Raw genomic sequence first — 144,179 nt, 5'->3', positions numbered from 1 at the left:
CTTCTTTCCTCAGAAGCTGTTTCTTATTGTTAGCCTTATTTTACACCTGTGACAGCTGAGTGTATTGAAAAATATCAAATGCTACCTTTAGCTTAATACTCTTCCCTCATTTTATCCATTTTGTCTTGTATTTTATTAAAAGCAGGCAAGAAGAAATTAGGCTGTATTTTTAACACAGTATAGACATTTTCTTCATTACGTTTGTTATTTTCCACATTCTGCATAAAACAGTGTTACTAAAGATTCTGACACTGCATAACGAAGTTGGTACTTCAATTTCCACTTCCCTTTAAGCCCTAAGTGACAGTTTTTTCCGACTCCATGGCATTTCTGTTAATGGTTTCATCAGGCACTTGGCACTTTTAACTCCTGCTTCCCAAGTCTTCTGAGTTCAAAGACTGTCCTGCTTAGGTTTTTTTCCTTAGGATGTTGTCCCACTTCCAGTTACCAAAACCTTTAGTAAATATGAATGGATGCCTAAAAAATATCCCCAGAACTTTATGGTTTCAAGAAAATATTTATTATCTCATTATTTCTCTAGATCAGAAAACCAGGAGCAGCTTGTCTGAGTGATTCTGCCTCAAGATTTCCCACGAGATTGAAGTCAGGCTACTGGCTACCTCCTCATCCAAAGCTTCTAGTGGCCAGGAGGAGTGTGCATGTGAGCTCATGAGCATAACTGCATGACTGGCCCCCGGACTGGCCATGAGGATCTGTGGGCTTCTCCTGAAGACCGAGCATCGGGCTTCAGTCAGGCTGGCCGGTGCCAGAACAAGGGAGTGCCTGACTCGGCTCCCGTGTTTGGTTAGTGCTTTGTGTCGGATGTGCCGTCCCATCGCTTATGCTGTGTTTCATCTGTTACAAGTAACTCAGTAAGTTCAGGGCCCGCCTCTCAGAGGAGCGACTGACCCAGGGCGTCAATACCAGCAACTGATGCTTATTGTGGGCCCCGTGTTATCAGAGCCACCTACCTGATTAACCAGGAAACCCCTGTCAAAATGCATTTAAACAATTTCAAGACACTGGACACTGTACAACAAAAGACAAAAAACCTCGAGAGATTTCAGGCGAGTGAGTAAAGCCCACAGTTGCCCAAGCAGATGGCCGTGAGAAGCCTGGGCCTCTGGGAGAATCTTGGGGGAAGTGGGATCTTGGTGGAATCCATTGAAGCCATGACTCGGTGAGATGGAGCTGTATTCTGGGCAGATCAAGCTGGATACCATTCAGAATTCCAGGTAGTAGTGGTCTACAGGGAATAAGGCTGGAAATCTGCACATGCACTGGGAGCGCTGCCAAAGGCCAGTGGATGGGCTACCGACCAGATGGGAGCAGAGTGTCGGGTACTCACAAGGGCCGGGGACTGTGCCTGCGCCTGACAGCTGGCATGGGAAACCTCGTCATTCTGAGGACACTCAGTAGACTGTTCAGGAGACATTTGCATCAGGATAACCCTCTTCCAGTCTTCCTCATAAACCTCAAGGGATGACAGGAAGGCAATAAAAGGATTCTGAATGATTAAATTGTTCACTTGGACAATGCAAGGTATCTTTAGTGGAATACAAAATAATACTAATATTGTTAAATTCCTAATATCTCGCACCCAGTCAACAATTACCAGGCACTCAAACACGGAGAAAAATCCAAAACGTGGTGAGTAAAAAAATCAATAAAAACAGACATAAGCCAGAAGCAGATGTTTCAATTAGAAAACAAGTGAGTCACTTAAAGTTAACTAGTGACACGAAGAGTATAAACAACCCAAATGGCACTGGAGGAAATAAAAATAGCAATTGTCTAATATAAAAATAACATGACATTGTGTGTTCCTTGAGGAACTCCTTTTGGTTTCCCAGACCTGATTCCAGTGTGTGTGCATGCATATGTGTGTGTGTGTGTGTGAGATGGGGGGAAACTTCCCCAGAACACTACCAAGCAATTTTGAACACTGGCATGGTGTCTGAGAACTCAATTCTATTCTGATGCTTTTGGCCCAGAGACAGCTCCCGATTCCCCAGGGTAGAGGCCCCATCCTGCAGGACTGCCCTCTACTCCCCACTCCACATGCTGGTCACAAGCCCCAGGCAGTTACCTGTGCTTCCGACCTGACCTACCAGCTACATTTTGGAGGTTCCCACATCCTCCCCCTTAGGCTCAATTGACTTTCTAGAGCTGCTCACACAACTCAGGGAAACACATGTACCAGTCTAATAAGGATTCCTTAAAGGATGCAGGTTAACAGCCAGATGGAGAGATGTAGGGAAGGTACCAAATAAAGGAGCTTCTATCCTCGTGGAGCTCAGGGCCTGTTTCGGTGGCCTGCGGCAGTGCTCTGCTCTCCCAGGCATGGGAGCTCTCCGATGGACAGGCAGGTCACAAGAGAGAGAGGGATCTGCTCTTCTCACAGGCTTTGTGAGCACCTCATTGCATAGGATATTGGTCCATAGTTTCTGTTATTGAAATGGCTTTATCTTTTTCACTATAAGGGCAATGATGACCTTATAAAATGGTTTGGAAAATATTCCTTCATTTTTAATTAGGTTTGTATAGGATTTGATAGTATGTATTTCTTAATGTTTGGTGGACTTTTCTAGTGAGATTGATGAGGTCAGGACACTTCTTGTGTGAATATGTTTTTTATATACAATTTAATTTGAAAATTATAAGAACTTGCTGTATATCTATTGCTAAGTGAGTTTTGGTAGTTTGAGTCTTTCAAGGATGAATCCATCACAGTGAAGGTCTCAGTGTCACACTGAAGTTTTCAATGTGGGCATAAACTTCTTCATAATATTCTGTATTATCCTTTAAAACATTATAGACTATGATATCACTTTTCTCATTTCAGATATAATAATTGTGTCTTTCTGTTTTTCCCTTGGATATTCACTTCAAAGATTGTCAATGTTATTGATGTTTCAAAGTAACAATTTTGGTTACATTAATTTTCTCTATTTTATTTTTGTTTCCTATATAATTGATTCTTACATTTATATTTATTATTTCCTTCCTTATGCTTGCCTGATTCAAAACCTGATTACCATTTGTGTTCACACATGCGTGGGTATTTGTGTTTGTGTGTGTGTGTTGTGTGTGTGTGTGAGATGGTGGGGGTGCCTTCACTGGAACAATATCAAGCAATTTGAACACTGGGTTTAAATTTCACTTTTTATCTAGTGTCTTAACATATATTTTGAGATTATTTATGGGAGACTTTTGTTTATAATTTTCATATTTAAAAATACATATGTATTTCATTGCTTTCACTGTACAGTTTAGGCATTTTCACATAAATGCAGATTTTTCACTACAAATATTCAGAAGAAAGCATATAACAATTCCCAAACTTCATATCCCTGCAGCTAAGTTCTCAATCTCCCTTTGCCTATACCCTTTAAAAACAGTGTTCTATTTATTACAAGAATGTCAGAGGAATGGAATAATATACTCTGTGGCCTTTTGATATTGGCTCTTTTTTCTGCTCAGCTAATTAATATGTTTGGGATTCAGCCAATGTGCCGCTCTCCAGTTCTTTCAAATCTTGCTTTTCATTCCATCCTGTGGCTGTACTGCAATTTGTTTACCTGCTGAGGACATTTGAATTGCTTCTTCTTAATGGATGTGAATAAAGCTGCTATGAACTTTCCTGTTTTTATGAGATCATACATTACTGCTTCTCTAAGGATAAAAGTCCAGGAATCAAAATTTCTAGCCACATGGGGTTATATGTGTACATTTATTAAAAACAAGCAAAATTGCATGTAACCCACAATACCATTGTGCATGCTGTCAGCAAAACAAGTGAATTATATTTATTCCAAAATTCTCATCCTCATTTGATATTGCCATAATTTTTATGAGCCACTACATGTGCAGAGGCACATTATTATGATATTTATTTGGATAATTTACCACTAATGCTGTTGAACATGTATTTCATGTGATTATAAGTAATATTCATTCTATTTGATTAAACATTTTATCAAGTTTTTGTCCGTTTTTGATATGGTAGTTTGAATTTTTAATTTTGTCATTTAAGAAATTTTTTGATAATTTGGTAAAGTCCTCTTTAAAAATATATGCATGTATCTTATATATATGAAATTCTAGTTATTTATGTATTTATTCATTTATTTTTATTGAAGTATAGTTGTTATACAATGTTATATTGGCTTCAAGTATACAGCAAAGTTATCCAAAAGTTTTATAAAATATTAAACCCAAACCCCAACTACTGTAGCTACTATCCGCAGGGAAAGATATTACAGAACTCTTGACTATATTCTCCATGGTGCACTTCCATCTGCATGACCAAAGTTTATTTATTTCAACTTTTATTTTCACTGAGATTTTCTGCCTCTTTATCTTCCCTCTAAATTCCACACACCCACCCCAGCCCCTCCGCCATGGAACCACCTATCATTACTCAGTGTTTGAGTCTACTGCTTGTTTTGTTTTATTTCTACATTTTCATTGTGCCCCACAGAAGTTGCATTTAACAAAACAATTCTTCTCTTCCTATAATGTCTGCTAAAGAACAAAGACAAATGGGGAGAGAAACTACACATATAAGAATATGCTTACTGAGTTAATATAACCTAATTTCCTACTCAGTGTAAAATAATAAATGTAGACCATACATGCTGTCAAAACCACCCCCCTGGTAATTGCCAAACTTTGTCTCTTCAATAAGTCTCTGTAACAATGGTACCTAAAACTTTCCTCCTGTATATAATTAAACATTCTTTATCCTCTAGGAGACAACTGAGAATTATCCTTCTAATTTCCTCTTTTGTGATGCAAAACACCATCAAGGATGAACAGATTGCTATAAAGTTAAATTATTCAAAATAACTTGATAAAAATGTGAATTTCCCTTGGTGTAGAAAGTCTTCAGTTACTTCAGATATTTAATTACACCACAATTAATTAAAACAAGGACATAACCAAAAGATAGAATTAAGCCATGTGTCCATTGAGAGAACAATAGGTGAGAAAAATGGGTATGTACCTACAACAGAATATTATTCGGCCTCAAAAAATAAATTCTAACGCATCCTACAACATGGATGGACCTTGAGAATATTATGGTTAAGTGAAATAAGCCAGCCATAAAAAGGAAAATCCTAAAGGTGATTCTGTTTATATGAGGTATCCAGAGTAGTCAAATTCATACAGACAAAAATTAGAATGCTTGTTGCTAGGGACAGAGCACAGGTGGAAATGGAAAGAAGTGGTTTAATGGGTATATAGAATTCCAGTTTTGCAACATTCTCAAGTTCTGGGTATCGGTTGCATAGTAATGTGAATCTAAGTAACAGTACCAGTATATACACTTAATAATGTTTGACTGTGAATTTAATGTTATAGATATCTGACAATTAAAAAAAACAAACAATCTGTTTCTTTGTAAAACTCACAAACACTGCTTGCTCCAAAGTGACTGGACAATAAAAATGCTATAAGTTATTTCCTGAACTAATTTGGTGACACTTACATATTAAACTTTGTGTCATGTAGGATAAGTGGAAAGTGTAACATAGAACACAAAATGAGAATTTTATACATTAATTACTCAGGTACCAAGATAGATATTTTGGAGTAAGCAGTCTAATACACAAAACCTTGACAAGAAGATATTTTATAGATGTTTGGATCTCATTGACATCGGGATGAACCTGAAATAGATCTGTACTAACTTGCTGAATAATATTGCCTTAATATTACTTTCGTTACTGCTCCCTTTACCTGTGTGTTTCAAAGACTATAGATAATGGGATTAAAGAATGGAGGAACTATTGTATAACATAGAGTAAGAATCACTCCCTGGAGAATGTCAGAGGCTCCTGAAGGCCTTAGATACACAGAGCTGGTGGAACTGAGGAAAACAGACACCACAAGGATGTGAGGGACACAGGTGGAGAAGGCCTTTAATCTCTCCTTGACTGGAAGCTTCAGCACAGTGGAAAATATGTAAATATATGACACAGTGATAAAAGTAAAAGATCCACAACCAATCAATATGTCAGAAACAACAAGTAATATAAAGTTGTTGAAGGTGTCAGAGAAGGAGAGGCACAGCAGACAAGTGATGTCAGAAAAGAACTGATGGACCATGTTGGACTGAAAGAAGGACAGCTGGAATGTGTTCCCTGTGTGCACACCTGCATAGATGAGGCCTCTGAGCAGGGACACCAGTGTTGTCCAGACACAGAATTGGTGGGTTATGATGACGGGGTAGTGGAGGGGCTGGCAGATGGCCACATAGCTGTCACAGGCCATGATGGTGAGGAACAGGAGCTCCACATACATACAGTAAATAACCAGGAAGATCTGAGCTGCACAGCCAGCCACTGAAATGGCCCTGTTGTCCATGAGGGAGTTGACACAGGCACTGGGGACAGTGACAGAAACATAGCACATGTCTAAGATGGACACGTTACTGAGGAAGAAGTACATGGGTGTGTGAAGGATCTGGTCAAGTGTGGTGGCACTGATGATAAGAATGTTCCCTGTGAGGGTGGCCAGGTACATCTGAAGGAATAGCAGGGAGAACAGGAGCCTTATCTCCCACTTCTCAGCAAAGCCTGTGAGGAGAAACTCGTTCACTGTAGAATTAGCTATTTCTTGAAATGCTGGCTGACCTGGAAAACAAAAGGAGTAAACCATGAAATACGTGATTCCCCAAACCATTTAGGATATCACCTTGAATATTTTCCCTGAAAGATTTTTTTTTCTAATTCATAAAATTGTCCCCCTGAGTGTAGGAAAGGTCCGTCATTAGTCCTGGTCTTCTCGGCTTATCACCACTACTGAGTAGTTAACTTGGAACGTGGTAGGGACAGGACGGCTGCGTCCCCCTGTCTGGTTATGATGTTAACCTGCAAGGCTGCTGCCATTCACTTCCACTATCACTCAAATGAATCCCTTCCTTACACTCGTCTTACGGTGCTAAGCAATATCCAGCTCACAAGGTTTATTATTTTACTGAAGTTTTATTTAGTTCATATGTATGTAAAGCCTTCAAGCAGATAAAATTTTCAATGAGCTTTTGTTGAACTCTACCTGATATAAAATATTTTATTGGTTTCATTTATACAACATAATGATTTTACCATTATCTACATTATTAAATGCTCACCCCAATAAGTGTAGTTATATGCTTTATTAAGAGTTGGACATTATATTCATCCTGGATATGGACACACAGTTGAGATTTAACTCATTGCTTTTTAAAATATGACCTGTGGTTCAAAAGCCCATAATTGCTTCAAAATGACCTGCAAAACTGAGCACAAAATTACCCTAAAGTCTTTCCCTGCTGTTAAACTCTACTTTAATGATGCTTTTGATGTAAGGCAGGGATGTGGGACAAGAATCATGGTTAACTTTTCCTGCCTATTGTGAGATATGAACAGTATAGTAAGAGCAGGAAATATTTCATCTTAAAGCTAATATTTCATTTTAAAAGTGAGGAAGTTAGGAAGTAAGATTCCTAACATATTCTTTAGCAAACAGACAATAACTCAATCCACTTTGGGGGTAGGATGGGTGGTCTCGATTGATATATTCCTAGAGAGAAGTTGGTATCCTGAAGAGGAGCTGAGCAATATCTTGTGTTAATTTTGTAGAATTACCTGGAGTGCTGATAATAGAAAATACTTAACGTCTCTCACCAGAGATGAGTATTTTGAGACCACTTTACAAGTCTTTACCCCTTAGACCTTTGAAAAATATTTAGAAGACAGAAACCACAGTCTTTTAGCTCACCTCCTGTCTGAGGACACCACACCTTTTCTCTAAGTACATAAATTTAAATAAAGCTTTCTTACTGCTCAACTTCATTGTGTTTTGTCTCTGCTTTTCCAGTGGTAAGCGTCTTTGTTTCTTTCTACTTCATTCTATTTCTAAGTCTTCACTTAATCTCTGCTTAACCGCTGGTAAGCACTGAGGGGCTGCAGAAAGCTAAGACTTGGACCTGCGCGTTCCCACCTCCTGGGTGAACCGGAGGGAGCTGCAGCTGCGGGAGCCGCCTGGAGAGCCCCTTCCTTTGTGAAGCTCTCAGAGCATCATCTCACTCCGTCCCGCGCTCTGTGCCTCGCCACACTGGGGGCTGGTCCCCAGGCAGTGCAGATTCAGGTTGACGGAACGCCAAGTGCGAAGGCTTTGGGAGATGGCAAACGAAAGTGCCCTATACCAAGATAATGTTCGGCAAACTTTATCTCAGTCCCTGTAGAGTTTCTTGTTCTCAGCCGCCTGCGAGGCTGCTGCCATTCACTTCTACTCTCACTCAAATGAATCCCTTCCTTACACTCGTCCTACCTGCTCAAGAATTCCTTCTTGTTCAGAGTCAAGAACCCTCCCCATCCTGGCTGAGGTTTCAACTCGTGCTCAGGGAGAGACCACCCTAGATGCAGCTGCCCAGCAACTCTGACGTCCTATGTAGGATCAGTGCATCTGTCTCTCATATCTCAGTTTGAAGTATTATTTTTCTGGAAATTCATTTATTGTAAAAGAATCACGCAGACAAAACTTGCAAAAAATAAAATGTTCTTCACTACAGTTTTTTCAAGAAGCACTTTTTGATCTGAATTTAACTTCAGTAGAGAGGAATTCTATATGTCATATGAGGTTATAAACTCAAATTTTACTATGATACAATTTGTAAATGGTTTGTCTACATTCCCATACCTAAAGTTAGTGTTTTAAATCTCATATGGCGGTAACACAATTAGTTATTTTTCCATGTATATCTTCTGGATGTAATTTTCAGTTCATTTCATATACATGAAATGTATATGAATTTAATTTCATATACAATTACATTGCTATCTAAATTTACAATTAATTTTAACACTGATCACACAAGGAAAGCAACATATCCAATAACACTAAAACGGAAGTTTAATATTTTAAATATAACTCCTTGTGCTTACCTTTTCTTCTCTTTAACAAATTATAATGTTAAATTCATTCTTCCAGTCCCCTGTGGTTTAATTTCCTATCGTCTCTGAAAGCCACAGTTGCTACTATTTTAATATCACCATTTTGAGTATGAGAACCCGAACAATGGTTCAGTGCAGATGCTCTAGAGGATGACTTCTCAGTACAGGAACATCTAATGTCTCCATATGAAATGTATGAAACAGATTTGGTCTCAGTGCCTTCTGACACCTTATATTTCTTTGTCTATAAACTGATTTGGTCTTTTGCTATTGATTCTACTAATTTTTCTTTTTCCCATTTATATAGCGATTATTGAAATGTATTAACTATACTTACTACACATTTTGGAACTACAAATTGCCATTTCTGGGACAGCTCTTAACAAATTACAAGCCTAAGGGTAATCTACTGTGTTATTTCTTCTGCCCTGCCAAAATTTTTCCCTTTTCAGCATCTTTGAACATTAACCACATTAATTGTTTTTCTCATTAACTTTTCTGTAGTATCTCTGGAAATGCATGTGTTCTCCAAGTTTGTGATATGTGCTGCCCATACATTATATGTAACAACCAGAGTCTGAAATTCAAGTAACTGTGTTTACATGATCTTATATACTGACCATTTCCCTTCTGCCCATATATGATACAAAAGCTCTCACCTTATTGAACTTCTCAATTCAACATACACCCAGAAATTAGTTTATGTTTAGTTCCAAGTACATACATCATAGTTAAAAATATTTAAATGTAATTCATTGGCTATAAACATTATTCTCAGTGGTCAATTCTCAATTATTTACAGGTAATTAGATCTAAAGGAGATTAGCTATTTCTCAATCACTTTCAATTAATACATTCCTTATAGATCTAAAATAATAAAACTCTTGTAAACATGTGCTAAGCACAAGCTAAGGTCTTTATCCACATTTGTTTTTTCACTGATCACCCACAGCCATTTAAAAACACTTCCCGATACTGGGGTTTTAGTGAGAAAAGGAAAATGTTATCTTTTTAGGAGCTTGATCTCAGTTAGGTAAAAATATAATACTTAAAACAACAAGTAAATATTTAAAAATTCAGATATGTTTTGTCTCTCTGAACAATAGAACCCAAGAAAAAAAGAAAATTTCTAAGCATTTTCCCTTATTCAAACTATTAGGTCAAATGTAAAAAATCCATTTAAAACCTGCAAGACAGCACAGATGCAGAGAAATTATCTTTTTTTAAAGTAATCCAGTGACTATTTGTTTCTCTCACACAGTAGTCAGTAAATTGTTCACTAGTTTTAATTGATTGAAATTATTTGATGCACTATTTCACTTACATGAGAAAATTATGATATGAAAATATTTTTCATTTGACTCTATCTTTCATGCATAACTCTCACAGGGAGACTTTAGATTATGGAGCCTGAAGCAGAAGCGCTGTGTTAGAATGAACTATGAAAAGAAGAAATACGTAAACAATATTACTACAGACATCAATCTTTTCAACAAATAAATTTGCAAAACTGTTTTTTTCAGAAAAAGACATTTTCTTACTTTTGAAGAAATTAACTGTAAATATCTTAGACTGTCTCTGTATTAAAACTATCTGATTTATAAGGTATACACATCACTAAAGTGGAATTTGCATGTGAAAAAGGTGAATTTGTAACTTAAAATTATTAAAGGGAAGTGAATGATAAATAATTAAAAAGATAGATAGGAATATCTCTACATTTCAAAAATATTGAGACTAAAGTGCTGAGGACTTATGTTTTCTATGGTGTGTTGTTTATTGTTAAATAATGAAATGCACAATACTTATCTCCAAAACTTAAGCACATTATGCAGTTGAGAAATTACAGTTAATTTTTGAATTTAGTAGACAATGTTTATTAAAACATTGAGAAACATTGAGGTAAACAACTATGTTGAAATTTTAGATGGGCTGTTGAATATTGCTCCTTGATATTTGCATACATTTCAAATTATATATATTTGTGCATATATGGGTGACACTCACACACACAAATAAGGTAATGTGAGTGGATAATTTTCTTTCAATGAATTTCCTCAGTTTCAGTATCACAAGAATTGGTAATTTCTGCTACAGATAAAACCACCTGCAATAAGTAAGATTCACATTGAAACTAGTCATGTCATTTTCTCAATCGACTCAGGGAGACAATGCATCCTCCACTGTGAGTAAATACACTTAAATTTCCTGTGAATCATGTGTTAAGCACATGTATGTAAATAAATAAAGGTAAAGATTATTTTGTAAAGCTCTGGATAAATTGGATGAGTGGTTATAGTGAATTTTTTAAGTAGGTGACAACATGATGTTGGAGGGTAGTAGTAACATTTAATGTTCCTAGATTCTCTGATGAATTTGCCTTAAGTAACAGACAGTAATTGTTCACTATGTTTATTTTATGGGTATCCAAATATATATAATTAAAAATTTTTTAATAGTCCTATATGCCCAACCTAGTCAGATGGTCAAGCTACAAGTGGCACAAATATCCATCACTCAGTGTTTCAATTTGACCAGAATGCTTGGGACATTGTGTACATGTGCTCTCCTCACTGGTGACCTAATATAGATGAGATTATCTGGACAACTTCAACTGAAGTTAGTCACACAGGCACTATGAACGATGTTGATTAAATAATGAAAGTTCAATTTAAGGAACTTGGGTTTTCCAGTGTTGCACCTATAGTTAAGAAAATTCAAAGAGGGAAATTTGAGAACATAATATCTGTATTCTGTTTTATAGTTGATTACTTAGTTTGTTCAATCTATGTCATATATTTGAATATCACTTACCTTTCCACTGACTGAATACTGCATGAGCTTATTGATTTCTTAAGAATTCATTTTAAATATAACAGAAATGCCAAAAAGAGAAGATCCTGTACAAAATCTTAAAAATATTCCTTGTTTACTGAAAATGTCCTTGCTTTTTATTAAGGTTGATTAAAGTGAAGCTAATCCTATAGAACAATTTCTGAAGTATTGAAGTTTTTAATAAAACATTTTTTCATTTGGTTGTAGAGCTGTAAATATATTCCAACTCTTTTATATTTTTTAACAGCTTAATATTGATGTTTTTCTTTGTCTCCTTTGGAAAATTTTTTCTCATATTTATAGGGGTTTTCCAAATATATGATAAATAAATTTTGAATTTTGAATGAAGAGTGATAGCATAATAAATAATTATCAACTCCTGCTTATTTTTATATTTTTCACATGAGTCCAACACACTTCCTGATATGACCACTGTAGTTATAAAAAGCACAGAAGGTATAAAAAGCTGATGCAAATTCCTTGTTCTTGCTATTTTATTGAAAGAATTAACTCTTCATTACTGGGTTGGCCTATTCCTTCAATGAGATTAATTGTTATGCAGAATAAAGTTTCTTGGTCCACTGCTTTCATACACTGCTTTCAAGTCCATCTCCATCTCTAAAACCAAAATGAAATTCCGAAGTGAAGAAAAACATTGCAGGAAAACCAGATTATGAAGGTGGGAAGATATTTCAATAGCAACCACAACCTACTTACTACTGAGTAGTGTAGTCCTCTAATCCTGGAAAAAACAAAAATTTATCTTCATTCTAAATTAAGGTCTTAAAAATGACCTTAACCAAATTTTCCTTTGCAGGCAGAATTTGAGAACTTTTTAGATGAAAAGAACATGATTTCTAGGTTGGAATAGGCTGGTCATGATTTGCTTTATCTAAAAATGTGGACAAACCTATGCCATCAACTTTAAAGCCCCCAGAGGCTGTAATCCCCTGGAGAACATAGACCCTATGATTCAGAGACAGTTTCCCAAGGGTGATTCCCAACAGGTAATGATCCCTGCAGTGCAATTACAGCAGGCCGTGTGCAAGAAAATCAGACTTAATATTATGTATTCCAAGGAGCCCAGATAACTTGTCTGCTTTGATCTGGATGAATGACATGACCTCAATTACTGTCTCTGTAAGTACAGTAAAATTATTTTAGTCCCATTCAGCTTTTAGAGAGATTGAGAGGACTTGGCGAGGGTTCAACTGAATTGGAGAGAGAGCTGAGCAGCAGGTGTAAAGAAGTCCTTTAAAGCGAACGCCAACAAGGAAAGTGTCAGGCAAGCCTTTGTCACTCTCTGTGACTGGACATTTCCCAGCCTGGTGTGGCCCCCTGGTCAGGGTGCAATGGATCAGCACAGATGTGCAGTGCATACTAGGACGGGGAGCTGGAAAGAAAAATTTCTTGCCGCATAATGGACCTTCGGCCAGTGGGTGAAAGAGAAGGAAGGGCTGGGATGAGGCAATCCTGAGCCCTGAGTCACAGTGGAATGAGTTTACTTGAAGATTTTGTCCCATATTCCTCATAAGGAACCTTGGCAAAGGTCCCTGAGGAAGCTTCCTCTGAAAACTCCACGTAAAGAGATCTCTGCATCTTCCCCCAACAAGTGCAGCTGCTGTCTATCAACATAGGAAGATGCTACAGAATCATGACTGCATTCTCCATACTGCACTACTACCTCCATGACCAGCCTACATTATTATGGAGAATTTTTGTGACCCTTTATCACCCTCAACCTCCCAGCAACCACTCCAGTGCCTCCCCCATGGTACCACCAGTTCCTTCACAGTGTCTGTGACTCTACTGTTATTTTGTTCTTTCTGTTTTGCTTTGTGTTTAGATTCCACAAATAAGTGAAATCATATGGTATTTGTCTTTCTACACCTGGCTTATTTCATTAGGCACAAAACTCTCTAGATCCATCCATGCTGTTACAAATGACATGATTTCTTTTTTATGGCTGAATAATATTCCATATTGTATACATACCACCTCTTTTTACTGTAATGCAAAAACAAAAAAATAAAAAGGAAAAAGAAAACTTTGCATGAAGTCATGATGCCAAAATGTGGAAATTCATGGAAAACTTATCTGGCCTAAAAGGCCTGAATCCCTATTGCAAAACCCTTCTGAGAAGGTAATGTCACTGTGTGTCATGTTGGTGTGAGGACATCAGCTCTTCCCAGGGAGGCCTGCCAGGTAGAGCCATGCAATTTCCTGTAACTGGATTGAAAGACCACATATAGGTTTTTGACTGGAGCCTGACTCTGAAAAATTGCTGACAACCATCCATTTTAAACACAAAAATATCAATTATAATATAAGTTGGTCATAGGGATGGAAGTGCAACATGGAGAATATAGTCCATGGTTCTGTAACATCTTCCTATGTTGAATGATAGTAACTGCACTAATTGCTGCAAGGATTTAATAATGTGCATAACTGTTGACTCATTGTGATGTATACCTGAAACCAACATAATACTGTGTATCAACTATAGTTTAATTAAAAGACACTTAAAAATAAAATGAAGATGATAAAATACCTTCACAAACAAAGTAGATTAGTTACGATAGGCCAGTGTAATGTAGAGAGAATGATGTAACTCCTTGGGGACGTTTCACCAAGGATCAATTCCCAAATCTCTCATCTAGCAACTAAATGGACTTGAGCAAGGTTTTTACCCCTAATTCTCAGACATCAATTTTGTTCACCTATTAATTGTTAAATGGGGTTGTTATGGGGAATAAAAGAGTTAAAATCCATAAACTATCATTAACTATCATATCAAACAAGCAATTATATTGAAGTATTATCATGATGTCTTAGTTTAATACTCATACAATTTTAAGAGGTGGCTATTATTTTTTCTACTTTTTAATGAAATTTAGGAAACAAGGCTTTGAATTCACACTCTGTGTATTCCAGCACTCACTTTATTATAGCTTCTGATTGATATAGTTCCTCTATTTTAATTCATGTTTTCATAAAAATATATAACTTTATTCAATCTACAACTGCCGGTATTATAGAGATAATTATACATACTATTTAAATTAGCTCAGTATTTTAATATATTATGAATTTATTAGATCAAGTTGACAAAAGTAAAAAATTGTTGAAAAAGTGTTAACAAAGTTACCAATTTTTATGTCCTTACATATAAAAAATGAGAGAGAGATTGAGAGAATAGTCAACAAATAGAAAATATTCAATATCTCTTGCAAATTATCTTGATCTTGATATGAAGAAGTAGGAAATATGAAAGTTCCCTGTGATAATTATATTATGGTCAGATTTCCCCTTCATGTCTGTTAGTATATGCTGTAAATATTGAGGCGTTTCTGTGTGGGGTACCTAGATTTTACAGTGGCCCTCTTAGTGGACTGATCCCTTCATCATTATGTAATATCCTTCTTTGTCTCTTGTTGCATTCCCTATTTTGAAGTCTGTTTTGTGTAGGTTTTGTTGCTCTAGCTTTTTTCACTACAAATGCATTAATAGCTTTGCTCATTACTAAGGAAATGGATATGATTGAACATACCTGAGCAGATATTTTTTTCATTTAGGCTACCAACATGCAAGTGTTCATGTTTGAAGAAATGCCCCTAATACTCATCCTAGTATCTTACTCTAAGGCCCGTGCTTCATCAAATACTCGTGTCTTAAGTTACAGATCTTCATGATATAGGTCTTGCCAAGGAGCTATAAGAACTCACCATTATATTTCATCACAAATTCTAAGAAGCTGAAACAGACAAAAATCCATGGACTTTGGCCTCAAGAATTCAGACTCTTATGTGACCTAACTGGAAAATCCACAAACAGGACTTGTTTTAACCAATGATGAAATCGGCACTCATTTCATTGAAACTCGCTGGTCTGGTGATCTGTGTCATGACAACAAATAAGGGCTCATTTTCAGCACTCAGTCATTCCTGAATTTCCCCAAAAGCTAACCACTCAGTATATTTTTCATTAACAAGTATTCTCTTGGCTAAATTAAAAATAAATTAATTGGTGTCATATATTCAGGTTGTATTTTCTATTTTATAAGTAATAAATTAATTTTTGTCTAACATATTTTTAAGATAAATTAATTGAAGAAAAAGTTTATTTTCTGAAAATCTTATGTATTTCTCCATTATTGCTATATATCAACCCTTTTTACATTTTACATCAACATTTATGAAATAAGTTTATCAGGAGCCTATCTCATAACACAGTTATCTCATAACACAGTTATTATGAATTAATGATGGCAAAAGGTTTTGCAGTTTGAAAAATAAATAAAATATAATTAGGGTGATTAATCTGATCTAAGAGAATATTTACACAAAATATAATGATACTAATGTAGATAGATGTTATATCATAGCGTGATGTACACTGAAAGAAATAATCAAATCTGCATGGGTTAATAATACCTAGGCCAGACAATGAGGGCTCATCTTTTCATAATTATCAGACATGATCCTTTAGTCAGAAATATATATAAGAAGTGACATACATGAGAATAAGCAGTAAAATAACTGACTTCTAGCTTTGATCATAGTTTTATTTCCTGAAAATAGATGATTCTTCATGGATTCACTAAACTGATGACAATTATCTGCCTCAATGAGAAATTACAGTATCAAACAGAAAAGAAGGCTAAAAGTACAATTTTTCTATTTCTAATTTTGTAAATATGTTTTTCTTTTATTATCATACTAATTTTGATTATAGATGTTTAGCAAATTCCAGTTACGTTATTTTTTATGTAATTAGATACCATATTAACTTAATTAGCTTTAATTAGATACCATATTAACTTAATTTGGTATAATATATATAATCTTTCCACTTTATTAGCTAAAGTCAGGTGCTGTGGTGTGTTGAAAACCCTGGAGCCGGTGTGTTAGGAGCATGCAGGTTAGGACCTGCTGAATGAGGGGCACTGGCCACCCACATGTGGTTGGAAGGAGGTCCTTTGGCATCTGAGTTCACACTTTGAGAAAGTGAAATATCTGTGGCCATTTTGACTGAAGGAACAATTTTAGTACACTCACAAGAATGAAGTAAAGGTATAAGCTTTATTAGTGACAGGTCCCCGATGGCCCCCAGTGTGCTGGGGGCAGGCAGTCCTTCACCCCAGGTCTGGAGCAAGCAAAAGATAGAGAGCAGGACAGCTGGCACTGAAGAGTCATAAAATCACTGGGGAATCAGTCACTAATTTTCCAAAGGCTCAAATCTGATTATTTTAAAAGGTTTCCCAAGAAAAATAAATTGGGAACTTGTGAGAGGAATCCTAGGTCTGGGTCTTTCAAAGTGTGCGGACTCTGGGTGTGCGCACAGTCGTCATGTTGTAAAACACCTTGGCAGCCAGTCAGAATGGCTGTTTCTCAGCACACAGGTCACGTAGATCATCTCCATATTAATTTTTAATGTGTCTATTGAAGCATTTTTATATTACTTTCTATTTTTTAAATCATAAGAGCATATAATCTTTAGTGATTCATATTTTGTATATTTAGAATAATGCTTTTTAAACATTATTTTCCTAAAAGCTTCCTTTATCTGTTTCTATGACTGTGCATGATAGGATTCAAGAATGTCAGAATTACGGTATAAAACAGCGAAAGAACCATGTCCTGAGATGTTTCAGAGGTTACAGAAGGCCTTATGTACACATAGATGCCAGAACTGAGGAGGACAAACACCACCAGGATGTGAGGGACACAGGTGGAAAAGGCTTTACCTCATTCTCCAGCTGGCAATTTGAGCACAGTAGAAAATATACGAATACAGGACATTTTAATGAAGGCTAAGCAGCCAATGCCATACACCACTATAGGAAAAGAATTAAGAGAAAATTGCTAAATGTGTCAGAACAGGAGAGTCTCAGCATGGAGGGGACATCAGAGAAGAACTGATGGCCATATTGAACTGACCGAATGGCAGCCAGAATGTGTTACCTGTGTGCACAGCTGCATAGACAAGACCAAAGATCAGAGGCAAATGTCATGTGAACACAGAATCTTTGGTTCATGATGACGGGGTAGTGGAGGGGCTGGCAGATGGCCACATAGTGGTCACGGTCCATGATAGTGAGTAACAGAAGCTCTGTAACAGAAGCCAAACCACAAGGAAGATCTGAGCTGCACAGCCAACTGCTGAAATGGCCCTGTTGTCAGTGAGGGAGTTGACACAGGCACTGGGGACAGTGACGGAAATGTAGCACATGTCTAAGATGGACAGATTCCTGAGGAAGAAGTCCATGGGCGTGTGAAGGCTCTGGTCTAGGGTGGTGGCAGAGACGATGAGGACATGCCCTAATAGAGTAGCAAGTCCATCACTGGGAATAACGCGGGAGCAGGAGATTCAGACTGCACTCATGAGCAAAGCCCGTGAGGAGTTTGTCACCATGGTGGAATTGGCCGTTTCCTGGAAATGCAGGAACCTGTAAAAAAGGGATGGAGACATAAAATATATGAAGTGTAAATTAATAAAGTTCCCTGTATATTTTCCCAGAACATGTTTCTTATATTTTATACAGTCAGTTTCTTTATGTAGGAAAGGCCTGCCGTACATAGGTCCTTGAATCAGGTTCGCTCACTGCTACTTCTGCAGACATTCTGTGGTAGAATGTTAAGAATACTTCTCTTATCTCATTTTCTACACGTGGTTGTCTTACTGACAATCCATGGTAACATTCAGCTCATGAGGTATTATTGTAATATTAAGTTATTAATAAATTTAATGAAACCTTAGGAATAATTTTCCTATGTACAATTCCCTCAACTAAGTTCTCAGTAACACTTATTAAATGTTATTAAAAGTTGCACATGAAATTTGGCCCAGATATTGATATACTATGGAGGATTTTTTGTCTTCTTTTAAATATGGTCTATATTCAAAATACATAAAAAGGATCATCATCACGATCAAGTGCAATTTATTCCAGAGATTCAAGGACAGTGCAATATTTATAAATGAATCAATGTGATAGAGCACATTAGTGAAAGGGTAAAAACCATATGGTCACCTGCATAGATGCTGTAAAAGCATTTGACAAAAACTCAACATCCACTCACACTAAAACCTTTCAACACAGTGAGAATAGAGAAAACATATATCAACATACTGATATCTTTATCTCAAAGCTTAAATCTTTTCCTCTGAGATGACGAACAAGACAAGGATGCCCATTCTTACCACTTTTATTCCACATAGTACTGGAGGTCTTACTCATGGCATTCAGCCAACAAAAGGTAATAAAAGGCCTGCAAGTTGGTAAGGAAGAAGTAGAATTGTCACTCTTTGCAGATGACATGATATCCAGATTAAAATCATAAGGTCGGTCTGTTCAGTCATCTTCATCCTTATCCTGCTCATCAGTTGGTGCTGCTTGTCTCCCAACCCTGCTGTTCTTGACTGTAATGTTCCACTCAGCACTTTACCCACTAAATAAAGGCTTAGGTCACTATGCCTAGGAAATCTGTCTCAGTCCTGCTGATAATTTTCAGCTCAGTTTACTTTTCTCTCTTCTGCAATGGTTATTTCAGAGAGATGTCTAAGTCCTAATTACACTTTTTGGCATTACAATTCATAACAGTTCTGAAGATGCTCTGACCAGCCAAATATTGTGAGTGGCCTAAATGGTTATTTTGCCTCCCCAAGTGTTTTTTTTTCCATTTCTAGAATCTTCTCACATGAGAAACATTTTCCTCAGAAAACTGCTTTTAAACTGGCTCTTTAGAACCTCTGAAAACACATGTGCTTTCCAAGTTCCTATCTGTGAGCGGTCAGGCCTGGTCGTGCGACCCTCATGGGGGCTTCTGGGGAGAGCTTATGGCCCGGGGTGACTCTGCCATCAGCTCCGGAGTGAAGGCGAAGGAGACCCACCCGAAACAAAAAGGTGACGCAGGTGAGAACAGAAACTTCAGGTCCCTTTATGTTTGTTCTATAACCAATAATATCTTATCAATATTAATTTACAGTTTCTGTTGAACACTAAATAGAGTTGAAACATAATTCAAATCATCATTTTTAAGAAAAAAGACTAGTGTTCTATTTGGTAGCTGATTGATTATTTAGCCTTCTTTAACCTGCCTGGTAATTGTGAATGTCACTTAAATCTTGGTTGAAATGGTTATTACTTTAAGGTTCTTTTTTTTAAAGAAAATATTCCAGATAGACCAGAAATTCCAAAAAGGTCAGATAATAAGCAAATCGCTGAAGTTTCCATTAGGGAAATGTCTTTGCACATGCTTGAAGGAAGGGAAGCTAGCCCCACAGAATATTCTAAACTAGTCAATTTTGTATATTTGTAAAGAACATGAAGATGTTTTGGGATATATTGCAATTTATCTTATGTTATTGTTGGCTATAATGATAATATTCTCCTTAGTCTCATCTGTGTGCATACTGCTTTGCATTTTCTAAACACGAAGTACATAAAAGTTACTTTAAAATGAGAATTTTTGAATCAGTATAAACAGAACAAAGGACAGTTATCACCCTGCTTCATTTTCTACACTGGAAGTCAGTCTCCCATGCAGCCTGATATTACTATTGTGGCAATTGATAACATTGATTAAAGCATGCATTTGTATTGTGCAGACAACTATAGGGGAGGGCTCCTGGGTGATCACTGCCTGCATCTCAGCCCATTGCCTGCTCTTCCCCGCTCTATCCTCCATCCATATTGTCTCAGTCTTAGGATGGAAAGCCACAGCCCTCCTTTTCAGGGGCTGCCCATGACTGGAGCCATCTGTGTACCAAAAATATTCAGGTCTAGGGGCTTCCCCCTCCTGATAAGGAGTCTCGGCTACCAATGGCTCAAAAGCAAGTTCTTCCTGCTTTCCACTGGTATAGGTCACTGGCCCCAGTAAGCTTTGGAGTTCTCCACTTAAGGGGGTAGTAGGGAGGGCACTATTTTGCTATAAATATGCACCCCATTTGGCCATTGTAGGCATCTATGCTATGCCACTTCATGGCCTTTGGGTCCATTTTCGCACCCACTCCACGATGGGACAGGTGGTTATTACCTTGGTTGGAGCTGTTCCAGTGATGGGCTCAGTAGCCAGCAAGGCGTGGGACACAGCAACCAGTTGCTTCTCTATCAAGGTGCACCGGCCCTTTGCTCCTTTCCATAGTTGTGACCAGAATCCAATAGGTTGGCAGGTCCACTCAAGCCTCTGCCAAAGACCCCATCCATAGCCATCTTTGGTTACATGAACATCTAGCTCACAGGGCTTGATGAGTCCAGTAAAAGTAGCTGCACATGTCTTATCCCAGTCCCACCTGATGCCCTTTCATACCAACTGGTATAAGGGCTTCAGAATTTGTGCCAAGTGTGGGATAAACACTCTCCAATAGCCTTAAAGTCCCAAAAACTCTTGTAATACTGCCACAGTGGTACGAGCAGGGAAAGCCTGGACCTTGTCTATGACTGCTTCAGGAATAACTTAAGCTTTGTCTGATCAGACAAACCCCAAGAATTTTATAGACAAACCAGGTACTGTTCACAGCCCATCCTTTTTCCTGTAGATGTTACAGCCATCTAGGAACTGCCCTTTGTAAATCTATAAGAAATTCAGACATGAGCATGGTATCATCAACGTAGTGACATAGCCACACCATTTGTGGTTTCTTCCATGTGTACAAGTCCTGGACTATAATTCCATGACAGATGGTGGAACTGTGGAGGTATCCCTGTGGAAGGACAGTGAATGTCCCCTGCCAGCCTTCCCATGTGAAGACAAACTGTTCCTGACTTTCCTGTGCTATGTCAATAGAGAAAAAAGCATTGGCAAGATCCACAACATAATGCCCAGCTCATGACTATGTCCAGAATGGCTGCTATGGAGGGGACAGCAGCATGAAAAGGGGTGTGACTTTATTCAATTGCCTGTAGTCCACAGTCATACACCAGGAACCATCTGCTTTTTCACTGACCACACTGGGGAATTAAAAGGACTGGAAGTGGGCTTTATGATGCCCACCTTCTCCTACTTCTGTAGAGTTTCTCCATTTCCTTGTGCTCCCTGGGCAATTTATAAAGCTTAATACTTGCCACCTGCCAAGGGACAGGCAGAGCTGCAGGTGGGTGCTTAGCAGGTCCCCTCAGAACTGCCTTCACCACACATACCCTCAGTCTGAACTCACCTGCAGTGGTCTGTAACCACAGGCCCTGCAAGATATCTACCCCCAAAATATACTCAGGAATGGGAGAAATGTACATTGTATACTCCTTTGGGGGTAACACCCTATTATCAATGAGATTTGGGCTTTCTTCACTCTACTTGCTTTATCCTCATCACCATCTATCACACTGGGGGTCCCAGGAAAACACTCAGGGTTGCCATAAATCAGAGAACATTCTGCTCCTGTGTCCACCAGAACAAGGACACATTGTACATTCACAGGGGACCAATGAATTGCTATTTCTACATGTGGCCTCTGGTCCCCACTATGTCGCCCAAGGTGGGGACCTTGACCTCCTGCTCAGTCGAACCACAATGCCCAACCATCCTATTGTGGGGGTGAGGGCTGAGGCAGAGCCTGAGTACTGTCCCCCAGAAAGTTTTGCAGGGACACAGGCTGGACATGAGGCCTTGACTCTGGTTTCTGTGTCCTGGACCTCAGAGGTTGGAACTGCTGCTGTGGCTTTAATTGGTGCCACAGTTCTAACAATATTCTATTGGGCTGTACATGGAGTTTTTCTTTCACTACCCCGGCCTTTATCAAATCAACCCACATCTGGGTCCCCTAGACCTTCACGGTGCCTTTTGCACTTATCTTTTCAGTTGTGGCCCTTACTTCCCTCTGTGTCCTTATTGTTTCAACCTCCCCCAGATCTGCTAAAGTTTGAATAGACTCACTTATGGTTTTCCCTATGTGGGGGCAAGAGTAGTCACTAGGGACCTAAGGAGAGACAGAAAGCTGTATGGAGCCCCAGATTTCTCATTCTTACAGTGAACAACTCCTCATTGGGGCCCTGGGGGTCCATACTTGCATATGTTTTCCAGCTAGTGGGTAAATATGGTAAATCACTGTTATTAGGTAAAACTGCCCTGATGGCAGCTGTCAGCCATTCCATAAGCAACTGATTCCCTGAAGCATGACGGGCACTTCATAACCGCTTCTGGAGGGAAGGGTGAGTCTTCAGGAAAGCCAGTTTACTCATTTCAGGACCTGACATAACAATGTTTTCCACCACCATATCCCAGAGATATAAAAAGCAACATAGGCAGAAGTTCTGATGACTTCTACCAAAACTGGATGCTCATGTCCACCAGCTCCTCCTGGGTATAGGGGTTGGGTATGGAGGTCTCCACAATCTGGGGAGGGGGTGGCTCCTCCCCCTGAGGAGCCAGCCTATGCTTGTTTTATTTTATTTTTTTAATTACAGCCGTGTGGGCCTTTAGTACCAAAGAGGCTGGAGCCTAGGGCAGTGGCCTCAGCAGCAGATTGGCCCTTGGCCCCACCTCCCTGTCTCCTCATCTTCTTCCCTGCTCTGCCTTCCACCATCTCTGGGGATGAAGGCACTGCTCTTTCCTCCCCCTCCCCACAGCCTCCTGCTATGTGGCTTCTCCTGCTGCCTCCCACCTAGTTGCTGCTAAAGAATCTTCCAGGAGTGCAATCCATTTTCTCAGTAACTGTCTCTCTTCCTTAAAGGATATCCCCTAGGTAATTGCCCAGCTCCTTCAAGTGATGCCAAAGTGTGTCTCTTTCCTTGATAACCCTCTCTTTCTCTTTGATAACCTTTTCCACTATCTTGAGGGAAAAAGACCCTATAAAACCTGCTGCTACATGGCTACTCAGGGCCTCTAAGCAGTCATCCATCTCATGGAGGGCTAATTCTGCAGCTTCCGGTGTCTCCACCCTTCCCCAGTTCTGCGGAAGGCCTCACCCTCTAGAAGGTGCTTTACCCTAGACCAGTTCCTGACTAGGGACTTCCAAACTGGAGGCCCCACAGATAAGGGGCTCCTGGGGGAAGCTTCACCCTCTGCTGCTGCAGCCACTGGGGCCTTGACACCTTCCACAGGGGGCTACCAGGCATCTCCCCACCTTCTCTAGGGGCAGCCTGCCCAAAGGTTCAGAAGTCCTGCTGACTACCATCAGATGTAACTCCCAGAGGGAAAATCCCTGGGCAAATAAATACCTTTGAACCCAAAATCAGTCAAAGGGAGAAATAGAGTTTAAAGTCCATTTACTGCTTACAAGGAGTCATCCTTTCTCTCTCACTCTACTGCTGCAGCAGAAGCAAGTGAATACTCCCTGCAACCCCTCTGGTCCAGATAAGCCCTCTCTCCCATATAATTACCCACTGACATAGAGATGGACTAGTTCTCTCCAGCCCTTGGAAACACCTGTTGATATGGAGATGTACTAAAGCTAGGTGAAAGTATCTGTAAATATTGCAGTTTTACCCACACCCACCTTGGTGGGCAGAGAGAATTGTGGAAAAGAGCATATGCAGTAATAATTAGCTTACATCATTGCTAGACTGTCAATCAACACTTATTTGCATAACACTACCTCTCCTAAAAACCCCTTGAAAACCCAATAAAAAGGAACTCTCCCTGAATATTCTGAGCCTGTCTGACATTAGGTCAGGCCTGCTCCGTTAGAGTGTAAGAAACTTGCTTGATTTCTTAACTTTCTTGACTTTGGTTTCACTTCCACTTTACCTGACTTCCCTGTGGCTTTGAACCCAGTATCTTCTTAATAGTTTTAGTTTTTCTTAGGCATGGGCAAAAAGGGAGTTTGGGATTATCCAATTGTTGTGTCCTTGAAGTGTTAGAAACTATGTTTTGATCAAGTATTGATAGGTCATGTTAAGAAGAGGGATCAACAGGAGACTGGAAAGCTTTGGTCAAGAAGACTGTATTTGGTAGACCCACTCTTGCTTAGTGAAAGAAGAGACATTCTTATTTTTTCTGACTAATATAAATCCATCTTATTTGATTAACTTTTGAATACTAATGACCAGCTAAACTATTCTGAGATTTGGTACTGGAGGGAATTACAGGTTGGTGTGAATGATCAGGCATTTAATGGCTGGCATCACTCTGGAAAAAAAAAAACTAAATGCAATGATTACTGTTCACAGTAGACTGTAGACCAAATTTACTAGTTCAGAGGACAGACTTCTTGACATAAAGTTCTATGTCTTTACGTAATAGAGTAAGGATGGTAATGTCAATCTGATATTTCCTGTTTAAAAGTTGAATGTTTGTGCAAATGGTGGAAATATTTGTGTTACAATTTTCATTATTTTCTACAGATCACTGATTGAAATTATGAAATATCTAAAAGACTTTCTGAGTGGTCCATCTAGGAGCAGTTCCAGTAACAAGTCCACATATAAATGATTAGTAATTGTAATGAATTATTTGGAGTTTATACCAATTTGAGTAATGCTCAGGTTTAATGTGTAGGGTTAAATTTTAAATTCATTTTATTATCATTAATAAAATTACATGAAGAACATTATGGTTACTAGGCTCCCTTCTTCACCAAGTCCCCCCACCACAAACCCCATTACAGTCACTGTCCATCAGTGTAGTAAGATGCTGTAGAATCACTATTTGTCTTCTCTGTGTTTCACATACCTCCCTACATCCCCCCCACATTATACATACTAATCGTAAGGCCCCCTTTCTTTTTCCCTGCCCTTATCCCTCCCTTCCCACACCTCCTGTCCAGTCTCTTTCCCTTTGGTAACAGTTGGTCCATTCTTGGGTTCTGTGATTCTGATGCTGTTTTGTTCCTTCAGTTTTTCTTTGTTCTTATATTCCACATATGAGTGAAATCATTTGGTACTTGTCTTTCTCCACCTGGCTTATTTCACTCAGCATATACCCTCTAGCTCCATCCATGTTGTTGCAAATGGTAGGAATTGTTTTCCTCTTATGGATGACTAATATTCCATTGTGTATATGTACCACATCTTGTTCATCCATTCATCTATTGATGGACACTTAGGTTGATTCCATTTCTTGGCTATTGTAAATAGTGCTGCGATAAACATAGGGGTGGATCTGTCTTTTTCAAACTGGGCTGCTGCTTTCTTAGGGTAAATTCCTAGAAGTGGAATTCCTGGGTCAAATGGTATTTCTATTTTGACCTTTATGAGGAACCTCCATACTGCTTTCACAGTGGTTGAACTAATTTGCATTCCCATCAGCAGTGTAGGAGGATTCCCCTTTCTCTGCAACCTCGCCAACATTTGTTGTTTTTAATCTTTTGGATGGTGGTGATCCTTACTGGTGTGAGGTGACATGTCATTGTGGTTTTGATTTGCATTTCTCTGATAACAAGTGATGTGGAGCATCTTTTCATGTGTCTGTTGGTCATCTGAATTTCTTCATTGGAGAACTGTCTGTTCAGCTCCTCTGCCCATTTTTTAATTGGATTATTTCCTTTTGTTCATTGAGGTACCTGAGCTCTTTATATATTTTGGATGTCAACAATTTATCGGATCTGTCATTTATGAATATATTCTCCTATACTGTAGGGTACCTTTTTGTTCTACTGATGGTGTCCTTTGCTGTACAGAAGCTTTTCAGCTTGATATAGTCCCACTTGTTCATTTTTGCTTTTGTTTCAATTGCCCGGGGAGATATGTTCATGAAGAAGTTGCTCATGTTTATTTCCAAGAGATTTTTGCCTATGTTTTTTCTAAGAGTTTTGTGGTTTCACGACTACATTCAGGTCTTTGATCCATTTAAGATTTACATTTGTGTATCGGGTTAGAGAGTGATCCAGTTTCATTCTCTTATATGTAGCTGTCCAGTTTTGCCAGCACCATCTGTTGAAGAGACTGTCATTTCCCCATTGTATGTGCATGGCCCCTTTATCGAATACTACTTGACCATATATGTTTGGGTTAATGTTTGGAGTCTCTATTCTGTTCCATTGGTCTGTGGCTCTGTTCTTGTGCCAGTACCAATTTGTCTTGATTACTGTGGCTTTGTAGTAGAGCTTGAAGTTGGGGAGCGATGTCCCCCTCACTTTATTCTTCCTTCTCAGGATTGCTTTGGCTATTCGGGATCTTTGGTGTTTCCATATGAATTTTTGAGCTATTTGTTCTAGTTCGTTGAAGAATGCTGTTGGTAGTTTCACAGGGATTGCATCGAATCTGTATATTGCTTTGGGCAGGATGGCCATTTTGACTATATTAATTCTTCTTAGCTAAGAGCATGGGATGAGTTTCCATTTGTTAGTGTCCTCTTTAATTTCTCTTAAGAGTGTCATATAGTTTTCAGGGTATAGGTCTTTCACTTCCTTGGTAAGGTTTATTCCTAGGTATTTTATTCTTTTTGATGCAATTGTGAATGGAATTGTTTTCCTGATTTCTCTTTCCATTAGTTCATTGTTAGTGTACAGGAAAGCCACAGATTTCTGTGTTGATTTTGTATCCTGCAACTTTGCTGTATTGCAATATTAGTTCTAGTAGTTTTGGAGTGGAGTCTTTAGGGTTTTTTATGTACAATATCATGTCATCTGCAAATAGTGACAGTTTAATGTCTTTACCAATTTGGATTCTTTGTACTTCTTTGTTTTGTCTAATTGCCATGGCTAGGACCTCCAGTATTATGTTTAATAACAGTGGGGAGAGTGGGTATTCCTGTCTCATGCCCAATCTCAGAGGAAAAGCTTTCAGCTTTTCACAGTTCAGTATGATCTTGGCTGTGGGTTTTTCATATATGGCTTTTATTATGTTGAGGTATCTGCCATCTATACCCATTTTTTTGAGAGTTTTTATCAGGAATGAATGTTGAATTTTGTCAAATGCTTTTTCAGCATCTATGGAGATGATCATGTGGTTTTTGTCCTTCTTTTTGTTGATGTGGTGGATGATGTTGATGGATTTTTGGATGTTGTACATTCCTTGCATCTGTGGGAAGAATCCCACTTGGTCATGGTGTATGATCCTTTTGATGTATTTTTGAAATCGGTTTGCTAATATTTTGTTGAGTATTTTTGCATCTACGTTCATCCGGGATATTGGTCTGTAGTTTTCTTTTTTGGTGGGGTCTTTGTCTGGTTTTGGTATTAGGGTGATGTTGGCTTCATAGAATGAGTTTGGGAGTATTCCCTCCTCTTCTATTTTTGGAAAACTTTAAGGAGAATGGGTATTACATCTTCTCTGTATGTCTGATAAAATTCCGAGGTAAGTCCTTCTGTCCTGGGGGTTTTCTTCTTGGGTAGTTTTTTGATTACCGCTTCAATTTCTTTGCTGGTAATTGGTTTGTTTACATTTTGTGTTTCTTCCTTCCAAGAAAAATACAACCTTCCAAGATTGTATTTTTCTAGGAAGTTGTCCATTTCTTCTAGGTTTTCTAGCTTCTTAGCATATAGGTGTTCATAGTAGTCTCTAATAATTCTTTGTATTTCTTTTCAATCTGTCATAATGTTTCCTTTCTTGTTTCTGATTCTGTTGATGGGTTGATTCTCGCTTTTCTCTTAATAAGTCTGGCAAGTTGCTAATCTACTTTGTTTGTTTTCTCAAGGATCAGCTCTTGGTTTCATTGATTTTTTTTCTATGGTTTTATTCTTCTCAATTTTATTTATTTCTTCTGTGATCTTTATTATGTCCCTACTTCTGCCTACTTTAGGCCTCATTTGTTCTTCTTTTTCCAATTTTGTTAATTGTGATGTTAGACTGTTCTTTTGGGTTTTTTCATCCTTCTTTAAATATGCTTGATTGCTATATACTTTCCTCTTAAGATTGCTTTCGCTGCCTCTCACAGAAGTTTGTGCTTTATGTTGTTATTGTCATTTATTTCCACATATTGCTGGATCTCAGTTTTAATTTGGTTGTTGATCCATCGACTATTTAAGAGCATGTTGTTAATCCTCTATGTGTTTGAGAGCCCTTTTGCTTTCTTTGTACAATTTATTTCTAGTTTTATTTCTTTGTGGTCTGAAACGTTGGTTGGTAGAATTTCAATGTTTTGGAATTTACTGAGGTTGTTTTTGTGGCCTAGTATGTGGTCTATTCAGGAGAATGTTCCATGTGCACTTGAGAAGAATGTGTATCCTGTTGCTTTTGGATGTAGAGTTACATAGATATCTATAAGGTCCATCTGTTCTAGTGTGTTGTTCAGTGCCTCTGTGTCCTTACTTATTTTCTGTCTGGTGGATCTGTCCTTTGGAGTGAATGGTGTGTTGCAGTCTCCTAAAATGAACACATTGCATTCTATTTCCTCCTTTAGTTCTGTTAGTATTTGTTTCACATATTCTGGTGCTCCTTTGTTGGGTGCATATATGTTTATAATGGTTATATCTTCTTGTTGGACTTAGCCCTTTATCATTATGTAGTGTCCTTTTCTTTCTCTTGTTACTTTCTTTGTTTTGAAGTCTATTGTCTGATACTAGTACTGCAACAACTGCTTTTTTCTTCCTATTGTTTGCATGAAATATATTTTTCCATCCCTTGACTTTTAGTCTGTGCATGTCTTTGGGTTTGAGGTGAATCTCCTGTAAGCAACATGTAGATGGGTCTTGTTTTTTTATCCATTCAGTGACTCTATGTCTTTTGATTGGTGCATTCATTCCATTTACATTTAGGGTGATTATCGATAGGTATGTAATTATTGCCATTTCATGCTTTAGATTCGTGATCACCAAGGTTCCAGGTTACTTTCCTTACTATCTGGGAGCCTAACTTAACTCACTTAGTATGCTGTTACAAACACAATCTGAACGTTCTTTTCTATTTCTCCTCCTTTTTCTTCCTCTTTCATTCTTTATATATTAGGTTTCAAATTCTGTACTTTTTGTCTATCCCTTGATTGTCTTTGGGGATATTTAATTCAATTTTGCATTTGCATCATAATTAGCTGTTATAATTTCTTTACTGTGATTTTCTTACCTCTGGTGTCCGCTATTGAACCTTAGAAACAGTTCCATCTATTGCAGTCCCTCCAAAATAGACTGTACAGATGGTTTGTGGGAGGTAAATTCTCTCTGCTTTTGCTTATCTGTAAATTGTTTTATCCCTCTTTCAAATTTAAATGATAATCTTGCCGGATAAAATAATCTTGGTTTCAGGCCCTTCTGATTCATGGCATTAAATACATCAAGTCACTCCTTTCTGGACTGTAAGGTTTCTTTTGAGAAGACTGATGTTAGCCTGATGGGCTTTCCTTTGTATTTATTCTTATTTCTGTCTCTGGTGGCTTTTAACAGTCTGTCCTTATCCTTGATCTTTCCCATTTAAATTACTATGTGTCTTGGTGTTGTCTTCCTTGGGTCCCTTGTGTTGGGGGATCTGTGGATCTCTATGACCTGAGAGATTATGTCCTTCCCGAGATTGGGGAAGTTTTCAGCAACTACCTCCTCAAAGACACTTTCTATCCCTTTCTCTCTCTCTTCTTCTTATGGTATCCCTATAATGCGAATATTGTTCCGCTTGGATTGGTCACACAGTTCTCTCAATATTCTTTCATCCTTAGAGATCCTTTTTTCTCTCTGTACCTCAGCTTCTTCATATTCCTCTTCTCTAGTTTCTATTTCATTTAGTCTCTCCTCCACCATATCCAACCTGTTTTTAATACCCTCCATCGTGTTCTTTAACGAATGGATCTCTGACCTGAATTCATTCCTGAGTTCTTGGATGTCTTTCTGTACCTCCATTAGAATTTTGATGATTTTTATTTTGAACTCCCTTTCAGGAACAGTCACAAGGTCCACATCATTTAAATCTTTCTCAGTAGTTGTATTAATAATTTTACTCTGGACAAGGTTCCTTTGGCATTTCCTTTTTGTATATGGCTCCCTCTAGCGTCCAGAAGCTCTATTCTGTAGCTGCTCTTCCCCTAAAGGAATGTTGGGGGTCGCAAGGGAGGGATACTTGTGCCTGGTGGGAGAAAAGAGCTGTTCCCCACCTCCCAGCTGCTGTGCCTGTCTCCACTTCTTGAGCCAGTTGGCTGGGCATTCAGGTATAAGTTTTTGTCCAAGAGCAGCCGAATATGGATCCCTGCTTTCCACAAGCGGCCGGAATCCCAATCTCCCCAGGAACTCTGCCTGTATTAACTTTCCAACCCGGTAATCATGTGAGTCTCATGAGAGCACCATGAAATGTAGGTTTGTGCTCCCAGTGCAGATCTCTGGAGCTAGGTATTCAGCAGTCCCAAGCCTTATACTCCCTCCCTGCTCAGTTTCTCTTCCTTCCACCAGTGAGCTGGGGTGGGAAAAGGACTCGGGTCCCACGGAGCTACAGCTCTGGTACGTTACCCAGTTCAATGAGGTCTGCTCTTTTCTCCAGGTGTTTGCAGTCTGGTGCTGTCCTCTTTCCTGGTGTTCTCTCAGGATTAGATGCGACACTGTATTTTCTTTCTTTTTTTTTTTTGTAGATAATTATTTTTTTATTCAAGGGTACTAGACACAGAGTATTACATTATATTAGTTTCAGGTGTACAACATAGTGATTCAACATTTATATACATGACAATTCTAGGTACCAGCTATCACCACACCAAGCTGTTACAATATCTTGACTATATTCACTACATCCCGGTTACTTATTATTTTACAATTGGAAGTGCATACTTTTTTTTTTTTTGTGAGGGCATCTCTCATATTTATTGATCAAATGGTTGTTAACAATAAAATTTTGTATAGGGGAGTCAATGCTCAATGCAAAATCATTAATCCACCCCAAGCCTAATTTTCATCAGTCTCCAATCTTCTGAGGCATAACAAACAAGTTCTTACATGGAGAACAAATTCTTACATAGTGAATAAGTTCTTACATGGTGAACAGTACAAGGGCAGCCATCACAGGAAACTTCGGTTTTGCTCGTGCATTATGAACTATAAACAGTCAGTTCAAATATGAATACTCATTTGATTTTTATACTTGATTTATATGTGGATACCACATTTCTCTCTTTATTATTATTATTTTTAATAAAATGCTGAAGTGGTAGGTAGATACAAGATAAAGGTAGAAAACATAGTTTAGTGTTATAAGAGAGCAAATGTAGAGGATCAAGTGTGTGCCTGTAGACTATGTGTTAATCCAAGCTAGACAAGGGCAATAAAACATCCACATATGCAGAAGATTTCTCTCAGAACGGGGGGGTGAGGTTCTAAGCCTCACCTCTGTTGATACCCAATTTCTCACCTGATGACCCCCCTGCGACTGTGCCTGCCTTAGGTTGTTCCTCCCTTGAGGAATCTTACCTATCTCTGGCTAACCAGTCATCTTCTGGGGACATACAGCGAAATGTAAAGTTGGTAAGAGAGAGAAGCCTAATTGTTTGAAATGGTTAGCTTTTTATTTCTTTGCATATTTATGCCCTGTAGCTTCTATGCCAGCATTTTCTTGAGGTATCTTTACCACTTGGAAGAATTATAATACTTGGTAAATTTGATATGAGGCACGAATTCTATTTAAGGATTGTAATTAGGAAGGAAGAAGAAAAACTATAGAAGTAGCAGGCGGCAGAAAACCTGGGAAGATTGATTATTTCTCTGACATATCTTCTTGTAGAGTAACTTCAGCATGTATAAGTTTTAAGCTACTACTTAAATTGTGCACACACATTAACATAATAGGAGTATAGTTACATAACCAAAGCATACCTGTAATTAACAGATATCTCCAGTGAAAACAAGAAAACCAGTTAGGCACCTTAGGCATTTGTGAAAACTTATCTGTGATATGGTGGTATTGTCCAACTGAACTTGAACAGTCTGAGAGAAATCAGACAAATTAAAACAACCCATTCTTGGGGAATGTTCACATCCCTTATGTTCATTTAACAGTAAATAGTCCGTAGTTGTAAGATTTTGGAATGCTACAATTTGCACTTCTCCTAATTCTTGATTGAGTTCCAACAGTATAGATCCAGTCAAATTTGTTGTTTTACTGTATGCACAGGCCAGCTTAGATATCTCCTTCGTCATTCCCATGGCAAGTCCAGGAACTGGTGGGATGAGTGCATCTACAGCTATAGCAGTGCATGGATCTTTTTTGGGGTTTTTTGATGATCATTTTCTGGCATGAGTCTTCCAGAGAGTGCTGATGTTGGAAGTTCTTTTTCATATCGTATCTTAGTTCATTTTCGGGGTAGCGCAATTACGCATTGATCCTCTGTATAAACACAAACAGACCCTTTGCCTACACTTTTATATGCCCTTTATACTCTTGAGTAGAACTCACTGGAGTTTACCACACAGGAACTGCCCTTTTTTTTTTTTGGTATCACTAATCTACACTTACATGATGAATATTATGTTTCATAGGCCCTCCCCTATACCAGGTCCCCCCTATAAACCCCTTTACAGTCACTGTCCATCAGCATAGCAAAATGTTGTAGAATCCCTACTTCCCTTCTCTGTGTTGTACAGCCCTCCCTTTTCTCCCACCCCGCTATGGATGCTAATCTTAATACCCCCCTACTTCTCCCCCCTTATCCCACCCTACCCACCCATCCTCCCCAGTCCCTTTCCCTTTGGTACCTGTTAGTCCATTCTTGAGTTCTGTGATTCTGCTGCTGTTTTGTTCCTTCAGTTTTTCCTTTGTTCTTATATTCCACAGATAAGTGAAATCATTTGGTATTTCTCTTTCTCCTCTTGGTTTGTTTCACTGAGCATAATACCCTCCAGCTCCATCCATGTTGCTGCAAATGGTTGGATTTTCCCTTTTCTTATGGCTGAGTAGTATTCCATTGTGTATATGTACCACATCTTCTTTATCCATTCATCTATCGATGGACATTTAGGTTGCTTCCAATTCTTGGCTATTGTAAATAGTGCTGCGATAAGCATAGGGGTGCACTGATCTTTCTCATACTTGATTGCTGCATTCTTAGGGTAAATTCCTAGGAGTGCAATTCCTGGGTCAAATGGTAGGATGGTTTTGAGCATTTTGATGTACCTCCATACTGCTTTCCACAATGGTTGAACTAATTTACATTCCCACCAGCAGTGTAGGAGGGTTCCCCTTTCTCCACAGCCTCGCCAACATTTGATGTTGTTTGTCTTTTGGATGGCAGCCATCCTTACTGGTGTGAGGTGATACCTCATTGTAGTTTTAATTTGCATTTCTCTGATAATTAGCGATTTGGAGCATCTTTTCATGTGTCTGTTGGACATCTGTATTTCTTTTTTGGAGAACTGTCTGTTCAGTTCCTCTGCCCATTTTTTAATTGGGTTATTTGTTTTTTGTTTGTTGAGGCGTGTGAGCTCTTTATGTATTATGACGTCAAGCCTTTATTGGATGTGTCATTTTCAAATATATTCTCCCATACTGTAGGGTTCCTTTTTGTTCTACTGATGGTGTCTTTTGCTGTACAGAAGTTTTTCAGCTTAATAAAGTTCCACTTGTTCTTTTTTGCTGTTGTTTTCCTTGCCCGGGGAGATATGTTCAAGAAGAGGTCAGTCATGTTTATGTCTAAGGGGTTTTTGCCTATGTTTTCTTCCAAGAGTTTAATGGTTTTGTGACTTATATTCAGGTCTTTGATCCATTTTGAGTTTACTTTTGTATATGGGGTTAGACAATGGTCCAGTTTCATTCTCCTACATGTAGCTGTCCAGTTTTGCCAGCACCATCTGTTGAAGAGACTGTCATTTCGCCATTGTATGTCCATGTCTCCTTTATCAAATATTAATTGACCATATATGTCTGGGTTAACTTCTGGATTCTCTTGTCTGTTCCATTGGTCTGTGGCTCTGCTCTTGTGCCAGTACCAAATTGTCTTGATCACTACGTCTTTATAGTAGAGCTTGAAGTTGGGGAGTGAGATCCCCCCTACTTTATTCTTCTTTCTCAGGATTGCTTTGGCTATTCGGGGTTTTTGGTGGTTCCATATGAATTTTTGAATTATTTGTTCCAGTTCATTGAAGAATTTTGCTGGTAGTTTCATAGGGATTGCATCAAATCTGTATATTGCTTTGGGCAGGATGGCCATTTTGACAATATTAATTCTTCCTAGCCACGAGCATGGGATGAATTTCCATCTGTTAGTGCCCCCTTTAATTTCTCTTAAGAGTGACTTGTAGTTTTCAGAGTATAAGTCTTTCACTTCCTTGGTTAGGTTTATTCCTAGTTATTTTATTTTTTTTGATGCAATTGTGAATGGAGTTGTTTTCCTGATTTCTCTTTCTGTTGGTTCATTCTTAGTGTATAGGAAAGCCAAAGATTTCTGTGTGTTGATTTTGTATCCTGCAACTTTGCTGTATTCCGATATCAGTTCTAGTAGTTTTGGGGTGGCGTCTTTAGGGTTTTTTATGTACAGTATCATGTCATCTGCAAATAGTGACAGTTTAAGTTCTTCTTTACCAATCTGGATTCCTTGTATTTCTTTGTTTTGTCTGATTGCCATGGCTAGGACCTCCAGTACTATGTTAAATAACAGCGGGGAGAGCGGGCATCCCTATCTAGTTCCCGATCTCAGAGGAAATGCTTTCATCTTCTCGCTGTTCAGTATAATGTTGGCTGTGGGTTTATCATAGATGGCCTTTATTATGTTGAGGTACTGCCCTCTATTCCCATTTTGCTGAGAGTTTTTATCATGAATGGATGTTGAACTTTGTCCAATGCTTTTTCAGCATCTATGGAGATGATCATGTTTTTTTTGTCTTTCTTTTTGTTGATATCTTGGATGATGTTGATAAACTTTTGAATGTTGTACCATCCTTGCATCCCAGGGATGAATCCCACTTGGTCATGGTGTATGATCCTTTTGATGTATTTTTGAATTCGATTTGCTAATATTTTCTTGAGTATTTTTGCATCTACGTTCGTCAGGGATATTGGTCTGAAGTTTTCTTTTCTGGTGGGGTTTTTGCCTGGTTTTGGTATTAGGTTGCTGTTAGCTTCATAGAATGAGTTTGGGAGTATCCCCTCCTCCTCTATTTTTTGGAAAACTCTAAGGAGATTGGGTATTATGTCTTCCCTGTATGTCTGATAAAATTCCGAAGTAAATCCATCTGGCCCGGGGGCTTTGTTCTTTGGTAGTTTTTGATTACCACTTCAATTTACTTGCTGTTAATTGGTCTGTTTAGAGTTTCTGTTTCTTTCTGGATCAGTCGTGGAAGGTTTTATTTTTCTAGGAAGTTGTGCATTTCTCCTAATTTTCCCAGCTTGTTAGCATGTAGGTTTTCATAGTATTCTCTAATAATTCTTTGAATTTCTGTGGGGTCCGTCGTGATTTTTCCTTTCTCGTTTCTGATACTGTTGATTTGTGTTGACTCTCCTTTCTTCTTAATAAGTCTGGCTAGAGTCTAATCTATTTGGTTTATTTTCTCGAAGAACCAGCTATTGGTTTCATTGATTTTTACTATTGTTTTATTTCTCTCAATTTTATGTATTTCTTCACTGATCTTTATTAGGTCCCTCCTTCTGCTGACCTTAGGCCTCATTTGTTCTTCTTTTTCCAATTTCGATAATTGTGACATTAGATCATTCATTTGGGATTGTTCTTCCTTTTTAAAATATGCTTGGTTGCTATATACTTTCCTATTAAGACTGCCTTTGCTGCATCCCACAGAAGTTGGGGCTTAGTGCTGTTGTTGTCATTTGTTTCCGTATATTACTGGATCTCCAGTTTGATTTGGTCATTGATCCATTGGTTATTTAGGAGCGTGTTGTTAAGCGTCCATGTGTTTGTGAGCCTCTTTGCTTTCTTTGTACAGTTTATTTCTAGTTTTATGCCTTTGTGGTCTGAAAAGTTGGTTGGTAGGATTTCAATATTTTGGAATTTTCTGAGGCTCTTTTTGTGACCTAGTATGTGGTCTATTCTGGAGAATGTTCCATGTGCACATGTAAAGAATGTATATCCTGTTGCTTTTGGATGTAGAGTTCTGTAGATGTCTACTAGGTCCATCTGCTCTACTGTGTTGTTCAGTGCTTCTGTGCCCTTACTTATTTTCTGCCCAGTGGATCTATCCTTTGGGGTGAGTGGTGTGTTGAAGTCTCCTAGAATGAATGCATTGTAGTCTATTTCCCCCTTTAGTTCTGTTAGTATTTGTTTCACATATGCTGGTGCTCCTGTGTTGGGTGCATATATATTTAGAATGGTTATATCCTCTTGTTGGACTGAGCCCTTTATCATTATGTAGTGTCCTTCTTCATCTCTTGTTACTTTCTTTGTTTTGAAGTCTATTTTGTCTTATATTAGTACTGCAACTCCTGCTTTCTTCTCGCTGTTGTTTGCGTGAAATATGTTTTTCCATTCCTTGACTTTTAGTCTGTACATGTCTTTGGGTTTGAGTAGAGTTTCTTGTTAGCAGCATATAGATGGGTCTTGCTTTTTTATCCATTCTATTACTCTATGTCTTTTGATTGGTGCATTCAGCCCATTAACATTTAGGGTGACTATTGAAAGATATGTACTTATTGCTATTGCAGGCTTTAAATTTGTGGTTACCAAAGTTTCAAGGTTAGCCTGTTTAGTATCTTAGTGCCTAACTTAGCTCGCTTATTGAGCTGTTATATACACTGTCTGGAGATTCTTTTCTTCTCTCCCTTCTTATTCCTCCTCCTCGATTCTTCATATGTTGGGTGTATTGTGCTGTGCTCTTCCTAGGAGTGCTCCCAACTAGAGCAGTCCCTTTAAGATGTTCTGTAGAGATGGTTTGTGGTAAGCAAATTCCCTCAGCTTTTGTTTGTCTGGGAATTGTTTAATCCCACCATCATATTTGAATGATAGTCGTGCTGGATACAGTATCCTTGGTTCTAGGCCCTTCTGTTTCATTGTATTAAATATATCATGCCATTCTCTTCTGGCCTGTAGGGTTTCTGTCGAGAAGTCTAATGTTAGCCTGATGGGTTTTCCTTTATTGGTGACCTTTTTCTCTCTAGCTGCCTTTAGAACTCTTTCCTTGTCCTTGATCTTTGCCTTTTTAATTATTATGTGTCTTGGTGTTGTCCTCCTTGGATCCTTTCTGTTGGGGGTTCTGTGCATTTCCGTTGTCTGTTTGATTATTTCCTCCCCCAGTTTGGGGAAGTTTTCAGCAATTATTTCTTCTAAGATACTTTCCATCTCTTTTCCTCTCTCTTCTTCTTCTGGGACCCCTATAATACGGTTATTGTTCCTTTTGGATTGGTCACACAGTTCTCTTAACATTGTTTCATTCCTGGAGATCCTTTTATCTCTCTGTATATCAGCTTCTATGCATTCCTGTTCTCTGGTTTCAATTCCATCAATGTCCTCTTGCATCCTATCCATTCTGCTTATAAACCCTTCCAGAGTTTGTTTCATTTCTGTAATCTCCTTTCTGGCATCTGTGATCTCCCTCCTGACTTCATCCCATTTCTCTTAAGTATTTCTCTGCATCTCTGTCAGCATTTTTATGATTCTTATTTTGAATTCTTTGTCAGGAAGACTGTTTAGGTCTGTCTCCTTCTCTGGTGTTTTCTCTGTGATCTTTTTCTGCCTGTAGCTTTGCCTTTTCATGGTGATAGGAATAGTTTGCAGAGCTGGCACGAGTGACGTCTGGAAGAACTTCCTTTCTTGTTGGTTTGTGTCCCTACTCTCCTGGGAGAACAGCGACCTCTAGTAGCTTGAGCTGGGCAGCTGCACGCAGGCAGGATTTCTGCTTCCTGCCGGGCTGCTATGGAGTTTATCTACGCTGTTGCTCTGGGTGTGGCCTGGCTCAGGCCTCTACTCCAAAGTGGTGGCGTCACGTTAGAGGGGGAGTGGGCTGGAGGCTATTTATCTCCATAAGGGTCCTCCCTGCTCCCTGCAGCACAGGGGTTAGGGTGCCCAGAGATCCCCAGATTCCCTACCTCTGGATTAAGTGTCCCACCCTGCCCCTTTAAGACTTCCAAAAAGCACCCGCCGAAACAATACAATGACCACACACAAAAAAAATTTAATTAAAAATTAAAAGAAAAAAATTTTTTTTATTAAAAAAAAAAAAGTGGCCTCTCGTTTTTCTTTATTCTCCGGCGCCAGCCTCAGGCATCTGCTCACCGGTCTTGCTGCCCTGTTTCCCTAGTATTGGGGGCCCTATTCCTTTAAGACTTCCAAAAAGCGCTCGCCAGAACAAAAGAGCAAAAAAAAAAAAAAAATGGTCTCACGCTCTTCTTGTGTCCTCCAGCGCCAGGCCACTGGTGCCCGCTCACTGTTCTTGCTGCCCTGTTTCCCTAGTATTGGGGGCCCTGTCCCTTTAAGACTTCCAAAAAGCGCTTGCCAAAACAAAACAGCAAAAAAAAAAAAAAAAAAAATCGTCGCGTTCTTTTCTTGTGTCCTCTGGCACCCGGCCTCTGGTGCCCGCTCACTGTTCTTGCTGCCCTGTTTCCCTAGCATCCAGGGCCTCCTGGGCACGTACTGTGTCTGCGCTCTGGCCCGGATGTCTGGGGCTGGGTGTACGGCAGTCCTGGGCTCCGTCTCCCTCCCGCTCTTCCTATTCTTCTGCTGCCAGGAGTTGGGGGGATGGGCGCTCGGCTCCCGCCGAGCCTGGGCTTGTATCTTACCCCCTTCGCAAGGCGCTGGGTTCTCTCAGGTGCGGATGTGTTCTGGATATTGTCCTGTGTCCTCTGGTCTTTATTATAGGAAGGGTTGTCTTTGTTATATTTTCATTGATATATGTGGTTTTGGGAGGAGATTTCCGCTGCTCTACTCATGCCGCCATCTTCTGCGCCACTGTATTTTCTAACTGTATCCAGTTTTAGGAGGAAGCCTCTGTCTCTCACACTCCCATCTTTAATCTTCTTATGTGTAGGGTTTTTTTCAGATGCTAGGGAAAAGAAAGATACAGTGCAGTCTGAGTTCCTGAAAGGGTACAAGAATTCAGGCTTTAGTTCAAACTGTTGATAAATCATGGAGGATGGAGAAAAATTGTTAACATCAACTTTGAGAGTAGTGGCCAGATATTAAAGAAATTGTAATTGTGTGTTTGGTAAGGGGTGGCAGAATATTCATGGTAACAGTATTCTGTTAACTACAAGATGATAAGATCTGAAAGACAATGAACAGGGCTAAAATGTGATACCATACAAATGAGTGTTGTTTTTTCATTGTATCATAAAAAGTCAACTCCACTCACACCCATTTTGATTAAAGATAATCAGTGTTAGAATAATCTTATTACAAAAACATAGTTTTCATTGAATGCTGCCTGAAGGTTTATGTAACTTCAAGAAGAATGGTATTTGTAACTGGGACATTGAAAAGATGGCTGAGGAGGAAAACACCTCCTGCCAAGTCCACACCACTGAAGCAACTACATCCAGTACAGCTAACCCTGCAAAATGACATGAAGAGTGCAAAGCAGACCATCTACACCTGCTGAAGATGAGAGGAATACATTGAGAGGGTAAAGGGGGAGAGCCACATCGATCAGGGTCAGCCCTTCACCCTCCCCAGCCCATAAGTGGGAGGGAGAGGAACAGACTAGTTAAGGGGTAAACACTCCAGATTCTGGCACCCCTGGCCCTGGACATCTACTCCTGGAATTGGCATCCACTATGCACAGGGTTTCGGTGATGAACAGGGCTAGACACCCAGGAGAGTTGAGCACTCTGGGGGGCTGAATCACCTGTCACTTGTGGAGGACAGGCACCCTCTGTTGGTCCCACTGAGACCCAGCACAGAGGTGGTATTTCAAAATATTTACCAGGAGTGGGAAGTCTGCCAGGAGGGCAGGGGTTGGAAAGAGCTCTCTCTGAAAGGGAAAGGGCCAACAGACAATATTTTTCCAGAACTTTCTAGACCCAACTGGTCTGCACTTGTGGAAGCCTGCTCCAAAATGCTCCATGCCCTCCACTGGCAGATCGTCCCCATGGGTGCATCCCCTGTGTCCCTACCCCACCTATCATGCTCAGACCAGCAGGGTTTCCAAGTGGCTGACAAAAAGGAAGAGGATGAACTACAGTTTCCCAGCTCTTGAGACCCTTCCTCAGCTGAAGTAGGATGGCAAGGAGAATACCAGATGCATGCAGGAGCCATCTTTAAAATCTCCATCTGGCCCACTGGCTCAACTGCAGTGGTGCACAGTGTGCCCACCCTGCCCATAACACTTGGCCAAGCAGTGAATCTGATTTGAAAAGATGCGTATCCCCAGTTTTTTATCACTGCATTATTTACAATAGACAAGGTATGGATGCAACCAAAGTGACCATAAATAGATGACTGGGTAAAGAAGATGTGGTACATATACACAATTGAACACTGGTCAGCCAAAGAAAAGAAATCCTGCCATTTGTAACCACATGGATAGACCTAGATTGTATTATTCTAAGTGAAATAAGCCTTGAAGAGCAAGATAAATACCAAATTTCACTTATATATAGGATCTTAAAATAAAACAAGAAATGAACAAAAGAGCAGTACTCATAGACACTGAGAAGTGACTGGTGGTTACCATGGGGGAGGGGTTGGGGTGGGTAGGAAATATCAGTGAAGGGGATAAAGAGGCACATAATCTCAATCGTAATATAAATTTGCCACAGGGATGAAAGTACAGCATAGATAATATAGTCAGTAATTCTGTGACATCCTTCTATGTTGACCGTAATTACACTAGTTGAGGTGAGGATTTAATAGTGTGCATAACTGTTGAATCAATGGGTTGTGTAATTAAAGGCAATACAATACTGTATATCAACTGTACTTCAATAAAAATATTTCAACAGCAAGCAAAAAGAAGATGTGGTAAATATATACAGTGCATTATTCAGTTTTAAGAAAGAAAGCAATCCTGCCATTTGTGATAAACTTGGTAGAATTAGATGGTATTACGCTAAGTGAAATAAGTAAGCCAGGTGAAGAAAGCTACCATATGATCTCATTTATATAGATGGAATCCAGAAACAAAATAAAATGAACGAGATAGCAATAGACTCATAGACACTGAGAAGAGACTGGTGGTTACCATGGGGGAGCGTTGGGGTGGGTGGTGGTGTGGGTGAAGGGGTTAAAGCGGCACAAAATTTCAGTAACATAAGTTTGGTCACAAAGATGGAAGTACAGCATGGAAAATGTAGTCAATGGTTCTGTAACATATTTCTGTGTTGGTACTAACTGGACTAATTGGGGTGAGGATTTAATAATGTATTTCACTGTTGAATCACTGTTATGTACACTTGAAACCAGTGTGATATTACATATTAACTACACTTCAATGATAAAAATATAAATGAACATAACAAACAGTGGGTTTGGGAAATCTGGATATCCATGTGCAAAAGAATGAAACTGTACCCTTATCTCAAATTCATAAACAAAAATCAACTCAAAATGTACTAAAGCTTTAAATGTAAACAGACAAATAAATTGGAATCAGGACCATGGGGACTATCTGTGCATCCATGTTCATTGCATCATTACTCACAGTGGTGAAGTTGTGAAACATCCTAAGTGCTCTTGAGCAGATGAAGAAAACAGAATCATATTAAATTTTAGAAATGAATATATAACAAAATACTTCCATTTACAACAGCATGGGTGGGGCTGGAGAATTTTATACTAAGAGAAAAGGAGCAAGACAAACAGAGATACTGCATGAATTCACGAATAGGTGGACCTCAGAGTAAGACTCATATGCCTCAAGTGGGATGGTGGTTGCCAGGAGCCGAGGAAGGGGGAAGTGGGGTAATATTGGTCAAAGGGTACCGAGCTGCAGTCAAGCAAGTAGAGTAAGTTATTGAAATCTGATGTACAGCATTATGACAATAGTAAGCAATACTGTGATGTAAACCTGAATCTTGTCTGAAAGAACTGGTGTTAAAATTAAACCTTTTCAACATAGACACACAAATGGTAACTACGTAGAGGTGACAGGTTAACCAGCCAGTTGTGGTGATGAAGCCACAATGCACCAAAAACACCAATATCAACATGATGAAAAGATTTGATATCAAAAACCAAGTTGTAAAAATTACATAAAATTTTTACATATCGATGTTATGTCAATAAATCCACTAAAAGGTGACATGCTGTTAACTGTAACAATATAAACCTGGAATAGTTATATTAATAACAGACTAAATTATTAATGAATATATGATTTCAAAGAAAGAAAATTAGCAGGGATAATGGGTGCATTACATAATAATATTAAATATAAAAGTTGACTCACTTCTCAATGTAATTGGCAATTGGCACAGTTGATTACATCTTCCTTCTTTAAAGATTTTTTCATCCAGTGTCTGAAATATTACTTCTTACCTCATTAGACCTGACCTCTTATTTCATTTGCTTCCCTCCTATGCCAAATGTTCCAGTTTATGAACTGATAGTGTATTTTTATTGCTACAAAAATAACCACATAATTTTTGCATGAAAAATTTTTTTGCCTTCTTAGAACTAATATGCCAAAACTTAGGTATTCTTTTTTTCCACCTTCCAAAATTGTATTGCTGTTCTCTTCTCTTTCAACATTTTGGTTGTGTAATTATGGATTTAACTTAATAGTTTCTATACTAAGCAGTAAACACCCAGATCTAAACAATATATGAAAATGCCTTTAAAAATGTTTCTACTTACACTTAGTTTTGAATGACAATTTACCTGAATTTACAATTCAGGATTGATAGATTTATTCTCTCAGCATCATTTTAAATCCTTCCTCTTTGTTTCACAGTACATTGATAATTTCCAAAGGCTTGGAGATTGTCCTAAAATGTTAATATTTTATGGCATTGATGTCTACTTTGGTACCATTATTTTATGATGACATGCTATTTGTAATTTCAGTTATCTTCAATGTTAAATTTCAGGCTCAATTAAGTGTGCTATAGTTCCAGGAGCACTCTTTGTTGTTTTAGTTCCATTACAAAAATAATCTTATTTTATAATCTTGGATATGGTCTGTCAAGGAATGTTTATGGGTGTTTAAAAGTTATTTTCTGCTGTCTTTGGGTAGAATCTTCTACCTATATTATTCTCTCAGCCTGCATAATGGAAGGCTTACTTTCATTCATTTATTTTAATACAGAGCTGGTTTTCTTTTTTTTTGAGATTTTCATTATGAAAACATCAGTGCAATATGCAAAAGGCTTTTTAGGGCACATTGCAAACTAAGACTATGCCGGAAATAGCAATGATAATAATTAACACTTCTTCTGCTGAGCAACTTTAATCCTTAATCTGCATCTTGTGGCTATTAAAGTTTCTCACTATGAGGACAGTGATGGAAGGCATCTCAAGAGCATCATTTTACACAGGTAACAGGACTGACAGCCAGTGGCACACTATTGGAAAAGGAAACATTTAAAAATGGGAAAAGTGCACTAAATAATAAAAGTTATATGAAAAGAAGAATTACATGAGTACTGGGAAGATAAAAAGTGAAAAGTGTGATGTAGTGAGAAGAAAAAAATTAAAAAATTAAGCATGCAGATACCAATTCATCAAGTGACTTATAACAACCAGTTATTTCTGCAATTCTTCCTTTTCGGATGTTTTCTTCATCCTCTACAGAACCACCCACTACGTACAACAGCTTAGAGAAAAGAACTCCTGTTTATCCCAAGGCTTCACTAATGAACATGGTCCTCCTTCCCATCTTCAGCTGATTCCCTCTTATCCTTAGTCCATGTGACTGGCATGCATACTACTCCCCAACACCCACCCTTGTTTCACATTTGAAGATGCAGGACATATTCAACCATGCCCGCCTGGAGTTAGATCTGGCCCCCTGACTTGCTGAGACCCAGCAGGCATGAGAGGAGGTGACACATATCACCTCCAGGAGGAAACATCTAGCTCTCAGGGCTGGTCCCTCCGGCTTGTCGTCTCTGCCATGGGAGTAGGAATGCAGACACACTAAGTACAAAGCAGCTAAGAATGTGAAACCTACAAAGATAGGGCACTGCCCCAGAGTCAGGCACTCCCACTCTGGAATTCCAATGTGCAAGATATAAACTCAGGCTGTTGGTTAAGGCGATTACCTCGGAGTCCTCATATGTATCCTGGACCCTTACAAGGTTCTTGTTTATGTAGTAATACTTCCAGCCTCCAGCTCTAAGCAGAATGTCTTCCATACATGTTGTCCTGAGCATCACTTACAGAACTCTATCTGCACTCTTGGTAATGATGTGTGACACCCCCGCCCCCCCAAAAGCCGGTGACAAATCAGAGAACAGACATGTCTCACAAAATGTGCAGTGTCATTGCTATTTCTGATAGTACAAGGGTCTGGACAATTTCAAGAAACTCATTGGACATTTCCATCCCAATGTATTGCACTGTAGTTCCAGGAGCACTCTTTCATGTCTTAGTTCCATTAGAATAAGTTCACTTGGGTTTGGGCAGAGTCGTGTTTGCACAATATCATAACAAAGCAGATAACAGAATCAATGATGCACTTTGCATTTTTATAATTACTTGCATAATTTTTAAATGGCCCTCATTTTAGGTGGTTACAAAAATATATTTGAATAAGAAATTACTTGTGATTGAATAAATGTGTGGTAATCAAAAGTGGATAATGGTAAATTTATTTGCAGTCAAATGGAGGTTAAGCATGAATTACAACCAGAGAGCTATGCATCTCATGAAATGAGAAGCCCACACCTCTCCTGTGTTTATATGTTACTGAGGCAAGTCACTGTCATGGATTCATTTTCTTGAAATTCCAATTGAAAAATATTATCACAGTATGTCCAGCTAGAATTTCTTGCTTACACCCAAGATGTCACATATAGTGAAATGAAAAAGAAAAGATTTCATATGTGTTAGGAAACTAGGGAAACTCTATGATATTTCTTTCCACGCATACTTGTACAGAAGAAAACATAATATAATATACATTTCTACATATATTTTTAAATTAAAAAATGAATAATAGATAATTTAATTTTTTAAAAAACAAATCTAACTCATGGTGCTTATGTTGTTTAAAAATTAATAATATATGTTCTTCAAAAGTTAACTCAGCAAATAGTATTCCTACCTGGGAAAATATATTTTGAATTCTTGTTAGTTGATGAAAACTGACATAGCATTTGTTGATTTCTTTTATCACAAAATAACATGTAAAATTACAGGAATGAAGAATAAGCCAGAAATTACTGCCTTTAAACTGAAATCAACCCTTTTAAGTGACAATTCAAAACTCTTAAATGGAGAGAGTGTGAATAGCATGATTTTCAACACCACTTCTGGTCCAAAAGATTTCAAAAGGCCAACTTCTATTTTTTGTTGTGTTGACCACCTTGCTGAGAAGTCTTGGCAGAGCATTTTTCACCTCTTTGTTCCTCAGGGTGTAGATGAGAGGGTTAAACAAAGAAGTGACCACGGTGTAGAAGAAGGTGAAGAACTTGCCATTTTTTAAAGCAAAGTTATTTTTAGGGTCTGTGTACACCATAGCGATTGTCCCATAAAATATGACAACCACGGTGAGGTGGGAGGGGCAGGTGGCAATGGCTTTCTGCCTTCCCTCCTCAGACTGGATTTTCCCCAGGGCTTGAGCTATGTAGACATAAGAAGTCAGAATCAACCCCAGTGGCACAATGGTGAAGAGAACAGCAGAGATGGTCATCTGCCACTCATTAACAGAGGTGTCTCCACATGCCAGGTGTAGGAAGGCAGGAACCTCACAAAGAATGTCATCCAGGCGGTGGTGGGCACAGAAAGGTAGCTGGAATGTGATGGGAGTTTGGACCACAGATAACATCAGACCTGACAGCCAGGCCACGAACACCAGCTTCCAACAAAACTGTTGATGCATAATGACGGTGTAGTGCAGAAGCTGGTAGATAACGACGTAGCAGTCAAAGGCCATCACCACCAACATGACATCCTCTGTGGGACCGAGACAGAGCAACACACACAGTTGGATGACACATCCTGTGTGGGTGATGCTCTTGTCTGGCCCCCACAGGTTGGACATCTGGGGCACAGCAGTTGTGGTGTAGCAGAGATCCAGGAAGGAGAGATTGCTGAGGAAGAAGTACATGGGGGTGTAGAGATGAGGTTCCATGCAGGAGAGCAGGATGATGGTCAGGTTGGAGAGGACGATCATGGTGTACAAGACGATCACAGCCCAGAAGAGAATGATTTCCAGATCAGGCCATTCAGAGAAACCAAGGAGGATGAAGCCCCCTGGGGAGCTCTTGTTTGCCATTACTGGTGCTCTTAGCACTGGGATTTGGATGTAAATTTATGTAAGGTTTGTAAATAAGTTCTGTGGAAAGGGTACACTGCCATTTGTTTAGAGAATGAAAGCATTTGTTTTCCAGGGGTTCTTGGGACACTAGGCATTAGGTTTTTCCACTTACATTAGAAAAATAATGATATGAATTTTTCCACCATGCTGTATTTCCTACAAAAGAGGTTTTAGTAAGACACCTCAAAGGAGTTTATAATTCTCAGCTTTCACAGTTAACATAGATCTAATGCATGTTCCTCTCCAGTTATTTTTTTGTAGTCATTATATATCTCTAAAATGCTTGGAATTAAATGCTCAGCATAAAGTAGTATCTTTCAAACAGCCTGCAAATATATCAAACTTTAATTTCCATAGTTTACTGATGTTAAAAGAAATGTGAAATGGAGTTTATCCCAGAAAGAAACCAATCTGCTCTAAATATAGTCTCGAAATTATGAGACCCTAAGCTTAAAGCACCCTCTGAGTCTGAAGAACCACCTTGGTATAGGAGACACACAAATTAAAAAAAGAGAATTATGGGGTAGATACCTAACTCTTTTACCTTAGGTAAATTAAGTTACTTTAAGTAAGCAAGTTGAAAATCCCAAGGAACTATTATTTTCCTAGAAATGGTTATGACTCCCAATTCAGAGAATTCAGTTCCAGGTTAATGGAAATAAAGATATAATAGTCCTTGATACCTTTCAGGAAATAAACACCTCACATCATAAAACTAGTAGAATGTAAAGCTCTATAATTTCTATCATCTCATAAATATCTCATTTTTTAAACAATTGGGAATATAAAATGAATGTTTTGAAAATAATAATTAAAGTATAGAAATAAATCAAAGAAACAACATTATGAAATCTGATCATTTCAAACTCTGCCTCATGGGAAGGGTAGAAAGATCCTGCATTTCCATTAGCTAGATAATCCTGACCTATGGAAGATAATTTTTGGGAAAATAATACAAGAATATTAATTGTCTTCCAGGAATTGTGGAATACTTCAGAGGAAATCCAACATTGATTTAGGTTAAAAACTCTCAACAAAATGTGCATAGAGGGAACATATTTCAACATAAGAATGGCCACATATGCAAAACCCATAGCTAACATTATATACAACATTGAAAATCTGAAGAATTTCACTCTATGATCAGGAACAAGACAGGGTTGCAACTTTCACCACTTTTATTCCACATAGTACTTGAAGTCCTAGCCATGGTGTTCAGACAAGAAAAGATGATAAAAAGCATTCAAATTGTAAAGAAGTAAAATTGTCTCCATTTGTAGATGATATGATACTATACTGAAGGCCCTAAATTTCACCAAAAAACTATGATAACTAATCATTGGATTCAGTAAAGGTGCAGGGTACAAAATCAATATAGAGAAATCTGTTGCATTCCTACATACTAACAATGAACTAGTGCAAAGAGAAATCAAGAATTCAATTTAATTTACAGCTGCATCAAAAAAGAATAAAATATCTATTAATAAATCTCACCAAGGAGGTGAAGACTGGTGAAAAGTGTACGATACTTATGGAAGACATTGAAGAAGACATAAGAACATGGAAATCTATCCTATGCTCATGGATAGAAAGGATTAATATTGTCAAAATGGCCATCCTGCTCAAACAATTTAGAAATTCAATGCAATCCCTATCAAAACACCAATGGTAGTTTTCAATGAACTAGCAGAAATACTCCTAAAATTTATATGGATCAACAAAACACCCAAAATACCCAAAGCAATTCTTCAAAAGGATAAATAATGCTGGGGGTATTAAATGCCTTCATTTCAAGCTATGTGACTAAGCTATAGTAATCAAACAGTATGACACTGATAAAATGAGAAACACATAGATCAGAAGAACAGAAAAGAGACCTCAGAAATAAACCCACACATGTATGGTCAATTAATATGTGACAAAAGAGGCAAGGGTATACAATTGGGAAAAGACAGTTTCTTCAATAAATGAGAAAACTGGACTGTTACCTGCAAGACAATGAACTTTTTTTTACTGTCTAACATCATCCACAAATGTAAACTCAAATCACTTAAAGATGTACAGGACATGAAACCACAAAACTCTTAGAAGAAATTATACAAAAATTTCTTGAACATAAGCATGAATAATTTTTATTTTGGACATGTCTCCCAGGACAAAGGAAACATAGGTAAAAATAAACAAGTGGGAATCCATCTTATTGGAAGATTCTGTAAAGCAAAAGACACCATCAACAAAATGTAAATGAAACCTACATTATGACAGAATATATTTGAGATATATGCGAAAAAGGGTTAAAATGGAAAATATGTAAAAAGAACTCATATAACTCAACACAAAAAAAGCAGGTAAGGCAATTAAAAGGTGGGCAGAGGACCTGACTAGTCATTTTTCCATGGAATGCATTACAGATGGAAAACAGGTGCATGAAAAAATGCTCCACATCTCTAATCATCAGTGAAATGCAAATCAAAGCCACAATGAGATATCACCTCACACCAGTCAGAATGGCCATCATCCACAAGACAAGAAATAACAAGTGTTGGTGAGGATGCTGAAGAAAGGGTGCCTTCTGACACTGCTGGTGGGAATTTTCATTGATGCAGCCACTGCATGTATGGAGGTTCCTCAAAAAGCTGAAAATATAAATACCACATAACCCAGTAATTCCACCAAGAATTTACTGAAAGAAGACAAATCATAGATTCAAAAAGATATATGCACCCGTATGTTTTTTGTCACATTATTTACAACAGCCAAGAAATTGTAGTGACCAAAGTGTCCATCAATAAATAAATGAATAAGAGAGAGGTGGGACATATACACAATGGAATATAATTCTGCCATTTGGGACAACATGGGTGGACCTAGAGGGCATTAAGCTCAGTGAAATAAGTCAGGGAAAGCATGACAAATACCATATGATTTCACTTATTTGTGGAATCTGAAAACAAAACAAAACACAATGAACAAAGCAGCAATAGACACACATAGACACTGAGGAGTGACTGGTTAGGTGACTGGTGGTTCACACTGGGATGCGGTTGGAATGAGTGAGAGAAATACAATGAATGGGTAAAGAGGGACAAAATATCAAATCATTACATAAGTTGTTCAGGGGGGTGAAAGTACAGCATAAAGTATATAGTCAATAGTTATGTCACATCTTTCTATGTTGAGTGATAGTAATTACTCTAGTTGGGGTAAGGAAATAATAGTGTGTATAATTGTTGAATCACTATGTTCTATTCTAGAAATGAATATGATAGTGTATATCAACAATACCTCAGTATAAAAAGTGTACTAACTAATACAAAAAGAATAAGAGGCATAAGACATGTTAAAATGCTGTGAAGGAACTCAGTGTGTATAATGTGAAAAATAAAATTTGAAAGTGAGCAAACATTGCAATAATTTGAGGAGTACTTTCGCAAACAAGTTGTCTCGACAGACAACTACACAGGTGTTGAGTGTCTGCCATGTGCCACTCATTGGCCTGTAATGTGGGAATATAATGTGAAGAGAGATGAAATCTCTTCTTGTTTCAAACTCACCTTCCTATGGATGTGAGACAGAAAGTAAAGAAATTAGCAAATCCAATGGAGTCTATTATATGAGATGATAATTTCTGTAAGTGTGTAACAATCAGGATATTATAACTGAGGATAACAATGGAGGACTGAAAAGCAGAGGAAGGTCACTTCACTCCAGGGGAACAGGAAGAGCAAATAGCCTGGCGCTGAAGGAGTGTGTCAGCTCCGAGATCCCCAGCACAGTGGGGAAACTGCGATTCCTGTGCAGTGCAGGTGGTCAGATACATCAGCCAGACACACCTTCTCTCCTCTAAGTTCACAATCTCCCCCCTGAACTGATGGCATTTGTTCTCTGTGAGGCACCCTGACTCTGATTCACAATGTCCGTTCCTCTCCATCCCACAGCATCACCTCCTCAGTTCTCTCATCCCCACCATATTATTTCATCAACTTCCTTTCATCTGTCTCACAGGCAAATAGTGCATGAGACCATGGCACTTGGACAAGAAAGCTCAAATAGTTCAACTGACTGTAAGCTTTGAAATGGTATCATGTATTCACATCTTGCTTACATAAAGGAAAAAGTACATGTTGATTGTATGTGTTATTTTGGACAAAATTCCATTGACTTACATTTGTAAAAGTCTTTTTTCCCATATAAATACTTTTTAAAGTTGTATAGATGATTTAAGATACTTATGAAATAGAAAATAAGATGTGAGAGCAACTCTCATCCTATCATTAGTATATTTATTATAAAACCTGGTTTCTTACTTTCAGTATATATTGTTTAATAATAATATATTGACTGATATGTGAAATACATGACATACAAAATGGAATAACACTATAAATAACCCCATATTTCCCTAAATATTATAATTTTGTAAATATTAAATAAGTTAAAATAGATAACCACTTTTTGGAATATAAAGTTTGATAATAATTTATTTTAGTAACAGAATTCATATAAAAAAAATGTTTATATTATTTTAAATGTAGATTTCCAAAATTTCACTAATCTAAAACACTGAGATTAACATGTACATAAAGAATTCAATGATTCTGTGTTTATATTTTTTATTTAAATAATAATGCCCTTTTCCAATCCATATATTCATGTTGCTTCCTATCCAGCATTTACCCTTATACACCACAGATGTCAGCATTTGGTTATTTTATTTCACTCACAATACCACGGTAATATCCTATTTTTTCTCTCTGTAATGAACCAGGTCTGAATGGAGCCCTATTGTGGATTTGATCTTTATTGTGTGGTTAATGTGTGTTTTTGTATTTATAGTTTATGTTTAAATTCTTCACAAAATTTTGTGCCATTTTAAGGTTTGATATGTTAATCTTTTCCTGATTCATATGAAAGAATCTTGTACAGTACAGACCTTTAGCCTATGCTTTGTCATCAGACCTCACTTTTAAAATATTGTATTATGGTTTACATCTTTTGCTTCTCCTAAGAAATATGTATTTTTTAAATATTTAAAATGCTAAATTATTTTTCTGTAGTATCTTATCATTGGCTTTGTTCATAGTTTAGGTAAATATTTATCCATATGCTTGTCTGGTTGTTTAAAAGATACATTTTCTACATTTAAATAGTAAATAAATTCCATTTGTAATATGAAAATAGGATCTAAAGTTTATTAATAATTTGTTATTAAACCTTCAGAGGAACTTACTGAGGAATCTTCCTCAGCTCATGGAATCACAGTAGCAATGTTGCTACTTGTATTTTCTGAGTTCTGCTACTGTCATAGCAGGGAGTGAAATTTTACATTATTGTTAAGGACCAAAATGATCTAATCTGTTCTGGAAAGAGTATACCTCTCTCTGCCTCTCTCTGAAATTGCCTATCTCTTGTTTATTTTCATCAGATTATGACACAAGAAACTTTCAGTGCTGTTATTAAGTAGCGTTTATTAAGTAGTTTAACATGTAGATTTTAGTTTGAAATAGGCCATAGCTTCACTAAGGCTTACTCTGTTCCTTGTTAGCATACACAAATATCCAAACATGTGAAATAAGGAGCCAGAAAGGTGTATGTTTTATAAACAATCTACTATTTAAATCTTGCTGCCTTTCAATGTGAGGCATTTTCAGAAATTCATTGCTCTAATATGATAAATGAAATACTGTGTAGTATAATCTCCATGGCAAAACAGTTATTAAAAAGAGTGATATTTGTGTGTTTCTGTGTATCACATTTTACACTACATTTTACAATATATACACATCCCAAAACTGTTGGTGGTGAATAGAGAAAACTGATTATAATATGTGACTCTTAACCATGTATTTTTCCATAATATCCCACAAAAATTAGCACAATTTACTTCTTTCCAGGAAATGTTGTCTTCTAAACTTATGCAAATTTGGCCTTTCATTCATCTTCTCACCTTTCCACCTCAGAAATGAAGTGACTTACCCGGTTGGAAGGGAGATGGGTGGCCGAGTTGGGCAAACATGAGCCTGCTCAGAAGCCTCCCCAGACCTTTCCACCTGGAGGCCTGGTCTTGGGCTCCCTCACCCCGTGTGACACCCCAGTTAAATACATGGGTCATGTGGGCCTCTGGAGGCAGGCAGGAGAGGCACAGCACTGTTTCCCCCTGAGGAAGAATGTGAGGAGCACGAGGGAACCGGGCCCTCAGGAGGTCCCCAGTGTCTGTCCCTGCACGTGATCATCTGCCGGTCCCCAAATGCTGTGAAGACAGAGACAATGAGAACAGGGCTCTACTTGTTTCCTACGAATGGCCTGAGATAACACATTGTTTACAGTTGACACTTTTAAATTAACTTAATTAAGCAATTGATTTATTAATTGTATGTGCTAAAAGTTTTGCTATTCTGTTTTATTTATTCATATCACAAACACTCATTGAGTGTCTGTTGTGTATGTCCATTCCTCTTTTAATCATTGAAGATATAATTGGGCCAGAATAAAATAGAAAGAATTAATAAAATACTCTATATCAATCTGAAATTAATTGCATGTGCTTTTTTATTTTTACAAATATAGTCAGGAGAATGCCATGGTGGTTGACATAATGATATACAGGACTAGTTCACTAATTATTATATGAAAGCAGTGCACAATAAAAAAAGACTTAAAGGCTTTAAACACATTCAAAACCAAATTCTGAATAAAATTCAGTGGTAGCTAAAAATAGCAACATATTACTTTTCTTAATTTATGTTTTTATTGAAGTAGAGTTGATAGAGTTTCTGTCAACATAGAAAGATGATACAGAACCATCGACTATACTCTCTCTGCTGTATTTTCATCGCTGTGGCTAATTTATATTATAACTGGGATTTTGTGCCTCTTTGTCCCCTTCATCTATTTCATCCCCCTGGTCCAAAACCTCCCCCATGGTAACAACATACTAGTTTAAAATATAAAATATTCCTTTTTAGTCAACATCATATATCAAAAGAATTTAGAAGGATATGGGGCACAAAGCATAGTAAAATCACAATAGAAAAGTTACAACATTTTAGTATTTTTAAAAATACTAAAAGTTTTTTTCTTTTTTCTTTTTTGATATTATTTATTTACATTGAAGTATAGTTGATATTTACAATAAATTGTTTCCAAGTACATGACATAGTGATTTGACAGTTATCTCCATTATTAAATGCTCACCCCAATTAGTGTAGTTACTATCTGCTAACATGGAAAGATGTTACAGAACTACAGTACACTCTATGCTGTACTTTCATCCTTGTGATTAATTTATACTGTGATTGAGATTTTATGCCTCTTTATCCCCTTTACCTATTTCACTCACCCACCCAAAACCCTCCACCATGGTAACCACCAGTGTCTTCTCAGTGTCTATTGATGCCATTGTTCTTTTTGTTTTGAGCCTACATGTAATCAAAAACATATGGTATTTGTCTTTCTCTGTCTGGCTTGTTTCACTGAGCATAATACTCTCTAGGTCCAAACATGTTTTTGCAAATGTAAGATATCTTCCTTTAAGAATTGCATTAAGATATGACATATGTGATATATTCAAATATCATACATGAGATATCCAAGAAGAAATGTAAGACAAAAATAGAGACGAATATTGACCCAGCAAATATTAGAAGAGAAAGAAAAAATTTCAAATTATCTTAAGAAGAAAGGAAGAATAGTCATTTAAAACTGGTTAAGACAAGAAAAAGAGGCTCGAAAATATTGAGAAAAATAAGAGAGAAAAAATGATTAAAAATCAAATGATCAGTTTGGAAACAAATAGAAATATCAAGCATAAAATGGAATTATTATGTTTGAAAAATAAAACTAAATGAATACAATGAAACATATTCAGATATATTTCTCAAAATATGATAGGTATTATACATACCTAGATATGTCATGGAAAAATATGTGGCTATAAGAATAAATTAAGAATGTCTATGAAATTTGAACGAAAATATCAAATTATCATTTATTTGGAGTCAAGTAAGATGATTACTGAATTTTCTTTAATGATGTACAAGTATAGAAAGAATACAGTAGAATTAAACAATTTCAGTAGTTTCTCTTTTAAATAAAAACTCAACCTTCAGGAAAAAATAATTATTTTTTTTCCAACTTTATTGAGATAATGTTGACATATAATATAGCACTGTATAAATTTAAGGTGTACAATGTTCTGATACTAATAAAACACCGTACAACTACCTCCAGAACATTAGCTAACAATGGTGTGGTCGTTCTGGGGGCAGGGTGTGTTCTCCTTGGTCCTTGTTCCCACCACAACAAAGAATTGCAGGACAGAGGCACAGCAGTGAAGAGTAGCAAAAATTTTATTTGTATGCACTCTAAGGGAAGAGCAGCCCAGAGTCAAGGGGGTATAGGCAGGTTTACTTGAAAAAAGCAGAAAGGAAGGAAAAACAGAGGGAGGGAAGGGAAGTGCATTGAAGCCCTGCTCATCATTGGACAAATCACTTGGCAACGCCTAAAGCCAGGGTCACCTTGAATCTGCATGCCGTGGGAACTGAGTCCCTACCACCCAGGATTTGGGGGAGCCACAGAGCACTGGATGGAATGAAATTTTTTTCTGGGAACATCCCAAAGAAAGGAGATTTTCAGGCAGGCTGCTAGAGAGCATGATGTTACAGCTGCGGTTGCATCCAGGTCGTTCAGGCAATGGGAACTTGCAAGCCCAAGTCAGAGCTCTCAGGAGCTCCTCCCTACTTATCTGAAGCAGCACAGAGAGAGTGACCACTTGTGCTTAAAGTCTGGAAAACAGAATGAAATAGCAGAGTGACAAAGATGCCACTGAGGAGCTCAGAGACAAAATGTAATAATTTGAGCAGTAAGAAATCTTTTAAAATTGCACACTCCAAGAAAGGGGAGTGTGGGCAGCCTCAGAGAGGGGGCGCACCTAAGAATTTAGGGCCTGGGGTTTTATAGGGCCTTTTTGGGTAGTGGTCATCATGAGGGATGATGTATACAGGTGATTTATAATTCCTTTGATGTTTGTCTTAAGAATAGGGTTATGTAGGTGACTATGTTGCTTCAGGACTTCAGCATTTTTTGTCCAGACAGGTTTATTTACACTTCCAAGGTCTGTCTCCTGCCCTGGTTACAAAGCTACTTGATTAGGGGCTGGAGGGAGGGGAAGAACTGCATATAAATTAAGTCAAAGAATAAGTGGGGCCTTTTTTGCAGGCTAAGCAGAGTTTACAATGGCATGACCCTTGTCTCATTTCCCTTCCCTACATCATGAGATGCAGGGTAAAGAAGTCCATGATTGACTTTTTCCCTGCCCTACATCATGAAATGCAGGGTAAAGAAGTCCATGATTGACGTTTTTTTATCTGGGGGACTAAGCAGACATTCCAAGTCTCTCCTGGCCTGTGAAACTGCAATAAATTAAATTATTAACTCTTGAGTCTTTTCTGGCTCTCTTATTTTGTCTGGTTGACTCTTTGAGTTCCTTTTGTGGTGCTTACTGGCTTTATTCTCCTTCCATCCACTCATATCTATTTTTTCTGTCTAAGAATTGCATAATTATCATTACTTTTCGTTGTGAGAACATTTAAGATATGCTCTCTCAGCAACCATTAAGAACGCAATACATTATATTATCAAAAATCACCAAGCTGTACATTAGATATCTGATATACTCATCTTCTAAACAGAACTTTGTACTCTTTGACCAATAATTGCCATTTCCTCCCAAATTATAACCACCATTTTACTGTCTATTCTTACATGTTCAGATTTTTTTAGATTCTTTACATTTCTTTGTATGAGTTATCTCAATTAAGATAATGCTTTTAAGACAATTCATGTTGTGATAGATGGAAGTTCCCTTCATTATAAAAGCTGGAGAATATTCCTTTTGGATATATATAAAATATAGTCTTCTACCATTTATCCACTGTGGGACACTGAGGTTGCTTCCATATTTTGGCTATTGTGAGTGATGTGGAAAGAAACGTGAGAGGACAGATATCACCTTGAGATCCTGTTTTTATTTCTTTTTGCCACATACCCAGAAGTGGAACTGCTGGCTCATTTGATAGCTCTGTATTTAATTATTTGAGAAACCTCCAGGAATAACAGAACCATGATTATAAGAACAATAAAATTAAGATTTTGGGATTGCTTTTAAATTATCAGTTATTTTGAATAAAATCTTAGCTCTTTATGCTTACTGTGCTGAGACTTCCATTCTACATTTTTATGTACATTTGAGGAGTTTGGAAAATGTTACATTATTGAAGTTGCACATTTTGGGGACATTTATTTCTATGTATTATATGATGTTTCTTTTTGCAGGAGACCTCTTTTTATGCTCTTTTTCAATTGGTTGTCCTTGGGTTAGAGGAAAAATATGATTTACTCTAATTAGTAGCTACCTGATTGAAGTCTTAGTAGGTATTATTAATTGATTTCATTGTTCCTGCTATGATGCTTCACAGGGATTTCCTCATTTAATCTTTAACCCTATGCAGTAGAAATAGATATTGCCTAGAACGCGCCCTTTAGTGTCCACCCTAGCCTACCTCTCCAAACATCTTTGTCTTACTCCATCGTACTGCCTAGACTCCAGGCCTTTGGGATCTCATCCTGTTTGGAGAGACAGCAACACATTCTTTAAGAATCCTAACAAACTCTACTTCTCTTTCTGGATTACATTCTTTACCAATACTTTAAAGAATATTTTCTCTCTATAAAAACTATACCTTCTCATAAAATTCTCCTCAATTTAACTCCCCTCCAAAGTGTTTCTGTTTCAGTGTTTTGGTTTATATTCCATTAAATACTACATCATGACTCAGTCCTTTATTTTATCCAACACCCAGAATGTGCTTGGATATGTAATTTTAAGTACACCTTCCATATATAATATATATTTAGACCATACTAATTTACTCAGTATGCTGATACCTTTCAATCAAATTCAGTCTTCCATGGTCGCATTTATACATTTTGATCCATTTTTACATGTTTTTACTATTTCATTTCCATTTGTTTAATATCCTTTGTTTATTTATTTATTTTGAAGTATGATAACATACAATGTAATATTAGTTTCAAGCATGCAAAATGGTAGTTTGAGAGTTATCTACATTATTAAATGATCTGCTTAATTACTGGAGTTTCTACTTGTCAACATAGAAAGTTGTTCCAGAATTTTGACTATATTCTCTGTGCTGTACTTTCATCTTGTTCAGTTTTCATGAAAGTGTTACTTTTTATTTGAATGATTGAATCTGTGTTGCCTCCCATTTATTATTTTTATTGGGTTTGGAAGATGTCCATTTAACTTACAATCTTATTTGTCATGGCAATACAGAAACACATACACACACATCTTTTGCTCAGTAGGAAATATGCTGCATTTTGCTTTTGTTTCCTATGCTCCCCCATTTTTATGGTGATTCAGGATTTTAGTATCAGATTTTATGAATATGCTACATATACAAATCTATATGAAACATTAAGTGTGACTAGAAGATTAACTTGTTTCTATGCTTAACTTACTTTCTTATAAAACAAATAACCAATATATTATTTCTTTACTAGTATAAATACTACAGTAATAAATTTAGAATGTTGTATGTGGTAATCTTTTTAATGTTTTGTATGCCTCAAATTTTAATTCTTTACTTTCTCACTACTACCTTAAGGAATTGGTAATCTACCTACTTTCTAGAATCCAATGTGCCTAATATAATATTGGATGCAAATACAGCTTGTTTGTACATATTTTGTTTCTTTTCTCATAGATTTTGTGTACTTTACTGTTACTACATAACATCGTTACATACTTTACCATGTTTCTAATTTACATAACAGTTATTATGACATGCAAAGTTTGATTTTTAAAAAATTTCTGTGTGTGCTTTATCCAGTCCAGTTCCTTGCTTACCTCTGTGACTTTGAAGACAAGTTCTCCTTTTATCTCAGAAATCATTTTTACCATTTTGTCATGTTAGCCTGTCTTCTTTGCTCCTGCTGTGAATGCCTTACGTGGTGTGCTGAGCAGGCTGCCCTGGCTCCTGAGGGATGCTTGTGCTCATTCTTTTACAACTCCAGGGTCAGTGAAGTCATGTGGCAAAACTGAATCTGGTGATAGTGAAGGTATTCACACAACTGAAACTGGCAAGCACTGCAAATCATTCAAACTAGTGGGGTTTTGTTTTGTTTTATGGGACAGATGCTTTATTATTGCATAATTTTTTCTATGTATTTTATCATTTTTTAAATTTTATATACATATATTTTTTCTTTCTCATGATATTCAGGGCATATGCTTTGACTTTAACATCCACTTGCTAAATTAGTTTTCACTGATGCACATTCAACTACTGTCTTTACTCATTTTTTCTTCTAAATAATTTTTTAAAAGAAAATTCATAATCCAGTTGTTTTAACCTTTCTATTTTTGAAACTGTTTAGTTTTTTCAATTTACTTTATTAAGAATCTTTCTCAATGTGCAGTAATTATTTTTCTTTTACTTTACTTCCTTTTTTTATTGTTTCTTTTTGGATTCTAAGTTTAGAGATTCTTTTTGATGAGCTTGGTTTTACTTATATGTGTGGAAAATCTTCATTGTATTCCCTTTTTATATTTAAGAGTATGTGTTTGCTTTGTCCCATTTTTTTTCTGAGATGAAAAAATCAATCCTCATAGTCCTCACTAGCACATAAAGTGTAACACTTTTATGATACAAAATATATACTCAAACATACCAACAGTGTGCCAAAATTCAACATAAATATTACACAGAGCATGTTGTCTTAGCACTGGTGCATTTAGCTGGCATCCATAACGGAAATGTAAGTAGCTTTTTGGAGAACTTGGGAAAATGCTTCCACTTTTCTGACAAGATCCCAGTCATCCACTAATAATATAGTTGTGAAGGCTAAACAGATTAACATATTCTAACATGTACCATGCATTAGTTACTAATCTGAATTCTGTATATATTACATTGTGTCAAAATTTCAAGAGGCCAACAAGGGTGGGCACCCTGTAAACTTATGAGATGAAGAAACTGAGGTGCAAGTGATGAAATGATAGATCACAGAGCCCCGGGACCCCTGTGCTGGCTTAAAACACTGACATATTGGACAATTGGGTTGTTTTGTCCATTAGAAAAATCCTGTGAGTTTGGTCCTGGCTTGTGAAAGTGCCTCCATTCTTGAGGCAGAAACCCTGAGGATGAGTGGGTAGCATGGCTTTCCTGGAATCTAGCTGAGGCTGGTTTCCGGAGGAGCAGAAGAGGATCCGGGGGTCAATGTGCTCACACAGCACAAAGCCTGGAGCAGCCCTCCTTGGGCGCTTTCTTCCACGTGGGGTCATGAGGTGGCTGCTGGAATGCTGGAATGTTTCCTCTGCTCCTTGGTCTCCATGACCCACAAAATTTCACCTTAGGAGCCCTCAAAATGTCAGGGGAACTAAGACTCTCCTTCTGTTCAAATTATTGTCTCTGTGATCTTTATCAGTGTGTTGACAGGTTCAAGTACCCTAGTATTTCTTGATATATAATAGTTGAGTTTATTTACAATATATTCAGGTTCCCTCACTTTCTAAAACCAATTGTCTCCTGCATTGCCCCTGGGCACCCACTATTATGGGTGCTCAGAGTTGTGTTCCCAGGAGTTTCCTCTAATGCCATTGACAAACCAATGCTTTTAAGTTAAACACGGAGGATCTTGTTATAAAACAGAACAATTCCTAACAGAAACTCAGTTATCTTAAGGAAATGTACCTTCATCCTTGCCAATGACTGAAACATTGCACCTTCTTCAGATTCTGGCTTACTTATACTATCTAAGAAAATAATTTGTGAGTCTCTGTTGTTACTAATCTATTTTTCCCTCTATTCACCTTTCTCCATGAATTTCTCCTGGATTCTCCTGCACTCCTCACTTGTTGAGAAAGTCTGTAAATGAGATTAGAATAGAAAATACAGAATAGAATAGAAAAACACTCAGGTGTCTAATGGTCTCAGTTTTTCAATCTCTAAATCAAATAGGGACATTTTACAAAAGTCTGTTTCTATTTAAGAGAGAGTGTCTTTAGCAATGTCAGAATGTTAGGTTTTCCTTTTCTTTTTTTTTGTTTGAAACAGTTTTATTTATTATATACATTGATTTAAAATTGGTATATACAAAATTGTACTATACAGAAATTCAAATTGCTGGCAGGATAGCTTGCTTAATCATTTTTTCAGTGATTTGCTATTCATGTTTATTTTTCTTCACCAGTTATTTTGTAGACCTCTTTTATTTTAAATATTTTACAAGTGTTAAATTTATGGGAAAAGTAAGATCATTTTCTAGACAAGAAAATTATGATTCAAAGGTGTTTGATAGCCAACCCATAGCTGTAATGCAAGTATTCAGCAGAGCTAGGATGTAAGACACATTTCCCGAACGCTGCGGAGTTTCAGCTCTTCTGTTCAGCCACATGGAAAGTCAATCTAAAACCTAAGGTTGATTAGTAAGGAAGAAAAAAGGTTTTTAATTTTGAATTCCAACTGTGAAGTCTCATTGCATTTCTTCAATATAGCAGCAGGACCAAATATGAAGTTTTGTGAAGAAAAACTAAGCAGTTTTTTAAAGACCTCAATTTTCAGAATGAAAATGGCATAACCTTGCCAGAGCTACATAAAAATATTTTAGGAATAATTTTAACCAAATTGATCATGTGACACTATCAATAAAGTGTCAAAAGTATAAAAGCACTCAAGGGGGAAAATTGCCATCAGTGGAATAGGAAAGAGAATAAATATAGAGGTGGTGACAGCCTTAAAAACGGTGAGCTGCATTTTTCCAAAGTTAGCAGATAAATGGGAAAAGAAGAGTGAATATATAAGAATTATTTCGTATCAAAATTCTTTAAATGCTGTAAGAAAATCATTTAGAATTTTTTAATGGATATGTTGATGTTGAATTGGGCTGGGGAACAGATATGTTACTCTACGAGATGGGTTAAATCTTAATTATAATAAAAAGCCCTGAGTTGAAGACATCCCATGTTTTCGGCCAGGGACCAGGAGTATGGACATATAAAGGCCATATACAAAATGGTCAGGAACAGTTCTCACGGTCCACTCAGTGTTCAGTACATTGGATATCAGTGGAGTGACGTTGCTGATCTGGATCACACTGACTGAATAGTCACCCCAAACAGGGATTTCATGCCCACGGCACCCAGCCATTCGAGATGGGGTCCGAAGGATCACGGCGGCCCGATCCGACTGCGCAGGATCAGGAGCCCTCGCAGAGCTGCGGGGCGCTGGTTCAGACACGTGTGCTTCGGCTTTGTTCTTCTTAGACGTTCACGGCTTAATAAACTTATGAGGCTTTTTAACTCACCAGTATTTTCATCTTAAAAGTACATAAACTTTTCAATTTTCAGAGTTGAGTGTTAAAAAGCATAATATATAAATAATTCAATTAAATATAGCAGTCTAAACAAATAAAAACATTTCTAAATATTCACTTTGTTGATTTTTGGATCTATATGAGGGAAGGAACAGAAAAAATCTACAAAGAAGTTCATAAAACATATTTTAAAAGAAAGTGAGAGAAGATGAGGATTTAAACATCAAAATAAAGAGAGAACATGGTAATAATTGCTAGAAAGTAGTATATGTAGCTGGTTAGAAGGAGACTATTAGAAAAATTCTAGATAAATTTCCAAATGAAATGGGTTTCAAAACCCTAGTGGTAGACGTGGACATAAATGTTTTTCTGCCTGGTATGCAGAGAATGGATTGTGACTGTAAGTCTAGCTTTGAGATATCTAATAAAGAGTAGCCTCCAATCTGTAGTCAGATTCTGTTTTCTCATCAACTAACCATGTGTTAATATTTATAAAATACTTCTAACGAGACAGGATGTATAGAAATGACCTATATTAACTCAATCTTCCAGGCAAACCTTTGATACTCATACTCATTTTATAGTAAGATATAAACAGGTGTGCAAATATTTGCCCAAATTCTTATAGACTCTTTACCACCTCAAACAAGGAAATAAGGCACATAAGCAGGGAAAATGAAGGAAAAAAATATTTTTTCATACTACTCAGTACCAGATAGAAAAAAATTGGATACATGGGAGTTGATAAACATACATAGTCTAATTGTTTCTATCCTTTGATTTTTCATGCTTTAGGGATTACTCATGTCCAAAGAAAAGTACCCAACACTCTCCAACTCTAGCATGGTGACTGAATTCGTGCTTTTGGGTTTTTCAGGTGTGCTGGAGCTCAGAGCCTCGCACGCCATGCTGTTCCTATTGATATACTTGGTGACTGTCACGGGGAACATTCTGATCATCACAGTAACCACCTTTGACCAGGGTTTTCACACTCCCATGTACTTCTTCCTCAGGCATCTGTCCATCCTGGACATGTGTTACATTTCTGTCACTGTGCCCAAGGCATGTGTCATCTTCCTACTGGACAATGGGGAGATCTCCGTAGCTGGATGTGAAGCTCAGATCTTCCTGGTGCTTGTCTTTGCTTTACCAGAGCTGCTGTTTCTCCCGTCATGGCTCATGACCTCTATGTGCCTGTCTGCCTGCCCCTCCGCTAACCTGCAGTCATGAGCTTTCGGGTCTGTGTCCAGATGACCCTGGCCTCCATCCTCAGTGCTGTGATCAACTCAGGGTTCCACACTGGCAACACATTACGGCCGTCCTTCTGTTGGTCCAACGTGGTCCACCAGTTCTTCCGTGGCATCCCCTCCCTGCTGTGGCTCTCCTGCTCTGACACCTTCAGCAATGAAATCGCCATTTTTGTCTGTTTTGTGGTGATTGGGGGTGGCTGCTTTGCTTTCATTGCTGTGTCTTATGTTCACATATTTAGTACTGTGCTCAGGGCTCCAACCGGAAGATAGCGAGGAAAGGCCTTTTCCACCTGTGTCCCTCACACCCTTGTGTTAACAGTGTCTGTCAGTTCAGCCGCTGCCGTGCGTGTGAAGCCAAGCTCCACCCCACTCACATTTCAGGACACGGTCACATCCATGCTGTACAGTATACTCCCTCCCCTCTCAAACCCTGTTATTTATAGTCTTAGAAATTAGCAGATAAAGTAGGCTGTACAGAGAACTATGAGAAGGTTGTATTAAGAAGATTATCATTATTTCAATGCATTTCCTCTTTGATGAGGTGAGTTGAAAATGCTTCAAGATTAGTTTTCTTGTCTATTTCCAACTTTAAGGGCTTGATTTATTTCTAAGTAACAATCAGTATATCATCTCAATATAGAAAAAAATATAATTGTTTTTCCTCTCCAAAAACCCACATTCCCTCATTCCTGAAACATTACTGCTAAAGACTGCTATTGTTTGTTAAATATTTATCTTTCCAGTTTTTCCCCTTTAGATCTAGTAAGTTTTAGAACAGATAAATTGTATATTAACTTTTATCTCTTTTTGCAATTATGAATCATTCATTCATCCTATATTTTAAATATTCCTTAAAATTCATAAAACATGAAAACTGGTCAAGAACAACACTAAAATATAACTTTTAATAATTAGGTGAATAGGTGAAATGGGATTTAGGGCAATTAAAAACTTTATATGATAATGCAATGTGAATTCATGACATATGAGCCTGTTAAGACTCACAGAGCTGTAAAATACAAAGAGCAAAATCTAATGTAAAATGCAGGTTTTTGTTAATATATCATTATTGGTTCATCAATTATAACAAATTTACTATCCCATGAGTTTGTGTCTCCTTCAATTTCTTTCATCAGGGTCTTACAGTTTTTAGAGTATCGATCTTTCACCTCCTTGGTTAGGTTTATTCCTACATATTTTATTCTTTTTGGATACAATTTTCAATGTAATATTTTCCTGATTTCTGTTTATGCTAGTTTATTGTTAATACATAGGAATACAACAAATTTCTGTATATTCATTTTGTATCCTGAAACTTTGCTAAATCCAGTTATTAGCTCTAATAGGTTTTTGTGGACTCTTTAGGTTATTCTGTCTGTAATATCATGTCATCTACAAATAGTGACAGTTTAACTTTTTTCTTGCCGATTTGGATGCCTTTTATTTATTTTACTTGTCTGACTGCCATGGCTAGGACTTCCAGTACTATGTTGAATAAAAGTGAGAGTGGGCATCTCTGTCTCGTTCCTGATCTGAGAGGAAAAGCTTTTCACCACTGAGTGTGGTTTTAGCTTTGGCTTTATTTTATATGACTTTTAATATTTGGAAGTATGTTTTCTCTATAACCCTTTGTTGAAAGTGTTTTTCATGAATGGATATTGAATCCTGTCAAACGTTTTCAGCATCTACTGAGATGTTCATGTAGTTTTTATCCTTCCTTTTGTTAATGTGTTTTTTCACAGTGGTAGATATATGAATATTATACTGTCCTTGAATCCCTGGAATAAGTCTCAATTGATTGTGATGGATGATTATTTTTATGTATTTTTTAAATTCAGTTTGCCCAAAGCAATTTACAGATTCAATACAATTTCTATCAAAACACCTATGGCATATTTCAGTGAACAAGATTGAATAATTCTAAAATTTATTTAGAACTACAAAAGATTCAAAATAGCCAAGGGAATCTTAGGAAACAAAGAAAGAGCTCCCTGATATCAAGCTATAATATAAAGCTACAGTAATCATAACAGTGTGGTACTGACACAAGAATGGACCTATAGATCAATGGAGCAGAATGGAGACCCCAGAAAAAATGAACTCACAAATGTATCAGCAACTAATATATGACAAAGGAGGCAAGAATGTACAATTGAGTAAAAAGAGACTCTTCAATAGTTGGTATTGGGAAAACTGGATAGTTATAATTAAGAGAAGGAAACTGGATTACTGTCTAATACCATACACTAAAAACTTAAATATAAGACATGAAATATCATCCCTTTATCCTATGTAGATACCGTATTTAAATGTACTGATGACTCTGATATATCCTGTTTACTGATGCTCTCCTTGTATAATATTTCTTATTATGTATTCCTTTCCATAGTTTCACTTTTTATGATTTCATAGAAATTAATGTTCAATTTCTAATCTATCATTAATTCCAGTCAGTGTAATTTTTATCACACATAGTGAATTTTTAAAAATCTTTAGGAGTTACCCAAAGGTCTTTTTATATCCTCCATATATCCACATTGCTTTCAGAACACATGCCAGAGTTATTTTTGCATTTCTTTGCATTTGCTTGCCTGCTAATGCTAATATCTGCTTAAGTTGGGTCAGTCTTGATGAACTTTTCTTCTTATTATTTCTTGACATTTCCTTTGTGTGTGTGTGTGTGTGTGTGTGTGTGTGTGTGTGTGTGTGTGTATGTATGACTTTTAATCCCTAATTGGATTCCAGATATTGTGTAGTTTACCTAATTTGATGCTGATACTTCGTGTTCATATGAATATACTTGATCATTGATTAGATTTATAATTATGATTTTGGAGACATTTTTTTCTTTAGGTCTTTCAAGATTTTTGTCCAGGATCAGTGCAGTATTTATTCTAGATCTGATTCTTATTAGTGACTGAACAAATTCCTTCCAAGATGCTGAAGGTTTCCATTCTAAGACTATTGAATATAGATGCTCTTCCTGGAAAATGTGAATACATCTTCCTCTTCTTTTTTATTATGTTTTATTTTCAGTTGGATTGGGTAGTTTATTCAAGTGTGCACAGAACACACTGTGGAAAGCTGCAGAGAAATCTGCAGATTTCCAGATCTCTTTTCATGGACCGCTCATTCCTTTGATATTCTGCCCTGTAAGTCACCCACCAGTGTCCCTGAATCTCATTCCCATGTCCTTGTACCAGGGGTGCCACTGGCTTTCACCAGGGCTCCCTCAAGCTGGAGTACAGCCCTGCAGGAGGCTCCTCTGTTAACATTCATTATTTTATGTCAACATTTTGCCTTTAGTGGGGCTGTAACATAAGGACTCAGATGGAAGGCAGCATTAATCATGAGATGCCACTTATGATATTAGGTAATAAAGGGTTCTGACTTCACTCCTGGCTGCCCCATTACACTGCTCCTCTCACCCCTTCAGTAGCTCGTGCTGAGGTAAGTCATCCACCATGCGGAGGGAATCTCCTGTGGGTGGGCCAGCGTGGCTAGGTCCTGTGGCTTCAGACCAGTATGTAGTGAATTTTGAGGGGAGATTTCCCATCACCATTTATGGTTTCAGGTAGAGTTAAAACCCTTTCCAAAACCTTGACAGCAAGCAAATGAGAAGCCTTGTTAGAGACAACCTGATAAGTCTCCTGTATTCCTGACTCACAGAAACCATGAAATTTTACATATTCATTGTTTGAACTGAACTTGCTGTTCTCTGAGGGAATTTATTAAGCAGAATTTATATTTACTATCATTTTTGGTACCTGTAGGTGGGATGATGCTATAATAATAAAGGAAAAGATTGCCTTTAAAATACTGGGATTGTGAGGAAACTTGACAGAAGTGGAAAGTTCCTGGCATTCGTGGAAGTCTCATGGTGTTGATGAGGCTGTTACTGGGCTTGGGGGAAAGTGAGTAAGAGCTTGTCAGGAACTTCAGGAGGGGTGATGTTTCATGTTGTGAAGAAACTTAGAACAGTGTTTTCTGCAGTAATGTGGACAGTAGGAAATAAATTCTATGAACAGTGTAATGTAGCTAAATCTACATTCACATTAGATCTTGAAGATACTCCTTTATTTTTCATGCTTGATTATGGTAAAATGAAAGAGGGAAGAGATAAATTGAAAGGAGTAGTATTAAAATGTATGACTCATAATTTATTATTTTAATAATTATTAGGCTCCCCACATCAAATTTGACTAAAATTAATGTTACCATTGAACAATAATAAAAATAAGAGAACATCTAAGAAATGCAATCTTCTGTAAGAAAACTTATAGAAATCGTGAGTAAAAGACTCACTGGAAAGACTGTCAATACCTTAAGTATCACATCACTAAACCCAAGTCATGTTCCATGGATCCATCCTCTCATATTAAAGAACACAAGCCATCTTGGAAAAAAATGTCAGACTAGTGTGTAAAACACATACAGTGCTATATTTATAAAAGTTTGAATCTCACTGAGTGACAGTGAATAAGTCTGAAGTATCTTCATAATTTTCCTGAAGAAGTCTTTCTTAATACTACTTTCTTCAGAGCACCCTTTACCTGTTTGTTTCTAAGACTGTAGATGATAGGATTCAAGAATGGGGGAACTATGGTATAAAATACAGAAAGAATCATGTCCAGAACTGTCTCAGAGGCTCCTGAAGGCCTTAGGTACACACAGTTTCCAGAACCGAGAAAGACAGAGAACACAAGGATGTGAGGGACACAGGTAGAGAAGGCCTTGCCTCGTTCTCTGGTTGGAAACTTGAGCACAGTGGAAAATATGCGGAGGTAGGACATGGCAATGAAGATAAAGCAGCCACCACCAATCCCCATGGCAAAGATAAGAATTAAGAGCTCATTGCTGAAGGTGTCAGAGCAGGAGAGGCTCAGCAGAGAGGGGACATCACAGAAGAACTGATGGACCATGTTGGACTGACAGAAGGACAGCCGGAACGTGTTCCCTGTGTGCACACCTGCATAGATGAGGCCACTGAGCATGGAGACCAGTGTTGTCCAGACACAGAACTGGCGGTTCATGATGAGGGGATAGTTGAGGGGCTGGCAGATGGCCACATAGCGGTCATGGGCCATGATAGTGAGGAACAGGAGCTCTACATACACACAATAAATAACCAGGAAGATCTGAGCTGCACAGCCAGCCCTTGAAATGGTCCTGTTGTCAATGAGGGAATTGACACAGGCTTTGGGGACAGTGACAGAAACGTAGCACACATCTAAGATGGACAGGTTCCTGAGGAAGAAGTACATGGGTGTGTGAAGGTTCTGGTCCAGAGTGGTGGCAGAGATGATGAGAAGATTCCCTAACAGGGTGGCCAAGTACATCAATAGGAATAACAGGGCATGTAGGACCCTTAACTCCAACACTTCAGAAAAGCCCATGAGGAGAAACTCAGTCACCATGGTGGAATTGGCCATTTCTGGAAATGCTGGTTGACCAGGATGGCAAAAGAGAAAAGCCATGGAAGATTTGAAAAATAAGAAAGAAAGTTAGCTTAATTTCTTTCACAGCACATTTTTTATCTTAAAAGTTTGGCCTTTTTTTTCTGGAAATTTTCACCATTGTACTTTTCATGTGCTTATCTCTCTATATAAGCTTATTTACCACTCTGGAGTACAAAAAAAGTTCAAAAGTTCTAGGAAGTGGGCTTTAAAATCTTAGTATTTCAATATAATTCATAGAACTGCTGCTTTCTGGTCTCAATAATTTTGAACTTTTGAGGTTTACTGCTTTATGAGGATTAACTAAAGTGACATGTAAAATTCTTGGTAGAGATAAATTCTCAGTGAGAGTTGTTTAGTTTCTTTAGATGTTGGATAACATATTTTGCCTGGATATTGGTACAAAATGGAAATTTGACCCCTTGCCCTTCAGCCTGTGGGGCAGTAAAAATGCATGATTGCTTTGCATTTGTCTTCACAACATAAGTGCTGAAAATGAGTTAAGAGTTTCTACACTTTTATAAAAAGTTGATATTTCCATGACATTCAAGACTAGCAACAGATTTATGTATTGGATAATTTTCAAATATTTTTCCAGAAAACCATTTATTTCAATTTTTAGAAGATTATAAAATTTGGAGGAACATAAAATTGCTCTTCACCACAGCATGTTCAAGAGGAATTGTCTCATTGATGTGGGCCTTGGAAGGGAAGATTTCCATGTGTTCAATTTTTTTTTCCTTAAAAGAAATTTAATTTCTTAAAATAACACTGTTTCCTTAAGTTGCTATTAATCAGAAACTAACCTCATGTAAGATATTAAGATAAAAGATTAATATGTTTATCACCACCTCTCTATTTGAAAGCCTTGCTTCTCCAAAACAAACTAAAATTTAACTATCCACCCTTTAAGTACCATGTGGTTTAATTCCCTGCCTTTTGTTGCCCATATGTCACACTTGCCACCATCATCATAGCACCATATTCAGTGTCAGCCATGATCCAAACTATAATTAGATCGGTTTCTTACATAGGAAATTATTCATAATATTGTTGTATTTCTATATCTACTTTAATATTAACAATTTGTTAATGGAGAGACAGTCTCAAAAATACTAAGTAAACTTCTACATCTAAACAAATCTAAGTCTAAGCATTGGCTCAACCTGTCACTGACTCTAAAAAGTTCAAATCATGACTATTCCATACTTGCCACCTTGGGGAGTGCTAGACCTGTTACAACACTGACATTTCCCAGAAAATGCATATAAATCAGTGGCTTTGGGTCATCTACATTTTACCCTTTCTCCCCTTTACTGACATATTATTATGGGTCTTTAAAAGGCTATTCTTTGTATCCATCTTTTCTCATGTTTGTTTCTTGCATGCCTGAACCATCTTCCATTTTTGCAGTTCATGGACAATGGCCAATAATATTTCCCAAATCTTGAATTTCATTGTTTCATTCAAATTTAGTATATGTCCAGAGCTTAGAATTATTTGGCATGTTTCTTAAAATTTCTCTGAAATATCTTTGAAATATCTATTTGTCAGAAACACACTGTATTTTCCTTTGAACATTTTTTGAAAATATCAAATATTACTATATTTACACTAGCAACTTCAGTGTTCATAATAGACACCCCCCTTAACTATTTTTTATCAAATTTTCTCTATTTGATTCTCATCCACTCCTATTCAACTTGGTGCCAATTTTCACCTGTCACCGCTTTCTTAAATTGAAATGTTCTAGTCACTGGTGTTACTTAGACGTAGATTTCTCTTTTTATAAACTGATCTGCACTGGTCTTTTAAAAATCTTTCATTGTTTTTGTCCTTTTTTCATTATGGTCACTAAAAACAGTTTTTGTGTTTATGCCAATAGAAATCATACCACTCCTGAGATCTCTCTTACCGATTTTTCTCTGCAAGGGGCCAGACTGGGCATTTCGTCAGTCCTCCCCTATTTCTTTGGCATTTTCAGTATCTTCTCATATTATCAGCAATCTTACCATAAGACCACTTTTCTCACGACATCTCCTAGGGCATATATGAAAATACATGTGTTCTCCTGGTCTGTGCTCATGTCTGCCAGAACCACATTCCTAGTGTGTTACGTTTCAGTTTGCCTAAAATTGAGTCCCTGTTTAAAAACAGCCCACCCATCCTTCTGTCCCAGGCGCCCCCCTCCACCACGCGAGCTCACCTTGGTGAACTTCCGCAATCTCCGAATACATTTAAAAATTTGACCTTTCATTCCTGGGTCACTTTACTTTCTCCAATGAGGTCATGCTCTTCCGTTGTGATCTACAAAGTTTTAAAATCCAATTCACATACTTTTATTCTGAAACTCCTTTAAGTATATCAAATTTATTCTCCTATAAAAAATTTATATTTTGCTTAAGTTATCAGCATATGCTATTGAATTATAAGATAACTGGGTTTATTTATCACACCCAGACATCTGTGTGTGTTTAAATGTGTACAAAAATGTTATACAACTATATATAATCCTTTAATAGAAAGTGTTAAAATATTAAAAATGACTTAATTTATTAACACTTTGCCTGCAATGAACATGATTCAGTTCATAACAAATCACATTATTTCTAAACTGACTTCGGAAAGAACAAATCTTCTAATGTGTGTATAGTACACTTAAATTTCTATAGATTAAGGAAGAATACAGTATATAAGCAAATTAAGATACATACTGTTTTCTTGATCTATGGAAATAGTAATGAGAAGGTAATGCTCAACTATATGCAATAGGTGAAATTTAATATTAGTCAGTTCTGTAATATTTAATGTGCTTAGAACATTTGATAAATTTACCTTAATGTCACTGATTTCTCAATAGGGAGCTATTCTGTGGATATCAATTTAATTAAAATGTATTGGATAGCAATTTTTTCAAACTAGATAAAATAGTCAAGACATTAATCATAAGAATATTTATAATCCAGTGTTGTTTTTGTTTACATAGGATATTTGGTTTCTCGTTTATAAGTCATTGCCCTCAATAATTGGGGTCTATGTCTATTACTAATTAATATCCACAGGAGATGGATGCATCAGCTGTCTTATACTATCGTCAATAAATACATGCACTATGGGTCTTTGATTTCTTGATCAAAACCAATTTAAGGATTTTAATTTTAATTTTCTTCTGGTATTTAAATTCATTCGAAACAATAAAAATCAAATTTAAGAAATGTAAAATTTGTATTCTCTTATTTATTTAATCATTTTGCCCTGTTCATATATTTAATATATTAGAACATCACTTATGTCTTAATGAAAATGAGTAGTTTAAAAGTTTGATGATTAAAGGAATGTATTTCAAGTGTAACAGAATTGCCAGAAAGGGCATATGTTGAGCAAAACTCTGGTTTCCACTGATGGATAAATTCCTAGTATTATTGTAGACAAAAGGGGAAGCAATCACATATAAAACCAATTCTAAACAAGTACATTTAAATGCTGTACAATATATTAATTTTTGTTTTATTTACTTGTACATTAATTATATACCATATCTTGTACATATAGTATGTACTATAAAATATTGTATATATTAAATATAATATATTCACTTAATAACTATTTACATTTTTTTCTTAATTGACAGAGGAAAGAGAAAAAATCAAATGTGAATATTATACACTTTTATTTGCCTAATATCAAGAATAAACAGTATTTAAATAAAAAGTCAGGAATATTTTTATTTATGTATTTTATATTATATAAAGAGAGCTTTTGTATTGGTGCCTTTCTCCATCTCCTCTTTAATGTCTGTATACATTTCTTTACTTTTCAGAAACATATTGATGTTTGAAAATATTAATTTTTAATAAATAAAGATATTATAAGTCATGAGTCCATCACTCTGAGTCCAGCACACTCCCTGATATCACTGTTGTGACATCTATGAATTACAGAAATGATTATAAAATTATTAAAAATTATCTATGACAATATTTTTAAAATATAGTAATAATTTATTGGTCTGCCTTATTCCTTTGATCATAATTGGTAATTGTTGCACAGAAAAAATAAGAGCCTTTGCTATACTTTCAATTTATATCACTTTTCTGTCTATAAATAAAATTAGAAAACAGCATCAGGCAGAATATTATAGGAAAATAAGAGTGTAAAGGAGAAAGAAGCAAGGAGTTTACTTGCTCTTGAGCATAGTGTGTTCTTAACATGGAGAAGATAAAAAAATCTCATTAACTTTACCAAATCAAAGTCTTCAATATGGTCAATCAAATTTTCTTATGGAGACAGAATTCGGGGTTATCTCCAGCAGAATCAAGCATCATCTTATATTGTGGGAAAAGGTCAATCCCATTCTGATTTATTTTAAAAAGAGGTCATGCCTGTGAAATAAACATCAAAGCCACTGGGAACACTGTCCTTACTATCCAGTGAGAGCCAAGAGCCTAAATTAGTAAAGGTAATTTCATGCAGGTGATGGTCTCCAGAGCACAGGTGTATAACACCCAATTAAAAACACAGGAGTGGACAGAGTTGAACACCTAAAAAGAGTGTTAACTTTCAGTGTGTGTATTGACTGTTAAGGTAATGAGCAAGTGACATTAGACAACATAAATTACACTTTTCCTGTATAATGTTCAAAGGAGGCATTTACATGAAACTCGGAGATAATATATTATATTCTAAGAAGCCCAGATAATTTATCTCTGGCATTACCTAGGCAGATCAGACGACCCTCTCAGCCTGTCACTTCCTCTGCAGAAGATGTTTATATTTTTCATGTTCATTTTTGAGAGAAAGTGAGGGACCAACTCATAATCATCCTATTAAACACCATAGTATTGTGAAAAATATTTTCATATGGAAGGTGCTTTGTTGAAATCATTATTGAATTCAAGCACAAATTATAGGTGTACCTTAGAGATGATGGTATAGTTCCCTGAGGATATTTTACAAAGGTCCTAATTCCAGAATGGCTTTTTACAAGCTGAGAGAATATGAACATTTTTAAAAGAGTTTTCTAGGATACTAGGTGTGAATTGTGATGTTATGATAAATAAATGAGTAAAATATCTAAAAATTAGAAATAAAATGTTAATCAATTTGTGAAATATTTTATGCAGAAATAAAAATTTTAAAGGTATTATTGATTCTCCCAACAACAAAAGGCTTAGCACCAAATGGCTTCACAGCTGAATTCTACCAAACATTTAAAAAGAGCTAATATCCATACTTCTTAAAGTATTCCTAAAGTGTAAGGTAGGGAATACTTCCAATTAGCCTATGAAGCCATCAGCATCCTAATATCAAAACCAGTCAGAGACATTTATGTACATCAGGGATATTGAATCAATATCCCTGATGAACATAAATGCAAAAGCCCTTCACAAAATATTAGTGATCTGAATTAAATACATCCAAGGGATCATCCATCACTAACAAGTAGTATTTATTCCAGCGATGCAAAGATGGTGTAATATTCATAGATCAACCAATGTCATGCACCACATTAACAAAGAGAAGGATAAAAGCTACAAGATCTTATCAATAGATGCTGAAAAACCACTTGACAAAATACAAAAAAAAACTCTTAAAAAATGGGTATAAATGGAACAAATCCCAACATAATAAAGGTCATATATGACAAACCCACAAATAACATCATACTTAATTGTGAGAAGATGAAATAATTTCCTCTAAGATCAGGAACAAGGCAAGGATGTATACTGTCATGAATTTTATTCGACATAGTCCTAGCGGTCTTAGCCACAGCAATCAGACAAGATAAATAGATAGAAGGTATCTAAATTGGTAAGGAAGAAGTAAAATTGTCACTATTTGCAGGTTACATGATATTAAACATACAAAACCCTAAAAACCCCATCAAAAACCTATCAGAACTAATAACTAGATTCAGCAAAAGGCTCAGTCCAATAAGGGGATATAACAATTGTAAATATCTACGTACCCCACACAGAAACACCTAAATATAAAAGCATATAATAACAGACATGAAGGGAAAATCTGACCATAATATAAATATAATAGGGAACTATCATATCTCCTACTTCTTCATATCAAGATTAGGATAATTTGCAAAAATGTTGTATATTTTCTATTTGTTGACTATTCTCTCAATCTCTCTCTCAATTTATATATAAAAGAAATCAAAATTAGTAATTTTGTTACAAGTTTTTCATGATTTTGTACTTTTGTCAACTTGATATACTGAATTCATAGAGTAACATATTAAAATACTGAACTAATTAAACAATGTACAATTATCTCTATAATACTGGCAGTTGTAGATTGGATAAAATTGTCTATTTTTATGAAAACATGAATTAAAATAGAGGAAGTATATCAATGAGAGACTATAACAAAGTAAGTGTTGGAATGCCAAGAACATGAATTCAATGCCTTGTTTCTGAAATTTCATAAAAAAGTAGAAAAATAATAGCCACCTCTTGAAATTATGAGTATTAAGCTAAGATATTATGAAAATACTTCAGTTTAATTGCTTGTTTGATATGGTGGTTAATGATAATTTATGGATTTTACCTTTTTTATTCCCCATAACAGCCCTATTTAACAATTAATAGGTGAACAAAACTGATGGCTGAGAATTAGGGGGAGAAAAACTTGTTCAAGTCCATTTAGTTGCTAGATAAGAGATTTGGGAATTGTTCCTTGGTGAAATGTCCCCAAGGAGTTGCATCATTGATCTCTACATTATACTGGCCTATAGTAAGTGGTCTATTTTGTTTGTGAAGGTATTTTATCATCTTTATTTGGGGGCAACCCCAGGCAGCGAAGTGTCCAGTCACAGTGATTGTCAAAGGCTTGCCTCACACTTTCCTTGTTGGCTTGTAGCTTTAAAGGACTTCTTAATGCCTGACAGCTCAACTCTCTTCTCAATTTAGTTGAACCCTCATCAAGTCCTCTCAATTTCTCTAAAAGCTGAATGGGAAAAAATAGGTTTGCTACACTTACAGAGACAGTAATTGGGGTAATGTCATTCATCCAGATCAAGGCATACAAATCATATGGACCATTGGAATGCATGATATTATCTCTGATTTTCTTGTACATGGCCTCTGCAATTGGTCCCACTGACCTGCACTGTGGAGATCATTACATGCTGGGAATCACCCTTGGGAAACTGTCCTGAATCATAGGGTCCATACCTCAGGGGGTTTACAGCCTCTGGGGGCTTTAAAGTTGATGTTATAGGTCTGTCCACATTTTTAGATAAAGCAAATCATGACCAGCTTGTTACACAACCTAGAAATCATGCTGTTTTCATCTCAGTTCTCAAATCCTGTCTGGATTTGAGAAAATTTGGTTAAGCCATTTTTAGAACTTGACTTAGAATAAAGATAAATTTTTGTTTTCTCCTGGATTAGAAGCATGCACTGTTCAGGAGTAAGTAGGCTGTGGTTACTATTGAAATATCTTCCCACCTTCTTTCCTTCCATTTTATAATCTGATTTTCCTGCAATGTTTTTCTTCACTTTGGAATTTCATTTTGGTTTTAGAAATGGAGATGGATTTTATTAGAATGTATGGTTAGTGTGTCAAAGCAGTGGACCAAGAACTTTAATTCTGTATAACAATTAATAATTTCATTAAAGGAAAAAGCCAACCCAGTAATGAAGAGTTAAGTCTTTCAATAAAATAGCAAACATAGAGAATTTGCATCAGCTTTTTATACATTTTGTGCTACTTTCTTTAACTACAGTGGTCATATCAGGATGTGTAATGGACTCATGAGAAACCTAAGAATAAACAGGAGCTGATAATTTTTTATGCTGCTACTATTGATACAAAATCAATATTTTCAAAATTTATTTACCATATACTTAGAAAACACTCATGATTATGAATAAAATAGTTCCAGAGGAAACTAAAAGCATCAATATTAAGGTGTTACAAAAAGATAAGTGAAAATGATAATATTTTATTAAAAAGTTTAAGTAATACCTCATAAATTGTTCTATAATGCTAGTTTCACTTATATCAACCCTAATGTAATGACTTTTTCAGTAAGTGAGGATTTTTTTCAAGATTTTGTTCAAGGCATTTTTGGCATTTCTGTTATAGTTAAGTATATTTTTAAGAAATCAATAAGCTCATTAGTTCTTATTTCAACTGAAATGTGATATTCAAGTACATAACATAGATTGAACAAGCTAAATAAACACCTATACAATGGATGACAGATGTTTGTCCTCAAATTTCCATCTTTGAATTTTATAAACTATATTTGTCTGCCACTGAAGGACTCCAATTAAGTTCCTTAAGTTGGACTTTCATTATTTAATCAAAATAATTCATAGTGCCTCTGTGACTAATGTCAGTTTAAGTTATTCTGATACGTTCGTGTTTGATAGGTTACTAGTGAAGAGAGCACATGGATTCTAAAAGTTTGAATTATTGTACAAAATAACCCAAATATTCTGATTAAATTTAAACACTGGTTGATGGATATTTGTACAACTAGTAGCTTGACCATTTGACTAGGTTCCACATAAAGTTCTATCAAGTAAATTTTAATTGTATGTACTGATATTCATAAAATAATCACAGTGAACAATTTGTGTCTATTATTTAAGGAAAATTCATTAGAGAATCTAGGAACATTAAATGTTACTATTGCTCTCCAATATCATTGTGTCACCCATTTAAAAAAATTGGCACCATTCATCTAATATAGACGTTTACAAAAGTAATCTTTACTTTTATTTATTTATTTGCATGTGTTTCATACATGATCTAGAGGAAATTTAGATATATTTACTCACAGTGTAGGATGCATTCTTTCCCTGACATCAATTGAAAAAATGATATGATTAGTTTTATGTGAGTCTTATTTATTGTAGATAGTTTAATCTGTATCATAGCTAACCAATTCTTGTGATATTGGAACTGAGTCAATTAATTGAAATAAATTAGTCACTCACATTATCTTATTGAGTGTGTCTGTGTCACCCATACATGCACAAACACACATATAATTTGAAATATATGTAAATATGAAGGAGCAATATTCAATAGCCCATTTAAAATTTCAAAATATAATTGTTTACTTTAATATTTCTCAAAGTTTTAATAAATTTTGTTTACTAAATTCAGAAATTAATTATAATCTCTCAACTGCAATAGTGTTTTTCAGTTTTGTTCCTAAGTATTGTTCATTCCATAATTTAAAAATAAACAACACACTGTTGAAAACATAGGTCCTCAGCCCTTACAAATTTCTCTAATAGGAAAACACTTTAAATAGTCTCTACTAGTATTTCTGGAATGTGGAGATATTCCAATATATCTTTCAAGTTACCTATCATTCATTTCACCTTAATCATTATTTTAATTTACAAATCCAATTCTCTTTCACATGCAAATTCCACTTAAATGATTTGCATACCTTATATATCAGGTGGTTTTAGTTCAGATACTCTAAGATATTTACGGTTAATTTCTCTAAAAATAAGCAAGAAAATGTCTTTTTTTTAAAAATGCCGTTTGGCAAATTAATTTATTTGTTGAAATGATTGATATCTGCACTAATACCATTGTTTACATATTTCTTCTTTCCATAGTTCATTCTTACATGAGATTTCTGTTTCAGGCTCTATAATCTAAAGTTTCCCTCCAATAGTTATATAGGAAGAATAGAGTTAAATGAAAAATATTTTCATATCATAATTTTCTCACATAAGTGAAATAGTGCATCAAAGAATTTCAAACTAATTAATACTAGTGAACAATTTACTAACTTTTGTGTGAGAGAAACAAATAGCTGGAATAGTAAAAAAAAATACAAGAAAATGTGTCTGCATCTATGCTACCTTGCAAATTTTACATGGATTTCTTATGTTTGATCTAGAATTTTAGAAAAGGGAAAAGGCTTAGAAATTTTCTACTATCCTCTTGGGATCCATATATCTGAATTGTTAAATATTTATTTGTGGTGTTAAGTATTATATTTTAACCTAAATGAAATCAATCACCAAAAAGGTAACATTTTCTTTTTCTTACTAAAACCCCAGCATCAGGAATAGTTTTAAATGGCTGTGGGTGATCAGTGAAAAAAAACAAATGTGGATAAAGACCTTAGCTTGTGTTTAGTACATATTTACTAGAGTTTTATCATTTTAGATCTATAAGGAATGTATTAATTTAAGGTGGTTAGGAAACAGTGTAATCCCTTTTAGAGCTAGTTGTCTGTACATAATTGAAAGTTGAGCATTAAGAATAATAGTAGCCTATGGATTATCTTGAAATATTTTTAATTAACTATGATATATGTACTTGGAACTAAGTGTACACTAATTTCTGGGTGTACTTTTAATTATAGTGTCAGTGAGGTAAGAGTTTTGGTATTATGTAGGAGCAACAGGAAAATGGTCAGTATATAATATCATGTACAAAGTTACTTGAATTCCTGACTTTGGTTGGTAAATATAATGTATGGGCTACACATATCATAAACTTGGAGAACACATGAATTTCCATAGGTACTATAGAAAAATTAATGAGTGAAACAGTGTGGTTAATGATCAAAGATGCTTTAAAGGGGAAAATTTTCTCAGGGCAGAGGAAATAACGCAGTAGATTACCCATAGGCTTGTAATTTGTTAAAGAGATGTTTCAGAAATGGCAATTATATAGTGACAAAATATGTAATAAGTACAGGTAATATATTTCAATAATTGCAATATAAATGGAAAAAAAGAAAAATTAATGAAAAGAATCAATAGAAAAAGATCAAATCAGTTTATAGACAAAGAATCATAAGGTGTCAGAAGGCATTGAGACCAAATTTCTATTAGTGCATTTTCATATGGAGATACTTAAATATTCTTGTACTATGAAGTAATTCTCTATAGGATCTGTATTAAATTGTGGTTTGGATTCTAATACTCAAAATGGTGATATTAAAATAGTAACAACTGTGTGTTCACAGAAGAAAGGAAATTGAAACACAGGTGATTGGAAGAATTAATTTAATATAATTTGTTAAGAAGAAAATAATCATAAAGAGTTTATATTTAGAATGTTAAACTTTCATATTATTGTTATTTGGTAGGTTGATTTCCTTGTGTGATTGGTGTCAGTGTTAATTGTAAATTTAGATAGCAATGTAATTGTAAGTGAAATTGAATTCCTAAATTGAAAATTACATCCAGAATATAAACATGGAGAAATAATTAATTTTGTTACAACCATATGAATTTTAAAATATTAACTCTAGGTTGTATAGGAATGCAGACAAACCATTTACAAAATGTATCATTGTAAAATAAGTTTATTTCCTTACATAAACACATATAATTCCTCTCTACTGAGGTTAAATTCATATCAAAAAGTGCTTAGTGAAATACCTGTAGTGAAGAACATTTTATTTTTCTCCAATTTTTTGAGTGATTTTTAAAAAATATTAAATGAATATCTTGAGAAATAATACTTCTAAATGAGTAATGAGAGAAAAAATGTGCCAATCCCACATATGGATGTCATGCTATCATTAAAATTGAGTTTAATAGCAGGGAAAGTAGAGCAATTTTGTGCTCACTTTTGCAGGTCATTTTGAAGCAATTATGGACTCCTGATGAACCACAGATCATATTCTAAAAATAAATGAGTTAAACCTCAACTGTGTATCAATATCCAAGCAGAACATGATGTCCAACATTTAATAAACCATTTAAGAACACTTATGGGCTGAGTATTTAACAATGTAGATAATTGTCAAACGACTATGTTGTATAAAAAAAACCAGTAAAATATTGTGTATCAACTGTAGTTTAACAAAAGTTATTGAAAATTTAATCTGTTTGAAGACTTTATATATATGAACTAATTAAAACTTCAGTAAAATGCTAAGCCTCATGCACTGGATATTGCTGAGCACTGTAAGAGCCCTACACGTCATAACCTGACAGGGGGACTCAGCAGTCCTGTCCATGCCATGTTCCAGGTTAACTACTCAGTAGTGGTGATAAGCTGAGGAGGCCATGACTAATGATGGACCTTTCCTACACTTGGGGGACAATTTCGTGAATTAGAAGAAAAACCCCTTCAAGGAAAATATTTATGGTGATGTCCTAAAAGGTTTTTAGGAATTGTGTGCTTCACGGCTTATTTCTTTTGTTTTATAGGTGAATCAGAATTTCTGGAAAATGGCCAATTCCACCATGGTGACCAAGTTTCTCCTCATGGGCTTTGCTGATAAGCGGCAGCTGAGGCTCCTGCTCTCCGTGTTATTCCTACTGATGTACTGGGCCACCTTGTCAGGGAATCTCCTCATCGTCTTTGCCACCACTCTGGACCAGCACCTTCACAAGCCCATGTACTTCTTCCTCAGGAACCTGTCCATCTTAGACATGTTCTATGTTTCTGTCACTATCCCCAATGCCTGTGTCAACTCCCTCACTGACAACAGGGTCATTTCAGTGACTGGCTGTGCAGCTCAGATCTTCCTGTTTATTTATTGTGCATTTGTGGAACTTCTGTTCCTCACCATCATGGCCCGTGACTGCTACATGGCTATCTGCCAGCCCCTCCACTACCCCGTCATCATGAACCACCAATTCTGTGTCTGGACAACACTGGTCTCCTGGCTCAGTGGTCTCATCTATGCAGGTGTGCACACAGGTAACACATTCCAGCTGTCCTTCTGTCAGTCCAACATGGTCCACCAGTTCTTCTATGATGTTCCCTCTCTGCTGAGCCTCTCCTGCTCTGACACCTTCAACAACTTCTTATTACTTATTGTTTCTGCCATTTTGATTGGTTGTGGGTCTTTTACATTTATGACTGTGTCATATATTTACATATTTTCCACTGTACTGAAGTTTCCAACCAAGGAGAGAGGCAGGGCCTTCTCCACCTGTGTCCCTCACATCCTGGTGGTGTCCGTGTTCCTCAGCTCTAGCAGCTGTGTGTACCTAAGGCCTTCAGGGGCCTCTGACATTCTCCAGGGAGTGATTCTTACTGTATGTTAAACAATAGTTCCTCAATTCTTGAATCCTATTATCTACAGTCTTAGAAACACTCAGGTAAAGGAAGCTGAAGGAAAGTAATATTAAGACAATATTATTCAAGAAATTAATACAGATCCAGTTCAGGTTCATCCCAATGTCACTGAGATCCAAACATCTATAAAATAACTGCTTGTCTAGGTTTTATATATTAGACTGTTTTCTCCAAAACTTCTGTGTTGATATCTGAGTAAGTAATGTATAAAACTCTCATTTTGTGTTTTATATTACTCTTTGTATTTACCCTCCATAAAACAAAGATTTTTAACCAACTCTTTCAATTAATGAATATCATTGAAGATATTTGATGAGACTTAAGTTATATGTATTTAAGATTCATCAAATATTAACAATATCAATAATGCCTCAAAAAAATACTTAAGAAATCAAATATGGGGTAACTTTATTATTTAATTTAATTTATTTAATGAAATGTAAAATGGATCTATAAATAATATGATACCTAATTATAGAAATTTATGTATGTGAAAATTTTAAAGAATTCTATCCAAAATTAATAGAGTCTATGATATACATGGAGAAAAGTTAATATGTATATTTTCATCCTCCATCCATATTGTCTCAGCATTAGGATGGGAAGCCACGGCCCTCCACTTTGGGGTCTGCCCATGACTGGAGCCATCTGTATACCAAGCATCTTCAGGTACAGAGGATTTTCCTCCTTATTAGGCCAAACAGCCATGATGGCTGCTGTCAGCCAATCCAGAAGCATCTTGGTTCCCTGAGGTATGAATGGTACTTTGCAACCACTGCTGGAGGGAATGGTGAATTGTTAAGGAAGCCAATCTACCTATTTCAGAACCCAACATAATGTTTTCACCCCTATATCCCAAAGGCACAAAAATCATGTAGGCAGAGATTCCAATGGCTTGTGCCAAAACTGGATGCTCACATCCACCACCTCATCATGGGTATGGGGATGGAGCATGGAGTGCTCCACAATATGGGGAGGGTGTGGCTGCTCCCCTGAGGAGCCCGTGGTTGTTGCATTTTTATTTTCTTAATCACAACTAGGTGGGCCTTTAACATGGGAAAGGCTGGTGCCTCAGGCAGTGGCCTCAGCAAGAGATCAGCCCTCGCCTCCAACCCCTCATCCTCTCCTGCCATGCCCTCTACCATCTGCAGGGCTGAAAGCACTGCTCTTTCCTCCTGCTTCCCCATGGCCTCCTGCAATGTGGATTCTCCTGATGTCCTTGCTACTAACATATCTTCCAGGAATGTGATCTATGTTCTCAATTACTGTTTCTCTTTCTTAAGGGCACTCCATAGGTCATCATCCAGCTACTCCAAGTGATGCTGAAGTGTGTTTCTTTCCTGCCAAAGTCTCTCTCTCTCCTCAATAACACTTTCCACTATCTCAAGGAAAAGAAATAATCCCAGCTGCCACATGGCCACTCATGCCCTATAAGCATTTTTCTGTCTTGTGGAGGACTAATTCCACAGCTTCTGGTATCTCCAACCTTCCCCAGTTCTGGAGAAGGCCCACCCCTCTTGGAGGTGCTTTACACTATACCAGTTCCCCACAAGGGGCTCCCCAAGTGAAATCCCCATGGTTTGGGGGTTCCCAGGTGAAGCTATGCCCTCCAACACTGCTGGAGAGAAGGGTTAGTTGTTATCCTCCTCCATAGCAGCCACTGGGGCCTCCCCCTCATCTCTAGGGGCAGCCTGCCCAAGCATCATACCCATGAAGACAGATTTCACTTTTAGAGATCCTGCCGACTATGCCAGATGTAATTTTGGGGGAAGCTATGTTCAGCCAGGGGAAAATTACCTTTGAAACTGAAATGTCAAAGGGAGAGGTAAAGTGGGAGAAACCTGTTTATTGCCTATAATCAGTTGTCTACTTCTGCTCACCCATGTCTTTTACAACCAGACTACAAAAAGACCCCATCAAACCTCTCCTGTTCAGGTGCATGCTGGATCTCCATCCCCCTTGTAACCACTGGTTGATATGGAGATGGACTATTTATCTGCATCCCTTGGAAACACCTACTGATATGCAGATGCACTAAGGCCAGGTGAGAGATTCTGGAAATATTGCAATTTACCCACATAGTGACACCCAAATTATGTTAATAGCCTGAGATCTCATTTCCTACTGTTGGAAGGCAATTTGTATGTTCTTTAAATTTTACATAAGAATGGTAGGCACAGAAAATGTCTGCCAACACACTAGTGCCATCCCATTTAGTCAGGAAATAACTTACAGCATTTCTATTGTCCAGTCACTTTGGAGCAAAGATTGTTTTGTGAGTTTATACAAAGAAACAGATGGTTAGGTTTTTGAAAAATTGTTGTCATATATTTATAACATAAAATTTACAGTCAACCATTATTGTGTACAGTTTTGTACTGTTACTTAGATTCACTTTAGTATGCAACCAATATCCAGAACTCAAGTATGTTGTAAAACTGAAATTCTATATACCCACTACACCACTTCTCTCAATTTCCATCTGCTCTCTATACCTGACAGCAAGCATTCCAATTTTTTTTCTGTGAATTTGAATACTCTGTGTATACCTCATATAAACAGAATCACCTATCTGATTTGCCTTTTTATGGCTGGTTTATTTCACTTAAATATATGGTTCTCAAGGATCATGCATGTTGTAGGATGTGTTAGAGTTAATTTTTAAGGCTGAATAATATTCTGACTTATGTACATTTTTCTGATTCATTGTTCTCTCAGTGGACACACAGCTTAGTTCTACCTTTTGGTTGTTTCTTTGTTTTAATTAATTGTGTTCTAAAAATATGGACTATACAGTTTATATTGGGTGGACTTGATTGAGCATTTCTATGTAACTGAAGACTTTTTGCACCAAGGGAAATTCATAAATTTTTTATCAAGTTATTATTGAATGATTTAACTTTATAGCAATCTGTTCATCCTTGATAGTGTTCTGAATCACAGGATAGGAAATTAGAAGGATAATTCTCAGTATGTCTCCTAGAAGAAAAAAATATTTAATTTTATGCAGGAGCAAAGTTTTAGGGACCATTGTTACAGAAATTTAGGGAGTAGACAAAATTTGGCAATTGTCCGGGGTGTGGTGTTGACAGTGTATATGATCTACATTTATTCTTTTACACTTATTTGGGAATATGTTTATATTAACTCAGTACACTTAAGCAGATTTTTATATATGTAGCTGCTCTCCCCATTTGTCTTTGTTCAATAGCTGGCATTGACGGAAAAGGAGAATTGTTTGATTAAATGCAACTTATGTGGGGCACAATGAAAATGTAGAAATAAACAAGCAGTAGACTCATAAACACTAAGAAGTGACTGGTGGTTACCATGGGGGAGGGGTTGGGGTGGATGGGTGGCGTTCATAGAGGTGATAAAGAGGCACAAAATCTCAATCATAAGTTGGTCATGGGAATGGTAGTTTTGTAATATCTTCCCATGTTGACAGTAGCTACAGTAGTTGGGGTGAGGATTTAATATTTTATATAACTGTTGAATACTCAGATTATATAAAAATTTCATAAATGTCAACATTAAAATCTCAAACAACCCTATCAAAAAATGGAAAAAAACTTGATCAAATGTTTAATTTAATCTAATAGGAATGACTACTACCTAGAATCACAAGAAAAATATGTTCAACAGCATTAGTGTTAAATTATCCAAATAAATATAATAATGTACCTTGGCACATGTAGTGGATTGGCTCATATAAATTATGACAATATCAAATGCGGAAGAAAATTTAGCACAATGATATTCTGGGTTACATGCAATTTTGCTTGTTTCTAATAAATGTATACACATAGCCACAATATGCCCAGGAATTTGATTCCTGGGCTTTTACCTTAGAGAAGCAGTAATGTATGATCTCATAAAAACAGTAAAGTTTACAACAGCTTTATGAATGTCCATTAAGAAGTAGCAATTCAAATGTCCTCAACATGTAAGCAAATTGTAGTTCAGCCACAGGATGGAATGCAAAGCAGGATTTAAAAGAAACAGAAAACAATGTGTTGGCTGAATCTCAAAGATATTAGCCAGGCAGAATAAAGAGCCAGTATCAAAAGGAGGCAGAGTATATTATTCCATTCCTATGACATTCTTTGAAGAAGCAAATTAGTGTTTTTAAAGGGTATAGGCGAAGGGAGATTGTGAACATAACATAAGGGATGTGAAGTTTGGAAATTGTTACTATTCTCTGTTCTGAATATTTATGGTGACAAATCTACATTTGTGTGAAAATTCATTAACTGTATAACAAAGGGAGTGAAATCTATGCATAATAATTTTTGAAAAATGAAAATTATAAAAGAAGAAAAGTCTCCCATAAATAATCTCAAAATATACCTTAAGACATTACATAAAAGGAAAAATTTAAACCCAGGCAAGCAGAAGGAAGTAATAAATATAAATGTGAAAATTAATTACACGGATAATAGAAATACAGTAGAGAAAAATGAATGAAACCAAAATTGCTACTTTGAAATATTAGCAACATTGAAAACTCTTGAACCAAATAGGGGGAAAAAAAGACACAAATTATCATATCTGAAATAAGACAAGTGATATTGTGGTCTATAAATTTAAAAGGATAATATAGAATATTATGAAGAAGTTTATGCCCACATTAGAAGCTTTGCAACACTGAGATCTTCACTGTAATAGATTCATCCTTGAAAGACTCAAGCTTCTAAATGCCACTTAAGAACAGATGTATAGTGAAAAGATCTTACAATTTTCAAGTTTGTTTGTAGATAAAAAACACATTCACACAAAGTATCCAGATCTCATCAACTTCACTAGTTAAGTTCACCAAACAGTAAGAAATATATACTACCAAACTCTATACAAACCTAATTGAAGAAGAATATTTTCCAAACCATTTTATAAGGCCAACATTACCCCTATAGTGAAAAAAGATAAAGCTATTACAATAACAGAAACTATAGACCAGTATTCTATTGAGGTGCTCACAAAACCCATGAGAAGAGCAAAACACTCTTTCTTGTGAATTGCCTGTCCATCGGAGAGCTCCCATGCCTGGGGGACCAGAGCACCACCGTGGGCCACCGAAACAGGCCCCCAGCTCCATGAGGATAGAAGCTCCTTTATTTGGGACCTTTCCTATGTCTCTCCATCTGGCTGTTAACCTGCATCCTTTAAGGAATCCTTATTAGACTGGTACATGTGTTTCCCTGAGTTGTGTGAGCAGCTCTAGAAAGTCAATTGAGCCTAAGGGGAAGGACATGGGAACCTCCAAAATGTAGCTGGTAGGTCAGAAGCACAGGTAACTTCCTGGGGCATGTGACCTGCGTGTGGAGTGGGGGATGGAGGGGAGTCCTGCAGGACGGAGCCTCTACCCTGGGGAATCAGGTGCAGTCTCTGGGCCAAAAGCATCAGAATAGAGTTCTGAGACACCGTGCTTATGTTCAAACTTGCTTGGAGATGTTTCAGGGAAGGTCCACCCTGATACCCCCATCCACCACCTGACACACACACACACACACACACACACACACACACACCTTGAAATCAGGTCTGGGAACCCCAAAGGAGTTCTGCGAGGAACACATGATCTCATGTTATTTTCATATAACAATATTGCTATTTTTATTTCTGTAAGTGCTATTTGGATTGTTTATACTTTTCATGTCACTAACCTAACTTTATGAGCATAGGACCAATAAATACAGTAACAATTTCAGTTGTTTTCTAACATGCGCTTCTGGCTTAGGTCTGTTTTTCTGCTTTATACTAAACATGTTTTGAATTTTTCTCCTTGTTTGAGTGCCTGATAATTCTTGATTGGGTGCCATATATTGTGAATTTAACCATTTAAGTGTTATTTTCTATTCCACTAAAGATACCTGGCATTGTTCAAGTGCACAATTTAACCATTCAGAATCCCTTTATTGCCTTCCTGTCGTCCCTTGAGGTTTATGAGGAGGACTGGAAGAGTGTAATCTTGATGCAAATGTCTCCTGAACAGTCTACCCAGTGTCCTCCGAATGACAAGGTTTTCCATGTCAGCTGTCAGGCGCAGGCACATTTCCCAGCCCGTGTGAGCACCTGGCACTCTTTGCTCTAACCGGGTCAGTTGCCCCTCCACTGGCCTTTGGCAGCGCCCCCCAGTGCATGTGCAGATTTCCAGCCTTATTCCCTGTAGACCACTACAACCTGGGATTCTGAAACGTATCCAGCTTGATCTGCCCAGAATACCACTTCCATCTCACCGAGTCATGATTTCAATGGATTTCACCAAGATCCCACTTCCCCCAAGGTTCTCCCAGGGGCCCAGGCTGCTCACAGCCGTCAGCATGGGCAATGGTGGGCTTGACTCACTTGCTTGAAGTCTCTCGATGATTTTTGTCCTTTGTTGCACAGTGTCCAGTGTCTTGAAAATTGTTCTAAATATATTTTGACTGGGGTTTCCTGGCTGTTTGAAAGGTGGCTCTGATAACACGGTAAGCATCATCTCCTGGTATTGACGCCCTGTGTCAGTCCCTCACTTAAGTAGCCGTCCCTGAACTTACTGAGTTACTTGTAACAATTGAAACCCAGCATAAGTGATGGGATGGCACATCGATGCGAAGGATTAACCAAACACAGGAGCCATGCAGGGCCCTCCTCCTGTTCTGGCACCAGCCAGCCCCATGGAAGCCCGATGCTGGGTCTTGAGGAAAAGCCCACAGATCCCCATGGCCAGTCCAGGGGCCAGTCGGTCAGTTACACTCGTGAGCTCACATGCACACTCCTCCTGCACCACTAGAAGTTTGGATGAGGAGACAGCCAGTAGCCTGACTACAATCTTGTGGGAAATCTTGAGGTAGAATCACTCAGAAAAGCTGCTCCTGGTTTTCTGATCTACAGAAATAATGAGATAATAAATATTTATTTGAAACCATAAAGTTCTGGGGATACTTTTTAGGTATCCATTTATATTTAGTATAGGTTTTGGTAACTGGAAGTGGGACAATGTCCTAAGAACAAAAACTAAGCAGGACAGTCTTTGAACTCAAACAGAAGGCTTGGAGAAGCAGGAGTTAAAGTGCCAAGTGCCTGATGAAACCATTAACAGAAATGCCATGGAGTCGGAAAAAACTCACTTATGGCTTAAAGGGAAGTGAAAATTGAAGTGCCAACTTTATTATGTAGTGTCAGAAAGTTTAGTAACACTGTTTTATGCAGAATGTGTAAAATATCAAACATAATGAAGAAAATGTCTACACTGTGTTAAAAACACAGCCTAATTTGTTCTTGCTTGCTTTTAATAAAAAACAAGACAAAATAGGTAAAATGAGGAAGGAGTATTAAACAAGCTGAAGGTAGCATTTGATATTTTTCAATACACTCAGCCGTCACAGGTGTAAAATAAGGCTAACAATAAGAAAGAGTTTCTGAGGAAAGAAGTAAACCAGAGCCCTGCAAGAAGTCCTGCTCATCTAGAACCTTGGGAAAGACAGGCTTCGGTCCCACTGGAAAGGACAGCTACTGGCCTGTTAAACCGTGCAGTAAGAAAACCCAGAGGTGGTTCCTTAGATCCATCCTTTGAAATTAAATATAAGCCATCCTTGAATAAAATCAGAAAGTTGTCCTTGCTATAGGACTCAAACTGAACATTATTAATTATTAAGAAAAATCCTTCAAAAGAAGTCAGTTTCCAAACAATATGTTCAGAAATGGTAGATGACTAAGTAAGGTGGAATCCTTTTACAAGCAGTAACTGAACAAAATACAGGTAATAGCAGCTACAGACCATCATGCTACAAACACAGTCCTCTTTATTTCTTTAGCTATTTTATTCCTTCTCTGTTAAGATTCTGAATCCCTTACAGTCACTTGTTACACCTTAACTGTGACACTTATAAGGACCCTCACCCTCATATTAGTCTTAGCATACTTATTTTCTCCTTGATTCTTATCCATCTGTCTTATCCAAATGTCCAAAATTTGGCTATTTCCCTAGGAATTTGACTAAGAAAATGTAGTATCTATATTTACCTTCATTTGATTGCTACCTCATTCCGTTTGCCAAGAATGTTAAATGAATAAGGGGCTCCCCCAAATATGTAGCCCATCCACTACGTGGCCTCCGGATGGCCATCTAATGTGGGGCACAGTGGCCAGAAGTTTACAAGCTCTATGTGTGACATATAGGACAGAGGCTCCTGTTTGCACTAACATAATGTCCGTGGGCCTTTTGCAGATGTTGGACACTTGCTCATATTTTCACAGTAGTAGGCCTTGGGGAAGGACTCAGAGATGAGAGTGTACACCTGGAATGTCCTTTACTGTGGCTGGTATGAGAAATGCTCACTAATTAATCCACTATTTCCACTATTTTTATTTATTTTTCTTGTTTTAGATATCCTTGATGAAATTTTCAGTAAAAACCTTAGCAATCAGAGAACTCATCTGAGGCCAAAGCTATACTAGGGGGCAATAGCATAATCATATATCAACAAAAGATAAGCCATCATGTTCTATCCTGAAAACTGATTCAATTTGCTGCACCTTAGAGCTGGACAGAAAAACTGAATCTCCATTTGAGAATTAATAACTTAGACACTGAAAGTAATTTCTGGCCTAACTTCTTCTAACCTTAACCCTCACTACTTCACACAAAGAATGAGAATTGGGGAAAATCATATATATTTTGGTTTAGAAAATCATGAGTGAACTACACAATGAGAAAAATACCATAAGACTTAATATGTAAGCCAGTCCCTCACCATATACATATAATTTGACAGGCACTGGTTTCAAACAACAGAACTCCAGGTAGAATATTGACATTTTAACGTGGAACGTGGGTAATAGTAGGGGAAACATGGTCTGCTTTGGTCACTACAGAACTCTTCAGCATTTTTACAATTACCAATGTCCTAGAAAATAGCACTTTAAATAAGTAACCTATAATTTATCTAACAACACAATGTCTAGTTCTGATGGTCCTTCAATTGAAGACAGGATCCATCCCTTTCATCTGAGTGCTGCACACTTGGCTCCAGGATTAGACAGAAGTGGGCTACAAATTCTGATGTCAGTTACCCTTTAGTATTATTCTATATTACAGTGCTGCCATTTGTTACCACTTTCTGGATGTTGTTGCACAGATACTGCCTTGTCCAATCATAAAAAAATAGGAAAGCCTTGCAGAGGTTTAACTGATCACAAAGACTATTGAGAGTCCATGGTGTTACAGTAAACACTGATGCAGATCTGAATCATTCACTTTATCTGCAGGAATAATCCATATTTCAGCTCAAGATGGGTAACAATCACAAGGTATTATAGGGAACGGAGAGTACCTGCATCAGCGTAATTGTGTGCTTCACTAAATTCCTTCTCAGGAAATTAACACTGCAAAACAACAAATAACTTTGCTAATTACATCAGGAAAGTGATAATCCAATGTGTCTTCAAAGACATCTTATTTATTTCGGTCATTAGCCTCCTATGGAAAACATGAGTTGGCTTATCATTATTTGCCCTGTTACACTTAAAACTTCACCTCAAGGTCATTACCCCATGTATTGCCCAATCTTAAACTATTTAGTATAAATGTTGCCCGATTCCCAATAGTATCCTACATTGAAAAATCCTCTCTAGAACATTTGATCTCTAAAGTTTATATAATTATACATTCATAATTTGTCATTCTGATCATCTGTCAAGGTAATGTTTCTACCTGGTGCGGTGTTTCTTGGGTAAAATAGCAGGTATTTGGAGGCACTCAATTAGAATGTTGCATTTTTAATTTCCCTTATAATGACAGTTATTACAGGTCAAGTGGTCTGTGTTTCTTTAAATTAGTTTAACAAAACGTTTTCCCTCTTTTTGCTGCAAAGTGACAGAAAAGTAGAATTATCAGTAATAATTTCCTGAGCAAAATGGTAGAACATTTTTGTTGGAAAATATTTCCTGTTACCTAATGTCCTACATAAAAATTGAAAGAATATGTCAAATGTTAAATACAATGTATTAGTCAACATGGTATGGGGTTAAGTGGCTTATTCCAAACTTGCCATGTCAGGTGGACGGTAGACAGTGTCTTAAGTACTGAGAGACCATACTGCCAGTTCGTGCATCAGAGTACCTGTATCTAAAGGAGACTGAAAGAAACCACACACACACACACACACACACACACACACACAATGGAATACCATGAGAATGCTACTTGAAATCAAGATAGTGTTGGTATAGACCTGAAGACCTAATAATTTGCCCATTCCGTGTGGTCATCACATCAGCCTCAAGAAAAAAAAACTGAAATCAAGAAAAGTATTGTAAATGGAAAACAATCCACATAATGCATCATTTACAAAGAAGATATCAAACTTAATCACAATCTAGTGAGAAGAAGGATGTGGAAAAATTTAGAAATTTTTGTTGGCATAGTGAATATATGGAATATTTTTAAACAAATCTAACAGAAAATGTTTGACCTTTTGACAAGATATATAATTTCTAAAACAATAAAAAAAATATAAGAAATAAAAATAACCATAACCTTTCATCACAAGTTGTACCATCAGAAGCAGACAAATGATTATGATCTTTGAGTGATCCAAGGACTTTAGACCTTTATTTACTTACCCCAATTGAATATCATTTCCTAATTACATGCAATAGGATTTGTCTCAACCAAATATGAATTAACCACGTGGACTCTATTTATTTCATCCAGAGAGATAGTTAAGTAGTGCCATGAAAAACTCATTTTTAGTGCCGAGATATCTATGATCTGAAAAGTTAAGCTTTCAATAATGTTCAAGTTGTTCAAAATTAGCTTAAAGCCATTCTAGACTTGAAAGTTTGGAGGAAAGTTATCCTGTTTTCAGTTGCTTGATTCCAGTGAGTAAAAAATGTAATACATAAGAACATAAATAAATATGAAAAATAAAATAAATGGGTGTATGCTTAGGAACATTAGTGGCGAAAATTGAGCAAGCCTCATAGAAAGATGAGACATGCATTCAAAACCTACAAAATAGGACACAATTATAGAAACATTTTATTTTTGCAGTAAATCACCTACTTTTGTCTCTCAAAAAGAATTTATTAGATGTCCCACTAGCCGCTTTGAATAAATTGACATAATTGATTAACATGAGTGTGTACCAAATCATTATTTGGAATATCCTCTTCCGGATGACCTTCATTTCCCCTCCTGCCTTGGAAAACGGCTTCTCATCATGGGCTCTCAGGTCATAGTCACGTGCAGAGCAGGTACATGCCTGACCTTCCTATTACAGATTTGTCAACAAATAAAAATATTGCACTGTGCACTTTGGTGATTTTTAGTAAAACTATGGTTTATTTCTTTTTGTAAAAGTTACCTTTAAACTTTGAGAGTAAGTGTGAACTAAAACTTGTTTAAATGTATGATATGACAAACAATCTCCTAGGGAAAAATGACGATGTTAAAAATGTAAGAGGAAGAGGGAGCAAAAATGGCGGCGTGAGTAGAGCGGAGGAAATCTCCTCCCAAAACCACATATATCTATGAAAATATAACAAAGACAACTCTTCCTAGAATAAAGACCAGAGGACACAGGACAAAATCCAGACCACATCCAGACCGGCGAGAACTGAGTGCCTCATAAAGGGGGTAAGATACAAGCCCTGGCCCCACGGGACTGAAGCGCCCCTACCCACAGCTCCCAGCGGGAGAAGAGTAGGGAGAGCGAGAGGGAGAAGAAGCCCAGGACTGCTGAATACCCAGCCGATGCCATCCAGGCCAGAGCGCAAACACAGTGCGTGAGCGGGGCCCTGGATACTAGGGAAACAGGGCAGCAAGAACAATGAGTGGGTACCGGAGGTCTGGTGCTGGAGGACATAAGAAAAGCGAGCAGCCACTTTTTTTTTTTTTTTTGCTCTTTTGTTTTGGCGAACGCTTCTTGGAAGTCTTAAAGGGATAGGGACCGCAATACTAGGGAAACAGGGCAGCAAGACCGGTGAGCAGATGCCTAAGGCTTGTGCCAGAGAATAAAGAAAAACGAGCAGCCATTTTGAATTTATTTATTTATTTTAATTAAAAAAAATTTTTTTGGTGGGGGGATGTCGTTTTGTTTTGGTGGGTGCTTTTTGGAAGTCCTAAACGGATAGGGCGGGACCCTTAATCCAGAGGTAAGGAATAAGGGGAACTCTGGGCACCATAATACCCTGGGCTGCAGGGAGCAGGTAGGACCCTTACGGAGATAAATAGCCTCCCAACCACTCCCCCTCCAAAGCAACTTCACCACTTTGGAGCAGCGGCCCGAGCCAGGCCACGCCCACAGCAACAGTGGAGATAAACTCAATAGCAGCCGGGCAGGAAGCAGAAGCCTCGTCTGCGTGCAGCTACCCAGCACAAGCCATTAGATGTCGCTGTTCTCCCTGGAGAGGAGGGCCACAAACCAACAAGAAGGGAAGTTCTTCCAGCCATCACTCGTTCCAGCTCTGCAAACTATTCCTATCACCATGAAAAGGCAAAGCTACAGGCAGACAAAGATCACAGAGACAACACCAGAGAAGGAGACAGACCTAACCAGTCTTCCTGACAAAAAATTCAAAATAAAAATCATACACATGCTGACAGAGATGCAGAGAAATAAGCAAGAGATATGGGATGAAGTACGGAGGGAGATCACAGATGCCAGAAAGGAGATTACAGAAATGAAACAAACTCTGGAAGGGTTTATAAGCAGAATGGATAGGATGCAAGAGGCCATTGATGGAATTGAAACCAGAGAACAGAAACGCATAGAAGCTGACATAGAGAGAGATAAAAGGATCTACAGGAATGAAACAATATTAAGAGAACTGTGTGACCAATCCAAAAGGAACAATATCCGTATCATAGGGGTACAAGAAGAAGAAGAGAGAGGAAAAGGGATGGTAAGTATCTTAGAAGAAATAATTGCTGAAAACTTCCCCAAATTGGGGGACGAAATAATTGAACAGACCACAGAAATACACAGAACTCCCAAGAGAAAGGATCCAAGGAGGACAACACCAAGACACATAATAATTAAAATGGCAAAGATCAAGGGCAAGGAAAGGGTTTTAAAGGCAGCTAGAGAGAAAAAGGTCACCTATAAAGGAAAACCCATCAGGCTAACATCAGACTTCTCAACAGAAAACCTACAGGCCAGAAGAGAATGGCATGATATATTTAATGCAATGAAACAGAAGGACCTTGAACCAAGGATACTGTATCCAGCACGACTATCATTCAAATATGATGGTGGGATTAAACAATTCTCAGACAAACAAAAGCTGAGGGAATTTGCTTCCCACAAACCACCTCTACAGGACATCTTACAGGGACTGCTCCAGATGGGAGCACTCCTAGAAAGAGCACAGCACAATACACCCAACATATGAAGAATCGAGGAGGAGGAATAAGAAGGGAGAGAAGAAAAGAATCTCCAGGTAGTGCATATAACAGCTCAATAAGTGAGCTAAGTTATTCAGTAAGATACTAAAGAGGCTAACCTTGAAACTTTGGTAACCACGAATTTAAAGCCTGCAATGGCAATAAGTACATATCTTTCAATAGTCACCATAAAAGTTAATGGACTAAATGCACCAATCAAAAGACACAGAGTAATAGAATGGATAAAAAAGCAAGACCCATCTATATGCTGCTTACAAGAAACTCGTCTCAAACCCAAAGAAATGTACAGACTAAAAGTCAATGGATGGAAAACATATTTCAGGCAAACAACAGCGAGAAGAAAGCAGGGGTTGCAGTACTAATATCAGAAAAAATAGACTTCAAAACAAAGAAAGTAACAAGAGATAAAGAAGGACACTACATAATGATAAAGGGCTCAGTCCAACAAGAGGATATAACCATTCTAAATATATATGCACCCAACACAGGAGCACCAGCATATGTGAAACAAATACTAAAAGAAGTAAGCTGGAAATAGACTGCAATGCATTCATTCTAGGAGACTTCAACACACCACTCACCACAAAGGATAGATCCACCGGGCAGAAAATAAGTAAGGACACGGAAGCACTGAATAAGACAGTAGAGCAGTTGGACCTAATAGACATCCACAGAACTCTACATCCAAAAGCAACAGGATACACATTCTTCTCAAGTGCACATGGAACATTCTCCAGAATAGGCCACTTAATAGGCCACAAAAAGAGCCTCAGTAAATTCCAAAAGATTGAAATCCTACCAACCAACTTTTCAGACCACAAATGCATAAAACTAGAAATAAACTGTACAAAGAAAGCAAACAGGCTCACAAACACATGGAGACTTAACAACACGCCCCTAAATAATCAATCGATCAATGACCAAATCAAAATGGAGATCCACCAATATATGGAAACAAATGACAATAACACTAAGCCCCAACTTCTGTGGGAAACAGCAAAAGCAGTCATAAAGGGAAAGTATATAGCAATCCAAGCATATTTTAAAAAGGAAGAACAATCCCAAATGAATGGTCTAATATCACAATTATCGAAATTGGAAAAAGAAGAACAAATGAGGCCTAAGGTCAGCAGAAGGAGGGGCATAATAAAGATCAGAGAAGAAATAAATAAAATTGAGAAGAATAAAACAATAGCAAAAATCAATGAAACAAAGAGCTGGTTCTTCAAGAAAATAAACAAAATAGATAAGCCTCTAGCCAGACTTATTAAGAGGAAAAGAGAGTGAAAGCAAATCAACAGAATCACAAATGAGAAAGGAAAAATCATGACGGACCCTCAGAAATACAAAGAATTATTAGAGAGTACTATGAAAACCTATATGTTAACAAGCTGGGAAAACTTAGGAGAAATGGACAGCTTCCTGGAAAAATACAACCTTCCAAGACTGAACCAGAAAGAAACAGAAAATCTAAACAGACCAAATACCAGCAACGAAACTGAAGCGGTAGTCAAAAAACTACCAAAGAACAAAACCCCGCGGGCCAGATGGACTTACCTCGGAATTTTATCAGACATACAGAGAAGACATAATACCCATTCTCCTTAAAGTTTTCCAAAAAATAGAGGAGGAGGGGATACTCCCAAGCTCATTTTATGAAGCTAACATCAACCTAATACCAAAACCAGGTAAAGACCCCACCAAAAAGAAAACTACAGACCAATATCCCTGATGAACGTAGATGCAAAAATACTCAACAAAATATTAGCAAACTGAATTCAAAAATACATCAAAAGGATCATACACCATGACCAAGTGGGAAACATCCCAGGGATGCAAGGATGGTACAACATTCGAAAGTCCATCAACATCATCCACCACATCAACAAAAAGAAAGACAAAAACCATATGATCATCTCCATAGATGCTGAAAAAGCATTTGACAAAGTTCAATATCCACTCATGATAATAACTCACAGCAAAATGGGAATACAGGGTAAGTACCTCAACATCATAAAGACCATATATGATAAACCCACAGCCAACATTATATTGAACAGAGAGAAGCTGAAAGCTTTTCCTCTGATATTGGGAACAAGACAGGGATGCCCACTCTCCCCACTGTTATTTAACATACTACTGGAGGTCCTAGCCACGGCAATCAGACAAAACAAAAAAATACAAGAAATCCAGATTGTTAAAGAAGGAGTTAAACTGTCACCATTTGCAGATGACATGATATTGTACATAAAAAACCCTAAAGAATTCACCCCGAAACTACTAGAACTGATATCGGAATACAGCAAAGTTGCAGGATACACAATTAAAACACAGAAATCTGCAGCTTTCCTGTACACTAACAATGAACCAACAGAAAGAGAAATCAGGAAAACAAGTCCATTCACAATTGCATCAAAAAAATAAAATACCTAGGAATAAACCTAACCAAAGAAGTGAAAGACCTACACTCTGAAAACAACAAGTCACTCTTAAGAGAAATTAAAGGGGACACTAACAGATGGAATGTCATCCCATGCTCGTAGCTAGGAAGAATTAATATCGTCAAAATGGCCATCCTGCCCAAAGCAATATACAGATTTGATGCAATACCTGTGAAACTACCAGTAACATTCTTCAATGAACTGGAACAAATAATTCAAAAATTCATATGGAAACACCAAAGACCCCGAATAGCCAAAGCAATCCTGAGAAAGAAGAAAAAAGTAGGGGAGATCTCACTCCCCAACTTCAAGCTCTACTATAAAGCCATAGTAATCAAGACTATTGGTACTGGCACAAGAACAGAGCCACAGACCAATGGAAAACACTAGAGAATCCAGACATTAACCCAGACATATATGGTCAATTAATATTTGATAAAGGAGCCATGGACATACAATGGCGAAAGGACAGACTTTTCAACAGATGGTGCTGGCAAAAGTGGAGTGCTACATGTTGCAGAATGAAAATAGACCATTGTCTAACCCCATATAAAAAAGTAAACTCAAAATGGATCAAAGACCTCAATGTAAGTCATGAAACCATTAAACTCTTGGAAGAAAACATAGGCAAAAACATCTTTGACATAAACATGAGTGACCTCTCCTTGAACATATCTCTCCGGGCAAGGAAAAGAACAGTAAAAATGAATAAGTGGCCTATATTAAGTTGAAAAGCTTCTGTACAGCAAAAGACACCATCAATAGAACAAAAAGGAACCCTACAGTATGGGAGAATATATTTTAAAATGACAGATCCGATAAAGGCTTGACGTCCAGAATATATAAAGAGCTCACATGCCTCAACAAACAAAAAAAATAACCCAATTAAAAAATGGGCAGAGGAACTGAACAGACAGTTCTCCAAAAAGAAATACAAATAACCAACAGATACATGAAAAGAAGCTCCACATCGCTAATTATCAGAGAAATGCAAATTAAAACTACAATGAGGTATCACCTCACACCAGTAAGGATGTCTACTATCCGAAAGACAAACAACAACAAATGTTGGCAAGGGTGTGGAGAAAGGGTAACCCTCCTACACTGCTGGTGGGAATGTAAATTAGTTCAACCATTGTGGAAAGCAGTATGGAGGTACATCAAAATGCCCAAAACAGACTTACTTACCATTTGACCCAGTAATTGCACTCCTAGGAATTTACCCTAAGAATGCAGCAATCAAGTATGAGAAAGACCAATGCACCCCTATGTTTACTGCAACACTATTTACAATAGCCAAGAATTGGAAGCAACCTAAATGTCCATCGATAGATGAATGGATAAAAAAGAAGTGGTACATATACACAATGGAATTCTACTCAGCCATAAGAAAAGGGCAAATCTTACCTTTTGCAGCAACATGGATGGAGCTGGAGGGTATTATGCTCAGTGAAATAAGCCAAGTGGAGAAAGAGAAATACCAAATGATTTCACTTATCTGTGGAATATTAGAACAAAGGAAAAACTGAAGCAACTAAACAGCAGCAGAATCATAGAACTCAAGAATGGACTAACAGGTATCAAAGGGAAAGGGACTGGGGAGGATGGTTGGGTAGGGAGGGATGTGGGGGAAGAAGAAGGGGGGTATTAAGATTAGCATGCATGGAGGGGTGGGAGAAAGGGGAGAGATGTACACCACAGCGAAGGCAAGTAGTGATTCTACAACATTTTGCTATGCTGATGGACAGTGACTGTAAAGGGGTTTATAGGGGGGACCTGGTATAGTGGAGAGCCTAGTAAACATAATATTCAGCATGTAAGTGTAGATTAATGATACCAAAAAAAAAAAAAAGGCAGTTCCTGTGTGGTGACCTCCAATGAGTTCTACACAAGGGTATAAAGGGCATATACAAGTGTAGGCAAAGAGTCTGTTTGTGTTTACACATTGGATAAAAGACTAAATGGGCTACCCCAAAAATGAACTAAGATACGATATGAAAAAGAACTTCTAACATCAGCACTCTCTGGAATACTGATGCCAGAAGATGATCATCAAAAAACCCCAACAAAGATCCAAGCACTGCTACAGGTGTAGAAGCACTCATCCCACCAGTTCCTGGACTTGCCATTGAAATGAAGAAGGAGATATCTAAGCTGGCCTGTGCATACAGTAAAACAACAAATCTGACTGGATCTCTACTGTTGGATCTCAACCAAGAATTAGGAGAAGTGAAAATTGTAGCGCTCCAAAATCTTACAAATACAGACTATCTACTGTTAAAAGAACATAAGGGATGTGAACATTCCCCAGGAATGGGTTGTTTTAATTTGTCTGATTTCTCTCAGACTGTCCAAGTTCAGTTGGACAATATCCACCATATCATAGATAAGTTTTCACAAATGCCTAAGGTGCCTAACTGGTTTTCTTGGTTTCACTGGAGATGGCTGGTAATTACAGGTATGCTTTGATTATGTAACTATACTCCTATTATTTTAATGTGTGTGCGCAATTTAAGTAGTAGCTTAAAACCTATACTTGCTGACGTTACTCTACAAAATGATATGTCAAAGAAATAATCAGTCTTCCCATGTTTTCTTCTGCCTGCTACTTCTATAGCTTTTCTTCTTCCTTCCTAATTACAACCCTTAAATAGAATTCGTGCCTCTTATCAAATTTACCGAGTATCATAATTCTTCCAAGTGGTAAAGATACCTCAAGACAAATGCTGTGCGTAGAAGCCACAGGGCATAAAACTGCAAAGAAGTAAAAAGCTAACCTTTTCAAACAATAAGGCTTCTCTCTCACTTACCAACTTTATATTTCCCTGTATGACCCCGGAAGATGACTGGTTAGCCAGAGACGGGTAAGATTCCTCAAGGGAGGAAGAGCCTAAGACAGGCATAGTCACAGGGGGGCCATCAGGTGAGAAATTGGGGATCAACAGAGGTGAGGCTTAGAACCTCACCTCCCCCATTCTGAGAGAAATCTTCTGCATACATGGATGTTTTCTTGCCCTTGTCTAGCTTGGATTAACACATAGTCTACAGGCACACACCTGATCATCTACATTTGCTCTCTTACAACACTAAACTATGTTTTCTATCTTTATCTTTTATCTAACTACCACTTCAGCATTTTATTAAAAATAATAATAATAAAGAGAGAAATGTGGTATCCACATATAAATTAAGTATAAAAATCAAATGAGTTTCATATTTGAACTGTTTATTGTTCATAATGCATGAGCAAAACCAAAAGTTTCTGTGATGACTGCCCTTGTACTGTTCACCATGTAACTTATTCACTATGTAAGAATTTATTCTCCATGTAAGAACTTGTTCGTTATGCTTCAGAAAATTGGAGACTAATGAAAATTAGGCTTGGGGTGGATTAATGATTGTGCATTGAGCATTGAATCCCCTATACAGAATTTTGTTGTTGTTAACAACCATTTGATCAATAAATATGAGAGATGCCCTCACACACACACAAAAAAAGTACACACTTCCAATTGTAAAATAAATAAATAACTGGGATGTAATATATAGCATAAGGAATATAGTCAATATATTGTAACAACTTTGTATGGTGATAGCTGGTACCTAGAATTATCATGTATATAAATGTTGAATCACTGTGTTGTACACCTGAAACTAATGTAATGCAATACTGTGTGTCAACTACCCTTCAATAAAAAATAATTATCTACAAAAAATATTTATATACATATATATGATACTGAAAGAATAAGATAATGAAAGATAGATAAATAGGCTTAAGAAGAAATGTGGATATTCCCAAATGCCAAAAATATTTATTAAAGGAACTGTACAAAATGCTTTCTTCTCTGAGTAGTTCATTAGTGAGAGAATTGAGCACATATTTTCCATGTCACACTTATATAAAACCTTATTCTGTATAAAACAAAGAAATGTGTAATATTTCCATTTAAATATTAACAGAGATAACTTGACCTTGGAGGTTACAGATGTAATTTGCAAAATTATATTTCTCTATGTTAAAAATATTAACATATTAATATTATTTTATAAGTGTTGAAATTTTGAAGTTTGACTTCATCTTAAGATTTAGAATATTCTTTTAAACACTGCACATTCATATTTTAAAATTTATAAATTGTACGTGCATGCAAATGTAATATTCTTTTAGTATAAATTATTAAAATAATTAAAGAATTCCCAGGATAATTTGAGTGCAAAATCACCAGGACTAGTAATTTTTGACACAGATAGAATTAATTGTATTCACCTCATAAAAAGGCTATAATTTTCTTAATTGACATAGAGGACTAAGTCTTATATTGTGAGTACAATATAATTATGTTTTTTACATATTATTACTAACACATAAATAAATTAGGGTAAATTTAATTTTCTAGATTTATGGGGAATCCAATGAAAGGATAGTAGTCAGTTATTTAATATAATTAATAATTTTGTGTTTGTGATTAGTAGTTCTTCCAGGCATCTGTGTCTGGGGAGGTCTCTGCATGCTCACCAGGTGAAACCTCAGCCTGGGGAGGGAAGGATTCTTGACTCTGAATGAAAAATAATTCTCTAGCAGGTTGGACAAGTATAGATAAGGAAGGAATTCGTTAAAGCAAGAGTAGTAATGAATGTCAGGTGCTGTGCAGGCAAGAGAGAGAAAGGGAGAGCAGAGGGAGGGAGGGAAGTTCACTGAGCTCCGGCTCAGCATAGTGCACCTCCCCTGCTGACTCTGAGAAGCTAGGTTCACCCAGCACACAGTGTCTGATTGCATCTGCACAGCATGGGGACTAAGCCCCTACCAACCCAGGATTCGGGAGAGCTGCAGAGAACTGGATGGAGTGAGACTAATCTCTGAGAACTTCCCAGAACCAAAGAAAAGAGATTTTCAGGCAGGCTATTAAAGAACAGGTTGTGCAGCTACAGTTCCATCCAGATCATCCTGGGAATGGGGACTTTCAAGCTCAAATCAGAGCTCTCAGCAGCCCCTCCCTACTTATCTGCAGTAGAGCAGAGACAGAGAGAATACTTGGAAATAGAATGAAATAGCAAAGAGACAAAGATGCTTAATGTGGGAAGAGTGCAGAGACAAAATGCAATGAAAGGAGCAGGGCAAAGTCTTTATTTAAAAGTATGCACTTAATGAAAGGGGAGTGTGGGAAACCTCACATAGAAGGCACACTTAAAAGGCTGGGTGTTGTATCTTTGAAGGATTTTGAGTACTGTGATAAAGGGCCTGGGGAGGGAGACTTACCAAGTGATCTCAGATTGCTTATCTCCACTACGTATCCTCCATTATAATTCCTCCAGGTAATTCTGTAAGATAAACCTAATGCAGGGAATTTATTGATCTGGTTCCCCTCCAGGACAGTGGCTTTTCTCTGGGAACATATCAGTTAAGATTGCCTTGCTTTAAGGTGGGTTGAGTTATTGTCTGATTACCTAAAAATATATTAGGAATATTGCTTTTCAATTCTGCTATTTCTTTAAAATGGAATCTGTAGTTGTAAGATGGATGCGCTCCTGTTCTTTCTATGCTATTCATATCTCAGCTTTTTTGGAAAATTAATTATGATGCTTGTCCCATGTCTCTACTTCAGTAGTAATATTTGCTGTTGCTTAATTTTGATGAATTTACATCAAATTGCATTCATTGTTCATGAAGGAATTAGTCTATATTCCTCTATTTATTTATGATGTATTTGATAACACCTTTTATCTAGCCTAGAAAATGTAGTTTAGCCACTGTTTATCACAAGGTCCATAGATTTGTCTTTTTTATTTTTACTAGTTGGGGGTGAGCATTTAATGTACACAACTGTCAAAACACCATGTTCTGTATTTGGGCTCTTGTATTGACACTATGAACATTCAACTCAAATTCCAACTTCACTTCCAAAACAAAAATGAAATGCAAGAATGAAATGAAAGACTACATGAAAATCATAGTGTAAATGAGATGGGAAGAAGGAAGATAGTAATAATAGTAGTCACAGAATACTTACTCCTAAGTAATATGTGTTCTTAACCTAGAGATGAGAACAAAACTTTCTTTCATGAACCTCTTCAAATCAGTTTTAAACACAATTTAACCAAGACCCTCTCTGCACACAGGGCTTGAATCCGCCTCCCGACGAGCAGAGCGCTGCTCAGGCCCGTCACGTGCAGCTTCGTCTGAGCACGGGCATCGCCACGCCGACGGCTCGGAGGCCCCGGGAGCGCCATGCTCCTGCCCAGCGACACCATGCTGCCCACGGGCCGCTCATGGGAAGTGACGGTCTCCGGAGCACAGGTGAGGGGGACCTGACTCAAGTGCAGGCTTGGACGCAAGAGTTGAATATCCTCATCCTTAATCACTCTTTTTGTAGAATACAGTAAGTATAAAAAACTGCATATATGTACATACATATACCACATATATAAGCTGTATATGATATATATGATTATATATACCATACATAAAACTGTATAACTATGTATACCATGCATAATGTATAACTGTATGTAGTGTTACATATATATCATATATTCTTTATATGAATCTATATATAAATAAATACTTTTGACAGCAAAACTTACTTTATTGTAGCCTCTGCATTGCCAACCTTTTTATTTATTATTTATACCTATTTATTTTATTTTACATTTAATTACCCTATTTTAATATTTACAGCATATATACAACTTACTCAAATTCTATGAATATAGATACATTTTCTATATAATTGTAGCTCTGGGGGGAATCGGTGTTCCTAGTGGGGTTACTAAATCAGTGTGACCAAAATCAGTCTAAGGAAAGGCTAGACTGGGAGAAATCAATTTATTGTTCATGATGGGGCTTGACTCCCTTCTTTCCCTCTGGCTGCCTCTCTATCATGGTGCACACTCACCTCCCGCCTGCCCCTACCCAGAGGAACTCCACGGGTGGGTGCCTGGCACTGACAGGTGCCAGACCAATTATGCAATAGAGGAGAGGAGAGAGCAGCCTCTCTTCACCCCTTGTCCCAGAGGCTGTGGGAAGAACACCTATTGATATATAAATGGACTAAAGCCAAGCAAGAGATTCTGGAAATACTGTGATTTTACCCACAACCCACACCTCCAGAATTCTCACCTTACAATCTACACAATTCCATCTTATACAGCGGTTCCTGTGTGAGAAAGCTGGAGCCCTATAACCATATAATCATGATAATCCTCAAGTCTGAGCATCCAGCCAGGTTCAAAGTCATGTTCAGATTAAGTCTAGAGTGCACCCATTCCACAGTAGGCCCCCAGCTGAACTGGTAGGGAGATCGTGTACACTCAGCAAGAAGCAACTGTAACCAGGAGGCAGGTCGAAGCAGTGAAGACTTATAAGAAAATAACCTTAAGGGTGATAAGATACATGTTTTAATGACCCCAGTAAAGGCAAATCCTACCAATCAGGTAAGATGCATCAAAGAGAGTGGTCCTCTGATAGGACAGTAGCAGGAATGGGGTCTCTTCCTGGGCTAGTATACCAGGCCTTCACCCCCGTCCCAGTGGCTGCAGATGGGTCAATATATAGGACTAAGGGGGGTACATGCCCTGGCCATAAAGATAAAACAAAACTTCCCTATAAGATGCTCTTACCTCCCAGATGTTCAGGGTACACTACTGTGATCTTAGGGGGCCATGCTGCTGTTACTCCAGGAACAGCTTCTAGGCCTTTTCTTCAAGGTGCCAGAAGGGCCAGCTATAGCTGGTCCCTGTGTCAAAATGTCCAGGGTCACATCCACTCAACAGTCTCTAGGGTTTAATGCAGTTGGGGCAGACAGCAGGATGTTACTGTGCTGGCCATCAATAACTCTTTGGTTTGCACATACAGTTGTATAGGAGAGGCAGCAATGTGTGTTAGCATGTCCACAGGGCTCATGGATCCTTTCAGGGGCTTCTCATTCAAATGCCTTAGCACCGTCCATAAATGCATTGGCCAGTCCTGTAGACTGTTGGTCTATGACTGGTCCCAACTTCAGGCCAGATTTCAACAAATCATTGTACCTCTCTATCATGCCTGCCCCTGTAGGGTTATGTGGAATGTGAAACTTCCACTTTATTCCTAATTGCTTCACCCATTCCTCCAACACATATCTAGTAATGTGGGTGCCTTGATTGCCCTTAAGGATGGCCATAGGCTGCAAATAGATGCTCTAGGCCCCTCTTGGTGGTTTTCTGATCTGCATGACATGCAGGAAAAGCAACCAAAAGTCCAGTGGCTATGTCCACATAAGTCATGGCATACTGATATCCTTCTGATGTGGGTAGAGGCCCAGTATAGCCTATCTGCTGCCTGAAAAGGGGTATTGGCCCCCTTACTATTGTCCCATGTTCTGCAGGACTTGGTGTAAGTCCCTCTTAGAGCACACAAGGCACTCCTTCTGGGCTCTGCTGGCTCCTTCAAAGGTCAATGGCAATCCCCACTGACAGCCTAAAGCCCCCATTGTCTTTTGCCCCAAGTGCAACAAATGCTGATGTAACCATTTGGCTACATCAGAGGCAGGCTTTCCTTCTAGCCAGCACCCCTGGGCCAGTGTGTCTGCTTCATCATTCCCTAGGGATGCCAAAGGCAAATGGCCAGTCACATGATACATGGTAACTGTCTTAGTCTGACCAGAGGCCCATAGATCTTGCCACAACTCTTGCCTCCAAAGGGGCTAGTGATAATCCATACAGTTGGCATGGTAACATGTCGGTAGCCACAGCGTCAATCCCTGATAGATGGCCCAGCTGTCAGTGCAGACAACAATGGGAGGGGGACTCCTGGGTGATCACGAGCCATACTGCCCACAACTCAGACCACTGGCTGCTCTTCCCCTGTCCATCCTCCATCGATATTGTCTCAGTCTTAGAATGGAAAGTCGCATCCCTCCACTTAGGGGGCTGCCCACAACTAGAGGAAAGAAAGTGAACTAGAGGCATCTATATACCAAGCATCTTCAGGTATAGGGGCTTTTCCCTCCTGATAAGGAGTCTGGGCTACGAAGGGCTGTAAAGCAAGTTCTTCCTGCTTTCCACTGGTAGAGGTCACTGGCTCCAAAATGCGTTGGAGTTCTCCACTTAAAGGGCTAGCAGAGAGGATGCTGCACTGCTGTAAATATGCGCCCCATTTGGCCAATGTAGGTGTCTGTGCCATGCCACTCTGTGGCCTTTGGGTCCAGTCTCGCACCCACCCCCTGATGGGATAGGTGGTTATTACCTTGGTCGGAGCTGTTCTGGTGATGGGCTCTTTAGCCAGCAAGGCATGGTACACAGCAGCCAGTTGCTTCTCTATCAAGGTGACCCGGACCTCTGCTCCTTTCCATAGTTGTGACCAGGATCCAATGGGTTGGCATGTCTGTTTAAGCTGCTGTCAAAGACCCCATCTGTAGCCATCTTCAGTTACATGAACATCTAGCTCACAAGGTCTTGAGTCCATTACACTCAAGGCCTGTAAGGCCCTGACTGCCCCATTGGCAGCAGTAAAAGCAGCTGCACATGTCTCATCCCAGTCCCACCTGATGCCCTTTTGTACCAACTGATACAAGGGCTTCAGAGTTTGTGCCAAGTGTAGGATAAACACTCTCCAATCCAAAAGAACCAAAAGCTCCTATAATACTCCCACAGTGGTAGGGGTGAGGAAAGCCTGGACCTTGTCTATGACTGCTTCAGGAATAACAAGTTTTATCCACCCTGACAACCCCAAGAATTTTACAGACAAAACAGTTCCCTGAACCTTGGTGCTGCTCACAGCCCATCCTTTCTCCTGTAGATGCTGCAGCAGTCTAGGAACTGCCCCTTGTGAATCTGCAAGAGAATCAGATGTGAGCATGATATCAATGTAGTGACATAGCCACACCATTTGTGGTATCTTCCATGCGGCCAAGTCTTGGGCTACAAGTCCGTGACAAATGGTGGGACTGTGGAGGTATCCCTGAGGAAGGACAGTGAATGTCCCCTGCCAGCCTTCCCATGTGAAGACAAACTGTTCCTGACTTCCCTGTGCTATGTCAATAGAGAAAAAGCATTACCAATTTCCACAATATAACACCCAGCTTATGACAATGTCCAGAAAGGCTGCTATAAAGGGGACAGCAGCATGCAAAGGGGGTGTGACTTTATTTACTTCATGGAGTGCTCCACAACCTGGGGAGGGAGTGGCTCATCACCCTGAGGAGCCCATGGTTGTTTCATTTTTATTTTTTAAATTATAGCCGGGGATGTACAGGAGAGGATGGTATCTTGGGTGGTGGCCTCTGCAACAGGTCAGCCCATGGCCCCAACTCCTCATCTTCTCCCCCTGGCTCCTCCACCATCTCTGGGGCTGCAGGCACCTCTCTTTCCTCTGCCTCCCCACAGCCTCCTGCAACGCTACTTCTCCTGCTGCCTCCCCCCTCCCCACTGCTAAGGAATCTTCCAGGAGCATGACCCATTTTCTCAATAAATGTCTCTCTTCCTTAAGGGCATCCCATAGGTCATTTCCCAGCTCCTCCAGCAATTCTGAAGCGTGTCTCTCTCCTGCTGAGGTCTTTCTCTCTCCTCCATAACCCTCTCTCCTCGATAACCTTTTCCACTACCTCAATGAAACGAGAACCTACAATGCCAGTTCCTGCATGGACACTCAGGGCATCTAAACGTCTTTTTTTAAATTCTCCGATAGGCCTAATTCTGCAGCTTCGGGTTTCCCCACCCTTCCCAAATTCTGGGGAAGGCCCCACTCTTCTAGGAGGTGCTTCACTCTAGACCAGTTCCCCAGTAGGGGCTCCCAAATTGGAAGACCCACATATAAGGGGCTCCCAGGTGAAGCTGCACCCTCTGCCTTGGCATCAACTGAGGCCTCCCCCCATACACAGTGGGGTTTCTGGGCATCTCCCCACCATCTCTAGGAGCAGCCTGCCCAAAGAGTCACACCCATGTAGACAGATTTTGGGTTCAGAGATCCTATCAACTACTACCAGATATAAATCCTGGGAGAGGAAATCCTGGGGCACAATACCTAGCTGAAGCCAAAATTGGCCAAAGGGAGAAATAAAGTTTAAAACCTGTTTATTGCTTACAAAAAGCTGTCTGGCCTCCCTCTTTCTCTATCCTGCTGTGGCAGAAGCAAGCAAGCCTCTCCCCAACCTCTCACATCCAGATAAGCCCTTGGTCACCCTGGTAATTACCCATTGCTATGGAGATGGACTACTTCTTTCCATCCCTTGGAAATGCCTGTTGATAAGGAGATGCACTACAGCCAGGCAAGAGATTCTCGAAATATTGCAATTCTCCCCACACCTACCAACCCCACCAGAAAGATTTGAATTACCTGCCAACTAATTTGCAAAATAGCAAAGAAATTTTTTTTCCAGTCAACACTCTTTAATGGATATCAGTATGTACTGGTAATGGTCTGTGTGGTTTCGCACTGGGTTGAAGCTACCCCTGGTCCCCATGCCGCTGCCACTTCTTGGCTAAGATGCTAATAGAAAAAATTATGCCAACCTGGAGAACTTTTTCCACAACCTATAGTGATTTGTAAATTCATTATACTGGCAAAATTTCCTGCAGGTACGTGCCATCAGGCCAATATTGCAACATTTTCATTGCATACCATTCGCAATGATCTGGGCTAGCAGAGAAAATAAACAGAATTGTGAAAACTCATTTAGCTAAGTCCATGGAAATTTCAAAAATTCCTTGACCAAAAATCTCACCTATAGTTCTCTTGAATCTGAGATCTATTCCCTTTATAAGACATAACCTTGCCCTCATGAAATCCTAACAGGAGACCCATGCATTTTTCCCCAGTGGATAAAAGGAAATCCTCTAGTTATAAAAGAATTTTTATTTATTGCTAAGACCTTATTAAGGCTGTTAATAAAAATCACTCTTTAGTAAAACAATATTTTCACTGTAACAAGGAGAGTGACCTTCTGCCACATCGAATGCAAACTGGAGATTTTAAGTCCTGGAGAAGACATCTCCACAAAAATTCTTTATAACCCTAATGGGAAGGTTCATTCCAAGTACTTCTTGCAAACCCCTGTGCAACCAGACTCAAAGGCATTTACTCCTAGATCCACTTCACCCCCTAAAAATGGCCAATCCACTTGAACAGTCCTGAACTCCCGTCTCAGGCCTCAAATGCTCTGTGACCAGCAAGAAAAGACACTGACATCTTGAAGTTGACTGCATCCACCCAAGAGTTCAGACCTGGCCTGCATACTCTAGATTAAAAAAAAACAATACACTTTCATCTATATTCCTTCCATTTTCTTTCCTATAATAATATTTTTAAAAATGGGCAATCAGGTCGTAGAAAATCTAAGATCCAAGCACCATTATAAAATCTTTAATTAGTCTGTTGTTATTGGGTTTTCCCACTGCAGAATGGACATCTCATGGCAACATTTTCCCACAGTAGGACCATTAATTTTCTAAACATAGAAACCAATTTGATTGTTGGATTTGTGGACAACAAGCCCCTCCAACTCACTGGGGTCACCCTGGTGACTGTCACCACTTCAAGCGGAGAGATTGAATCTCTTAAACAATGTATTTCTAAAAATAACTTAAAAGTAGTATCCTTAACTCATCTGAAATTACTAATTTTGATCCAGAACCATAGCCCATTTTACACACTGTTAGGTAGGGTGTTCATTGCATACAAATCAAACAACTTACATATCCTATTAATTGGATCACCAGGGGAAAAAAAATGACCCTGTTAGAACTGCAGGATATTTTGGGTGTATTCATGTGGCTCACTCAATGCTATGGTCAGTTGAGTCACCAGGCATCCTTATGCTGGAGAAAGAAGAATCACTCTGAGTGGGACCAAATCAATTGCACTAAAAATATTGGAAGGATATCACCACAACTCTGTGATTATTCTACTGTGTTAAAGGGAAGCAATTGGTTTGGAAGAAACTGGTTAAGCTGTCTAACCATTTACTGCATAGCCCCAAAGGGGACCCAGTTTTTGTGTGGTACTAGTTTTTGGCTATAGCTTCCTGTGGGTTGGATAGATCATTGTACCCTAGGTTTACCTTGGGTAAAAGGAAAAATTCATCCCCCAGTTACAGAGGTTGCTAATCTCCCTTTCCTTAAATCCAGGTAGGGTTGTTTTGTTTTTCATTGGTATAATCATTTGACTGCTGTCTTTGCCTCCTCTGTTGGTATAGATGATATAATAATATATGAACCCTACAAAATTCACCCAAATGCTGAATGATAGCAAATGGAACTTGTCTGTATTAAACACTGAAATATCTTCAATGAGGAAACCTGTCTTTCAAAACAGAATGGCCTTGGACACCATTACTGCCCCACACAGGTGTACCTAGGCAGTCACACAGTCAGGATGCTTCATAATCATACCTGACAGTTCTGCTAATGTAGTAGCTTTACTAAATTATATGAAGACACAAACTAGGGCCCTGAGTAATCCATTCAATGACCAATGTGGAGATAACAAAACAATGGCTCAGGTCATGGGGCTCATGGATTACAACCATCTTTCAGATAGTATTTGTTGTGCTACTTTTAATTTTGCTTGGTGTTACTTCGTTTAAACCTTATGCTCCTTTTTCCTCAAAATTATGCAAGCCTAGGAAGCAAACTTCAGTCAAGATAGTTCCTGCTCCACATATGGAATTGGTCAATTATGCCTTTTCAGATGAAGCAGCTTCTTAAGAAAAGGAAACTAAAAATACCTGACAAGAGTTGACTGAGAGGTCTCTCTGTCTCTCTTGCTTACCAACTTGTTGTCCAAAATTGGCATGGGACATCTCATTTCAACCAACATTATCTTTGCATTTCCCTCCTACATGGGACATGACTGCCTAGGGATGAAGCTTCCTAGCAAGGTGGGACAATGCCCTGAACATCAAAGGGTCATTTTAAACATGTTAAAATTCATTCATCAGTGACAATTTTATGAAATATCTTGATGAAAAAGGGGAAACAACATGACAAAAATTCTGAAATGTCCTTAAATAAGTGACATAATGACCAGAGAATGAGGGAGTGAGAATCAGGGAATGACATTAGTCAGCAGCTTTGGGACATATCTAACCAGAAACTCCACAATCTTGGATGAAGTCATTTCAACAATTATTAGAAGGTCCCCAGGACCACCACATCCACCTTGCATATGACCAGTGTCTAACCATCACCAACAACCAATCCATGAACCTTCTCCATGGATGAACCAACTCTCCCAGGACTTTCCCTGCATCATATTAGCCCACCTTCCTTATTAGTAGCCAATGTGAATTTACCAAATGTTCTTTTCTTGAAACCCTTCATAAATGTGTCCTATATCTTGAGTCTGTTGGACAAGTTGTTTTTGTTAAGTGGTTTTGCCGCCTGTTACCAGAAATTTTCTGTCTCAGGACTCAGTCCTTATCTGGCTGCATCTGTAAAGGCTCAGTAAAACTTTTATTTCAGATATCTCTCAGCCTCTAGAGTCTCTGTTTCATTGTTACCTTGGTATCCTCATAGGTGTACTGGTCATTACATCACAATGACCCATTACAAGGTTCTTGTGCGGATAGTATCGACTTGAACCTCTAGCTCTATGCCATCTGTCTTCTATACATCTTGACATCAGTGCCACTCATAGGTCTCTACTTTAAGTAACTGTTGTTAAAGATATTTGGCAACCACCCCAAAGACCCTGTGATAAATCAGAGAATGGAGATGTCTTACAAACGCCATGACATCATAGTTATTTCTGCTGGCACAAGGGCCTAGCCAATGTCAACAGACCTTCATGGAAATTCCAAATCAATTTATTGTGCCAGCTTTGAGGGACCACCTTTTTATGTCCTAGCTCCACTAGGAAAAATTCACTTGAATTTAGGTAGAGTTGTGTTTGTACAATTTCATAATAAAGAAGATAGAGTATCCATGAACCACATTTTAAAGAAATACTTAATTCTGTAATGTGTAATAGCCTCAGTTTTATGTACTATATGTAAAATACCATATAATATAACTAATGTGTCATATGTTCAAAGGTTATACATAGATGAATATATTTGGATAAATATTTGTAATCCAGGAAACGTGCTATAATCAAATGTGTATTTATTTGTGATCAAATGGAGGTTAAATTAAGTGTGAACGACATTTAGAGATCAATTTATCTCATGATTTAGGAGACCCACACCTCTTCTAGATTCATATAACTCCAAGACACCTCAATGACATGGCTTCATTTTCTGAAAACTACAAATAAAGAATATAGCTTGATATATGCAGTTTGCATTTCTTCTTTATACCCAAGTTGTCACTCAAAATAAATTAAAAAGTAAAGATAACATATGTATTAGAACTCTTGGGAACTCCAGGGAAATTTCTCTCCATTCAGACATGTATAAAAGAAAACAAGATGCAGTTCTCTACAGTTATTTTAATTAAAAAGGATGAATGATAGATAATTTGTTGGTTTTCTGAATCAAAACTGTTTAACTCATGGTGATTTTGTTAAGAAATAATAGTATATATTCTTCAAAAGTAAGCTCTGAAAACAGTAATACACCCTAGGCAAATATATTTTGAACCCTTATTAGGTGCCCAAAACAGGAATTATATTTCCACAGATGCATGTGAAATAATAGGAATGAAGAATAAATCATAACTTACTGTCTTTGAACTAAAAGCACCTTTTTAAAAATAACAAATCAAAGATTTTCTAATGGAGACTGTGTGAATGCTATGATTTTTAACATCCTTTCTGGTTCAAGAGATTGGCTTCTATTTTTTTGGTGTGCTGACCCCCTTTCTCAGCAGTCTCTGCAGAGTATCCCACACCTTTTTGTTCTTCAGGGTGTAGATGAGGGGGTTCAACAAAGCTGTAAACAAGGTGTAGAAAAAGGCAAAGAACTTTCCATATTTTGCTGCAAACTGGTTCTTGGGGTCTGTGTAAACAATGGTGACCTTCCCGTAAAACATGAAGACCACAATGAGGTGAGAGGAGCAGGTGGCGATGGCCTTCTTCCTTCCCTCATCGGACTGGAGTTTTCACAAGGCTTGAGCTATGTAGACATAAGAAGTCAGAATCAATGCCACTGGCAAGATGATGAGGACGTCAACAGAGATGGTCATCTGCCACTCATTTGCAGAGGTGTCTCCACATGCCAGGCATATGAAGGCAGGAACCTTACAAAGAAAATCATCCAGGTGGTGGTGGGTGTAAAAAGGCAGCTGGAATGTGATAATAGACTGCGTCACAGATGCTATCAAGACTGATAACCAGGCAGTGAGCACCAGCTTCCGACAGAACTGAGTATGCATAATGATGGTGTAGTGCAGGGGCTGGCAGATAGTGACGTAGTGGTCAAAGGCTATCACCACCAGCATGATGTCTTCTGTGACACCAAGACAGATTAACACAGAGAGCAGGATGGCACAGCTTGTGTAGGTGATGCTCTTGTCTGGTCCTCACATGTTGGCACAGCAGTTGTGGTGTAGCAGAGATCCAGGAAGGAGTGAATAATGAGGAAGAAGTACATGGGGGTGTAGAGACGAGCATCCATGCAGGAGAGCAGGATGATGGTCAGGTTGGAGAGGACGATCATGGTGTACAGGAGAATCACAGCCCAGAAGAGAACTGTTTCTATAAATACGGCCATTTGGAGAAGCCCAGAAGGATGAAACCCACTGAGAAACTCTTGTTGGTCATTGCTGGAGACTTTGACATTGGGTTTAGATGTAATTGTAAGCCAGATTTTGTGAACAAATTCTGTGAAAGGCTATTCTTCCATTTATCTAGAGAAGGCAAGCATTGCTTGTTCTCCAGTGTGCCTTGGGACATGGTACATATGGGTATTTCCTCTTACCTTAGACCAACAGGATACAACCTATTTTCCAAAAGGCTGTGTTTTTTCTACAAAAGGAGGTATTGGTAAGATACCACCATGTTGGTTGATAGAGTTTTGGAAATTCTAAACAATAATGCGAATGAAAATAAATAGCTATATTTTAAAGTAAAAGAGATTAAATGTTTATGTTGTACACTTGATGACTATGAAAAGTAAATATAATGTGATCCTCTGAAAAATTATTTTCAAATTAAAGATTGTAAATTAGCAAGATTAAAACATAAATTAATATTTACTACCAACAGCCCTCCATTTGGCTAGAAATAAACATGGACAAATAACAAAATATGGCAGAAAAAATAGCAGATAAAATCATTAAGACAGCATTTAATGAGAAACATATGGAAATAAATATAATGTGAAATATACAATAATATACAGAACACACACAAATATCCACATAAAACACACAAATCATAATTCTCAATAAAGGAAGTTAACTGAATACCTAACTAAATAAAGGGTCTAATAAACTCTTAGTGGAGAAAAGTAATTTTGCAAAGATGTCAATACTCTCCAAATAAATGATATGGCTAATGCTATTATTGTTTTCAAAACATAACAATGCAGTTCTAGACTTGTTTTTCTGTAGTAAATTAATGGGCAATTCCTTATAAAATTCTTAAAAAATAAAGATAAAATACCATTTAATTTAACACCCATAATTCACTGAACAAGTTACATCTCTTAAGAATCCAAATGCTAACGTGGAGTTTTAAGAATTTGAAGGATCTGTAGATAACATTAGAGTCCTCAGTAAATATTTAAAAAATCTATTTAAGAATTTGATATTGAAACTCCTCAGATAAAAAAATAATTTGTCAGTAACTGGCTTTATGGTGATTGCACAATTATTCATAGACAAGTAAATCAATGTTTCATATTTATATCCCTAAATTCCAGACTTTAAAGAGTAAAATTCAAACATACACATACAAATGGGAACTAATAAAAGTAAAAATATTTCTCATATTTGAAGTTAGTAGAGAATTTCTAAATATTTTTGGAAGAAACTACAAGTATTGTTGATGTATTTTACTCTGTAACTTTAAAAACTCTTGGGTAACAAAAAAGCCATAAACAAAATAAAATAGAAAAAAGAAAGAAAATGGAAACAACAGTTGAGACCTACATGATGGGCACATTCAAACTTTCCTATGCAAAGAAAAGGTTGTATAAGTCTAAGAGAATAACATTTCTAATAAATAAGGACACATGAAGTGGGCGATTTAGAAAATAACAAATCTCAACACAATCAAGAAGATTCAACCTCACTGGACAAAGTATCAGTTAAATTCAGTTATCTAGGCCAGAATTACCAGATATTTGAATGTGTGTGTTTATTTATTTTTAGAGACAGGGCGTTCTGAGTGTGTATCAGTGAAGCGGAAATTAGCAGACATTAGGAAAGTGAACTGACAGTATTTCAGAAATACAACTTAAAAATGAAATTCAAAGTTCAAAAATATTTACAAGTTGCCTAAATTAATTCTGATGGAAGAAAATTTGGTGGAAGAAACACTCCAAGACACACACTCAAAATTATAAGGATGTTCACCACCACATGACTTTTTAGTGCCACAATTAAAAAAAAAAGTGTGCATTGAAAATGGAGCATATGTTAAGTAAAATCAAACATATCTTGCGGGTAGAGTACCCTGTGGATATTGAATTATACATTTGGAAAAATATCTGGAACACTTCCTTTGAAGTAGTTTATGAACAATGGAAAATTTCAAATTACATGTAAATTCACACATACAGAGAAATATCTATGTGTTGGTATTTAAATGCTGTGCATATATAGATGTAGATGATATAGATAATATAGAAATCTTCAGAGGAAATGCAATTTTGTAAGGATATTTGGTATATTTTGCAAGAATATGCAATTTTGTAAGGATATTTTATGTTTTGTGATGATAGGCAATATTGTAAAGAAATGCAATTTTCTAAGGATAACCATATGCATGATATGCTTTTGGTGGCTCTGTGTATTAAACATTTTAAATGATTTCCTTGTTTTCTTCAGTGTATGTATTTCCTGTAATGATTCTGATAAAGTGATGATTATTAGACTACAATTAAAGTATAAAATAATTGAAATTTGGCTATTTTTCATCCTTTTTGATGGCTCTTCACATTAGTTCCCAAATTTCTCTGGGAGGAGTAATTTCGGATGAAATGCTCAGAAAGTCAGGGATGTGCACTTTGGAGCCAGCACTGGAATCCCTTCTCTCTAGGCCCAGATGACTTTAAGGCTCCCAGCCTACCAAGCCATAAATACACGTCTCATTATCTGCAGCCATTCTGTCTCACTGACGTCTGCCGAGATCCACTAGGAGAAGACCGGCTCTTTCCAAGAGCACGTTACTGTGGCCTTCTCAGAAAACTATTTAAATCACGGCCCCTTCTCACTCCGGGCGCTCCCCTTTGCCAGGGGTCCCAGACGCAGAACATCCAGAGGCAATTCAATGTATTTAATGATTGGCTTCTTTGTTCATGTCTATTCATTTTTCACAATTCTCTCTCTGGTTCCTAAGTATTTCCTTGTAAAGATAGGGAGCAGTGTTAACACACTTTTCTAGAAGGTTAAAAAACTTGTATGATTTGTCCTGTCAAAGCAAAATGTTTCAGGGATTTTGGGGGCATTTTTTAATGATTCCTCCTTTTGCAGAGTTTATTACAAAATAGTCTTTTATGACTTACTGCATGTCTGTTTGCTAACTGCATCATCTGTTGCTAAGACTACTCCTCCACTATAATTCAGTAACTCTAAGCTCATAAATCCAAATTAAAAACCTCTGTAGCTGATCTTCAGGAGGAAGATGCAGAGTTCAGCTGTGCACACAGGCCAGATCTTCAAGGTGTTCCCTGTGTAGACACATTTTGTTTCAGTGAACTTGGGTCACAATCTTCGCCATTGAATATCACATTCTTCTCAGAATATCTGTCTGGAGGGGACTCAGCTCCAAGTAAGTGACAGACATGACCTTCTTTAGTTGGGCCAAAGTTTAAGATAAAATCAGGCATTTGGGCAACTTTTGATATCACTGAAGCACTTCCCATTTCCTTACGCACACCAAGAGGGGAGTGTAACTTAGCCTCTTTTCATCCATAGCCTTCAGGTTACATAAATGAGAAAAGACTTGAGGATTTTGAGGTCATGAGGTTAAACAAGGGAGGATATGGGAAAAATGAATAAATTGCTAAAGCTTTTTGAAAAAATAAATGATTGGATTCAGCAGTTTTAGAGTTTGTTTAAACAAAGAAAGACACTTGATTAGATTTAGCAATTCAGTGAATCATCTAGCTGCTTCTGAAATACTTAGACCAACTCTGTTTATCCCTCTTTTCTGATGATCTTAATGAAAATTCAGGTTCTTTGGAATTGTGCAGGAAGATCCCAAGGATCAAACACTGGGTCGCTTCCCAGCTCTTCCACTGATACTGAGTATTTGCTGAATTAGGAAAGGAATGAATTTCTACAGTATTTCTGAGGGGTTAAATGAACTGACCCTCCTTATAGACATAACAGGGACTTACGTAAGTTTCATGTAAGGAAATGGAAGCAGGTTTTCCTACAGCTCGAGGGCTGCGAACCTCAGGTACCTGTTCAGTGAGAAAATGGCTCCCTCATGTCTCCCACTTCAGACACAAGTGCGTTAGGAAGCAGACTGATTATTTCTGGGAATTTCTGGAGTAGGCATTGCAAATCTATGGCTATAAGGGTTCTAATGAGTGAAAGAGTGCAAAGAATCAGAATCTTCTTTTCTATTAAATGCCTTTTTATGTCTGTGTGTATGTAATTTTAATAAACATTTCCTCCTTTTAACTTTTCATTTTTTTAACCATATGTATTTAGCCATAATATGTGTTTCTATTAAAATGGTGGCTTACTGTTTATTGTACATTAGACATTCTGACTTTGAAATCATTAATGTCAAAGATTAACTAAAGATGCAGTAGTCAATTGCCTTGTCTGCTCCCCAGTTAGGGACCTGATCTCATTCAATCTTATAGGCCTAACATGTAGCATAAGGTGATATTTTTTCTGTTCAAGATTCCTGTACTGGACATTATATCAGATATCATCTTTTACAAGTAATAATGTATTTGTTACAGAATCTATTTGTCTAATAATTTAAGCAAATCTTGACATTGTGTATTAGTTGGAATAGGAACAATACTATTTGAAAGACCTAGATGGGTAAATGAAAATATAAATTAGTTTATAGGGCACAGTCTACAGGAGCCTCCCTAATTCCCTGCCGATGCTGACTCCCTTCCCCACCACTGACATGATTACCTTTGTGTTCTTGCCCTATTTTTGCAGATAAAGACACAGGGGCTGCAGAATTGGAGGTGCATGTCCTAGGACACACAGACAGGCTCTTGCGGGCCTTCTGACGGCAAGCCCAGGGCTCTTGCCTGGCTGTCGGTGTGCACACATTTTACAAATCACTTTAATGCAATGACTTTAAAGGTTGTATAGACACCTGCCTTCTTCATTTGCAGTCTGCCAGTGGTTCACAAGTATAGTTTTAGTGCCCTCTATGCCACAGAATGATTACCCATCAGAAACAGTGGATGTTTTTAGTTGTGGGGTTTCTGAGTATGTGATCTCTTTAGGGGTCATGGCAGGAGGGCTATGTGGTTGACAAAGGATGTGGTTCTGGGTCACTCCCTGGAGTGATGTCCCAAACATCATTGAAAACTTGCTGAAATTGTCATTTTGTTATCTTTAACTTCGAGATTCTTATTTCAATTTGATTTTATTCTTTTTTTTTTTCTGAGAGGGCATCTCTCATATTTATTGATCAAATGGTTGTTAACAACTATAAAATTCTGTATAGGGGACTTAATGCTCAATGCACAATCATTAATCCACCCCAAGCCTAATTCTCATCAGTCTCCAATTTTCTGAAGCATAACGAACAAGTTCTTACATGGTGAACAAATTCTTACATAGTGAATAAGCTCTTAAATGGTGAACAGTACAAGGGCAGTCATCATAAAAACTTTTGGTTTTGATCACGCATTATGAACTATAAACCATCAGGTCAAATATGAATATTCGTTTGATTTTTATACTTGATTTATATGTGAATCCCACATTTCTCCCTTATTATCATTATTATTATTTTTATTTTTAATAAAATGCTGAAGTGGTAGGTAGATGCAAGCTAAATGTAGAAGACATAGTTTAGTGTTGTAAGAGAGCAAATGTAGATGATCAGGTGTGTGCCTGTAGACTAAATGTTAATCCAAGCTAGACAAGGGCAAGAAAACATCCGCGGATGTAGAAGATTTCTCTCAAAACAGGGGGGTGTGAGGTTCTAAGCCACACCTCTGTTGATCCCCAATTTCTCACCTGATGGCCCCCCTGCGACTGTGCCTGTCTTAGGTTGTTCCTCCCTTGAGGAATCTTACCTGTCTCTGGCTAACCAGTCAATTTCTGGGGCCATACAGGGAAATGTAAAGTTGGTAAGTGAGAGAGAAGCAATATTGTTTGAAAAGGTTAGCTTTTTGCTTCTTTGTAGATTTATGCGCTGTGACTTCTATGCCCCGCATTTGTCTTGAGGTATCTTTACCACTTGTAAGAATTATGATACTCGGTAAATTCGATATGAGACACGAATTCTATTTAAGGGTTGTAATTAGGAAGGAAGAAGAAAAGCTATAGAAGTAGCAGATGGAAGAAAACATGGGAAGATTGACTATTTCTTTGACATATCTTCTTGTAGAGTACCTTAAGCATGTATAGGTTTTAAACTACCAGTTAAATTGCACTCACACATTAACATAATAGGAATAGAGTTGCATAACCAAAGCAGACCTATAATTACCAGCCATCTCCAGTGAAACCAAGAAAACCAGTTAGGCATCCTAGGCATTTGTGAAAGTTTATCTATGACATGATGGATAATGTCCAACTGAACTTGAACAGTCTGAGGGAAATCAGGCAAGATAAAACAACCCATTCCTGGGAAATGTTCACATCCCATATGTTCTTTTAACAGTAGATAGTCTATAGTCGCAAGAATTTGGAGCAATGCAACTTGCACTTCTCCTAATTCTTGGTTGAGTTCCGACAGTATAGATCCAGTCATATTTGTTGTTTTATTATATGCACAGGCCAGCTTAGATATCTCCTTCTTCATTCCCATGGCAAGTCCAGGAACCGGTGGGATGAATGCAGCTGCAACTGTAGCAGCGCCTGGATCTTCGTTGAGGTTTTTTGATGATCATCTTCTGGTATGACTCTTCCAGAGAGTGCTGATGTTGGAAGATCTTCTTCATATCATATATTAGTTCATTTTCTGGGTAGCCCAATTCGGCTTTGATCCTCTGTATAAACACAAACAGACCCTTTGCCCACACTTTGATATGCACTTTATACCACTGTGTAGAACTCATTGTAGGTTACCACACAGGAACTGCTTTCTTTTTTTTTAAGAGAAAGGAATATTATCAGAAAAATGTACCTCCATAGCCAATCATCTGACACCCTTTAAGTGCTCAAAATTAAGGATATTTAAAGCATGCATTAATCATTGATTTACAGTGAGTTTTATCCTATCAGGGAGCAATCCCCCTTTTCTTTCATTCTTTTTTTTTGTTATCATTAATCTACACTTACATGAAGAATATTATGCTTACTAGGCTCTCCCTATACCAGTTCCCCCCTATAAACCCCTTTACAGTCACTGTCCAACAGCACAGCAAAATGTTGCAGAATCACTACTTGTCTTCTCCATTTTGTACAGCCCTCCCCTTTCTCCCACCCCCCCATTATGCTTGCTAATCTTAATACCCCCTTCTTCTTCCCCCACCCTTATCCCTCCCTACCCACCCATCCTCCTCCAGTCCCTTTCCCTTTAGTACCTGTTATTCTATTCTTGGGTTCTGTGATTCCACTGCTGTTTGTTCCTTCAGTTTTTCCTTTGTTCTTATACTCCACAGATGAGTGAGATCATTTGGTATTTCTCTTTCTCCTCTTGGCTTATTTCACTGAGCATAATACCCTAAAGCTCCATCCATGTTCGTGTAAATGGTAGGATTTGCCCTCTTCTTATAGCTGAATAATATTCCATCGTGTATATGGACCACATCTTCTTTATCCATTCATCTGCCCATGGACATTTAGGTTGCTTCCAATTCTTGGATATTGTAAATAGTGCTGCGATAAACATAGGGGTGCATCTGTCTTTTTCAAACTTGATTGCTGCGTTCTTAGGGTAAATTCCTAGGAGTTGAATTCCTGGGTCAAATGGTAAGTCTATTTTGAGCATTCTGAGGAACCTCCATACTGCTTTCCACAATGGTTGAACTAATTTACATTCCCACCAGCAGTGTAGGAGGGTTCCCCTTTCTCCACAGCCTCACCAACATTTGTTGTTCTCTGTCTTTTGGATGGCAGCCATCCTTACTGGTGTGAGGTGATACCTCATTGTAGTTTTAATTTGCATTTCTCTGATAATTAGCGATATGGAGCATCTTTTCATGTGTCTGTTGGCTATCTGTATTTCTTTTTTGGAGAAATGTCTGTTTAGTTCCTCTGCCCCCTTTTTAATTGGGTTATTTGTTTTTTGTTTTTTGAGGCTTGTGAGCTCTTTATATATTTTGGACGTCAAACCTTTATCGGATCTGTCATTTATGAATATATTCTCCCATACTGTAGGGTTCCCTTTTGTTCTATTGATGGTGTCTTTTGCTGTGCAGAAGCTTTTCAGCTTAATATAGACCCACTTGTTCATTTTTGCTGTTGTTTTCCTTGCCCGGGGAGATATGTTCTGCAAGAAGTCACTCATGTTTATGTCTAAGAGGTCTTTGCCTATGTTTTTTTCCACGAGTTTAATGGTTTCATGACTTACATTCAGGTCTCTGATTCATTTTCAATTTACTTTTGTATATGGGGTTAGACAATCGTCCAGTTTCATTCTCCTACGTGTAGCTGTCCACTTTCTCCATCACCATCTGTTGATGAGACTGTCATTTCCCCATTGTACGTCCATGGCTCCTTTATTGAATATTAATTGACCATATATGTTTGGGATAATGTCTTGAGTCTCTAATCTGTTCCACTGGTCTGTGGCTCTGTTCTTGTGACCGTACCAAATTGTCTTGATTACTATGGCTGTATAGTAGAGCTTGAAGTTGGAGAGTGAGATCCCCCCTACTTTATTCTTCTTTCTCAGGATTGCTTTGGCTATTCAGGGTCTTTGGTGTTTCCATATGAATTTTTGAATTATTTGTTCCAGTTCATTGAAGATTGTTGCTGGTAATTTGGTAGGGATTCCATCAAATCTGTATATTGCTTTGGGCAGGATGGCCATTTTGATGATATTAATTCTTCCTTGCCACGAGCATGGGATGAGTTTCCATTTGTTAGTGTCCCCTTTAGTTTCTCTTAAGAGTGACTTGTAGTTTTCAGAGTATAAGTCTTTCACTTCTTTGGTTATGTTTATTCCTAGGTATTTTATTTTTTTTGATGCAATTGTGAATGGACTTGTTTTCCTGATTTCTCTTTCTATTGGTTCATTGTTAGTGTATAGGACAGCTACCGATTTCTGTGTGTTAATTTTGTATCCTTCACTTTGCTGTATTCCGATATCAGTTCTAGTAGTTTTGGGGTGGAGTCTTTAGGGTTTTTTATGTACAATATCATGTCATCTGCAAATGGTGACAGTTTAACTTCTTCTTTAACAATCTGGATTTCTTGTATTTTTTTGTTTTGTCTGATTGCCGTGGCTAGGACCTCCAGTACTATGTTAAATGACAGTGGGGAGAGTGGGCATCCCTGTCTAGTTCCTGATCTGAGAGGAATAGCTTTCAGCTTCTCGCTGTTCAATATAATGTTGGCTGTGGGTTTATGATATATGGCCTTTTTTATGTTGAGGTACTTGCCCTCGATTCCCATTTTGCTGAGAGTCTTTATCATGAATGGATGTTGATTTTGTCAAATGCTTTTTCAGCCTCTATGGAGATAATCATGTGGTTTTTGTCTTTCTTTTTGTTGATGTGGTGGATGAGGCTGATGGACTTCCTAATGTTGTACCATCTTTGCATCCCTGGGATGAATCCCACTTGGTCATGGTGTACGAACCTTTTGAAGTATTTTTGAATTCGGTTTGCTAATATTTTGTTGAGTATTTTTGCATCTACTTTCATCAGGGATATTGGTCTGCAGTTTTCTTTTTTGGTGGGTTCTTTGACTGGTTTTGGTGTTAGCATGATGTTGACTTCATAGAATGTGTTTGAGAGTATTCCCTCCTCTTCTATTTTTTGGAAAATTTACGGAGAATGGGTATTATGTCTTCCCTGTATATCTGATAAAATTCTGATGGAAATCCGTCTGGCCCAGGGGTTTTTTTCATTGGTAGTTTTTTGATTACCGCTTCAATTTCATTGCTGGTAATTGGTCTGTCTAGATTTTCTGTTTCTTTCTGGGTCAGTCTTGGAAGGTTGTATTTTTCTAGGAAGTTGTCCATTACTCCTAGGTTTCCCAGCTTATTAGCATATAGGTTTTCATAGTACTCTCTAATAATTCTTTGTATTTCTGTGGGGTCCGTCATGATTTTTCCTTTCTCGTTTGTGATTCTGTTGATTTGTGTTGACTCTCTTAATAAGTCTGGCTAGAAGCTTATCTATTTTGTTTATTTTCTCAAAGAACCAGCTCTTGGTTTCATTGATTTTTGCTATTGTTTTATTTTTCTCAATTTATTTATTTCTTCTCTAATCTTTATTATGTCCCCCCTTCTGCTGACCTTAGGCCACATTTGTTTTTCTTTTTCTAATTTTGATAATTGTGACATTAGACCATTCATTTGGGATTGTTTTTCCTTCTTTATATATGCCTGGATTGCTATATACTTTCCTCTTAAGACTGCTTTTGCTGTATCCCACAGTAATTGGAGCTTTGTGTTGTTGTTGTCATTTGTTTCCATATATTGCTGGATATCCATTTTGATTTGGTCATTGATCCATTGATTATTTAGGAGCGTGTTGTTTAGCCTCCATGTGTTTGTGAGCCTTTTTGCTTTCTTTGTACAGTTTATTCTAGTTTTATGCCTTTGTGGTCTGACAAGTTGGTTGGTAGGATTTCAATCTTTTGGAATTTACTGAGGCTCATTTTGTGGCCTAGTATGTGGTCTATTCTGGAGAATGTTCCATGTGCACTTGAGAGGAATGTGTATACTGTTGCTTTTGGATGTAGAGTTCTGTAGATGACTATTAAGTCCATCTGTTCTAGTGTGTTGTTCAGTGCCTCTGTGTCCTTACTTATTTTCTGTCTGGTAGATCTGTCCTTTGGAGTGAGTGGTGTGTTGAAGTCTCCCAGAATGAATGCATCACATTGTATTTCCTCCTTTTGTTCTGTTAGTATTTGTTTCAGATATGTTGGTGCTCCTGTATTGGGTGCATATATATTTATAATGGTTATATCCTCTTGTTGTACTGAGCCCTTTATCATTATGTAATATCCTTCTTTATCTTTTGTTACTTTCTTTATTTTGACGTCTGTTTTGTCTGATTCTAACATTGCAACACCTGGTGTTTCCTCTCTGTTGTTTGCATGAAATATCTTTTTCCATCCCTTGACTTTAATCTGTGCATGTCTTTGGGTTTGAGGTGAGTCTCTTATAAATAGCATATGGAAGGATCTTGCTTTTTTGTCCATTCTATTACTCTGTGTCTTTTGATTGGTGCATTCAGTCCATTTACATTTAGGGTGATTATTGAAAGCTATGTACTTATTGCCTTTGCAGGCTTTAAGTTTGTGGTTACCACAGATTCAGGGTTAGCTGCTTTACTATCTTACAGTCTAACTTAACTCGCTTGTTGAGCTATGATAAACACGGTCTGATAATTCTTTATTTCTCTCCCTTCTTATTCCTCCTCCTCCCTTCTTCATATGTTGAGTGTTTTGTTCTGTGCTCTTTTTAGGAGTGCTCCCATCTATAGCAGTCCCTGTAAGATGCCCTGTAGAGGTGGTTTGTGGGGGACAAATTCCCTCAACTTTTGCTTGTCTGGGAATTGTTTAATCCCTCCCTCATATTTAAATGATAATCGTGCTGGATACAGTATGCTTGGTTCAAGGCCTTTCTGTTTCATTGCATTAAGTATATCATGCCATTCTCTTCTGGCCTGTAGGTTTTCTGTTGAGAAGTCTGATGATAGCCTAAAGGGTTTTCCTTGTAGGTGACCTTTTTTTTTCTCTCTGGCTGCCTTTAATACTTTGTCCTTGTCTTTGATCTTTGCCATTTTAATTATTATGTGTCTTGGTGTTGCCCTCCTTGGATCCCTTGTCATGGGAGTTCTGTGTACCTCTGTGGTCTTAGAGGCCATTTCCTCCCCTATTTTGGGGAAGTTTTCAGCAATTATTTCTTCAAAGACACTTTCTATCCCTTTTTCTCTTTCTTCTTCTTCTGCTACCCCTAAAATGCAGATATTGTTCCATTTCTATTGGTCACTCAGCTCTCTTAGTATTCTTTCATTCCTGGAGATCGTTTTACCTCTCTCTGCATCAGCTTCTCTGTGTTCCTGTTCTCTGTTTTCTAGCCCATTAATGATCTCTTGCATCTCGTCCATTCTGTTTTGAAGTCCTTCCAGAGCTTTTTCTATTTCTGTATTCTCTTTCCTTAGTTCTTGCATATTTCTCTGCAAGTCCATCAGTACGGTTATGACTTTTGTTTTGAATTCTTTTTCAGGAAGACTGGTTAAATCTATCTCCCCAGGTTCCTTCTCAGGGGAAGGTGTAGCAGATGCCAATGCTGTCTGGGTTAGTCTTGTCTGGATCAATTGTTTTTGCCTTTTCATATTGATAGGTGCTATTGACTGTCAGCTGGAAGAGCCAACCTTTCCACTTGCTACTGGCCTTTCTTTACTGGGACAACTGCGACCCCTAGTGGCTTTTGTTGGCAATTGCGTGTAGACTGGGTCTTTGTGTCTTGCCCGGCTGGTATGTAGGAAGCTCCCTTGCTGAGTGTGTGGCCAGCCTCAGGCTGCTTCTCTGCTATTTCAGGGCTCTGGGGGGATAATGGACAGGGGGCTGTTTGCCTGTTTACCTCCATGAGTGGTCTCAGAGCTGTTGCCCAGGGGTTAGTGTTTCCGGGTTTCCCTGGAATTTCCAGCTTCTGGACTGTGACCTGGTTTGTTTCCATCCAGCTGTTGCATCTCTGTCCCTTTAAGACTTTCAGAAAGCACTTGCTTTTCTTTGTCAGAGGAGCATCAGCTTCCAGACCTGCTCAGAGGTCTTGCTGCCCTTTTTCTTTTGTTTCCAGCCCTCCATGCATGCACTGTGTCTGCGCTCTGGTGCAGATGGCTAGGGCTTGTTGTTTAGCAGTCCTGGGCTCCCTCTCCCTCCCCGCTCTGTGTCCGCTCCTCTCACTGGGATCTGCGGTTCAGGGCGTTCAGTTCCCTCCGGGCCGGGGCTTGTATCTTACCCCTTTCACCAGGCGCTGGGCTCTCTCACGTTTGGATGTCATCTGGCTGTTGTCCTGTGTCTTCTGGTCTCTCTTTTAGGATTAGTTGTATTTGCTGTATTTTCAAAAATATATATATTTTTGGGAGGAGTTTCCCACTGTCCTACTCACGCTGCCATCTTGGCTCCACCTCCTTTGATTTTATTCTTAATGAAATACTGTGCAGCTTAAATTAAGAATACAGAGAAGATTTAGGGATATGCATAAGGTTTTGTGGTTAGACTCAAAACTGCACAAGTATGCATTTACCTGGCTTGTGAAACTCTCATGTGAAATGAGATTGAGCTGGAAGAGTTTTAATGTGCATATGATGTACCAACAGTGTGTGATTTCTGATGTAAAAAGAGAAAAGTAATATTCCACCAAGTATTTTGCACTGGAATGCCTAACGTAATTGTTGAAATTGGGATAATGCATTTTAAAATAGATATTGTGAAAGATCTTCTCAAGTTAGTAGCAGGAATTTGAGTATTTTGGGCATAGAGTTCATAGATCAATGCACACGAGAATCAGGAAGCATAACCCTGCACAGAGACAGGTGAAGAAAGACTTTTTAGTATATTCACATTTTGAAAGGCTAAATGTTGACAAGGGAAAAAATTGCCTCTGAACAGATCAAGAGGGCAAGAAGGAGGTTTCTTGATGCAACTTTTAAGCCAAGTGAGCACTATCAATGGGGCTGCTGCACCGAGAGAGGATGCAGTGTGCTCTTCCACTTGGCAGGAAGTTAACCAGTGGCCATATAGGGAAAGACAGCAACTTACACATTAGAGATTCCATTGCCATTTGATTTAAAGGATGGGCTCAGTGATCTTCCAGTCCCAAGGGGAATCGAATTGTCACTTCAGGTTAGTTGGGAATAAGTAATTCCAAACATCCCCACTCAATCAAATGTACTTTTATAAAATAAGAAAGAATATTTGCAAATATCAGATGTAATAAATATATTACTCTATTTTCGTGGCTGATGTGTATATTTAAAAAAGTAATTTAAGTTAAGACTTAAAGAAAATTTCATCCAAAAAGTCATACCAATTTTATCCAATACCTTTTTTTCTTAAGTTCTACTATATTTCAAGCCAAACATATCTATGCTTCACAAAGACATTTAAGGTCTCTACAGGCTTAAATGTGCATTTTTTTGAGAAAATACATTAATGACCATTTCCTTCAAGCCATGAGATGTTTAGAAAAAATATAAGGAATTTAAGACCCGAAATAATTCCACCAGAGTGCCAGAGTTTATAGGTCTGAGGTTCAAGAAGCCAACATTTTAAATTCATAGCTTTTAGTTAAATATGTAGATAGTTTAAAGAAGAGATGGGGAATTCTCACATTCATTAATAGTTTTGGAATAACTAACATATGTGGATATAAAACTGACATTTGCACTGGATAAATTATTTTTATGTAAGAATTTCTTATTTGACTTACAGAGCAGCCCTGAATATTATATTATCTAAATTTAATGTAAACAGAAACTGAGACTCTGAAAATTTGGGGAGAGAATCCAATGTAACAAGTAATTAATGCCATGATCACTAGAAGAACTCTGGATCTAAATTTTGTTTTACTCTATTCTACTACATCTCTTCAGAAGAAAATTTCCGTGTAAAGCCACAGAATTATTTCAGACATTTTCTGATTATTTTCATTTGTATAAAACCACAGCAATCTATGCCCAAGAGCAATTCAACTGGGACAGGTCTTTCTCATTATGCTTCCTCATAGTGAGATAACAGATTATAAGATAATCAAATGGGGCTGCCTTCTGACTAACAAGACCTTTTATGCTCACATAGGAGAGTGAGGCCAGCCAGCTACAAAATGGAGAAGCCTTTACACACTGCCTTTGCTTTTGTCAGGACTGTAAGTGGGAGGAAAGACAACTAAAACAGCATATTTTTAAAAGATTTTGGAATGAGTGTGAATAGAGAGCAAAGAAAGCTGTGACTTTGTAAAAAAAAATTTAGAGGGAATTTAGGGAGTGATAAAAGTTAGAGCCCAAGTGTCAAAGTGTGGAAGTAGCTGAAATACTACTAATATTTAGGCTGCCATAAACTGGACAGTGTTTCCCCCTCATATACACATTTTCATGGGCTCCATTAGTGGAAACTAGAAAGGTAGATAAAAATGAAGCAGATTGAAATCACGCATGGTGTCAAGAAAATTTATGAAGCCTGGCATCAAAGATTCTCAGATTGACAGAAAAGAGAAGATAAACAGGAAATACAGAGTTTGCTCTTAAAAATCAGTTGTCTTCATTGTAATGATTTATGTGATTCACTTATTTATGATTGAATTTTACTAGTCATATTAATGATTACATGTAGTTAAAAATTAAACAGACTCATTGTCACATTTTATTTGACAACAACTGGAAGAGGCTAGTTGTTTTTCTGGGCTGTAGGTAAGAGCACAAATAAGCTGAGGCTGCCTGGTCCAAACATCCTGCCACTAACAGCCTGTGGGGACCTGGAAACATTGCTCACAACCCTGCCTTTGGTGAAAAGGGGTTTTATAGCTCCTCACTTCTTAGGATTGTTGTGAGAGTCGGTGAGTTAATAAATAGGAAGAACTTGGCACAAAGGAAACCCTTCACATCATTGTTGGAACTATTCTTATTAGCATTCTTTTTTCTGTGCAGTGGACGACATACTCATATTTTTAGAATATTTCATGGAGCACACACCAATTTGACCAATTTATCTCACAAACATATTGGTAAAACATATCTTGATTTGACATATTTAACATTAAAACACATGAAAAAGCATCCTTAACTTCCAAGAAATTTTTGTGGATTTTTTTTCCTTAGTCATCACCTGAAATTATACCTCAATTAGTTTTTCTTAATTATGAATGACTATGAAAAATTTTCAGATTCCAAAAATGACAGGTGAGTTACATCTCAGTGTGTATGTCTCTGTGCTATTTCCTCGGAATCCGAATTGTTAATGTTAAGTTCTAATAGCTGATGCTCATGCTGATCATAATCCTAATGCTAATTCTTTGCTATCCTAAATTTGAAATATCTTTCTTAAAAATATACAAATATAAATCTGGAATACTGAATGCCTCTTGTATTGGATCACCTTTCCATTGCTGAGTTTGTGAGACTAATTTCAATTTTTCACTTTATTTGCATCCATAAATTTTGCCTGCAATATGGACAAAAGGACACCAAAAAAAACCCTCATAATGTAGGCAGAAACTCTAGTTAAAATTATAGACCACACATATTTGTGACTAAATGGAGAACATAAGCTACCCAGAACCAGTATTGAGATGTTTTGGAGATGGTGGTATTATGATTTCTATAAAGATTCATATATGGAAGTTATAGATTTAACCAGATGTAAGGTAGTATGTTCACACACACACGCACACATGCATGCAGAAGCACATGTGTATACACACACACACATGCACACATGCATGCACCAGACCAGGTATAACTCTTACATACCACAGTATGCACCCTTAGGTTTTGTTCATATGCATCCCTGTTAACATCTGTTGACATCATCTTATGCATTAAAATAATTATTGATTTAAAATAAAATAATTAATTTTATTTAAAAACATTTTAGAACATTTAGTTGCTGGATATCAGAGCCAAAGTCATAAAAAAAAATTTTTTAATGTTTTCTTTCAACTTGTGGAAGCTTGCTGTTGTTGTATTAATTCCCTGCAGATATCATCATTTTACTTGGAAGATTCCAGATCACAGCAGTGCCACCATGGGGTCAATGGATAGGTACAACACATCCTCCTCGGGCTTCACCCTCAGGGGGCTGTTCGACAGGAAGGATGTTGCAGGCTTTCTTTTCGTCATCATCTCCTTCATCTTCTTCATTGCACTGGTGGCCAACGGGGTCATGATCTTCCTTATCCACACCGACTCCCAGCTCCACACCCCCATGTACTTCCTGCTCGGTCACCTATCCTTCATCGACATGACGTACATCTCCACCATCATGCCCAAGATGCTGCTAGATTACCTGTTGGGTCAAAGAACTATCTCCTTTGTGGGGTGCACAGCACAGCACTTCCTCTACCTCACGCTGGTGGGGGCTGAGTTCTTCCTGCTGGGCCTCATGGCCTATGACCGCTACGCAGCCGTCTGCAACCCGCTGCGCTACCCTGTCCTCCTGAGCCGGAGGGTCTGCTGGGGGATCATAGCAGGGTCCTGGTTTGGGGGCTCCTTGGACGGCTTTCTGCTAACGCCCATCACCATGAACTTCCCCTTCTGCGCTTCCTGGGAGATTAACCACTTCTGCAAGTCCCCCGTGGTCCTACGGCTGGCGTGTGCTGACACAGCGCTCTACGAGATGGTGATGTACGTGTGCTGTGTGGTGATGCTGCTCATCCCCTTCTCTGTGGTGATTGCCTCCTACGCCCAAATCCTGACAACTGTGCACCACATGAGCTCAGCAGAGGGCAGGCAGAAAGCGTTTGCAACCTGCTCATCCCACATGACAGTGGTGACATTGTTCTATGGGGCCTCCATGTACACCTACACGCTGCCTCACTCATACCACAAGCCAAACCAGGACAAGGTTTTCTCCGTGTTCTACACCATCCTCATCCCGATGCTGAACCTGCTCACCTACAGCCTGCTAAACAAGGATGTGACTGGCGCTCTGAAGAGGGCACTGGGCAGGCTCACGGCATGAAGAGCGGTGGGAAGCCTTGTAACAGCGGCCTCCCTCTCATGCAGACTGTGACTGGCAGCCCCTGTGGTCAGCGTGGCCGTGCACTTAGTGAGGGGTTAAACAGGAGAGGGCTCTATTGTGCAGAAAAAAGAAGAAGGATCCATGTAAAGAGGGTGGCCTCTTGGTCTCCCTCCTTCACCTCTTCTTTCCTTTCTTACATCTCCCCTTTCTCTTGCCCTGTATTAAGAAAAAATATCCCCCCATGGTTTTTGGTCACATGAATTAAAATTACTTGCTCTGCAGTTTTACCTTTTGGAGGTAAACTCTGGGGATAAAACATATTCTCAGCCTGGGGCAAATAAATCTTTGAAACCAAATCAGTAAGAGAGAGAAATAAAGTGGGAGAAACATGTTTACTGCTCCCAAGTAGCTGTCTACTCCTGTAACACCTGGATCTCACTAGCTGGCTGCAAAAAGACCCCCACCCAACCTCTCCAGTCCAGATATTCCCTTGTGCGCCCTCATAATCACTATTGATATGGAGATGCACTAAGGCCAAGCCAGAGATTCTGGAAATACTGCAATATTACCCACAGGAGGTAAATTACATGTGACTTTAAATGGCATGAACTGTGCCTAGGAGAGCAGGGGGAAAGATGGTACTTTGGGGACGTATGGTACTGCCATATAACCTAGGAAACCATCTAAAAATAAGAGAATTACCACCTTTTCTATTCTGAAGGGTAATACTCTGACCCAGACTTTTAGGAATATAGTTCTGTATGTGTTCTGATTTGTCAGGTGGAAGGCAAAGTCACTGAATATAATTTTCTAAAATAGCCATGTACTCAGTGCAATCATCATGTGTTTGATACTTTAAGAAGAAATACAGTATTTAACTTTTGTTTGTCCGTAACACATTGGTGAATACTATTTTTCAGATAAGCTAATACTGATGGCTAAAAGCACAGGATATTGCATAGAGAGGACAACATAAGAGTACTGAGTGCCTGAGTGTTTTTCAAAATGTTGGAGAAACATACAGGAATATGGGTTGGGTGGATACTAAAATCATTTTTCAAATATGTTAACAGGGTCATTAAGGTTAATCATATACCATCAGGGAAGAGAAGTCAGCTCAAAGTTCATACCCATGCCCCCCACATCTCCAAGAATGGAGGACAGTAAGCATGGTCAATGTGCTGTTTGATTTTTTAAGGGATTAACTGAGAGATAAAAAATGAAATATTATCATCATATTGGTTGATATGCATAAAATTTAATGATTTACATGCCTTGCCAGATTCATCCTCCAAGAACCTAGTAAGAAATGCAGCACCTCTTATCTGTCCTAAATTATACATGAGAATAGTCGGGCTCACAGATGTAAGGGGTTTCTGTAGGGGAACATTTTTGATTAGTCCACCAGATCACAGGGTTTCAAGAGATGCGATGATTGAACACTACACCTTTCAGATTCAGCTTCCTCCTCCATTCATCAATTTATTCCCTCATGTATCATAGCTGTGAGCAAGACAGATAAAACACCTGCACTCAAGATGTTTACATCCCAATGGGGTAAAGACAATGAAAAGGAAAAGAAGCAAGCAAGCAGAGGAACCTCTGATATCAACACATCACACTGTACGTAGTAGCAGAGACTTATGCCAAACATGTCTGTGCTTGGTACCCCAGCAGGCATGCAGTTGGGTGAATTTATGACAGAGGTGTTTGCATAGTCTTTGCCAAAATATATGTGGTAACAGACAAAAGAAATCAGCTCACTGATGATGAAATGGATGAATAAATTGTGACATATCCACACAACAGGAGTGCACGTTCCCATACTGCTGGCAACAATGTGGATTAATCTCAGAAACATGAAGAGGTAAAGAAGCAAGTCACCAAAGATACACTGAACTGAAGAACAGATGGAGCAAAACATGCTTCTGTGAATTCAGATTATATGACCAGTGTTCAGCTTGAGAAAACTGATCAAGTTCAACCTCTCTGTATATGGAATACTTTTTATGCTTATTATGCTTCAATAGGAAGTCAAATGTAACTCATAGTACATACCTACCTCATTTTCTTTATCCATTCATCCATCAGTAGATGCTCAAATTGTTGCAGTGTTTTAGTTAATGTGATGCTTGCTGCAATAAATACTGTGGTGCACATGTCTCTTCAAGCAGGGATTTGTTTCCCTCAGATATGATATCCACCTAGGAGTATCATTGATGGATTAGGGGGTAGTTCTGCTTTTAATTTTAAGGTGCTTCTACACTCTTCCCCACAGTGGCTGCACCAACCTGCCATCTCATAACGATGTATAAGGATCCCCTCACCCACACTCATCTTCTGTTGTCTTATTGATGACAGCCATTCTCGTATGAGGGTTTATCTCATTGTGTTGTACACCTTGGACTAATTTGATGTTATAAGTCAAGTTATCAATAAAACTGGGAAATAGGACTGATGATATAATGTGGTATATGTAAGAAATGTGTAGCAGAGTGGGGTAGTGGAGAACAGCGGAGTGCTGCTCAAGCTGTGGTGGTCAAGGGGGCCCCGTGACGAGGCTTACATTTCAGCAGGAGAGAAAACAGGCATAGGGATGTCCAGGAGGAGAGCCTTTCCGTCAGGAAGGACAGCAGGTGTCAGTGCACTGAAATAGGGAAGCTGTGTTCAGAAAGCTGCTCAGCGAGGCTGGTCCAAAGTGATGGGTAGAGAGACAAGTCTGGAAATGGGCAAGGGCCAGAGCAGATCCCCGTATACCCCCCACACACATTGGAGCCTTATTTACATTTTAATGAAAAGCCATTGATGGATTTCAAGTAAGGGAAAGCCAGATAATGACTGACTTGATGAGAATATTCCCCTGGCTGCTTTATAGAGAATGGACTATAGGAGAAAGCATTAAAGCAGAAGACCTCTCTGGAGGCTTTTATTGTGTTCTGAGGAGAGACATCCTAGCGTGAGTGTCAGAAGTGGAGGTGATAAAACACTAACTGGGACTATGTTTCGAAGGCATGGATGACAGATGGATAGAAGTCGGGTGTGGAGGACGGAGATCAAGAGCCCCTGAGAGTTGGGCTGAGCAGTTAAGCAGATGGCTGGCCTGTTTTCTGGAATAGACTAAAGCAGGATTTGAGTTTGGGTATTTAATTAAGAGCTTTCTTTTGAGCATATAAAGTTTGAAATGTCTACTGAATATCTGAATATCAATGTCAGATAAGAAGCTGTATATTTTAGTCTGGATATCATCTGAGTTGCTAGGTGGGAAGACAGGCTTACGGGGTCCCTGGTGATCCCGTGGCCTGCAAGGACCGCAGAGGAGATTAAAAGAAAACAACTCGGGAGGGACTGTGTGGAGATCTAAAGAACGGGTCCAAAAAACTGCAGCATAAAAATGTCAAGCCGTGGAAGCTTAAGTGGCAATAAAGGGGGTAGAAAAGATATACAAACCCAGAGAGTATGGTGTGATGGAATTCAAAGACAGTCTTTTCAGTAGAAGGGATGAGTCCACCACGTGAATATTGAGTATAGTTCGAGTAATGTGAAAGAGAAAGCGGATCACCTGATACGCTTGTGTTATTGGCAAGAGGTTTGCAATGGAATAATGAAGAACAGCCTCTGAAGCAGACGAAGGACAGAAAGAGATCTAGAAATGGGGGACAGCTTCCAGACTTTACTTTGAATAGCAGAAGAAAGATGAAATTTTATTGGGAGAGTTATGTGGGATTAAGGATAATTATTTATCTTTTTTAATGTGGATAATATCAATGCCTGTTTGGATTTTGACAAGAATAGTCTGGTGTTGGAGGAGAAATCAATGACTCAATAGAGAAAAGAGAGGAATTCCAGGGTGCAGGCCTGCAAGCAGTGTGCAAGCAGGCGCAATGCAGAGCCCCGCCGGCAGGGAGGGGAGGGGCGGAAGTGCTTTCTTGGCAGAGGCGGGCAGGCTCAGGCGCGCCAGGGGCCGGCAGGTCCCCTCACACACGCGCGGCCCCCTGGCAGTGGATACGTACTTTGTCTCCAGTTTTTTGCTAGTCTGCAGTCTTTTTTTTAATTTTTTTATTTTTTTAATGCTCGTATTTATTTATTGTGAACTTTCGGAAAGATTATAGTAAATACTATGTATTCTCTGAAGGTGTGCAATCACAGAATAAAAATTATTTAGATATTTTATTAATAATTCCTTGTCCATTAAGCAACACTATTTTCAAAAAACTATCATAACTGCAATACTAAAAAGAAACTTTGGTTTGTTGTCATATTAAAACATAATATTATTTGAAAATAGGTTCCTTCAAGATGGAGGAAATTTGATACTGAATTTAATTTTATATATCAAATCTGACATTTGGTTTCTATTAGAGGATTATATTTCCCAAATAATTTTTTTAATTTTTTAATTTAATTTTATTTTGTTATCATTAATCTACAATTACATGAAGAACATTACTTTTACTAGGCTCTACCCTACCCCAAGCCCCCCCACAAACCCCATTACACTGTCCATCAGCATAGTAAGATGTTGCAGAATCACTATTGTCTTCTCTGTGTTGCAAAGCCCTCCCCTTTCCCCCACCCCCCACATTATACATGCTAATCATAATACCCCCTTTCTTCTTCCCTGCCCTTATCCCTTCCTACCCTCCCATTCTCCCCAGTCTCTTTCCCTTTGATAACTGTTAGTCCATTCTTGGTTTCTGTGATTCTGCTGCTGTTTTGTTCCTTCAGTTTTTCTTTTATTCTTATACTCCACAGATGAGTGAAATCATTTGGTATTTATCTTCCTCTGCTTGGCTTATTTCACTGAGCATAATAATACCCTCTAGCTCCATCCATGTTGTTGCAAATGGTAGGATTTTGTTTCTTCTTATGGCTGAATAATATTCCATTGTGTATATGTACATCTTCTTTATCCATTCATCTACTGATGGACACTTAGATTGCTTCCATTTCTTGGCTATTGTAAATAGTGCTGCGATAAACATAGGGGTGCATCGATCTTTTTCAAACTGGAGTGCTGCATCCTTAGGGTAAATTCCTAGAAGTGGAATTCCAAGGTCAAATGGTAAGTCTACTTTGACCATTTTGAGGAACCTCCATACTGCTTTCCATAATGGTTGATCTAATTTACATTCCCACCAGCAGTGTAGGAGGGTTCCCCTTTCTTCACAGCCTCGCCAACATTGGTTGTTGTCTGTCTTTTGGATGGTAGCCATCCTTACTGGTGTGCTATGACATCTCATTGTGGTTTCAATTTGCATTTCTCTGATAACTAGCGATGTGGAGCATCTTTTCATGTGTCTGTTGGCCATCTGAATTTCTTCTTTGGAGAACTGTCTGTTCAGTTCCTCTGCCCATTTTTTAATTGGATTATTTGCTTTTTCTTTGTTGAGGTGCGTGAGCTCTTTATATATTTTGGATGTCAAGCCTTTCTCGGATCTGTCATTTACGTATATATTCTCCCATACTGTAGGGTACCTTTCTGTTCAATTGATGGTGTCCTTTGCTGTACAGAAGCTTTTCAGCTTGACATAGTCCCACTTGTTCATTTTTGCTTTTGTTTTCCTTGCCCGGGAAGATGTATTCATGAAGAAGTCACTCATGTTTATGTCCAAGAGAATTTGCCTATGTTTTCTTCCAAGAGTTTAATGGTTTCATGACTTACATTCAGGTCTTTGATCCATTTTGAGTTTACTTTTGTATATGGGGTTAGACAATGGTCCAGTTTCATTCTCCTACATGTAGCTGTCCAGTTTTGCCAGCACCATCTGTTGAAGAGACTGTCATTTCGCCGTTGTATGTCCATGGCTCCTTTATCAAATATTAATTGACCATATATGTCTGGGTTAATGTCTGGATTCTCTAGTCTGTTCCATTGGTCTGTGGCTCTGCTCTTGTGCCAGTACCAAATTGTCTTGATTACTATGGCTTTTTAGTAGAGCTTGAAGTTGGGGAGTGAGATCCCCCCTACTTTATTCTTCTTTCTCAGGATTGTTTTGGCTATTCAGGGTCTTTGGTGCTTCCACATATGAATTTTTGAGTTATTTGTTCCAGTTCATTGAAGAATGTTGCTGGTAGTTTCATAGGGATTGCATCAAATTGGTATATTGCTTTGGGCAGGATGGCCATTTTGATGATATTAATTCTTCGTAGTTATGAGCATGGGATGAGTTTCCATCTGTTAGTGTCCCCTTTAATTTCTCTTAAGAGTGACTTGTAGTTTTCAGAGTATAAGTCTTTCACTTCCTTGGTTAGGTTTATTCCTAGGTATTTTATTTTTTTTGATGCAATTTTGAATGGAGTTGTTTTCCTGATTTCTCTTTCTGTTGGTTCATTGTTAGTGTATAGGAAAGCCACAGATTTCTGTGTGTTGATTTTGTATCCTGAAACTTTTCTGTATTCCGATATCAGTTCTAGTAGTTTTGGGGTGGAGTCTTTAGGGTTTTTTATGTACAGTATCATGTCATCTGCAAATAGTGACAGTTTAAGTTTTTCTTTACCAATCTGGATTCCTTGTATTTCTTTGTTTTGTCTGATTGCCATGGCTAGGACCTCCAGTACTATGTTAAATGACAGTGGGGAGAGTGGGCATCCCTGTCTAGTTCCTGATCTCAGCGGAAATGCTTTCAGCTTCTCGCTGTTCAATATAATGTTGGCTGTGGGTTTATCATAGATGGCCTTTATTATGTTGAGGTACTTGCCCTCTATTCCCATTTTGCTGAGAGTTTTTATCATGAATGGATGTTGAACTTTGTCAAATGCTCTTTCAGCATCTATGGAGATGATCATGTGGTTTTTGTCTTTCTTTTTGTTGATGTGGTGGATGATGTTGATGGACTTTCGATTGTTGTACCATCCTTGCATCACTGGGATGAATCCCACTTGGTCATGGTGTATGATCTTTTTGATGTATTTTTGAATTTGGTTTGCTAGTATTTTGTTCAGTATTTTTGCATCTACATTCATCAGGGATATTGGTCTGTAGTTTTCTTTTTTGGTGGCATCTTTGCCTGGTTTTGGTATTAGGGTGATGTTAGCTTCATAGAATGAGTTTGGGAGTATCCCCTCCAACTATATTTTTTGGAAAACTTTAAGGAGAATGGGTATTATGTTTTCCCTGTATTTCTGATAAAATTCCAAGGTAAATCCATCTGGCCCGGGGATTTTGTTCTTTGGTAGTTTTTTGATTACCGCTTCAATTTCGTTCCTGGTAATTGGTCTGTTTAGATTTTCTGTTTCTTTCTGGGTCAATCTTGGAAGGTTGTATTTTTCTAGTAAGTTGCACATTTCTCTTAGGTTTCCTAGCTTGTTAGCATATAGGTTTTCATAGTATTCTCTAATATTTTTTTGTATTTCTGTGGGGTCCGTCTTGATTTTTACTTTCTCATTTCTGATACTGTTGATTTGTGTTGACTCTCTTTTCTTCTTAATAAGTCTGGCTAGAGACTTATCTATTTTGTTTATTTTCTCGAAGAACCAGCTCTTGGTTTCATTGATTTTTGCTATTGTTTTATTCTTCTAAATTTTATTTATTTCTTCTCTAATCTTTATTATGTCCCTCCTTCTGCTGACCTTAGGCCTCATTTGTTCTTCTTTTACCAATTTCAATAATTGTGACATTAGACCTTTCATTTGGGAATGTTCTCCCTTTTTTACATATGCTTGGATTGCTGTATACTTTCCTCTTAAGACTGCTTTTGCTGTGTTCCACAGAAGTTGGGGCTTAGTGTTGTTGTCATTTGTTTCCATATATTGCTAGATCTCCATTTTGATTTGGTCATTGATCCATTGATTATTTAGGAGCGTGTTGTTAAGCTTCCATGTGTTTGTGAGCCTCTTTGCTTTCTTTGTACAGTTTGTTTCTAGTTTTATGCATTTGTAGTCTGAAAAGTTGGTTGGTAGAATTTCAATCTTTTGGAATTTTCTGAGGCTCTTTTTGTGGCCTAGTATGTGGTCTATTCTGGAGAATGTTCCTTTTGCACTTGAGAAGAATATATATCCTGTTGCTTTTGGATGTAGAGTTCTATAGATGTCTATTAGGTCCATCTGCTCTACTGTGTTGTTCAGTGCTTCCGTGTCCTTACTTATTTTCTGCCCAGTGGATCTATCCTTTGGGGTGAGTGGTGTGTTGAAGTCTCCTAGAATGAATGCATTGCAGTCTATATCCCTCTTTTGTTCTGTTAGTATTTGTTTCACATATGCTGGTGCTCCTGTGTTGGCTACATATATATTTATAATGGTTATATCCTCTTGTTTTACTGAGCCCTTTATCATTATGTAGTGTCCTTCTTTATCTCTTGTTACTTTCTTTGTTTTGATGTCTATTTTGTCTGTTATTAGTACTGCAACCCCTGCTTTCTTCTCACTGTTGTTTGCCTGAAATATGTTTTTCCATTCCTTGACTTTTAGTCTGTACATGTCTTTGGGTTTGAGGTGAGTTTCTTGTAAGCAGCATATAGATAGGTATTGCTTTTTTATCCATTCTATTACTCTGTGTCTTTTGATTGGTGAATTCAGCCCTTTAACATTTAGGGTGACTATTGAAAGATATGTACTTATTGCCATTGCAGGCTTTAAATTAGTGGTTACCAAAGGTTCAAGGTTAGCCTCTTTAGTATCTTACTGCCTAACTTAGCTCGCTTATTGAGCTGTTATATACACTGTCTGGAGATTCGTTTCTTCTCTCCCTTCTTATTCCTCCTCCTCGATTCTTCTTATGTTGGGTATTTTGTGCTGTGCTCTTTCTAGGATTGCTACCATCTTGAGCAGTCCCTTTAAGATGTTCTGTAGAGGTGGTTTGTGGGAAGCAAATTCCCTCAGCTTTTGTTTGTCTGAGAATTGTTTAATTCCACCGTCATATTTGAGTGATAGTCGTGCTGTATACAGTATCCTTGGTACAAGGCCCTTCTGTTTCATTGTATTAAATATATCATGCCATTCTCTTCTGGCCTGTAGGGTTTCCGTCGAGAAATCTGATGTTAGCCTGATGGGTTTTCCTTTATAGGTGACCTTTTTCTCTCTAGCTGCCTTTAAAACTCTTTCCTTGTCCTTGATCTTTGCCATTTTAATTATTATGTGTCTTGGTGTTGTCCTCCTTGGATCCTTTCTGTTGGGGGTTCTCTGTATTTCCGTTGTCTGTTCGATTATTTCCTCCCTCAGTTTGGGGTAGTTTTCAGCAGTTATTTCTTCTAAGATACTTTCCATCTCTTTTCCTCTCTCTTCTTCTTCTGGGACCCCTATAATATGGATATTGTTCCTTTTGGATTGGTCACACAGTTCTCTTAATGTTGTTTCATTCCTGGAGATCCTTTTGTCTCTCTCTATGTCAGCTTCTATGTGTTCCTGTTCTCTGTTTTAAATTCCATCAATGGCCTCTTTCATCCTATCCATTCTGCTTATAAACCCTTCCAGAGTTTGTTTCATTTCTGTGATCTCCTTTCTGGCATCTGTGATCTCCCTCCGGACTTCATCCCATTTCTCTTGCGTATTTCTCTGCATCTCTGTCAGCATGTTTATGATTCTTATTTTGAATTCTTCGTCAGGAAGACTGGTTAGGTCTGTCTCCTTCTCTGGTGTTGCCTCTGTGATCTTTGTCTGCCTGTAGCTTTGCCTTTTCATGGTGATAGGTATAGTTTGCAGAGCTGGGATGAGTGACGGCTGGAAGAACTTCCTTTCTTGTTGGTTTGTGGCCCTCCTCTCCTGGGAGCGCAGCGACCTCTAGTGGCTTGTGCTGCGCAGCTGCGCACAGACAGGGTTTCTTCTTCCTGTCCGGCTGCTATGGAGTTTATCTCCACTGTTCCTGTGGGCATGGCTTGGCTCGGGCAGCTACTCCAAAGTGGTGGAGTCACGTTGGAGCGGGATTGGCTGGGAGGCTTTTTATCTCCATAAGGGGCCTCCCTGTTCCCTGCAGCCCAGGGGTTAGGGTGCCCAGAGATCCCTAGATTCCCTACCTGTGGATTGTGTCCCGCCCTGCCCCTTTAAGACTTACAAAAAGCACCCGCCAAAACAAAACAACGACCACAAAAAAAAATAAAATTAAAAAAAAAATTTTTTTTAATTAAAAAAAAAAGGTGGCCGCTCGTTTTTCTTTATTCTCCAGCGCCAGCCTCAGGCCTCTGCTCACGGGTCTTGCTGCCCTGTTTCCCTAGTATCGGGGTCCCTATCTCTTTAAGACTTCCAAAAAGCGCTCGCCAAATCAAAGCAGCAAAAAAAAAAAAAAAAAATTGGTTGCGTGCTTTTCTTATGTCCTCCGGCACCTGGCCTCCGGTGCCCGCTCACTGTTCTTGCTGTCCTGTTTTCCTAGTATCGAGCGCCCTGCGCTCTGGCCCGGATGGCTGGGGCTGGGTGTTCGGCAGTCCTGGCTCTGTCTCCCTCCCGCTCTGCCTATTCTTCTCCCGCCGGGAGTTGGGGGGATGGGCGCTCAGCTCCCGCTGGGCCGGGGCTTGTATCTTACCCCCTTCATGAGGCACTGGGTTCTCTCAGGTGCGGATGTGGTCTGGATATTGTCCTGTGTCCTCTGGTCTTTATTCTAGGAAGGGTTGTCTTTGTTATAATTTCATAGGTATATGTGGTTTTGGGAGATTTCCGCTGCTCTACTCATGCCGCCATCTTCCACCCCTCCTCCTATACATTTTTAAAAATAGAAAAGTTATATCCAAATTCTGTTAGTAAGGCAAAATATTAGTAGCTTTAAATATATTTAAAATATGATTTTTCTAAAACTATTTAAAGCATGAGAACTAAGTACACAATTTAAATACTTAGGAAAATTAGAGTTATATATAGCATGAGTCTACTTTACATCTCATCTATTTTTTATGGTCTATGTCTATTTATCTATAGGTATTTTTTAATTTATAAAAAATAAATCAAATCTTAGATAAATATTATATTTAATCGTGCTTTTATTTTCCAGATAATACAGTGTTCTTATTATGCTTTTCAAGTATGAAAAAGATCATTTTACAAAATTGTTCAAAATAATTAAAAAATTCAATTTCATATTTTCTTTACACATACAAAACAACTGAACCCTTGATATAATTTTAAAACAAAAGACAGTTCAGCAACTTGAACATTTTCATCCAAATGCTACAGTTAAATTCAGCACTGCAGTCCATTGCAGGTGGGGATGGGCACAGGAGGGAAACCACTGTGGAAACTGAAAGAACCGGTGAAGTGATTCCATGGGGAAGATCAGAATGGGCATTCTGTGCTACATGCAGGGTGCTTGCAGAAAACAAAATGCTGCGAGTTCAGGGCATAATCGTAGAAACCTAGAAGAGGGCAGCTGACCTCACGTGTCATCCTGCCCACACTTACTGCACAGGGTCTTGCCCCCACCCCCACCAGACTGGCCCCCTTGCAGGAGACATGCATCCTCAGCACCACACAGCTCCCTTCCTGCTCTCCCTGAAGGGAGCTGAATCTTCTACTGTTATCCTCGGTATAAATCCTGATTTGTTTGCATTTAGAGAGCTTATCCTGTAAAATACATGAACCCTTATGACATATTTGCTCATTTCTTTACTTTCTCTCTCTTTCTTTTTCCTGTGAGCCTGCAAACTGTACTAAAACAGGGACTTCATCTGTCTTATTCACAGTGCATTCCCACACTGTAGCAGAGAGCCAGGTACATGACAGCCACTGAACAAACACCTGTGAAGATACTATTGAACACAATATGTCCCCCATTTTTATACACATTTTTACATTGTTTGCTCACTTTTCAAAATCTGATTCTCACAATCTGACTCAGTTTCTTTTCAGAACAATGTTATATGTGTCCAGTGTCACTCATGTTACTAATGTTCTCTGACAAATTCTACAACTTTTGGAAGACAAAAAGTTGATATTGAAGGCCAATGTTTCCCATAAGCAATGCTCCAGGCTGGTATTAAACAAGTGATGCCTGTGCATCATCTCTTCTCCCTGTCCTTGAAGCAGAGCTTTAGGATAATCACAGGTTTCATGATTTTGCACTTTGATTCACTTCTATTTAATTATGGTTCTTGGTTAAATTTGTTGTGTCCAATTGATTATTGAGGAGAAAATACTGCACATTTGTGGGGTAGACATCAGACAACATTCACAGTGCTTACAGTTTTATAGTACTTAGTATTTTATGCTAGAAAGTAGCAGACACTCTCGCACCCTCATCCCTGTGACTTGGACCTGAGCCCCATGAGGTGGGATCTACTGTAACCATCTAGACAGGACCATCAACTGAGGTTTCGCAGTTGTTTACTTAGAAAGTGAAAGATCAAACGTGGTTTGCCTCATTTAAACACTAGTATGTCTCATTTGCCAAGGTGGGTTTC

At 37.9% G+C, this 144,179-nt stretch overlaps 4 protein-coding genes across 4 annotated transcripts; 2 read left to right on the top strand and 2 right to left on the bottom strand.

Annotated features, from left to right (window-relative positions):
- Nucleotides 1-45,800: 45,800 nt before the first annotated feature.
- On the bottom strand, nucleotides 45,801-46,808 carry LOC118913229 (olfactory receptor 2H1-like). The gene has a single exon (XM_036887033.2). It carries the CDS (start codon nucleotides 46,806-46,808, stop codon nucleotides 45,801-45,803), a length of 1,008 nt encoding a protein of 335 aa, XP_036742928.2.
- A 21,184-nt stretch (nucleotides 46,809-67,992) lies between these two features.
- Nucleotides 67,993-68,928, bottom strand: LOC118913208 (olfactory receptor 14C36-like). The gene has a single exon (XM_036887023.2). The coding sequence runs from the start codon at nucleotides 68,926-68,928 to the stop codon at nucleotides 67,993-67,995; it is 936 nt and encodes a 311-aa protein (XP_036742918.2).
- A 12,209-nt stretch (nucleotides 68,929-81,137) lies between these two features.
- LOC118913209 (olfactory receptor 14C36-like) lies at nucleotides 81,138-88,084 on the top strand. The gene is made up of 2 exons (XM_057490476.1): nucleotides 81,138-81,953; nucleotides 87,860-88,084. The coding sequence occupies exons 1-2, from the start codon at nucleotides 81,138-81,140 to the stop codon at nucleotides 88,082-88,084; spliced, it is 1,041 nt and encodes a 346-aa protein (XP_057346459.1).
- Nucleotides 88,085-130,929: 42,845 nt separating this feature from the next.
- LOC130680326 (olfactory receptor 2T1-like) lies at nucleotides 130,930-131,862 on the top strand. Its single transcript, XM_057490652.1, has one exon. The coding sequence runs from the start codon at nucleotides 130,936-130,938 to the stop codon at nucleotides 131,860-131,862; it is 927 nt and encodes a 308-aa protein (XP_057346635.1). The 5' UTR covers nucleotides 130,930-130,935.
- Nucleotides 131,863-144,179: the final 12,317 nt, after the last annotated feature.

The sequence above is a fragment of the Manis pentadactyla genome, chromosome 13 (genome assembly GCF_030020395.1).
Source record: "Manis pentadactyla isolate mManPen7 chromosome 13, mManPen7.hap1, whole genome shotgun sequence".
In the NCBI taxonomy this organism is placed as follows: Eukaryota; Metazoa; Chordata; class Mammalia; order Pholidota; family Manidae; genus Manis; species Manis pentadactyla.
This window is presented reverse-complemented; position numbering and strand designations above follow the sequence as displayed.

What these genes read in the sequence shown, in the direction of transcription:
- LOC118913229 (XM_036887033.2), bottom strand. Translation starts at nt 46,808, where the DNA reads ATGGCAAACAAGAGCTCCCCAGGGGGCTTCATCCTCCTTGGTTTCTCT.
- LOC118913208 (XM_036887023.2), bottom strand. Translation starts at nt 68,928, where the DNA reads ATGGCCAATTCCACCATGGTGACTGAGTTTCTCCTCATGGGCTTTTCT.
- LOC118913209 (XM_057490476.1), top strand. Translation starts at nt 81,138, where the DNA reads ATGGCCAATTCCACCATGGTGACCAAGTTTCTCCTCATGGGCTTTGCT. An exon ending in TCCAGGGAGTGATTCTTACT is followed by an intron (nt 81,954 to 87,859) that starts GTATGTTAAACA and finishes ATTCCACTAAAG; the next exon opens with ATACCTGGCATTGTTCAAGT.
- LOC130680326 (XM_057490652.1), top strand. Translation starts at nt 130,936, where the DNA reads ATGGATAGGTACAACACATCCTCCTCGGGCTTCACCCTCAGGGGGCTG.